General features: G+C 41.0%; 4 protein-coding genes across 8 annotated transcripts in view; 1 reads left to right on the forward strand and 3 right to left on the reverse strand.

Moving 5' to 3' along the window:
* LOC139373670 (integrin, beta 8) overlaps window positions 1-5,839 on the forward strand; it is a 19,548-nt gene extending 13,709 nt beyond the window's left edge. The window contains exons 11-16 of the mRNA XM_071114502.1: window positions 212-785; window positions 925-1,147; window positions 1,386-1,489; window positions 1,747-1,860; window positions 2,352-2,512; window positions 2,596-5,839. Of these exons, the coding sequence (XP_070970603.1) occupies window positions 212-785; window positions 925-1,147; window positions 1,386-1,489; window positions 1,747-1,860; window positions 2,352-2,512; window positions 2,596-2,727 (1,308 nt within the window). The 3' untranslated portion in view covers window positions 2,728-5,839. The remainder of the gene's footprint in view (window positions 1-211; window positions 786-924; window positions 1,148-1,385; window positions 1,490-1,746; window positions 1,861-2,351; window positions 2,513-2,595) is intronic.
* A 576-nt stretch (window positions 5,840-6,415) lies between these two features.
* Window positions 6,416-17,682, reverse strand: LOC139373671 (sp4 transcription factor). Of its 2 annotated transcripts, none has more exons than XM_071114503.1 (14): window positions 17,099-17,682; window positions 16,622-16,692; window positions 15,664-15,768; window positions 15,039-15,332; window positions 14,591-14,721; window positions 13,939-14,455; window positions 13,762-13,830; window positions 13,625-13,672; window positions 13,455-13,541; window positions 12,237-12,516; window positions 9,737-9,935; window positions 9,592-9,659; window positions 9,014-9,145; window positions 6,416-8,906 (listed from the first exon to the last, which is right to left on the reverse strand). In XM_071114503.1, exons 1-14 carry the CDS (start codon window positions 17,103-17,105, stop codon window positions 8,626-8,628), a joined length of 2,289 nt encoding a protein of 762 aa, XP_070970604.1. In that variant the 5' UTR covers window positions 17,106-17,682; the 3' UTR covers window positions 6,416-8,625. The 2 variants fall into 2 exon arrangements, with proteins under 2 accessions (XP_070970604.1, XP_070970605.1); XM_071114504.1 differs by having other exon boundaries at window positions 6,422-8,923; window positions 17,099-17,660.
* A 1,193-nt stretch (window positions 17,683-18,875) lies between these two features.
* Window positions 18,876-25,975, reverse strand: LOC139372711 (cell division cycle associated 7b). Of its 3 annotated transcripts, XR_011627474.1 has the most exons (12): window positions 25,903-25,975; window positions 23,978-24,115; window positions 23,830-23,868; window positions 23,537-23,631; window positions 23,200-23,437; window positions 23,009-23,065; window positions 22,583-22,765; window positions 22,312-22,467; window positions 22,043-22,192; window positions 21,816-21,952; window positions 20,601-20,717; window positions 18,876-18,950 (listed from the first exon to the last, which is right to left on the reverse strand). XR_011627474.1 is itself a non-coding variant. In XM_071112504.1 (11 exons), exons 1-11 carry the CDS (start codon window positions 25,918-25,920, stop codon window positions 20,693-20,695), a joined length of 1,233 nt encoding a protein of 410 aa, XP_070968605.1. In that variant the 5' UTR covers window positions 25,921-25,975; the 3' UTR covers window positions 19,677-20,692. The 3 variants fall into 3 exon arrangements, 2 of the variants coding, with proteins under 2 accessions (XP_070968605.1, XP_070968604.1); XM_071112504.1 differs by lacking the exon at window positions 18,876-18,950 and having other exon boundaries at window positions 19,677-20,717; window positions 22,583-22,762; XM_071112503.1 differs by lacking the exon at window positions 18,876-18,950 and having other exon boundaries at window positions 19,677-20,717.
* A 2,088-nt stretch (window positions 25,976-28,063) lies between these two features.
* On the reverse strand, window positions 28,064-101,661 carry LOC139373672 (Rap guanine nucleotide exchange factor (GEF) 5a). Of its 2 annotated transcripts, none has more exons than XM_071114506.1 (25): window positions 101,317-101,661; window positions 94,074-94,124; window positions 93,278-93,384; window positions 85,302-85,423; window positions 85,063-85,225; window positions 83,149-83,233; window positions 83,012-83,060; window positions 81,437-81,513; window positions 74,628-74,777; window positions 52,500-52,678; window positions 51,417-51,517; window positions 42,409-42,487; window positions 42,188-42,332; window positions 41,765-41,856; window positions 41,548-41,578; window positions 40,892-40,970; window positions 32,087-32,236; window positions 31,777-31,874; window positions 31,393-31,512; window positions 31,128-31,306; window positions 30,955-31,045; window positions 30,766-30,816; window positions 30,401-30,553; window positions 30,245-30,299; window positions 28,064-30,047 (listed from the first exon to the last, which is right to left on the reverse strand). In XM_071114506.1, exons 1-25 carry the CDS (start codon window positions 101,470-101,472, stop codon window positions 29,929-29,931), a joined length of 2,682 nt encoding a protein of 893 aa, XP_070970607.1. In that variant the 5' UTR covers window positions 101,473-101,661; the 3' UTR covers window positions 28,064-29,928. The 2 variants fall into 2 exon arrangements, with proteins under 2 accessions (XP_070970607.1, XP_070970608.1); XM_071114507.1 differs by having other exon boundaries at window positions 94,074-94,121; window positions 101,317-101,585.
* Window positions 101,662-101,867: the final 206 nt, after the last annotated feature.

Consider the following 101,867-nt stretch of genomic DNA (forward strand, 5'->3'; position numbering starts at 1 on the left):
TTTTCTCATAGTCTCTCATTGAAGTAAATTAGGATTAATCCGACTCATGAAATATTGTTTAGGCAAATCATCCTGTTGTGTACGATGATGCCATATGTTTGAGTCTACCTTTAAATGTATGAATAGGGCCAATGTCTTGAGGTTGAATGTCAGCTCTGCTCACTCAAACTCTAACTCCAGTCTCCTCTCTACTCATTCTATTTCTATGCAGGTCTACTTCAACATCACCATCGGTCTGCACTCCTGTCCTGACGATGATGATGATGACGTGGTCCAGGTCTTCGTCAGGCCCGTGGGTTACAATGAGTCATCCATCATCAAGGTTCACTCACGATGTCGCTGTCACTGTGGACCGGACTGGCATTGCCACGACGATACCACACATCAGTCAACGTGTGGTGAGGTCACCCCAGATACAGACCGTAATAATCAAGACATGAACAATCGGGACATGCACACACACACACCGGACCTAGACCCAGAGCACACACCCACACGCCCTCACACACACACACCGGACCTAGACCCAGAGCACACACCCACACGCTCTCACACACACATACCGGACCTAGACCCAGAGCACACACCCACACGCCCTCACACACACGTACCAGAGTGGTCACGGCAGTGTCGTGCAGAGGGATCGGGGGTGGACTGTAACGGTCGGGGAGTGTGTGTGTGTGGGAAGTGTGTGTGTGAGAGGAACAGTCTAGGAACAGTGTATGGACAGTACTGTCAGATGGACGACTACTCCTGCCCCTACCAACACGGACTACTGTGTGGAGGTAATACACACACACGTTGTGCACACACAGACACACACACACAATGTACATTTCACATCTTACGAGCTAAATCTTATTCACTTACTCACACTGTAACAGGTGGTAGACTACAATCTCTCTCTCTCCCTCTCTCCTTCAGGGCGAGGTATATGTGTGTCTGGTGATTGTGTATGTGAAGAGGGCTGGACAGGAGAGAGCTGCAGGTGCCCAGTCTCTACGGCAATCTGCCTGTCCGACAACGGGTTGCTATGCAGCGGGCGTGGCAGGTGTGTGTGTGGCAGATGTGTGTGTGACAACCATCAATATTCCGGAGCATTTTGTGAGAGATGTCCCACCTGCCACAGCTCCTGTCAGTCACACTGGTAAGGCTTCAGCTCAGCGGGCTAACACAGTTTGGTGCCGTGCATTCTGATGACCTGGGTTCATACGCGGTCGGTCCTGTCACGTCAACCACCCTGGTAATCATTCCCTCTCTCTCACTCTCTCTCTCTCTCTTCTCTCTTCTCGCTCTCTTTCTCTCTTCTCTTCTCTTCTCCTCTCTCTCTGTCTCTGTCTGTCTGTCTCTGTCTCTCTCTGTCTCTCTTTCTCTCTCTCTATCAGGAGGTGTATAGACTGTCACTTGTCTCACGGTCTGTCTCAGAGAGAGGCTGGGGAGTGCAACCATACCTGCATCCCATTAGTGGGTTACATCAATGACGTCACAGGTAGAATGGGGTCAGGGGTTATACCAGACAGAAGCACATACTCACACACAAACATGTCATTATGGTCTGCAAAAAAAATAACATGTAAACGACATTTGTTCAGTTCATTCTCTCTCTCTTTCTCTTGATCAAAGTTGATGGGATAAACATTCATTTTCTCTGTCTCTTTCTCTCTCTCTCTCTCTCTCTCTCTCTCTCTGCGTGTCTCTCTCTCTGTGTCTCACTCACTCTCTCTCTCTCTGTGTCTCTCTCTCCAGTCCTACTAGGCCAGGTATGGAGACAGTGTGTGTATAAGAAAGACAACTGTTACTATCGCTTCCACACTGCACTTGTCTCAGGAAATACTCTTCTACATTTCAACACACAACCTGGTGAGACACACACACGCACACACATACACACACTGTGTAAGTGCAAGTTGCAACAATTGCACCCCACCACCTCTAGAAACAGCACTATTCATTGTGTGTCCCACTCTCCCCTCTGTCTCTCTCCCCAATCTTCCACCCTCTCTCCCTGTCCCCGACCCCACATGCCTCCTCCACTCTCTCTCTCTTCTCCCGCCTCTCCCCCCTGTATTCCCGAACACTCCCACTCCCGGTTGCGGAAGCCAAGTTTCCATGGCAACAGTTATAAATGTCAGAGTAGAACTTTAGTCTCTTTGTCTGAGGATGAGCCCGATCTCTCTTTGTGTGTGTGTGTGTGTGTGTGTGTGTGTGTGTGTGTGTGTGTGTGTGTGTGAGGACAGTGGTACTTTGTAACTATTTCAGGGTCAAATGTTGGTGTGTTGGGTCTGTGTGTCCCTATATGCTACAATGGATAGAGATAAAGTACTCACAACTTTGTGTGTGTGTGTCTCCAGAGTGTGTATCCAGTAGGCGGTATGTGGGGACCTTCCTCAGTGTGTGTGTGTTGACGTTCCTCCCTGGCTTGGTGATGCTGGCTGTGCTGGTGCTGCTGCTGCACAGACGATCTTTGCCACAGGGTGGCGCCACTGATCAACAATACAACCCCACTGGCAAGGTAAGATTCTCCAATACCTTATCTTCACACAGAAACACACTTGTGTGCATGTTTCTAACTGCCTGTGCATGTTGTATCATTAGGATCTGTCACACGTCCCAAAGACCAATGAGAAGACGGTATCCTACAGGAGGGACCGCCCCCCGGGCCCTGACCGACCAATGGAGATGCATATCACCGTTCCCAAGATGCCCCTGGGCGAACCCTGGCAGTAAGGGGTCAGGGGTTAGAGGTCAACGGTTGAAGTGGGCCAATGCTGACCGGTACAGAAAAGCAGCAACTCTAATGTTATACTGCTTGAGAACCGGCACCTGTGAAATACAGGTGCAGTAAAATGACAGTGAGCAGGGCTACAGGAATCTTCTCTCAGTACACTTGCACTGGTTACAGGTTAGGGGAAGGATAGTAAATCATGAAAAACTGGACAGAGTAACACTCCAAACAGGAGTCTTGTTACTGATACTGTAATATTATGTGGCTTTATGGACTGGCAGCCATTGAAAGGTACTGAACATTGATCGATTTATCAATGCTAAATATTTATGCTTTTATTACAGAGAACACTACAAGTTTATTAGTTTACTTGATCTCTCTCTCTCTACTCAACCTGTGTGTCCTGTGTTAGCTTGCCACCTAGTGGTCAGTGGTGAAACAACATAACAGAATGGGATGAATGAATAATTGGATGAAGGAATGAATGAATGAATGAATGGTGACCTTGCACCAGCAGTAACGTGTGAATATGTGACACTCCACAATCATTACCTTTTTTTTTTACCTACCGCCAAATCTACTTGATTTCTTTATTTTATGTGCCTGGCATAACTGGAGTTTTGAGAGGACAGGTAGCCTCCAACGGTTGTTAATGTACAGTATCTAGATTTAATATTTGAAACAAGCATTCATTTAAAATTAGCATACTTGTGGAGAGACAGAGTAGAGATTTGCACTAGCATCGTTACGTAGCATGATAGGTCGTAGTGTTGTCAGACTACTGAGTGCTAATTGGCTCCTGAACTATTGGGAAGGCTGCTGATTGGCTCCTAAACTACTTTGAAGGCTCCTGATTGGATCCTGAACGTTCCATAATACACTTCTATCTACAACAATTCCAGTAAACAAAACTATGAATGATATTTAATAATGCATTTGTTGCATGTTCAGTTTTCTTTACATCTGATGTTTGATGTTTACAGCATTCATTAGCTGCTAATTTATTTAGTCCATAACACTAATATTATTATTTATTGTGATTTATTTCAAACAAAAAATGTTTATTGTAATTTTTGTATTCTATTTTTAATTAAAGGTACTGACTGCCTACAGGGCTGTAATATTACAGGACTGTAGCTCCATGTTAAATGAATCAGTAATTATAAAAATGATCTCTCTAACTGGCAGACTGCGGTCAAATACTTTCAAAAACTGGTATCACATTATTAGAATGGTACCCATTGTCTCACGTCAGAAAGCTTGACAACCTTGTCTGCATAGTTCATGGCCAGTCTGAAGACAATGAAGGGCACCTACTGCACATTTGGAAAGTATTCGGACCCCTTGACTGTTTCCACGTTTTGTTACGTTACAGCCTTATTCTAAAATGTATTAAATTATTTAATTTTCTCATCAATCTACACACAATACCCCATACTGACAAAGCAAAAACAGTTTAGAAATCTTTGCAAATTTATAAAAAAAACAGATATATCACATTTACATAAGTATTCAGACCCTTTACTCAGTACTTTGTTGAAGTACATTTAGTGGTGATTACAGTCTTCTTGGGTATGATGCTACAAGCTTGGTACACCTGTATTTGGGGAGTTTCTCCCATTCTTCTCTGCAGATCCTCACAAGCTGTATCAGGTTGGATGGGGAGCGTTGCTGCACAGCTATTTTCAGGTCTCTCCAGAGATGTTCAAGTCCGTGCTCAGGCTGAGCCTCTCAAGGATATTCAGAGACTTGTCCTGAAGCCACTCATGCGTTGTCTTGGCTGTGTGCTTAGGGTCGTTGTTCTGTTGGAAGCTGAACTTTCGCCCCAGTCTGAGGTCCTGAGCGCGCTGGAGCAGGTTTTCATCAAGGATCTCTGTGTACTTTTTTCCGTTCATCTTTCCCTCGATCCTGACTAGTCTCCCAGTCCCTGCCGCTGAAAAACATCCCCACAGCATGATGCTGCCACCACCATGTTTCACCGTAGGGATGGTGCAAGGTTTCCTCCAGACGTGATGCTTGGCATTCAGGACAAAGAGTTTAATCTTGGTTTCATTAGACCAGATAATCTTGTTTCTCATGGTCTGAGAGTCCTTTAGGTGCCTTTTGGTAAAGTTCAAGTGGGCTGTCATGTGCCTTTTATTGAGAAGTGGCTTCCGTCTGGCCACTCTATCATAAAGGCTTGATTGGTGGAGTGCTGCAGAGATGGTTGTCCTTCTGGAAGGTTTTCCCATCTCCACAGAGGAACTCTGGAGCTCTGTCAGAGTGACTATCGGGTTCTTGATCACCTCCCTGACCAAGGCCCTTTTTCCCCGATGGCTCAGTTTGGCCGGGCGGCCAGCTCTAGGAAGATTCTTGGTGGTTCCAAACATCTTCCATATAAGAATGATGGAAGCTACTGTGTTCTTGGGGACCTTCAATGCTGCAGAAATGTTTTGGTGCCCATCCCCAGATCTGTGCCTCGACACTATTCTGTCTCGGAGCTCTACGGACAATTCCTTCAATCTCATGGCTTGGTTTTTGCTCTGACATGCACTGTCAACTCTGGGACCTTATATAGACAGGTGTGTGCCTTTCTAAATCATGTCCAATCAATTGAATTTACCATAAGTGGACTCCAATCAAGATGAATCCATTTTAGAACAAGGCTGTAATGTAACAAATTGTGGGAAAAGGAAAGAGGTCTGAATGCTTTCTGAATGCTCTGTACATAAGGATTTCGTTACAGGTGCATAACCCACAAATAAGTCATCCATAAGCAGCGCTTACGTTTTTTTTACAAAATTCTTATGTCAAGTTGATAATTTCAGCACATCAGTCAGTTTGTGCGGTACAATGAAACTAATGCAATAGTCCCAAAAGTTCAAACTCAAAGCTAAATTAAAGCTCTAGCTATTTGACATGTATTTGACCTCAGACTGCTAACTGGGCATTGTGTTTGTATAATAAAAGCACGTTTGTGTATATTTTCTGTAAATGCATGTGATTAAGAGTTCCTGTAACATGAATGTTTTAATGAAATTATTATGTGTTAGATTTGAATTGATGTCTAACTCGTTCTGATTCTTTATAAACCTCAAGTGTGTTCACTCATTAGTAAATGTATCATAAGCTGAAGTGACTATCCATTCATTGAGTTTATTAGACAGTGCAATAGACATACAGCCACACCACACACCAATGCAATTGAAGACAGATGACCTAGTCATATTTCACTAAATAGAGTTGATGCACAAGAATAAAGCAGGAAAGCATGTGGTCTTTTCTATTCCTTCATGATTTGTGTGGTTTCTCCTTCCCCTCCAATCAACACACACACACACAGAGACACACACACACGCACCTCTGGCCTGCAGACTGCTTTCGTTGCCTAGCAACCCCCGAGAAGGGCGGGAACTGAGGAGGTTCGGCTTCCGAGGTAATTACAGAGTCCACACCAGCAGACATGTTTCTATGGCACCGCAGGTGTGTGTGTGAAGAGAGGTGGCAAAATTGAGCATTTTAAATAATCTCAGTGACCACCATCACAGGACCAGACTATGGTCACACTCGCAACACAACTGAGAGAAAGAGAGGGAAGAGAGATTGCCAAAGTTATCAGAGCAACTTCATAGCAAGAGGTCAGTGTTTACACTTTAGAAAATGACCCAACAGAACACACACGGTTGGGAGCAGAGCAGTGATAGAGACTGGTTTAGACTGATTTCAGCACTTTATTTAAAGTGTTATGCAGGCAAAGTCTTTTTTTCTCTTTTCACTTATTTAACCCCAGTCACACAACACATTTGTACAAAGTTGATTTAAAAATATCAATAAAATATCAATAATCAAGAACCTGCAGCCTTGGAGGCCAGATTTATCAATCATCATGGAGATCCCACAAACTGCTTAGAAAAACATTTTACAAATGAGATGTCACTAGAAAATATGAAAGAAAACTGGTTGTCACACAAAATATTACCGAAAACATCCACATCTGGTTGTTAATTCAACCATTTAATTTGCAAATCTTTTTTATGAACGTTTTGCTTTCATTTTATTTTTTTTTAAACATATTATGACGCGTTAAGAGTAGTAGAAATGACGGGCCGCAGTCATGACAACGACAGACGTAGCAAAATCAGTTTAGGATGAATGAAATAGAGAGAACAGCACTAAAAGGCAACATGCTGCACACACACCTCTGTTCAACGCGTACGATACACTCCAGCAAAAGGCAGATATTAAAATAGAACAGATAATCAATTAGCTGGACACAGTAATCATCTGGTTCAAAATGTACTGGGGGGGTTAAGAAAATAAAGAGCTAAAAGTACAATTCAAAACGTATGCACTGACACTAACATAGAGCAACATCACCAGACACTTGTAACAACCACATAGTAATAACATCCACCCTGCCACAACCCCTTCTCTCCATGCCTCACCCTTCCCCCCACTACATGTGTGTGTGTGTATGTGTGCGTGTGTGTGTAATACTGCTTGTTTTAAGGCGTTGTAGTACCAGGACTCACACACAGGGGGCTCTACCTTCACAATGCAGAGAAAGCAGCACCAACGTCAAATCACACGAACTCTACCACTGTTAATAGAGTATCTCTAATCACTTGAAATATCGTGAATATATATTATTTGACATATGTCTAATTACTGAAATGCATATTGTTTATATCTCAGACGTTGATACTTTATACAAGTTTAGGGTTCAGATACGATGATTGAGTCACATTACTGCCCTATTCTAAACTGGTTCTGGTACAAACAGCTGCTGCTCTGAGTATCAGTGGGAGCACCGTGTGTTTTGACATTAGTACTGCTTATTGACACTGTCTTACCCACCCACCAACCCCAGGAGAGCTACTTCTTAAAGGTGCACTCAGCAATATGGCATCATCAAGCAGGAAATCACCCCGCTGTGTATGATGTCATATTGCTGAGTGCACCTTTAACGCTGTGAGCTGACTGGCTGTTTCATACCAGGGAAACCTTTTCCTCTACTGTCATTAATGTAAACATGGTTTCACTAGGATTGTCTTATAGTATTGCTTTCACTAAACAGCCTGTTGCAGAAAGCTAGATTGTTTGTTTTATAGAAACGATTAATATTTCAAATGCAGAGCGTTTCTATAGGAATGCATCATTTATACATATGTTCTATGTGCTTTTTTCTGACCCTTTAGAGGTCTATTCCTCTTTTTCTGGTCTTTCTTCAGTAAGAGTTTATCAGACTGGTCTTTACCTGAACTATAGTCCTGTTGAACCGGGATACATCATCACACACTCTCAAACACACACACGTACGCACATACACACACCTGTCCCTGCTCCTCTCACCTGTCTGTCCTACAGTCTGGACCGTGCCACATATGTTTCTTCATCATAATCATCATTACAGTATTAGCAGAGGAACATCTTTGTGCATAGAGATACAATTGCTGTGTTTCAAATGGCACCCTAGCTATTTGGGACACAACCAATGTCTCTTCTTGATGTTTTACAACTCCAGGGTTCTGTCTTGTGCTAGTTTAATTAGCCTATCCAAAATGGCATTCTCCTCCCTACATAAACTACTCAGAAGGCTCTGGCCAAAAGTAGTGCACTATATAAGGGATAGGGTGCAAGTTTAGATTATAAATCTATATTATACCTTTTCCCCTGACCTCTGTTCTGTTATAAACACCATTCAACTAATTCATACCTTTAGTCTGTCGTTAGATTAATTCATTAGTTTAGATTCAGATTCCTCCCTCTGTTTATGTAATATTCAGTTCATCATATTTCTCTTCTTTTTGAAAACAACATTTAAAAAAAATAGACCACCTGACCTCCACAGCCACAGCATAACCATGGAGACCAACCAGGAATTTAGCTCTCCCTGCTTTATCCTAAACAGGAAGTGGTCACTACTCAAACTCCTCCTCTTCCTCCTCCTCCTCTTCTCCCTCCATTTGATTGGGCGAGGAGGCTGTTGGAGTGGCAGGGGCGGAGTCCTGGGAGAGTGTCTCCACAGTTACGATGCGAGGGGAGGAGCCTAAACCCTGGTTGGAATCTTCCATGTCTTCAGTGGTGATGATGGCGAGAGAAGCCCCCCCCTTCTTGTTCTGGTGGGTTTTGATGTGTTTGGAGAGATGGTCGCTACGCATGAAACGCTTACTGCACTCTGGACACTCAAACCTCTTCTCACCTGGAGGATGGGTACATCTGAATAAGAACAACATAGACACAGGACATATCTGTGTGTGCGTGTGTGAGAGAGAGTGTGTGTCTGTGTGTGGGTTTGGGAGTGCGTACCTGTGTGTGTCCGTCTGTGTCTCTGCAGTTCATCCGAGCGTGTGAACCTCTTGCCACAGAAGATCCAGTTGCAGACGAAGGGTCGTTCTCCTGTGTGCCAGCGGAGGTGAGCTCTCAGGTGACTGGTCTTACCTGGTAGATAGAATATTACTACAGATTGGTAATATGAAATTAATATTCTATATTTTATTGGTTCCATAGACTAGTACATCTCTATTTTATACAGTATTGACTGGTACATCTATTTTATACAGTATTGACGGGTAAAATCTCTATTTTATACAGTATTGACGGGTAAATCTCCATTTTATACAGTATTGACGGGTAAAATCTCTATTTTATACAGTATTGACTAGTAAATCTCTATTTTATACAGTATTGACTAGTAAATCTCTATTTTATACAGTATTGACTAGTAAATCTCTATTTTATACAGTATTGACCTGTAAATCTCTATTTTATACAGGATTTACTAGTAAATCTCTAATTCATACAGTATAGACTGGTCTTACCGTAGACCTTTCCACACTACAGACTGGTCTTACCGTAGACCTTTCCACAGTACAGACTGGTCTTACCGTAGACCTTTCCACAGCCCTCCATGTGACACACATGCTGCTTCTTCTTAGATGGGTCTCCACTGGTCCTGCAACACACACACACACACACAGTCAGAGAGAGAGACAGTGAGAGTGTGTGTGTGTGTGTGTGTGTGTGTAGTACCTCCCCTCTCCGTCCCTGCAGTTCGGACAGGAGCACGCCACCCTGCGAAGCCTCTTGCTGGGTGGTCCTTCCTGGTCCGACGAACTCTGGACAGAACCCATCTGGTCTGGGCTTAGCGACGACCCCGCCACGTTACCCATGGTTACCTTTACTGGGGACGACTGGACCTTAACCCCGCCCTCCTGACCCTGCGGCTGACCTGGTGGTAGAATAGACTATTTTTATTTATTGGGTAATTAAATCATTAAAAATGATTTAGGAAAAAAACAAAGGCAAGAGGCGTATTTCAATTATGGTACAGTAGAGTAGAATATCATTATGGTACAGTAGAGTAGAATATCATTATGGTACAGTAGAATATCATTATGGTACAGTAGAATATCATTATGGTACAGTAGAATATCATTATGGTACAGTAGAATATCATTATGGTACAGTAGAGTAGAATATCATTATGGTACAGTAGAGTAGAATATCATTATGGTACAGTAGAATATCATTATGGTACAGTAGAATATCATTATGGTACAGTAGAATATCATTATGGTAGAGTAGAATACCATTAGGGTACAGTAGAGTATCATTATGGTACAGTAGAGTAGAATATCATTATGGTACAGTAGAATATCATTATGGTACAGTAGAGTAGAATATCATTATGGTACAGTAGAATATCATTATGGTACAGTAGAGTAGAATATCATTATGGTACAGTAGAATATCATTATGGTACAGTAGAGTAGAATATCATTATGGTACAGTAGAATATCATTATGGTACAGTAGAGTAGAATATCATTATGGTACAGTAGAGTAGAATATCATTATGGTACAGTAGAATATCATTATGGTACAGTAGAGTAGAATATCATTATGGTGCAGTAGAGTAGAATATCATTATGGTACAGTAGAATATCATTATGGTACAGTAGAATATCATTATGGTACAGTAGAATATCATTATGGTACAGTAGAGTAGAATATCATTATGGTACAGTAGAGTAGAATATCATTATGGTACAGTAGAATATCATTATGGTACAGTAGAGTAGAATATCATTATGGTACAGTAGAATATCATTATGGTACAGCATAATATCATTATGGTACAGTAGAGTAGAATATCATTATGGTACATTAGAATATCATTATGGTACAGTAGAATATAATTATGGTACAGTAGAGTAGAATATCATTATGGTACAGTAGAATATCATTATGGTACAGTACAGTAGAATATCATTATGGTACAGTAGAGTAGAATACCATTATGGTACAGTACAGTAGAATATCATTATGGTACAGTAGAGTAGAATACCATTATGGTACAGTAGAGTAGAATATCGTACAGTAGAATATCATTATGGTACAGTAGAGTAGAATATAATTATGGTATAGTATAATATCATTATGGTACAGTATAATATCATTATGGTACAGTATAATATAATTATGGTACAGTAGAATATCATTATGGTACAGTAGAATATCATTATGGTGCAGTAGAATATCATTATGGTACAGTACAGTAGAATATCATTATGGTACAGTACAGTAGAATATCATTATGGTACAGTAGAGTAGAATACCATTATGGTACAGTAGAGTAGGATTTCATTATGGTACAGTAGAGTAGAATATCATTATGGTACAGTAGAATATCATTATGGTACAGTACAGTAGAATATCATTATGGTACAGTATAATATCATTATGGTACAGTATAATATAATTATGGTACAGTAGAATATCATTATGGTACAGTAGAATATCATTATGGTGCAGTAGAATATCATTATGGTACAGTACAGTAGAATATCATTATGGTACAGTACAGTAGAATATCATTATGGTACAGTAGAGTAGAATACCATTATGGTACAGTAGAGTAGGATATCATTATGGTACAGTACAGTAGAATATCATTATGGTACAGTACAGTAGAATATCATTATGGTACAGTAGAGTAGAATACCATTATGGTACAGTAGAGTAGGATATCATTATGGTACAGTAGAGTAGAATATCATTATGGTACAGTAGAATATCATTATGGTACAGTACAGTAGAATATCATTATGGTACAGTAGAGTAGAATACCATTATGGTAGAGTACAGTAGAATATCGTACAGTACAGTAGAATATCATTATGGTACAGTACAGTAGAATACCATTATGGTACAGTACAGTAGAATATCGTACAGTACAGTAGAATATCATTATGGTACAGTAGAATATCGTACAGTACAGTAGAATATCATTATGGTACAGTATAATATCATTATGGTACAGTACAGTAGAATATCATTATGGTACAGTAGAATATCGTACAGTACAGTAGAATATCATTATGGTACAGTCGAATATCGTACAGTACAGTAGAATATCATTATGGTACAGTAGAGTATAATTTGTAGCACTGCTCCCACCGCCCCCAGAAACTAAACAAATATACATTTGGAGAACAACACACACTGCCCCTCTCTCTCTCTGTTCTCACCCTGTAGTCCAGTGATGGTGAGGGGTACCCCCTGCATTTGTACCCCAGCGGTGCCCAGTCCAGCGATGTTGACCGTCTGCACTCCCGACCCAGGGTTGATCTGAGCTGCACTCAGCGTCAGGGGAGCCCCCCCCAGCTGCACAAAGCCCCCTCCTCCCACAGCCCCTCCGCCCACAGGGGCCAGGGTCAGCTGCTGAGGCACAGACATCCCCCCAGGGAGCTGCAGAGTCTGCCATGTGATCTGGCCCGACGAGGAGAGGGTTGGGGTCCGGATCAGAACCTGGAGGAATCAATTCATTTTAAGAAGGCTATGAATCAGTGACATTCAATTGAAATCAATACAACACACAATAAAATCATAGAGGTTGGAAGAAATGTCCACTATATATACAAAAGTATGTGGACACCCCTTTAAGTTAGCAGATTTGGCAATTTCAGCCACACCCGTTGCTGACAGGTGTATAAAATCAAGCACACAGCCATTCAATCTCCATTTAACAAACATTGACAGTAGAATGGCCTTACTGAAAAGCTCAGTGACTTTAAAAGAGGCACTGTAATAGGATGCCACCTTTACAACAAGTCAGTTCATCAAATTTCTGCCCCAGTCAACTGTAAGTGCTGTTATAGCGAAGTGGAAACGTCTAGGAGCAACAACAACTCAGCCGCGAAGTGGTAGGCCACACAAGCTCACAGAACGGGACCACCAAGTGCTGAAGCGCTTAGCACGTAAAAATTGCCTGTCCTCGGTTGCAACACTCACTACCGAGTTCCAAACTGCCTCTGGGAGCAATGTCAGCACAATAACTGTTCGTTGAATGGGTTTCCATGGCTGAGCAGCCGCACACAAGCCTAAGATCACCGTGCGCCATGCCAAGTGTCGGCTGGAGTGGTGTAAAGCTCGCCGACAGTGGACTCTGGAGCAGTGGAAACGCGTTCTCTGGAGTGATGAATCATGATTCACCATCTGGCAGTCCGACGGACGAATCTGGGTTTGGCAGATGCCAACAGAACGCTACCTGCTGAATGCATAGTGCCAACTGTAAAGTTTGGTAGAGGAATAATGGTCTGGGGCTGTTTTTCATGGTTCGGGTTAGGCCCCTTATTTTCAGTGAAGGGAAATCTTAACGCTATAGCATACAATGACATTCTAGATAATTCTTTGCTTCCAACTTTGTGGCAACAGTTTGGGGAAGGCAGCAGAAAGCAGCTAGCTACCTGTTGGTTCTGGAAGGCTTGTATGGGCTGTAGGGTCCCGCCTGGTCCTAACTGAAAGGTTTGGATCTGATGCGGCTGGCCTTGGATCTGGTGGAAACAAACAGCTCACAAACTTTCTGCGGATGTACTGTGTGTGTGTGTGTGTGTCTGTGTGTGTGTGTGTGTGTTACCTGGTTCTGTGGCTGGATTTGGATCTGCTGCAACACCTGGTTGCCCATCTGGACAATGATGATAATAACAACATATAATATAATTTATTATAGTATAATACCATATCATAAGGTAAAAGCAGCTAAGTAGAACCCACCTGTCCCACGATGACCTGCTGGATGGTCCCTGGAGGATCTGATTGGCCCTGTAGTCCGTTGGCCTGGCTCTAGACATGTCAATCAACCAACCAACCAACCAATTAATTAATCAACAATCAATCAATACATCCTTCTATTTCATGAATGTTAAGTCCCAAAAACACGCAATCACGTACCATCTGTGAGTTCTGTGAGTCCTGCTCGCTGGGTTGGTTCTGTGAGTCTCTCTCCGCCCCTCCGTCCGACCCGGCTACAGAACTCAGCTGTGTTCCGTCCGACAATGCTCCATCGCACCCGGCAACAGTTGTTATGGTACCCCCAGATGACCCGGTAGCTGCCCCGGACACCGCCGCCGTTGTTGTCACCAGCTGGTTACTGTTAGCTACGGTAAAGCTGCCGTCGGCTGCTTGGATAAGCTGCACGGCTCCGCCCCCCGCTAAATTATTCATGACCGGCAGGGCGAGGGTCATACCGCCGATGTTTATGGGTACTGTAGTCATTACCTGGGTCTGGGAGCCCTGTAAGGTCTGCATCTGTAGCGGGAAGGATTGGGCTGGACGAAGCTGCAACGTCTGATTGGCTGAGCCAGTGAGGATGGCCTGCTGGTTGGCCGGTTGTAGGATGGCCTGGGTCTGGGATTGGTTCTGGGTTTGGATCAGCTGGACCTGCTCTGGTAGACCGCCCTGGGCCGAACTGAATAGAATAGAAACACTTTATCTATTGTCATCTGTAAAAAGTAAATTGTACCACTTTTAAATCACCCAAACCTCCTGTCTAACCTCTAACATGCAGACTACCGGTCTGACCTTTAAAACAGCTGTCACTTACCTGATCTGGATGTGCTGCCCCCCCAGGGATGCAGTCTGGGGGCTGATGTGGATCTGTTGGCCGTCTGACGTCTGCAGGTGGGGGATCACCTGGTATTGGACCCCACCCCCCGACGAAGGCATATTTTGGACCTGGAGAGACAAACAATAACCTTCCTTAAAAAAATAGTGACATTAGGTGGGCATGTTCTGAACCTGGACACAGACACAGAATACTATACGGTATATAGTACTCCACTCTCCATGTCTAAGAAAAATACATTTATAGGTTATAGGACCAGAATTTCCACATGACTGCACCCCTCCAGTCAACTTTCCATTACACACACACACACACACACACACACACACACACACACACACACACACACACACACACACACACACACACACACACACACACACACACACACACACACACACACACACACACACACACACACACACACCTGGATGATCTGGAACTGCTGCTGCTGCGGCTGCTGATTGGCTGCTATGGTTTTAGTCCCGCCCACTGCCTTCACCTTACGGCCTGCCGGAGCACTGTCATTGGCGGAAGTGGTGGCCAGCGTTACGGCGACAGGTTGATTGGCAGTGTCATTGGCCATTTGGGGAGCGGTAGTGATGATCTGCCAGCCATTACCAGTGAACTGGGCAGGAACCAGTTCTAACTGCTGCTGAACCAGAGTCTGATTACCTGCTGCGTCTACAACTATATGACCCTGGATCTGCCCACCCTGCAACTGCAAATAAATATACATAAACAATAAATAAACATGTACTAGAATAGGAACCGGAGTCTGGTTCCTGGCTCAATCTATGTGTTTCTGGATCTGGAAGTACAATCAACACACAGTACACTGAAAGTCTGCAGATATATACCGTGTTATAAGCATTACGAGCCTTTATAATGGCCATGTAGTGTATGTACCATGTTATAAAGCATGTATGAGTCTTTATAATGTCTTATTGTTTCAGAACTTACATTACCAACATTGTAACAACTATAACAGTAACAAGAACATTAATACATATATATCAATACATATATATATAATTAGTATTGATGGCTACCTGTATTTGACCAGCTTGCAACTGGACCTGTCCTTCCACTCCTCCCTGACCTCCTATCTTACTGCAGGTCGCAGCCAGTAGGGCTAGGGGAGACGGCTGGGAATCCTAGAGAGCGAGAGAATACACACACAGGCAGATAGGGGAATTCAAGCATAGAAAACACACAGAGACAACATGCATATAGACACAGAGAGAGAGAGACACACAGAGACAACATGCATATAGACAGAGAGAGATACAGAGATTGAGAGAGACAAAGGGAGAAGAGAGAGAGAGAGACAACATGCATACAGACAGAGAGCGATGACGGAAAGAGAGAGAGAGACACACACAGAGAGACAACATACAGAGACCGAGAGAGAGAGCAGTAGTCACGAAGGAACTACACTCTTAGAAAAAAACGGGTTCTTCGGCTGTCCCTATAGGATAACCCTTTTTGGTTCCAGGTATAACCCTTTTTGGTTCCAGGTAGAACCTTTTGTGGAAAGGGTTCTACATGGAACCCAAAATGGTTATACCTGGAACCAAAAGGATTTTACCTGGAACCCAAAAAAGTGTTATTAAAAGGGTTATCCTATGGGGACAGCCAAAGAACCCTTCTAGGTTCTAGATAGCATCTTTTGTTCTAGGAGTGTAGGTCGCATGCACATATTTAATATCATCCACACACACACACCTCTAAAGCTACCTGTATAGACAGCTAGTGTTTTTTTTGCACAGAGGCTACATGACAGTCTATATCAACACTAGAATCAAACATGCCTTCAGAAACCCTGTCAGAACACATGCTATGGAAATGCTATGAAAATATTAAATAAATATGTTTTATTATACTGCAAAAACCTCATCTCATAGACATGGAGCCAAAGACAAGTCCATTATTGGTGTTGATAGACATAATGCAATCCTCTGAACATGGTTTCTAGACAGAACCAGGAAGTGGTGTGTACCAGTCTACCTGTGATCCAGAACGTTTGCCTTTCTTGCCTGGTTTCCCTCCTTCTGATCCCGACACTTCCTTCTTCTGATCTGAGGACCATCGATCAAACAATACTTGATCAATAATCAATAGACTGGAGGACTGAATGATTAGTGATCACATTTATCAATAACACAGTGGGTACACGGCGACTACCTGATAAAAATAGGCTATAAAGATGTCAATATTTCCCTGCACATGGCTTTATAACATTGTAGTGGCACCATATGGTTCAACTACTGGCGAAAAGGCATACACGTTGATCAGAACCCGATTAGAGACTAATACATCTAAACAGATCGGTTATGGAAACGTGTTGCCTCTGTTTTAGGAATACGCTATTCTTTATCATCAAACAGTTTTTGCATATCTGTCAGGCTGTATGCAAAGAAAGCGAGGGGGAAAGAAAAGAGGGATAGAGGGGTGGAGACGGAGATGAGAGGGGAGGGTACCTACCACTCATAACGCATTCATAAACCAGAGAGGAGAGGCTAGGGGAGAAAGGCCGGCTAAAGCACCGGGTAAGGACGTCCTTTTTTCTCCGCGAATAGCTCGAGCTGGGCTGTGTCGTCGCTCCGGTTAGCACCTAAACCACCCACTCGGCAGGAAGGGCGGTACAAAACTCGAGCGACAATCAAACCTCCCGTGATAACGGGAAATGGTCCCGTTTCCGCGCCCGACGCCTCTCAAAACCAACCGAAAACACCCTTTAACGACCGACGCGCGTTAATTCCATTAACGGAAAAATCGACTGGAAAAATGTATTCTAATTCAAGTTAGTAATGTGTCCGCGGTAGGCCCACCCACTTTCATTTACCCATCAGACCAACACCCCTCGCCCTCTCTCCTCTCTTTCTGTCGCTGTTGTTTCTGCCGCTAGGTACAACAAGCCTTTCCAACGATCTTCATGCAAAAATCCCCCTCATCAATACCACTATTTTATGGCTGTTTTTATAGTTGGATTTTAGAATTGCAGCTGGACAGATAGCTGTGGCTTTTTGTGGGCGGTGCGCTCCTCCCACATATTCAGGACTCGGTCTGCGAGGGTTGAGATGGGAGTTGTATTTAGCGAAGCCTCGCCTTCGAAATGTGTTGTGGCAACGGGGACTTCATCTCCCAGTCTGCCTTGCGGTCAGCTGTACGCTGGTACGGCGTAGAGTCAAGGTAGGGTGAGAAGCAGAGACTGTGTGATGTGGGGGTTGGGCAAGAGGAGAGGTGTGAACGTTCTGTTCTCTTTTTTAATCATGAGGGCCAGTCTCTCCTTTCCTCCTCCACTTTTTTTGATGAAGGTTGGCCTCTCGCTGCCTTCTGCTTTCTCTCCCTTTCTATCACAGGGGTGAGTCTGTCTCGCTCCCTCTATTATATGGTCAGTGTATCTCCCGTTCTCACCGTCGAATAAGGGACACTCGCTCACTGTATATTATAAGGGATACTCTCTCGCTGCCCCTCTCCCTCCGTTTGTATATTTGTCTGTATATTATAAGGACCAGAGACTAGCCCTTATGCTATACAGCAGGGCTGCCCAACCCTCTTCCTAGAGATCTACTGTTCTGTAGGTTTTCAGTCCAACCCTAATTTAGCATATCTGATTCAGCTAGTTAAGGTCTTGTTGAGCAGCTAATTAGTAGAATCAGGTGTGTTAAATGAAGGTTGGACTGAAAACCCACAGGACTGTAGCTCTCTGGGAAGAGGGTTGGGCAGCCCTGCTATATAGAGACCAGCCCTTATAACAGACAGCCTCTCTGTCTACTGTATATTATACCGAACAAAAATATAAACATGACATGTAAAGTGTTGGTTCCATGTTTCATGAGCTGAAATAAAAGATCCCCAAAATGTTCCATACACACAGAAAGCTTATTTCTTTCAAATGTTGTGCACAAATTTGTTTACAACCCTGACAGTGAGCATTTCTCATTTGCCAAGATAATTCACCCACTTGAAACATGTGGCATATCAAGAAGCTGATTAAACAGCATGATCATTACACAGGTGCACCTTGTGCTTGGGACAATAAAAGGCCACTCTAAAATGTGCAGTTGTGTCACACAACACAATGACACAGATGTCTCAAGTTGAGGGAGCGTACAATTGGAATCCTGACTGCAAGAATATCCACCAGATCGGTTGCCAGAGAATTGAATGTTAATTTCTCTACCATAACCTGCCTCCAATGTTGTTTTAGGGAATTTGTCAGTAGGTCCAACTGGCCTCACAACCACAGACCACGTGTAACCAAGCCAGCCCAGGACCTCCACATCCGGCTTCTTCACCTGCGTGATCTCCCTGAGACCAGCCACCTGGACACCTGATGAAACAGAGGATTATTTGGGTCTGTAATAAGGCCCCTTTGTGAGGAAAAACTAATTCTGATTGGCTGGGCCTGGCTCCCCAGTCAGTGAGCCTATGCGCTCCCAAGCCCACCCATGGCTGTGCCCCTGCCCATTCATGTGAAATCCATAGATTAGGGCCCAATGAATGTATTCAAATTGATTGATTCCCTTATATGAACTAACTCAGTAAAACTGTTGAAATTAAGATGAATGCTCTGAATAGGAGCGTCTGCTAAATGACTAAAATGGTCTCCACTGATCTACCAAAAGTTACACGCACACTCATCCACGTTTTAACCCGACACACACGGAAGGCACCTGGTTGTTAGCCGTGGTCATGAGTACCTCAGGACTCAACAATTGACCCCAAGCCCAATTTAGATTCTTCCCCTTTTCTCCTGAAATGTGTTCACTAACCCAAGCCTTTCCACCGATCTTCATGCAAAAACACCCCTCATCAATACCACTATTTTATGGCTATTTTTATAGTTGAATTTTAGAATTGCAGCTGGAGACAGCTATCCGTGTCGTTTGGTGGGCAGTGCGCTCCTCCCACATATTCAGGACTCTGTCTGCGAGGGTTGAGGGGAATAAATCTACACACATTCCAAACTGCTACTACAGCCACTGTGACAGACACCAACTAGTAAACATTGAACTTCAGTTCTTTATTTCAGATTCAACTAACGTACAGTGTCCACTTTCAGAAGCAGTCTTAAAACTAACTCCATATAGAAGGAAAAAAAACATTAAAACAGTGTAGTAAACAATACACTATACATCCCATAGGCCCAATTGTATTGGCTATGGTCTATAATCAAGGGAATATGTTCTGTTCCTTTCAGTAAAAGGTAAACCATGTCTTACTACTAGGGATGCAGAGGTAAAATAGGTGTAAACTCAAACTATGCTAATTTAGCATAATAATCGGTGCGTAAACATTATTCCCCAAATTAAAAAGGTATTGAATTTAACAGTGGTTGTCTGTACCCTCTGACCCATCCAAGGTCTAATAAAAAGTTCAACTCCACTGCCTGACTGCTGTTGCATAAAAATATGATTTCAGAATTGGGCTGCCTGTGTAAACACAGTCTTGGAACCACAGATATCCATCTAGACCGGTGTTGCTCAATCTTTTTAGTTGCAGGGATCCACAAGTTATGGTTTTCCTGGGTCATATTCAGTGGTGTACACCGTAGCAAAATATTTTGCAACAATAAATGGTAATTACATGTTCTTACTGGAAAATGTCAGGTACTACCTCCTGTTTCAAAACATTGTCTCCCTACTGAACATGACTGTGATTAAATAGGGTGTTAAAGGGACATGGCAGTCATTGAGGAACACTGTTCTAGACCATCTAGAGATCCAAAATCCTGGACTCGAGTGAACTGTGGCAGTACTAAAGCAGAACAATTCTGTGTGTCAGTATGACCACGTCCTAATGATCTCTCCTTCTGCCCAAAGTGTGCACTTGTTCACTTCCATCCATTGATTTGTAAGGAAATGACTGGTATAAGAAATATGGTGGAAACTCCCTTTAGCCCATGCCTCTGCAAATCCAATGCTTTGTGGGAAGTAGTGAAGAGTGTAAACTTCAGGAGAAAGGAGAGATTGAGACACACCCTCTGTCTGCTGGGTCTCTCCCTCTGGGCCACCAGGGTGTAATTGTCTGTCCTGACCAACAGGGGAGCTGTCTGCTTGTCTGGTCTTGTATCTAGGCTCGAAGATCTTTTTGGATGCTGTGGAGAAAGAAAAGTAGACATTTTTTAATTAAAACAACATTTATTAGCTCAAACACAGCCAAATTAAAAAACACACACACTACCTACCCAGTGGTAAAGTACTTAAATAAAAAATACTTTAAAGTACTACTTAAGTCGTTTTTGGGGGTAACTCTATTACATTCCTAAAGAAAATAATGAACTTTATTTTTTTACTCCATAAATTTTCACTGACACCCAGTGGTGGAAAAAGTATCCAACTGTCATACTTGAGTAAAAGTAAAGATACCTTAATAGAAAATGACTCCAGTAGAAGTGAAAGTCACCCAGTAAAATACTACTTCAGTAAAAGTATTTGGTTAAATATACATCTTAAACTCCTAATATTAAGCAAACCAGACGGCACCATTTTATTTACAGATGTAGTGTGCATCTGGCTCTAACACTCAGACATAATTTACAAAACGTGTGCGTTTAGCAAGTCCGCCAGATCAGAGGCAGTAGGGAGGACCAGGGATGTTCTCTAGATACAGTAAGTGCCTGAATTGAACCATTTTCCTGTCCTGCTAAGCATTCACAATGTAACAGGTAGCCTACTTAAAAAGAGTAGCCTTCTGTCAGGGAAAATGTATGGAGTAAAAAGTTCATTATTTTCTTTAGGAATGTAACGAAGTAAAAGTTGTCCATAAAAACTACATAAGTAGTACTTTCAAGTATTATTTTTACACCACTGGACACCCAAAAGTACTCATTACACTTTGAATGCTTAGCAAGACAGGAAAATGGTCCAATTCACACACTTATCAAGATAACATCCCTTGTCATCTCTACTGCCTCTAATCTGGAGGACTCACTAAACACAAATGCTTTTTTGTACATGATGTCCAAGTGTTTGAGTGTGTCCCTGGCTACTCCAAAATAAAAAACACAAAAATCGTACCATCTGGTAAGGACTTTGAAATTATTTATACTCTTACTTTTGATACTTAAATATATTAAAAACCAAATACTTTGACTCAAGTAGTATTTTACTGGGTGTCTTTCACTTGAGTCATTTTCTATCGGGACTTTTCCACAAGTATGAAAACTGGGTACTTTTTCCACCACTGCACCTACCTCTCCAGGTAATCTTGGACATTGCTGTGGCCCTTGTGTTGAGCCAAATGGACGAGTTGTCCTGTTGCACAACGTCCTTCTCTTCGTCGACACAGACTGCAGTTACAGATACCTCTACAAAGAGGACACTCCCAGTCCTAGAGAGAGAGAAAAACACATGGATTTAATGATAAAACAACATTTTTGGTGTACTGATGAGGTCGAGGTCAAGGGCTGTGTGTACTAACTGGATCCAGCAGGGCAGAGCGTACGTCCTCTCCGTAGCGGTTCCTCAAACAGGGCCCACAAAACTGACCTTTGCCCCCTGAACATACTCCGCTACGACACACCGTCTTGGTGTCCAGAGTCTTCTGTCTACACTGATGACAAGTGCTGCCCTGGAACACACACACACCAGTTCCATCTCTATCACAGGACAGATGGATAGACAGCAGAACTGAGCAGCTGATGAAAATAGACAATTATAAAAGCCTTGCTGTGTGTGTGTCTCTCTTACGTGGTCCTTGTCCAGTATCTTGTCTTTGGCGCCTTCCGCCACGTTGTCCAGCTCTTCCTCCGTGATCTCATCGACTGATCTCACATGTGTAATCTTCCTCCTCTTCCCGCTGCTCGCCCTCCTCTTCTTCCCACTTCTTCTCAGCTCATCATCCACCTGGCCACACACAGACACACATCATCTACCTGTTCAATCACAATGATCAAGAGTTACCTGTGTAAAGAATGTGTGTGTGAACAAGCATATGTAAGTCATGTGTGCCCTTGTGTACCTCCAGTAGTTTCCTGACACAGACAGTCCTCACAGATTTGTTGTTATGTGAGGGGGAGGTAGTCCGCTCCTCCACCCCAAACTTCTCTGGCGGTCTGGCCGCACGCGATGGGTTCCTCCTCTCGCCCCCCTCATGCACACCTCGTCTACGAGGGGTCGGCTTCTCACTCACACGCCTCTTCTTCTGGAACACAACACCCACAATGCCCCAGTGAGAACTACAACACCCAGAAGTCAGGAGTCACCTGAGAAAGTCTGCGTGTTTCAGGAGATCAGTTTGAAGAAGACAAGCTGCAGTGCTGCCTATCTTTGGGAAGCAAAGTGATTTACAGATTCCGCCAGTCCAACTGTGGTAAGTTCATCTGAAACATGCACAATATGAACCAATTCCATTAGCCCAAGTCAAGTGTGTAGTGTACTAACTCACCATGGTAGAGGGGGGAAGTTCAGCCATGTTGGTCAGGTCAGCAAACAGCTTGGCCAACTGAAGGACAACAATAATAACACAGGATGAGAAAACCCTTCTAATATACACAATAATAACAAGAGAGAAAGTAGATAGCAGGGTTGTATTCAGTAGTGTAACCGCCTACACAACCCTGGTCAGTGGTTATGTACCATGGCCTTGTTCTCCTGGATGTTCTTGGCTCGTTTATTTAGAACTGGAGACTCAACCTCCTCCTCTTTTTTTAGAGGCTGTTTCTGACCCCGTGTCACCATCCCACGGGACACCTGAGACACACCCCTTTTCAGATGCTCCTTTTCATTGGTTGTCCTCTTCGGAGTGGCGGTAGTGATTGGCTGGGGTTTCTTTGGTGCCTCCCCTTTCTTGGCAGAGAGTCTTTTGGTGGGAAACCTGAAGCAGAGTATTCAACTGTATTCAAAAAGCAGTGGATCATAGTGAATAGGGTGCCATTTGAGACACATACACACAGTTGAACACTCGTACACTCACCTAAAGGCAACACAGAGACTCCTCCTTGTGTGTGTCTCTGGCTCCTCCCCCTCGGAGTAGAAACCTGTGTCTTCTTCACTCTCCTCCGCTACGCACTGGAGCGACCGAAAACAGGAGAGAAGAGTCATGGTACAACCAAGCATCCCCATACACACATACCACTGGAGAGAACAGTAGAAAAGAGATGCCATGTTAGGTCTCAATACCATCCTGCTTCTGAACCCTCTGTTCTCTTCCTCACCAAAGCCCGCAAACCCCTCCCCCTCACTGTCTGAATGGCTGAACAGACTTACCAACTCTGCGGTCACAAACTTTGACCTGAAACGCACGGCCTGAAAAGCGAGAGAGAAAGATGGATGGATTATTTAAATCGCTAACTGTAGCAGAATTAAGTCAACCAGGATTGTAGTGTGTGTGTGGTAAAGATTGGCAGCTACTCACTGGCTTCCTAGAGTCCTCAGAGGCAAGGCTGTCCCTGCTGTCGTCTGATTCACTGTCACTAGGCACTGACATTGCAAAACCCAGGAAGTCCTCATCGTCACTGGGACTTTCAAAGATGGCCGACAGGGCCCTGGGGGTCTGAAGGACAGACAACAGATTAAAGCCAAAGATAGTTGTATAACTAACTCTGCTATTTGCCCCTATTCATCTGTGTTAAAGCTACACTAATATATAATACCCTTTTCACACTGTCCTTTCCAGAAAGTAGTCTATGGTGGAGGTGTAACGGGTTCAGTAATGAGTCAAAGAGTTGGCCACTAACAAAAATGTAAAGAGACCAAATGCATTCCTATTACACGTCTCAAACTTGGGGTGGCAGGGTAGCCTAGTTTTATTTGTTTATTTATTTCACCTTTATTTAACCAGGTAGGCTAGTTGAGAACAAGTTCTCATTTGCAACTGCGACCTGGCCAAGATAAGGCATAGCAGTGTGAACAGACAACACAGAGTTACACATGGAGTAAACAATTAACAAGTCAATAACACAGTAGAAAAAAGGGGAGTCTATATATACATTGTGTGCAAAAGGCATGAGAAGGTAGGCAAATAATTACAATTATGCAGATTAACACTGGAGTGATAAATGATCAGATGGTTATGTACAGGTAGAGATATTGGTGTGCAAAAGAGCAGAAAAATAAATAAATAAAAACAGTATGGGGATGAGGTAGGTGAAAATGGGTGGGCTATTTACCAATAGACTATGTACAGCTGCAGCGATCGGTTAGCTGCTCAGATAGCAGATGTTTGAAGTTGGTGAGGGAGATAAGTCTCCAACTTCAGCGATTTTTGCAATTCGTTCCAGTCACAGGCAGCAGAGAACTGGAACGAAAGGCGGCCAAATGAGGTGTTGGCTTTAGGGATGATCAGTGAGATACACCTGCTGGAGCGCGTGCTACGGATGGGTGTTGCCATCGTAACCAGTGAACTGAGATAAGGCGGAGCTTTACCTAGCATGGACTTGTAGTGGTTAGAGCGTTGGACTAGTTGCAAGTTCAAACCCCCGACCTGACAAGGTACAAATCTGTCGTTCTGCCCCTGAACAGGCCCCTAATAGAGCGTTGGACTAGTAACCGGAAGGTTGCAAGTTCAAACCCCCGACCTGACAAGGTACAAATCTGTCGTTCTGCCCCTGAACAGGCAGTTAACCCACTAGGCCGTCATTGAAAATAATAATTTGTTCTTAACTCACTTGCCTAGTTAAATAAAAAGGTAAAAATAAATAAATATTAAAATAATACAGCACTGATTTCTATGATAGGCTGTAGATATAAATTAAATTTACCTTATAAAATAAGGACCTGGACATTTTATGACTAGGCTTTTCCTTTAGTGGAGTAAAGCCAAAGGGCCTTATAAAGGACTCCGGACTGAGGTGGGTATAATTTGTGGAACGTTCCAACAAAAACGTCGTAAATAACAAGGCTGCCAACAAACAACGCATACAGAGTTGTACAGTGGCAGAATAAAGATACCGGGTAGGGCGTGGACTATTTCACTAAGTTTTTCACTCCCAACGTTTATTCCGAAAAATGTCTGTCCTCACTCTGGTAGCCTATGGACAAACATTAAGAATAAGCTACGTGGTGCGTTGATGCCTATTCGGCAGCTAGTTAGCTAGGTAAATTGATGTTACTTTGTATGCAACCTTGTACTTTACGAAGTGTTTGGAACAGAACAAACTTGGACTGTACTGTAGGCTAAACAGCCCAGCGTAAAACCCCAAACCAGCAAGCAATGCAGATGCACAGTGGCTAGGAAAACTCATTAGAAACCTAGAGGAAACAGGCTCTGAGGGGTGGCCAGTCCTCTTCTGGCTGTACCGTGTGGAGATATAAAAACTGCAACTGTTAAACCTCACTTACCTTTGATGATAACGGCATTTTAACTCGTTTGGGAGACAAATGTTCCTTCTCTCAAAGTTCACATACAGTTCACACAACAGAGAATGAATGGTAAAAAAACAAACACGAGTTCATGTACTTGTCTCTAAAGTCAGGTGTGCAGTCGAGTTTTGAATTTCGTTCAAATATGTTTTCAAACTTGATTTTGTGAGCCCAGAATACTTTTGCTGTATGTAGAAGTCGTTATACGACGGCCGTGAGAGTGAATTGATTTTTTAATATCATTATTACAATGAGTTTCTGCTCGGAGTTACTCTCCTTCTCCCCCGGATACATAATGGAACAGCCCGAGTCCCGCCCTCTCCCCAGTTTCGCGGCAAAAATACCATGTAGGTGTGGCAGAATCTCACTGTCCCGAGAAATGAGTTTTCAAGGTTCTGTGCTTTAAAATCCAACTACTGTACTGCAGTGACTGCAACAGAGAGGTAATAGCAAAGTTGCATCTGGAAACATTTGGCGCCTACATGTTTAGGATTTTCCTACATTAAGACAAAATTGAACAAATCTATATTCAGAAAGTATTCAGACCCCTTGACTTTTCCCACAATTTTCCTTGTTCTAAATTGATAACAAAAATAAATCTGCAATCTACACACAATACCCTACAATGACTAAGTGAAAACAGGTTTTTAGAAATGTTTGCATATTTCAAAAAAATATAAAACAGAAATACCTTATTTACATAACTATTCAGACCCTTTGCTATGAGACTCGAAATTGAACTCATGTGCATCATGTTTCCATTGATTATCCTTGAGATGTTTCTACAACTTGATTGGAATCCACCTGTGGTAAATTCAATTGATTGGACATGATTTGGAAAGGCACACACCTGTCTATATAAGGTCTCACAGTTCACAGTGCATGTCAGAGCAAAAACCAAGCCATGAGGTCAAAGGAATTGTCCGTAGAGCTCCGAGACAGAATTGTGTCGAGGCACAGATCTGGGGAAGGGTACCAAAAAATGTCTGCAGCATTGAAGGTCCCCAAGAACGCAGTGGCCTCCATCATTCTTAAATATAAGACGTTTGGAACCACCAAGACTCTTCCTAGAGCTGGCCACACGGCCAAACTGAGCAATTGGGGTAGAAGGGCCTTGGTCAGGGAGGTGACCAAGAACCCGATAGTCACTCTGACAGAGCTCCAGAGTTCCTCTGTGGAGATGGTTGTTCTTCTGGAAGGTCCTCCCATCTCTGCAGTACTCCACCAATCAGGCCTTTATGGTAAAGTGACCAGACGGAAGCCACTCCTCAGTAAAAGGCACACGACAACCCGCTTGGAGTTTGCCAAAAGGCACCCAAAGGACTCTCAGACCATGAGAAACAAGATTCTCTGGTCTGATGAAACCAAGATTGGCCTGAATGCCAAGCGTCATGTCTGGAGGAGACTTGGCACCATGCCTACGGCGGTGAAGCATAGTGGTGGCAGCATCATGCTGTGGGGATGTTTTTCGGCAACAGGGACTGGGAGACTAGTCAGGATCGAGGAAAAGATGAACGAAGTAAGATACAGAGAGATCCTTGATGAAAACCTGCTCCACAGTGCTCAGGACCTCAGAGTGGGGCAAAGGTTCACCTGCCAACAGGACAACAACCATAAGCACACCTCTAAGTCAACGCAATGTCCTTGAGTGGCCCAGCCAGAGCCTGGACTTAAACCCCGATCAAACATCTCTGGAGAGACCTGAAAATAGCTGTGCAGCGACGCTCCCCATCATCCACCCTGACAGAGCTTGAGAGGATCTGCAGAGAAGAATGGGAGAAACTCCCCAAATACAGGTGTGCCAAGCTTGTAGCGTCATACCCAAGAAGACTAGAGGCTGTAATCGCTGCCAAAGGTGCTTCAACAAAGTACTGAGTAAAGGGTCTGAATACTTGTGTAAATTTGCTATTTTTTTAATATTTTTATACATTAGCAAAAATGTCTAAAAACCTGTTTGGGCTTTGTCATTATGTGTAGATTGATGAGGGGAAACATTTTTTAATCAATTTTAGAACAAGGGGTCTGAATTATTTCCAAATGACTTGAAGACTTGTCTTCCACTGAAATAAATGACAGGGTTTGTAATGTATGCACAGGGAGGCAGTGGTGATGTCACCTCACGCTTAATGAGAAGTGAAAATGAGAAACAGCTGTTTTATTTTATTATTTTCTTTCCTCTCTTCTATCATTTCTCTCCTACTCCTCCATCCTCTCGTCCTCCTCTCTGATAATATTCAGAGACAGTGACCATCGACACAATGTTTATTATGACATAAAAGCTATAATTTATTCATACATAATCTCCAGTAAAACTTTGACGTAGTAAACCTCTCTTTAGAAAAGACGTGTGGCTTCAGCAGTTAGGGACGGGGAACATACTGCTCTGCCCTTTCCTTTCTCCCGCTGTGTATGAAGACATCATATTGTGGAAGGTAGGCCTACCTTTAAAACAGATCAATAATTACATCTCAAACATCATAATAACATTATGCATATTTACAAATCAACAATATTACAGTGGTATAAAGCCTTAGAGAAAATCTGAAATGGCACACTATTCCCTGGCTTATTTAGTGCACTACTTTTAACCAGAGCTCCCTATTCCCTATATAGTGCACTACGTTTGACTAGGGCCACATAGCTCTGGTCAAAAGTAATGCACTATATAGGAAATAGGATGCAATTTGGGACACACTCTTAGTGTCATCTTGCATTGTGATCTGGTGGGGTTGTCACGTCATGCAAACAACAACATTCTTTAAAACAGAACTTTACATCATCATGGCAAGAAAACAACAACACCCCTCCGTCTCTTCTTCATTCATCTTTGTTCTCTTCCCCCCCATTTTGAAATCACATAGGACAGTAACAATCCCTGGACCAACTCCACTCCCTAGTCTCCTGTTTTAAACATTACAGCATTTCAGCTCAACCAGCAAACCTTTTTGGACACAGTTCAATGTATTTACACATATGTCCTGCAAATCTTTACAGAGGTCTGTCTTTATACAGCTCCGGTGTGATATGGCACACAGGACTGTCACATTCTGTAGAGAAATATAAATAAACAAAATATTACAATAAATAGTTATATAGCACTACTGCCCTGCTTCTACACACCTGAACACTGTACATGTGATGAACTTGATCAGTCAGTGTGAATACCACAGGCCTTAACAGTGATGTACTTGGTCAGTCAGTGTGAATACACCAGGCCTTAACAGTGATTTACTTGATCAGTGTTGAATGCATTGACTGTGTTTGAACCAAGGCAATGTTGCCTAGTGAAATCTGTGTCTAACAGGCATTGAAACCGCTCTTCAGTCAGTAAAAGTGTAATAACAATGTAATAATAATCTCTATAATACCGTGATATTAACGCCCAATAACAATGTGTAATAGTAGGACCTTTATGTTGTGGTATGACAGGAGCAGAAATGATGAGGGCTTTGTGGTTTCTACAGATACAAATAAAAAGGGATGTGTGTAATCTGTATATGGCATCTCTCCCCCATCCGGACATTTGGCACTGTCATCCAGAGGCATATCTCACCATGTGGCCTGAACACATACAGTATACATCTGCTGTACGTCTACTGCATGATTTCCAGTCATATACTAACAGTTACTATCTACAGTCTTTTGACTGTTTCCCTACTGAGGATCATTAATATACAATGAAACTAATTGTTAACTTAAGACCAGAAACACAATCTCAGTAACTGTACAAACTCCTCTGGAGAGTAGCTTAAAAACAGTATTCATGACAGAACAATAAAGAATGGCCGTCTGTCTTCTCCTTGGTCTTTGTCGTCCGTCAAAGTTTGACCTTCATAGAAAAACAGTCTGAATCAGGTTGACAGATATACATTTTCAGTCTGAACGCCGTCTCAGTGTGCAGCTCTGTGGTTGGCTGGCTGAATCAGGATGCTGAACTGTGATTGGCTAAGAGCCGGGTGGCTTGCATGGCACCTTCAACACAAAGTGTATTTTCTGTGTGTGTGTTCAGGCGCGAGGCTCCAGCTTGTGTGACAGTTGGAACAGTGTCTGTTGATTGTCGATGATGTGGAGGTAGTGAACGCTCGCCCTGACCTCTGCACTGTCGCTCCCCACCACCTCGTTACCTAGGAGACAGACAGATACATACACACGCACACACACACACACAGACAAAAACACTGAAGCTGTATGACTTCACCAGCAGAGACTGAACAGAACAACATTACAGAAACACAGACAGACAGAAAGAAAGATACAGACAGAAAGAGACAGAAAGAGAGACAGAAAGAGAGCCAGACAGAAACAGACAGAGACAACATACCGAGTTGGTCGCTTTGGCAGTGGCGAATCAGACGCACTGTGTCGGCGATCATGTGCTGAGGGGGCGGGGCATAGAAGAGCGTCAGTCACCATGATAACGGTTACTAAACACAGACAGACAAACATTCACACACACAACAGACATGTCATGACTCACCAGTTTCTGGAAGTTGACCAGGTTGTCCTGAAAGGTTTTGTTTCCCTCGTGGATAAAGGTGATGTCTTTCAACAGCAGGGGCATGAAGGGGATCTTAGGAGGCTTCATCTTCTTGAAGGCATCTCTGTAGGCCTTATGGTTCAGAGATGGGTCCTGGAGAGACAACGAGGAGAGGTTAGGAGTCAGGGTAAGATTAGTGGTTAGAGGTCAGAGGTTAGGCTTAGGGTCAAGTGGATGTGAACCTAGAGACTGATACACTAATAGTCTCAGAATATTTTGTTCCTTAATTCATGACCTTCTCCTAACTATTTTCCACCAGCCTATCAGGACAAATATTACTTTAAACCAATGATAATGAGTCTTACTGTGATCAGCTCCAGTTCAGAGAAGATCTTCTTGAATTTCCCCGGAACTTTCTGAAAGTAAACGTATGGAACAGATACACACCATCAGAGTACACACACACACACACACACACACACACACACACACACACACACACACACACACACACACACACACACACACACACACACACACACACACACATTTACCTCCCAGGTTATGTTGAGTCTACTGACGGCTGCTGTGTTGAGTCCCATGATGATGGCAAATGCTGAGTTCAGGTTCCTTTGGGCCTTACAGCTACATAACACAAAACAGGGATTAGTTGTGTGTGTCCCCATGTGTGTGTGTTTGATTGTCTAAAGTGTGTGTGATCTCTTACTGCGCTGCAATCTTGATGAACTTCTTGAGCAGCTGGACTCGTTTGTTGAGTGACACACACATCAGGACCTCAGACATGACCCACTGCTGGACCTCGTTGCAGCGCTGCAGCAATACAGATAGCCCCTCCCGGTGGCTGCCTCCGGTACTACAGCTCATTGTAGAATACACCAACTCCTGCTGCAGGGGGGAAAAGACAGAGAGTTGAGTGTGTATGTGTATGCGTGAGTGTGTAGTAAAGTTCCTCCAGTGTGTGTGTGTGTTACCTCGTGTATGGAGTTGAAGAGGTTCCAGTCCAGTTGTGTGAGAACAGCAGCCATATCCCAGGTGTTGATACCCAGCAACCTCACTGTTCTCCTACTCAGCTCACTGTCTGTTAGAGGGGCCTACACACACACACACACACACACACACACACACACACACACACACACACACACACACACACACACACACACACGTTAAGAGTAGGTAAGTGTTTTTTTTGTCTTTTAAATACTTGAGTTTGATTTGATTTAGTAGTGCAACACACCCCACCCCAGGTAAGCTGAATCGAGGTCCCCTATAGCCTTTGTTTAAAAAATAAATACCATTTATCAGTGAATGACCACAATCAAATTATTCGTAACCGTAATCTGGGTGTTAATTACCATAATATGTGTGAGGTCCCTCCGACAGACCATCAGTTTGCTCTGTGGCGTCAAAGTCTCAGAATACACATATTGACCAGCCTGTAACATCCTCCTCTCTACAGGGGGAGAGCGAGAGAGAAAAGTGGGGAGAGTGAAAAGGAGTGTGTGTGTGTGCACCTCCAGTGTGTGAGTACCTTCAGTGGGTGTGTGTACCTTCAGTGGGTGTGTGTGTGTGTGAGTACCTTCAGTGTGTGTGTGTACCTTCAGTGTGTGTGTGTGTGTACCTTCAGTGTGTGTGTGTGTGTGCCTTCAGTGTGTGTGTGTGTACCTCCAGTAGGTGTGTGTGTCATCAGCACCATGTCCTCCTCTGGTCGGTCCATCTTCTGACCCACAATCCTCAGCAGCTCTGCCACGCTCAGCAAAGAGTGTGTGTAAACACACAGGTACGAATCAGCACTTACATACACACGACACAGCACTGGAACACACACACACACACATAGCGTTAACACATCATAAAACATATTTTCAGAAGGCTTTTGATTGGGTGAATAGAGGAGACCTCCTTGCTTTTAGACTAATTCAAATGGGAATTGATGGAAGATTCTATGATACCATCAAAGTCTTACTGTGATCAGCTTAATGACCTCAATGACCTCAGGACTGGCTGGTTTCCAACCCTTTACGGTGTAAAGCAGGGAGACCTACTCTCATTCACTTTATTTGCAATATATGTTAATGATTTAGCCCTACAAATCAAACATGCTAAACTTGGTGATGAAGTTGTGGATATATTCCTGGGCATCTTGTTGTATGCTGATGATATACATTATATGTACAAAAGTATGTGGATGCCCATTCAAATTAGTGGATTTGGCTATTTCATCCCGTTGCTGACAGGTGTATAAAAGGCTGTTTCATCCTGTTGCTGACAAGTGTATAAAATTGAGAACACAGCCATGCAATCTCCATAGACAAACATTGACAGTAGAATGACCTTACTGAAGAGCTCAATGATTCTCAACGTGGCACCGTCAACAAGTCAGTTTCCAACAAGTCAGTTCATCAAATTCCTGCCCTGCTAGAGCTGCCCCAGTCAACTGTAAGTGCCCTTTGTAAGTGCCCTTTGTGAAGTGGAAACGTCTAGGAGCAACAACGGCTCAGCCGCAAAGTGGCAGGTCACACAAGCTCCCAGAACGGGACCGCAGAGTGCTGGAGCTCATAAAATTGTCTGTCCTCGGTTGCAACACTCACTGCCAAGTTCCAAACTGCCTCTGGAAGCAACATCAGCACAATAACTGTTCGTCGAGAGCTTCATGAAATTGGTTTCCATGGCCGAGCAGCCGCACACAAGCCTAAGATCACCATGCACAATGCCAAGTGTCGGCTGGAGTGGTGTAAAGCTTGCCGCCATTGGACTCTGGAGCAGTGGAAACGCGTTCTCTCGAGTGATGAATCACACTTCACAATCTGACAGTCCAACAGCCGAAACTGGGTTTGGCAGATTCCAGGAGAACGCTACCTGCCCGAATGCATAGTGCCAACTGTAAAGTTTGGTGGAGGAATAATGGTCTGGGGCTGTTTTTCATGGTTCGGCCTAGGTCCCTTAGTTCCAGTGAAAATAAATCTTAATGCTGCAGTATACAATGACATTCTAGATGATTCTGTGCTTCCAACTTTGTGGCAACAGTTTGGGGAAAGCCCTTTTCTGTATCAGCATGACAATATCCCCATGCACAAAGAGATCCATACAGAAATGGTTTGTTGAGATCGGTGTGGAAGCACTTGACTGGCCTGCAGAGCTCTGACCTCAACCTGACAGAACACCTTTGGGATGAATTGGAACGCTGACTGCGAGACAGGCCTAATCGCCCAACATCAGTGCCCAACCTCCCTAATCCTCGTTGCTGAATGGAAGCAAGTCCCCACAGCAATGTTCCAACATGTAGTGGAAAGCCTTCCCAGAGGGGTGGAGGCTGTTATAGCAGCAAAGGGGGGACCAAATCCATATTAATGCCCATGATTTTGGAATGAGATGCGTGACAAGAAGGAGTCCACATACGTTTGGTCATGTAGTGCAGTTGTCCTTGCCGAGACATTAGAGGACCTCCAGAATATGTTGAATATTGTTAAACTATGGTGTACTAAATTGAGACTGGCGATAAATCAAGAGAAGACCCAGGTTGTTCATTTCAGAAAGAAAGGGGTGCAGTGAAGTGCACACAACCTTTGTTTTGGTTCAACCCCATTATTGTACACTGGGCTCTATAAATATCAAATAAAATACAATTTTATTAGTCACATGCACCGAATACAACAGGTGAGGTTAGGGGTCCACTTACTTATGGACCCCTAACCGACAATGCAGTTAAAAAAATATGGATAAGAATAAGAAATAAAAGTAAAGTAAAAGTAATTCAAGATCAGCAATAAAATAACAATAGCGAGACTATATACAGGGGGGTACATGGTACAGACTCAATGTGCGGGGGCACCGGTTAGTTGAGGTAATATGTATATGAAGGTAGAGTTTTAAAGTGACTCTGCATAGATGATAACAGAGAGTAGCATCAGTGTAAAAGATGGGGAGGGGGGGGGGAATGCAAATAGCCTGGGTAGCCATTTGATTAGGTGTTCAGGAGTCTTATGGCTTGGGGGTAGAAGCTGTTTTAGAAGCCTCTTGGACCTAGACTTGGTGCTCCGGTACCGCTTGCCGTGCGGTAGCAGAGAGAACAGTCTAAGACTAGGGTGGCTGGAGTTTTAAACAATTTTTAGGGCCTTCCTCTGACACTGCCTGGTATAGAGGTCCTTGGTTTCATTCTGGATGAACACATGCCCTTTGAAGATGCCATAATATCGCGAGCAGATTCTGCCGGTTAAGCTTTGGGGTCAGTGTTAAACAAAATGATCTTGGTTACTGTGCTTATTTTCAGCTAAAACTCCTGTGTGTGTCCAGGGATGGACTATGCAGCTGGGGTTTGGGGTTCCAAAGTAAGCACTAATTGCAACAATGTTTAAAACAGAGCCATCTGCTGCTTTTTTGGTGTGCACCACAGGAGGTTGGTGGCACCTTAATTGGGGAGGACCTACTCGTGGTAAAGGCTGGAGTGGAATCAGTGGAATGGTATCAAACTGACTCCAAACCTGGCCATCTGTGGGGATATGGGTTGGGAACCATGTGTGGTTAGGCAAAAGGTGACATGATACATCTATGGAACAGACTGATAAATATGCCAGAACACAGAATCACAAAAAAAGTGTTTGACTGGGACCTTACTCATAACCATCTGTGGGATGGAGAATTGTTATCCATTTTTTGTGAAACTGATTTGCAGAATACACTGAATATATAAAACATTATGAACACCTGCTCTTTCCATGACATAGACTGACCTGGTGAATCCAGGTGACAGCTATGATCCCTAAATGATGTCACTGTTAAAACCACTTCAATCAGTGTAGATTTTTAAGCCTTGAGACATGGATTGTGATTGTATTTCTATTTACTATGGATCCCCATTAGCTGCTGGCAAGGTAGCAGCTACTCTTCCTGGGGTCTAGAAAAATTAAGGCAGTAATACAATTTCAAAAACACTACAAAACATTCACATCAGATTTCACAACACACTAAGTGTGTGCCCTCAGGCCCCTACTCTACTACCACATATCTACAACACAAAATCCATGTGTATGTGTGTGCATAGTGCAGTGCGTATGTTATTGTGTGTGTGTGTATGCATGTGTCTGTGCCTGTGTTTATGTCTCTTCACAGTCCCCGCTGGCCACTTTGCGCCAGGAGAGATTGACATGCATATTATTAATATTAGCTCTCTGTGTACATCCAAGGGCCAGCCGTGCTGCCCCGTTCTGAGCCAATTGCAATTTTCCTCGGTCCCTCTTTGTGGCACCTGACCACATGACTGAACATTAGTCCAGGTGTGACAAAACTAGGGCTTGTAGAACTTGCCTCATTGATAGTGCTGCTAAAAAATCAGAGTAGCGCTTTATTATGGACAGACTTCTCACCATCTTAGCTACTGTTGTGTCAATATGTTTTGACCATGACAGTTTACAATCCAGGTAAGGGGCCTAGACTGCTGCCCTCTTGATCTACCTGGAGAGGCTTCCACTAAAGAACTCCCTCTGTGATCTGTTAGACAGCTGTATCATTCAGAGGGTGAATGGGCAAGACAAAATATCTAAGTGCCTTTGAATGGGGTATGGTAGTAGGTGCCAGGGGCACCGGTTTGTGTCAAGAACTGCAATGGTGCTGAGACTTTCATGCTCAACAGTTTCTCATGTGTATCAAGAATGGTCCACCACCCAAAGGACATCCAGCCAACTTGACACAACTGTGGAAAGCATTGGAGTCAACATGGGTTAGCATCCCTGTGGAACGCCCTGACGAATTGAGTCTGTTCTGAGGGCAAAAGGGGGGGTGCAACTCAATATTAGGAAGGTGTTCCTAATGTTTGGTATACTCAGTGTACAGTGCCTTGCAAAAGTATTCACTCCCCTTGCCGTTTTTCCTATTTTGTTGCATTACAACCTGTAATTTAAATGGATTTTTATTTAGATTTCATGTAATGGACATACACAAAATAGTCCAAATTGGTGAAGTGAAATGAAAAAAATTACTTGTTTCAAAAAATTCTAAAAAATAAAAAACGGAAAGTGTTGCGTGCAACATCACTAAACAAGGGGCACCACCAAGCAAGCGGAACTATGAAGACCAAGGAGCTCTCCAAACAGGTCAGGGACAAAGTTGTGAAGTACAGATTAAGGTTGAGTTATACAAAAATATCCAAAACTTTGAACATCCCAGCGAGCACCATTAAATACATTATTAAAAAATTTAAAGAATATGGCACCACAACAAACCTGCCAAGAGAGGGCCGCCCACCAAAACTCAGGGACCAGGCAAAGAGGGCATTCATCTGAGAGGCAACAAAGAGACCAAAGATAACCCTGAAGGAGCTGTAAAGCTCCACAGCGGAGATTGGAGTATCTGTCCATAGGACCACTTTAAGCCGTACACTCCACAGAGCTGGGCTTTACGGAAGAGTGGCCAGAAAAAATAATCAAACAAGTTTGGTGTTTGCCAAAAGGCATGTGGGACACTCCCCAAACACATGGAAAAACGTACTCTGGTCAGATGAGACTACAATTTAGCTTTTTGGCCATCAAGGAAAACACTATGTCTGGCACAAACCCAACACATCACATCACCGAAGAACACCATCCCCACAGTGAAGCATGGTGGTGGCAGCATCATGCTGTGGGGATGTTTTTCCTCGGCAAGGACTGGGTAACTGGTCAGAATTGAAGGAATGATGGATGGCGCTAAATACAGGGAAATTCTTGAGGGAAACCTGTTTCAGTCTTCCAGAGATTTGAGACTGGGACGGAGGTTCACCTTCCAGCAGGACAATGACCCTAAGCATACTGCTAAAGCAGCACTCGAATGGTTTAAGGGGAAACATTTAAACGTCTTGGAATGGCCTAGTCAAAGCCTAGACCTCAATCCAATTGAGAATCTGTGGTCTGACTTAAAGATTGCTGTACACCAGCGGAACCCATCCAACTTGAAGGAGCTGGAGCAGTTTTGCCTTGAAGAATGGTCAAAAATCCAACTTGCTAGATGTGCCAAGCTTATAGACATACCCCAAGAGACTTGCAGCTGTAATTGCTGCAAAAAGTGTCTCTACAAAGTATTGACTTTGGGGGGGATGAATAGTTATGCACGCTCAAGTTCTGTTTTTGTTGTATTATTTCTTGTTTGTTTCACAATTAAAAATATTTTGCATCTTCAAAGTGGTAGGCTTGTTGGGTAAATCAAATGATACAAACCCCCCCAAAAATATATTTAATTCCAGGTTGTAATGCAACAAAATAGGGAAAATGCCAACGGGATGAATACTTTCGCAAACCACTGTATATTCAGGAACAAATTAGCATGTGGTGTTAACCAAATCAAGGACAAAACCACAAGGGAAAATGGGCAGCTTATATTTGGTTTAAACCTAAACTTAGAACGTACACTCTCACCAACGAGAACTACACCCCTGAACCATATGTCCTCCTGAACCTAACAAAAAACCAAACGTCCGTTTGTGCACCACTCAGATCCGGCACCCTCGCTCTGGCTGCAGAGACGTGTAATTTAACAGATTGTCCGAAGAGAGAATTTAACCTACTGTGTGAACTTGGGCAAATCGAAACGGAAATCAATTTACGGTAGTGTTTTATTGCGCTCTGGATGGCGATCTGAGACATGTTATTTTTTGTAAAAATGTTGGTGATAAACCTGAAGTATTCTGCTTACGGGACGAGCAGAGGCTTGAATTCAGACAGGGCGTGTTTGAGATTGATCAGTTATGTCACAATGTACACAATGTACTGAGAAATGTACTGGTTGTGTAGTGTGGCTAGATGGTAGCTGGTTGTATAGTGTGGCTAGATGGTAGCTGGTTGTGTAGTGTGGCTAGATGGTAGCTGGTTGTATAGTGTGACTAGATGGTAGCTGGTTGTGTAGTGTGGCTAGATGGTAGCTGGTTGTGTAGTGTGGCTAGATGATAGCTGGTTGTGTAGTGTGGCGGTAGCTGGTTGTATAGTGTGGCTAGATGGTAGCTGGTTGTATAGTGTGGCTAGATGGTAGCTGGTTGTATAGTGTGGCGAGATGGTAGCTGGTTGTGTAGTGTGGCTAGATGGTAGCTGGTTGTGTAGTGTGGCTAGATGGTAGCTGGTTGTGTAGTGTGGCTAGATGGTAGCTGGTTGTGTAGTGTGGCTAGATGGTAGCTGGTTGTGTAGTGTGGCTAGATGGTAGCTGGTTGTGTAGTGTGGCTAGATGGTAGCTGGTTGTGTAGTGGGACTAGATGGTAGCTGGTTGTGTAGTGTGGCTAGATGGTAGCTGGTTGTGTAGTGTGGCTAGATGGAAGCTGGTTGTGTAGTGTGGCTAGATGGTAGCTGGTTGTGTAGTGTGGCTAGATGGTAGCTGGTTGTGTAGTGTGGCTAGATGGTAGCTGGTTGTGTAGTGTGGCTAGATGGTAGCTGGTTGTATAGTGTGGCTAGATGGTAGCTGGTTGTATAGTGTGGCTAGATGGTAGCTGGTTGTGTAGTGTGGCTAGATGGTAGCTGGTTGTGTAGTGTGGCTAGATGGTAGCTGGTTGTATAGTGTGGCTAGATGGTAGCTGGTTGTGTAGTGTGGCTAGATGGTAGCTGGTTGTATAGTGTGGCTAGATGGTAGCTGGTTGTATAGTGTGGCTAGATGGTAGCTGGTTGTATAGTGTGGCTAGATGGTAGCTGGTTGTGTAGTGTGGCTAAATGGTAGCTGGTTGTATAGTGTGGCTAGATGGTAGCTGGTTGTGTAGTGTGGCTATATGGTAGCTGGTTGTATAGTGTGGCTAGATGGTAGCTGGTTGTGTAGTGTGGCTAGATGGTAGCTGGTTGTATAGTGTGGCTAGATGGTAGCTGGTTGTATAGTGTGGCTAGATGGTAGCTGGTTGTATAGTGTGGCTAGATGGTAGCTGGTTGTATAGTGTGGCTAGATGGTAGCTGGTTGTATAGTGTGGCTAGATGGTAGCTGGTTGTATAGTGTGGCTAGATGGTAGCTGGTTATATAGTGTGGCTAGATGGTAGCTGGTTGTATAGTGTGGCTAGATGGTAGCTGGTTGTATAGTGTGGCTAGATGGTAGCTGGTTATATAGTGTGGCTAGATGGTAGCTGGTTGTATAGTGTGGCTAGATGGTAGCTGGTTGTATAGTGTGGCTAGATGGTAGCTGGTTGTATAGTGTGGCTAGATGGTAGCTGGTTGTATAGTGTGGCTAGATGGTAGCTGGTTATATAGTGTGGCTAGATGGTAGCCGGTTGTATAGTGTGGCTAGATGGTAGCCGGTTGTATAGTGTGGCTAGATGGTAGCTGGTTGTATAGTGTGGCTAGATGGTAGCTGGTTGTATAGTGTGGCTAGATGGTAGCTGGTTGTATAGTGTGGCTAGATGGTAGCTGGTTGTATAGTGTGGCTAGATGGTAGCTGGTTGTATAGTGTGGCTAGATGGTAGCTGGTTGTATAGTGTGGCTAGATGGTAGCTGGTTGTATAGTGTGGCTAGATGGTAGCTGGTTGTATAGTGTGGCTAGATGGTAGCTGGTTGTGTAGTGTGGCTAGATGGTAGCTGGTTGTATAGTGTGGCTAGATGGTAGCTGGTTGTATAGTGTGGCTAGATGGTAGCTGGTTGTATAGTGTGGCTAGATGGTAGCTGGTTGTATAGTGTGGCTAGATGGTAGCTGGTTGTATAGTGTGGCTAGATGGTAGCTGGTTGTATAGTGTGGCTAGATGGTAGCTGGTTGTATAGTGTGGCTAGATGGTAGCTGGTTGTATAGTGTGGCTAGATGGTAGCTGGTTGTATAGTGTGGCTAGATGGTAGCTGGTTGTATAGTGTGGCTAGATGGTAGCTGGTTGTATAGTGTGGCTAGATGGTAGCTGGTTGTATAGTGTGGCTAGATGGTAGCTGGTTGTGTAGTGTGGCTAGATGGTAGCTGGTTGTATAGTGTGGCTAGATGGTAGCTGGTTGTATAGTGTGGCTAGATGGTAGCTGGTTGTGTAGTGTGGCTAGATGGTAGCTGGTTGTGTAGTGTGGCTAGATGGTAGCTGGTTGTATAGTGTGGCTAGATGGTAGCTGGTTGTATAGTGTGACTAGATGGTAGCTGGTTGTATAGTGTGGCTAGATGGTAGCTGGTTGTATAGTGTGGCTAGATGGTAGCTGGTTGTGTAGTGTGACTAGATGGTAGCTGGTTGTATAGTGTGGCTAGATGGTAGCTGGTTGTATAGTGTGGCTAGATGGTAGCTGGTTGTATAGTGTGGCTAGATGGTAGCTGGTTGTATAGTGTGGCTAGATGGTAGCTGGTTGTATAGTGTGGCTAGATAGCTGTACAGGCTGTGATTATTGTATGTATATCATTTGGAAAACGTTATTTTGTTTTGATTACAAAGAAAATGTCACTGTGTTTAGTAGTGTCTTGTAGACCCATGTGGGCTGGGCACCTCTAAGCGTATGACACTTCAATATATCATATCAATCAAAATCAATAATATCAATCACATACAATCACAGCATCACGTGTGTGTGTGTTCTCACCCTCTTTGGTGTCAGCTCGAGGGAAGCGGAGTGGCAGACTGTTCTCCTTTAAACTAAGCTGCTGGAACAGAGGCTTACTCTGGAGAGACAGACAGAGAAATAGAGGGATGAAGACAGAAGGGAGGGGAGAGAGAGGGATAGGGAGAAAGAATGAGAAAGAGAGAGGGATAGAGAGAGATGGAGAGGAGAGAGGGAGAAGGGACATAAACCATTAGATTATAAAAGGGATACTTTAGGATTTTGGCAATGAAGCCATTTATATACTTCCTCAGTGTCAGATTGAACTCGTGGATACAATTTTTATGTCTCTGCGTGCAGTTTGAAGGAAGTTGCTAACTAGTGTCAGCGCAATGACTGGGGGAGTCTATGGTAACGGCTAGCATGCTAGTAGACACCATAGCCTTCCAGTCATTGTGCTTACGCTAGTTAGCATTTGCTCGCAAAACTAGCTCTTACCTCCATTCATACTGGATGCAGAGACATAACAATGCAATCCATGAGTTCATCTGACTCTGGGGAAGTAGATAAAGGATTTCACTGCCAAAATCCCAAAGTATCCCTTTAACTTGGCAGTGACAGATCATTTTCGTCTACCAATTTCCCCCCCCCCCCCCCATTTTCTCTCTCTCCCCTCGCCCTTCTTCCATCCCTCTCACCTTTTGTTGTGGAGGACATTCATCCACTGTGCTGAAACAAAAACAAACAGAGAAACAAATAAACAACTCCATATTTGCTTGTTCATAAATAAAGATTTACTTGAGAATTGAAGCTTCTGTTTCCTCTATCCCCCCACAGACAAACCGTAGGCTGTGCTCATGTCTCATAAACAATGGCGTCCTTGTGCTGTACATGCACACACAAACACACACTCACTGTCTACGTCGTAGAAGCTTCTGGAACTCCTTCATGTCTTTCTCCAGAGACGGAAACTCATAAAGATCCTCTAACACACACCTGGAGAGAGTCTGACACACACACACACACACACACACACACACACACACACACACACACACACACACACACACACACACACACACACACACACACACACACACACACACACACACACACACACACCTCTAACTGACACTTAGAGATATATTTAGGTTTAAGTATTGTAAATGTATGTGCAGACATGTGCCAGGGAGAAAACAAAGCTGCAAGCTCACAAGCACACAAACACTTAAGTTATCGCTGTCACTGACATGCAGAATATAACTCCTTTCCTTCCTGTTACTAGGCAGCTATTACCCTCACAAACTGGTTACCAAACCTGTGTGTGTCTCCTCCTACCTTCATGAATGCCTTGATGTGTTCGTCCTCTCGTAGAAAGTCCTTATATAGGCGTGTCCAGTGAGCAACTAGGTGTAATACTTTCCTCTTCCTATAGAGGGCCTCCTTTCCATCCTCCTGACCTTGACCATGCACACTGCTGTAGGTGGGACAAGTTAAGGACAATACACACTACACAGAAAAACAGACAGACAGACACACATGCAGTGTGTAAAGGATATTGTCCGAGCAGGGCCTGACAGAGGTCATTGGTCGTCATGAACACTAGGTACGTCAACAGGAAGTCATCCAGCAGCAGCTCTGAAACAGGAAATGCATCACAGGTCACGAACCTCTATATCTCAGACAGTGAGAGAAAGACAGGAACGTTGAAAGAGGGTTTGTGTCAGAAGGGCGTGGGCCAGATTAGAGTCCACAGTAACATGTTATTTGAGCTCTGAAGGCAGCGGCATAACCGCTAGACTTCCCCAGGCCCACCTACAGTGAGGGAAAAAAGTATTTGATCCCCTGCTGATTTTGTACATTTGCCCACTGACAAAGAAATGATCAGTTTATAATTTTAATGGTAGGTTTATTTGAGCAGTGAGAGACAGAATAACAACAACAAAATCCAGAAAAACGCATGTCAAAAATGTTATAAATTGATTTGCATTTTAATGAGGGAAATAAGTATTTGACCCCCTCTCAATCAGAAAGATTTCTGGCTCCCAGGTGTCTTTTATAAGGTAACGAGCTGAGATTAGGAGCACACTCTTAAAGGGAGTGCTCCTAATCTCAGTTTGTTACCTGTATAAAAGACACCTGTCCACAGAAGCAATCAATCAATCAGATTCCAAACTCTCCACCATGGTGGCAAAACCCTTGTTGGCAATCACAGAGGTCAGACGTTTCTTGTAGTTGGCCACCAGGTTTGCACACATCTCAGGAGGGATTTTGTCCCACTCCTCTTTGCAGATCTTCTCCAAGTCATTAAGGTTTCGAGGCTGACGTTTGGCCACTCGAACCTTCAGCTCCCTCCAAAGATTTTCTATGGGATTAAGGTCTGAAGACTGGCTAGGCCACTCCAGGACCTTAATGTGCTTCTTCTTGAGCCACTCCTTTGTTGCCTTGGCCATGTGTTTTGGGTCATTGTCATGCTGGAATACCCATCCACAACCCATTTTCAATGCCCTGGCTGAGGGAAGGAGGTTCTCACCCAAGATTTGACGGTACATGGCCCCGTCCATCGTCCCTTTGATGCGGTGAAGTTGTCCTGTCCCCTTAGCAGAAAAACACCCCCAAAGCATAATGTTTCCACCTCCATGTTTGACAGTGGGGATGGTGTTCTTGGGGTCATAGGCAGCATTCCTCCTCCAAACACGGCGATTTGAGTTGATGCTAAAGAGCTCCACTATGGTGTCTACTAGCATGCCAACGAGAGCGTACAGGTCGCAGTCGTGGGTAGTATATGGGGCTTTGGTGACAAAACGGATGGCACTGTGATAGACTGCATCCAATTTATTGAGTAGGGTATTGGAGGCTATTTTGTAAATGACATCGCCGAAGTCGAGGATCGGTAGGATTGTCAGTTTTACGAGGGTATGTTTGGCAGCATGAGTGAAGGATGCTTTGTTGCGAAATAGGAAGCCAATTCTAGATTTAACTTTGGATTGGATATGTTTGATGTGAGTCTGGAAGGAGAGTGTACAGTCTAACCAGACACCTAGGTATTTGTAGTTGTCCACATATTCATAGTTGTCCACACAAGTCAGAACCGTCCAGAGGTGCAGGTGCAGGCAGGTGCAGGCAGCGATCGGTTGAAGAGCATGCATTTAGTTTTACTTGTATTTAAGAGCAGTTGGAGACCACGGAAGGAGAGTTGTATGGCAAAGAAGCTCGTCTGGAGGGTTGTTAACACAGTGTCCAAAGAAGGGCCAGAAGTATACAGAATGGTGTCGTCTGCGTAGAGGTGGATCAGAGAATCACCAGCAGCAAGAGCGACATCATTGATGTATACAGAGAAGAGAGTCGGCCCAAGAATTGAACCCTGTGGCACCCCCATAGAGACGGCCAGAGGCCCGGAGAACAGGCCCTCCGATTTGACACACTGAACTCTTCCGGTGAACCAGGCGAGGCAATCATTTGAGAGACCAAGGCTATCGAGTCTGTCGATGAGGATGTGGTGATTGACAGAGTCGAAAGCCTTGACCAGGTCAACGAATACGGCTGCACAGTATTGTTTCTTATCGATGGCGGTTAAGATATCGTTTAGGACCTTTGAGCATGGCTGAGGTGCACCCATGACCAGCTCTGAAACCAGATTGCAATGCGGAGAAGGTGCGGTGGGATTCGAAATGGTCGGTAATCTGTTTGTTGACTTGGCTTTCGAAGACCTTAGAAAGGCAGAGTAGGATAGATATAGGTCTGTAGCAGTTTGGGTCAAGAGTGTCCGCCCCTTTAAAGAGGGGGATGACCACAGCTGCTTTCCAATCTTTGGGAAACTCAGACGACAGGAAAGAGAGGTTGAACAGGCTAGTAATAGGGGTTGCAACAATTTCGGCAGATATATTTTAGAAAGAAAGGGTCCAGATTGTCTAGCCCGGTTGATTTGTAGGGGTCCAGATATTGCAGCTCTTTCAGAACATCAGCTGACTGGATTTGGGAGAAGGAGAAATGGGGAAGGCTTGGGCGAGTTGCTGTGCAGTCAACCGGGGTAGGGGTAGCCAGATGGAAAGCATGGCCAGCCGTAGAAAAATGCTTATTGAAATTCTCAATTATAGTGGATTTATCGGTGGTGACAGAGTTTCCTATCCTCAGTGCAGTGGGCAGATGGGAGGAGGCGTTCTTATTCTCCATGGACTTTACAGTGTCCCAGAACATTTTTTGTGTTGCAGGAAGCAAAGTTCTGCTTGAAAAAGCTAGCCTTGGCCTTTCTAACTGCCTGTGTATATTGGTTTCTGACTTCCCTGAAAAGTTTCATATCACGGGGTCTGTTCGATGCTAATGCAGAACGCTATAGGATGTTTTTGTGTTGGTTAAGGGCAGTCAGGTCCGGAGAGAACCAAGGGCTATATCTGTTCCTGGTTCTAAATTTCTTGAATGGGGCATGCTTATTTAAGATGGTGAGGAAGGCATTTAAAAAAAAAACAGGCATCCTCTACTGAAGGGGTGAGGTCAATATCCTATCAAGATACCCAGGCCAGGTTGATTAGAAAGGCCTGCTCGCTGAAGTGTTTCAGGGAGCGTTTGACAGGGATGAGTGGAGGTCGCTTGACCTCTGACCCATTACGGATGCAGGCAATAAGGCAGTGATCTCTGAGATCTTGGTTGAAAACAGCAGAGATGTATTTAGAGAGCAAGTTGTTTAGGATGATATCTATGAGGGTGCCCGTGTTTACGGCTTTGGGGTGGTACCTGGTAGGTTCATTGATAATTTGTGTGAGATTGAGGGCATCAAGCTTAGATTGTAGTAATCAAGTAGTAACCAAAAAAGTGTTAAACAAATCAAAATATATTTTATATTTGAGATTCTTCAAAGTAGCCTTTGCCTTGATAGCTTTGCACACTCTTGGCATTTTCTCAACCAGCTTCACCTGGAATGCTTTTCCAACGGTCTTGAAGGAGTTCCCACATATACTGAGCACTTGTTGGCTGCTTTTCCTTGACTGCAGTCCAACTCATCCCAAACCATCTCAACTGGGTTGAGGTCAGTGATTGTGGAGGCCAGGTCATCTGATGTAGCACTCCATCACTCTCTTGGACAAATAGCCCTTACACAGCCTGGAAGTATGTTGGGTCAGTGTCCTGTTGAAAAACAAATGATAGTCCCACTAAGCGCAAATCAGATGGGATGGTGTATCACTGCAGAATGCTGTGGTAGCCATGCTGGTTAAGTGTGCCTTGAATTCAGAATAAATCACAGACAGTGTCACCAGTAAAGTGCCCCCACACCATCACACCTCCTCCTCCATGCTTCACGGTGGGAACCACAAATGCGGAGATCATCCGTTCACCTACTCTGCATCTCACAAAGACACGGCAATCTAATGTCCATTGCTTGTGTTTCTTGGCCCAAGCAAGTCTCTTCTTCTTATTGCTGTCCTTTAGTTGTGGTTTCTTTGCAGCAATTCGATCATGAAGGCCTGATTCACACAGTCTCCTCTGGACAGTTGATGTTGCGATGTGTATGTTACTTACTTGAACTCTGTGAAGCATTTATTTGGACTGCAATTTCTGAGGCTGGTAAGTCTAATGAACTTATCCTCTGCAGCAGAGGTAACTCTGGGTCTTCCTTTCCTGTGGCGGTCCTCATGAGAGCCAGTTTCATCATAGCTTTTGATGGTTTTTGCAACTGCACTTGAAGAAACTTTCTAAGTTCTTGACATTTTCCAGATTGACTGACCTTCATGTCTTAAAGTAATGACGGACTGTCGTTTCTTTTTGCTTATTTAAGCTGTTCTTGCCATAATATGGACTTGGTCTTTTACCAAATAGGTCTATCTTCTGTATACAACCCCTACCTTGTCACAACACAACTGATTGGCTCAAAAGTATTAAGAAGGAAAGACATTTCACAAATTAACTTTCAACAAGGAACACCTGTTAATTGAAATGCATTCCAGGTGACTATCTCATGAAACTGGTTACGAGAATGCCAAGAGTGTGCAAAGCTGTCATCAAGGCAAAGGGTGGCTAATATAAAATATATTTGGATTTGTTTAACACTTTTTTGGTTACTACATGATTCCATATGTGTTATTTCATAGTTTTGATGTCTTCACTATTATTCTATGTAGAAAATAGTAAAAATAAAGAAAAACCCTTGAATGAGTAGGTGTGTCCAAACTTTTGACTGGTGCTCTACATATTACCTCAACTACCCCGACTGACCCGTACCCCTGCACATTGACTCTGTACCGGTACCCCGTGTATATAGCCTCGTTATTTTATAGTGTTACTTTATTTATTTTTACTTTAGTTTATTTACCCCTATACAGTGGGGCAAAAAAGTATTTAGTCAGCCACCAATTGTGCAAGTTCTTCCACTTAAAAAGATGAGAGGCCTGTAATTTTCATCATAGGTACACTTCAACTATGACAGACAAAATTAGAGAAAAAAAATCCAGAAAATCACATTGTAGGATTTTTTATTAATTTATTTGCAAATTATGGTGGAAAATAAGTATTTGGTCACCTACAAACAAGCAACATTTCTGGCTCTCACAGACCTGTAACTTCTTCTTTAAGAGGCTCCTCTGTCCTCCACTTGTTACCTGTATTAATGGCACCTGTTTGAACTTGTTATCAGTATAAAAGACACCTCTCCACAACCTCAAACAGTCACACTCCAAACTCCACTATGGCCAAGACCAAAGAGCTGTCAAAGGACACCAGAAACAAAATTGTAGACATGCACCAGGCTGGGAAGACTGAATCTGCAATAGGTACGCAGCTTGGTTTGAAGAAATCAACTGTGGGAGCAATTATTAGGAAATGGAAGACATACAAGACCACTGATAATCTCCCTTGATCTGGGGCTCCACGCAAGATCTCACCCCGTTGGGTCAAAATGATCACAAGAACGGTGAGCAAAAATCCCAGAACCACACGGGGGGACCTAGTGAATGACCTGCAGAGAGCTGGGACCAAAGTAACAAAGCCTACTATCAGTAACACACTACGCCGCCATGGACTCAAATCCTGCAGTGCCAGACGTGTCCCCCTGCTTAAGCAAGTACATGTCCAGGCCCGTCTGAAGTTTGCTAGAGAGCATTTGGATGATCCAGAAGAAGATTGGGAGAATGTCATATGGTCAGATGAAACCAAAATATAACTTTTTGGTAAAAACTAAACTCGTCGTGTTTGGAGGACAAAGAATGCTGAGTTGCATCCAAAGAACACCATACCTACTGTGAAGCTTAGGGGTGGAAACATCATGCTTTGGGGCTGTTTTTCTGCAAAGGGACCAGGACGACTGATCCGTGTAAAGGAAAGAATGAATGGGGCCATGTATCGTGAGATTTTGAGTGAAAACCTCCTTCCATCAGCAAGGGCATTGAAGATGAAACGTGGCTGGGTCTTTCAGCATGACAATGATCCCAAACACATCGCCCGGGCAACGAAGGAGTGGCTTCGTAAGAAGCATTTCAAGGTAATGGAGTGGCCTAGCCAGTCTCCAGATCTCAACCCCATAGAATATCTTTGGAGGGAGTTGAAAGTCTGTGTTGCCCAGCAACAGCCCCAAAACATCACTGCTCTAGAGGAGATCTGCATGGAGGAATGGGCCAAAATACCAGCAACAGTGTGTGAAAACCTTGTGAAGACTTACAGAAAACGTTTGACCTCTGTCATTGCCAACAAAGGGTATATAACAAAGTATTGAGATAAACTTTTGTTATTGACCAAATACTTATTTTCCACCATAATTTGCAAATAAATTCATTAAAAATCCTACAATGTGATTTTCTGGATTTTTTTTCTCATTTTGTCTGTCATAGTTGAAGTGTACCTATGATGAAAATTACAGGCCTCTCTCATCTTTTTAAGTGGGAGAACTTGCACAATTGGTGGCTGACTAAATACTTTTTTGCCCCACTGTATATAGCCTTGTTATTGTTATTTTATTGGTCAGTTTTTTTTACATGAGTTTATTTAGCAAATAATTTCTTTCTGCATTGTTGGTTAATGGCTTGTAAGTAAGCATTTAACGGTAAGGTCTAAACCTGTTATATTCGGCACATGTGACAAAGATTTTTTCGTTGTTGATTTGATTTGACATGAGAACAGGCCGTGGCTTGGGTGGCTGAGGTCAATGATGATCTTCTTGACCTGGTGTTGTTGGTGTCCTTCATGACGATGGAAGTGAGTGCTACAGGTCGGTAGTCATTCAGTTCACTTACTTTCCCTTTTTGGGCACAGGGATGACAGTGGACATCTTGAAGCAGGTGGGGCGACCTGAGCAACCTGAGCTGAAAATGTCCGAAAACACAACAGCTAGCACATGCTCCGAGGGTGGAACTATAAAGCTAGCTGGTCTGCACATGCTCTGAGGGTGGAACTATAAAGCTAGTTGGTCTGCACATTCTCTGAGGGTGGAACTATACAACTAGCTGGCCTGCCCATGTTCCGAGGGTGGAACTATACAGCTAGCTGGTCTGCACATGCTCTGAGGGTGGAACTATAAAGCTAGCTGGTCTGCACATGCTCTGAGGGTGGAACTATAAAGCTAGCTGGTCTGCACATGCTCTGACGGTGGAACTATACAGCTAGCTGGTCTGCACATGCTCTGAGGGTGGAACTATAAAGCTAGCTGGCAATTAGAGCAGGTGAGACATAAAAAGTGTATGGTTAGAAAGGTTAACTTCTCTATTACAGTAAAATAATGTCTCAATGTGCTTCAGTGTCCATATGACCCAGTCTGTTGGACCAAACCTCAAATGCAAATAACGAGTTGAAGGAGTGACCTCTCAGCTTTGCTGTTGTGAGTGGTGGAGGAGGGGCTTAGTGTGTGTGTGTGTGTGTGTGTGTGTGTGTAAACAGAGAGGAAGAGGCAAAGCGCGAGGTTTCACTCTCGCCATAATCAGTTAAAAATAAACCCAATGCGTTTCTATGAGTTTATTTTGGACCTAAGCTTGTCGCCTGCCTCACAGCCTTTGAGACAATGACTCCCATTGTTAGGGCGGAGACATGATCATCTCATCATTATATACAGATCTCTGGTGTAAATGGGAAGGTGCACACAGCACAGAAGGAGCAAAGGAGTCAAGACAAATTACAACATGAGAACCAGCGGACATAAACGACATACAGGCATTTGGAATATCATGCAAAAACATACATTTGATTTATTTTGAAACATCGCCCACTCTTCTCACTGAAGAGTGTGGTTTCAGAAGGAATGGTTTAAGTAATGGTGGATTATACAGGTCCAGCCCTGGCAATGCAGTTTCATGAAGGGCTGAGAATGCAGTTGGCCTGAGCAAGGCGCCGAATCACTGATCTACAAATCATCTTACATCCCTAATAGCCACTCATTATGTTATCAAGATTAGTGCATCTGTGCAGACTGAGCTTGCTGCACAACGTTAAACTCTGTCCATGGGAAACATGTGACAAAAAAAGTAATGGTTCCGCAGAGCAGTGGATAGAGCAGCCGAAAGGTTCCTATGAATAATTAACTAACCAGCTGTCTGACGTTTAGCAAGCTTTTCATAGAACACCACTTTAAATGACTAGACTATTTAGCTGGCTTCTACCTCTTTCCTTCTCTCCACCCCTCTCACCCCTCCTCTCTCCTTCCACCCTACCGTTCCCATTTTCCTCCCTCCTTCCAACTGCTTTCATTTTCTCCATGTTAACATCTCTCCTTCACTCCTCCAATTTCATACACACACACACACACACACACACACACACACACACACACACACACACACACACACACACACACACACACACACACACACACACACACACACACACACACACACACACACACACACACACACACACAACCCCCGGGCCACAGATCTAATCTTAGTAATCAGGTATTGCAGTGTTGTGCGTTAATCTCGCTTTAGGCTTGTTTCAGCTTGTTAAACATGTTTCTGTTTAAAAAAACACACACACATGCGCGTGCGCACACGCACGCACTCACACAGGCACGCATGCGCGAGTACACACACACTCCTCTCTTTCTTTTCTTTCAGCTCTCTTTTTGACTGGTGATCATTAGGGCCGAAGACTCATTTACCCAAGATGGTCTTTTGTCACCGTTTCCCAATAGGTCACGCTAGTTAGACAACACTGAAATATGCTACAATATATTCCTAGGAAAGAAAAGAAGAAAGAAAGAATGAAGAACAGTAGAAGTAGTGGTTATGTTGCAACATGTTAGGACATTCCTAAGAGCAGGGGAGGGATTGGTGCACACAAACAAACACACAAATTAAATTATTTGGTGTACATTTAAATAAGTGTAATGGACTGAGTACAGATCTTTGGGGGATCCCACAATCACCAAACTATCTGCTGTGTGTATGTGTGACCGGAAGTCCCCACAAGAATAGTAAACTAACCAAAATTTGACCAATTGGGGACATAAGGTAGAATTTGGGTTAGGGTTTGAATTAGGTTTAGGGGTTATGGTTAGAAGTCAGGGTTAGGTTTTGGGGTTAAGGTTAACTAGGATTTAACAAGACCGTGTTAAGGATAAACAAGACTGTGTGTGTGTGTGTACGTGATTACTCACCAGACACTCTGCTCTCCGGTGCTCCTCTCTGGTCATCCAGTCGTAGGTCACTCAGCAGGTGTTCTAGAATCTTCAGGGGTGTTCCAGACACCACCACATACCTAAACAGACACACACAGAGAAAAGTTACACATAAACAAGGACTCACGCACACACAAACACACACGATACACACATACCAACACACCTGTCAGAAGCACAGGAGGAAGAGCAGGAATTGTATTCCTCAGAGCTTCTATCTCTCCTTTCTCTCTCTTCCCTCTCCTCCTCTCCCTCCTCATCCTCCCCTTCCTCATCAATGTAAGGTAGACTACTCCAGTCATCTTCATCCTCATCATCAATGTAGAGCAGGTAAGGGACATTGAAGGTCGGGACAGAACTACTACAACAGTCATCTTCATCATCATCACTACCGTCTTCATCTTCCTCTGCCTCCACTAGTGTGACAGTTCTCAAGTCCATCTCAATTCCTCCAGAGGATTTGCTCTTCCTAGCGCAACATGCTCAGCCAGGGTGCTCTGTCCTGGGCTGAAGAGCCAGCCTGCTTCCCCCGCCTGCCTGGAGCTCCACAGATATAGAGGCTATGGTAGCTCTACCCCAAAAGGGGATGTACTGAGGCCTCCCCTCTCCCTGCCTAACACCAGAGACACACACACACCCTTTATAATGTGTAAACACACCCTCTAGGCAGCAAACAGTCTTGCTTTCTTTTGATTTGTTTCTCCCTTCAAGACAAGAAAATCATTCTCTCTCTGCTTGCAGCTAAAACACACACGTTCTCTGTCATAACACACACAAACCCACACACATCCTCTAGGAAGCAAACACACAATCTATCTTGTCAGGACAGATGCTTGTGTGCGTGCAGGCATGCAAAGGGTGTGACTTAAGAGAGGGAAAAGGAGGGAGAATGTAAAATATTTTTCTTGACATGGCTTTCAACGAACAGGTTTGTCTGGGACATACACAGCATACAGTTTGAAGTCTTTATAGATCATATATAACGTTTACATGATTCATTTGTATATTCCAGCAACGCCCACAAAGACAGAGAGATTGAAATTTAAAGATAAGGATACTGACCTCTTCTCTCCGTCCTCCTCTCTGGCCCCTCCCCCTGATGGCGAGGAAGCGGGGTTAGGTGATGTCACTGATGATGGCGAGGAAGCGGGGTTAGGTGATGTCACTGATGATGGCACTCTCTGTAGCACAAGGACGTCCCGACCCCTTTCCTTAAGACACACCCTCCCTACTGCCTCTCCCTGAGAGAGAGAGAGAGAGAGAGAGAGAGAGAGAGAGAAGAGTTGTACATTGGTATTGTATGCAGAAAATAGAGATAAACAGGAGGACAATGTGTGTTGTGTGGGAGTTTTATAACACAGAGTGGAAAATATATTGTAGGGTGTCCAATCAAAAACGTATCTTTTGACCAATGAGTGAAATAAGTTAATTATGTAGATAATCCTTTAAGAAAACCAATGGTCCTAACCTCATGTCTCTATCATAATCCGTTCAAAGGTTACAAGAGTTTTTACCCTTGTAGGATGGCCAGAATTAGGGTGACTAAATCAATGGAGGCCAGAGAAGAAAAAATAGGTCAAAACTCTGAAAAATTGCATCTCATCAGATAGACTGGATTCTGTGCAAGAATGAAAAGTACTGCTACCTGACAGGCTCACTTTCCTCTCAAACCCACAGGACAAAAAACAATATAGAGCTAAGATGTATATAGATTTTGAGACATGAATTGAAGTATTTTCATATTTCAGAGTACACTTGTCATATTAATGCAAAATTCCCATTGTTGTTAGAAGATTTCTCACAAAAAGAAGCATCTTTGTGAAAGGTCAACGGAGCACTGAGCATATAAAAGGTTTTTTATTTTCAAAGCCTTTTAGATTTCATTCAGCTCATGTCATGCAACCTGCGGAATCAACTGTGAAGACCACGACCACCCTATCTCTTGGGCAAGGACCCACCACATCTCCCATCAACTCCCTGTGAGCTGCAGATTAAAACAACGGTCTGATATCTGATACAGGGTTACCCCTCTAAACACACACCAACCACACACACACATGGCACACATAATGTACATCTACACACACAGTTAGAATCTGCTGCAGCAAAACCACATCCATTTAGTTTGAGAAAGTATGCTAGCAATGTAAGAGAAACCAGAGTTTGCACATTTGATGGCCTGAAAGTAAAGGAATTGTCTGAATGTTATATACTAGAGAGACATAATGTTATATACTAGGGAGACAGAATGTTATATACTAGAGACAGAATGTTATATACTAGAGAGACAGAATGTTATTTACTAGAGACAGAATGTTATATACTAGAGAGACAGAATGTTGTATAATAGGGAGACATAATGTTATATACTAGGGAGACAGAATGTTATATACTAGAGACAGAATGTTATATACTAGATAGACAGAATGTTATATACTAGATAGACAGAATGTTATATACTAAAGACAGAATGTTATATACTAGATAGACAGGATGTTATATACTAGAGACAGAATGTTATATACTAGATAGACAGAATGTTATATACTAGATAGACAGAATGTTATATACTAGGGAGACAGAATGTTGTATAATAGAGACAGGATGTTATATACTAGATAGACAGAATGTTATATACTAGAGACAGAATGTTATATACTAGAGACAGAATGTTATATACTAGAGACAGAATGTTATATACTAGATAGACATAATGTTATATACTAGAGACAGAATGTTATATACTAGATAGACAGAATGTTATATACTAGAGACAGAATGTTATATACTAGATAGACAGAATGTTATATACTAGGGAGACAGAATGTTATATACTAGATAGACAGAATGTTATATACTAGAGACAGAATGTTATATACTAGAGACAGAATGTTATATACTAGGGAGACAGAATGTTGTATAATAGAGACAGGATGTTATATACTAGATAGACAGAATGTTATATACTAGAGACAGATTGTTATATACTAGGGAGACAGAATGTTGTATAATAGAGACAGGATGTTATATACTAGAGACAGAATGTTATATACTAGATAGACAGAATGTTATATACTAGAGACAGAATGTTATATACTAGGGAGACAGAATGTTGTATAATAGAGACAGGATGTTATATACTAGAGAGACAGAATGTTGTATAATAGAGACAGGATGTTATATACTAGAGACAGAATGTTATATACTAGGGAGACAGAATGTTATATACTAGAGAGACAGAATGTTATATACTAGAGAGACATAATGTTATATACTAGAGACAGAATGTTATATACTAGAGACAGAATGTTATATACTAGAGAGACATAATGTTGTATACTAGAGAGACAGAATGTTATATACTAGATAGACAGAATGTTATATACTAGAGAGACATATTGTTATATAATAGAGACAGAATGTTATATACTAGAGACAGAATGTTATATACTAGAGAGACAGAATGTTATATACTAGAGAGACAGAATGTTATATACTAGAGACAGAATGTTATATACTAGATAGACAGCATGTTATATACTAGAGAGACATAATGTTATATACTAGAGAGACATAATGTTGTATACTAGGGAGACAGAATGTTATATACTAGATAGACATAATGTTGTATACTAGGGAGACAGAATGTTATATACTAGAGACAGAATGTTATATACTAGAGACAGAATGTTGTATAATAGAGACAGAATGTTACATACTAGGGAGACAGAATGTTATTTACTAGAGAGACATAATGTTGTATACTAGAGAGACAGAATGTTATATACTAGAGACAGAATGTTATATACTAGATAGACAGAATGTTATATACTAGAGAGACATAATGTTATATACTAGAGAGACAGAATGTTATATACTAGGGAGACAGAATGTTATATACTAGAGACAGAATGTTATATACTAGGGACAGAATGTTATATACTAGAGAGACAGAATGTTATATACTAGAGACAGAATGTTATATACTAGAGACAGAATGTTATATACTAGATAGACAGAATGTTATATACTAGGGAGACAGAATGTTATATATTAGATAGACAGAATGTTATATACTAGAGACAGAATGTTATATACTAGAGACAGAATGTTATATACTAGAGACAGAATGTTATATACTAGGGAGACAGAATGTTGTATAATAGAGACAGGATGTTATATACTAGATAGACAGAATGTTATATACTAGAGACAGATTGTTATATACTAGGGAGACAGAATGTTGTATAATAGAGACAGGATGTTATATACTAGAGACAGAATGTTATATACTAGATAAACAGAATGTTATATACTAGAGACAGAATGTTATATACTAGGGAGACAGAATGTTGTATAATAGAGACAGGATGTTATATACTAGAGAGACAGAATGTTGTATAATAGAGACAGGATGTTATATACTAGAGACAGAATGTTATATACTAGGGAGACAGAATGTTATATACTAGAGAGACAGAATGTTGTATACTAGAGAGACAAAATGTTATATACTAGAGACAGAATGTTATATACTAGAGACAGAATGTTATATACTAGAGAGACATAATGTTGTATACTAGAGAGACAGAATGCTATATACTAGAGACAGAATGTTATATACTAGATAGACAGAATGTTATATACTAGAGAGACATAATGTTATATACTAGAGAGACATAATGTTGTATACTAGGGAGACAGAATGTTATATACTAGATAGACATAATGTTGTATACTAGGGAGACAGAATGTTAAATACTAGAGAAACATAATGTTATATACTAGATAGACAGAATGTTATATACTAGAGACAGAATGTTATATACTAGAGACAGAATGTTGTATAATAGAGACAGAATGTTACATACTAGGGAGACAGAATGTTATATACTAGAGACAGAATGTTATATACTAGATAGACAGAATGTTATATACTAGAGACAGAATGTTATATACTAGGGAGACAGAATGTTGTATAATAGAGACAGGATGTTATATACTAGATAGACAGAATGTTATATACTAGAGACAGATTGTTATATACTAGGGAGACAGAATGTTGTATAATAGAGACAGGATGTTATATACTAGAGACAGAATGTTATATACTAGATAAACAGAATGTTATATACTAGAGACAGAATGTTATATACTAGGGAGACAGAATGTTGTATAATAGAGACAGGATGTTATATACTAGAGAGACAGAATGTTGTATAATAGAGACAGGATGTTATATACTAGAGACAGAATGTTATATACTAGAGAGACATAATGTTGTATACTAGAGAGACAGAATGCTATATACTAGAGACAGAATGTTATATACTAGAGAGACATAATGTTGTATACTAGGGAGACAGAATGTTATATACTAGATAGACATAATGTTGTATACTAGGGAGACAGAATGTTAAATACTAGAGAAACATAATGTTATATACTAGATAGACAGAATGTTATATACTAGAGACAGAATGTTATATACTAGAGACAGAATGTTACATACTAGGGAGACAGAATGTTATATACTAGAGAGACATAATGTTATATACTAGAGAGACAGAATGTTATATACTAGAGAGACAGAATGTTATATACTAGAGACAGAATGTTATATACTAGAGACAGAATGTTATATACTAGAGACAGAATGTTATATACTAGAGAGACAGAATGTTATATACTAGAGACAGAATGTTATATACTAGATAGACAGAATGTTATATACTAGAGAGACATAATGTTATATACTAGAGAGACATAATTTTGTATACTAGGGAGACAGAATGTTATATACTAGATAGACATAATGTTGTATACTAGGGAGACAGAATGTTAAATACTAGAGAGACATAATGTTATATACTAGATAGACAGAATGTTATATACTAGAGACAGAATGTTATATACTAGAGACAGAATGTTATATACTAGATAGACAGAATGTTATATACTAGAGAGACAGAATGTTATATACTAGAGACAGAATGTTATATACTAGAGACAGAATGTTATATACTAGAGACAGAATATTATATACTAGATAGACAGAATGTTATATACTAGAGACAGAATGTTATATACCAGAGACAGAATGTTATATACTAGAGACAGAATGTTGTATAATAGGGAGACATAATGTTATATACTAGAGACCAAATGTTATATACTAGAGACAGAATGTTATATACTAGATAGACAGAATGTTATATACTAGAGACAGAATGTTATATACTAGAGACAGAATGTTATATACTAGAGACAGAATGTTATATACTAGAGACAGAATGTTATATACTAGAGACAGAATGTTATACACTAGAGACAGAATGTTATATACTAGAGACAGAATGTTATATACTAGAGACAGAATGTTATATACTAGAGACAGAATGTTATATACTAGAGAGACATCATGTTATATACTAGAGACAGAATGTTATATACTAGAGACAGAATGTTATATACTAGAGACAGAATGTTATATACTAGATAGACAGAATGTTATATATTAGAGACAGAATGTTATATACTAGAGACAGAATGTTATATACTAGAGACAGAATGTTATATACTAGAGACAGAATGTTATATACTAGAGAGACATAATGTTATATACTAGAGAGACAGAATGTTATATACTAGGGAGACAGAATGTTATATACTAGAGACAGAATGTTATATACTAGGGACAGAATGTTATATACTAGAGAGACAGAATGTTATATACTAGAGACAGAATGTTATATACTAGAGACAGAATGTTATATACTAGATAGACAGAATGTTATATACTAGGGAGACAGAATGTTATATACTAGATAGACAGAATGTTATATACTAGAGACAGAATGTTATATACTAGAGACAGAATGTTATATACTAGAGACAGAATGTTATATACTAGGGAGACAGAATGTTGTATAATAGAGACAGGATGTTATATACTAGAGACAGATTGTTATATACTAGGGAGACAGAATGTTGTATAATAGAGACAGGATGTTATATACTAGAGACAGATTGTTATATACTAGGGAGACAGAATGTTGTATAATAGAGACAGGATGTTATATACTAGAGACAGAATGTTATATACTAGATAAACAGAATGTTATATACTAGAGACAGAATGTTATATACTAGGGAGACAGAATGTTGTATAATAGAGACAGGATGTTATATACTAGAGAGACAGAATGTTGTATAATAGAGACAGGATGTTATATACTAGAGACAGAATGTTATATACTAGAGAGACATAATGTTGTATACTAGAGAGACAGAATGCTATATACTAGAGACAGAATGTTATATACTAGAGAGACATAATGTTGTATACTAGGGAGACAGAATGTTATATACTAGATAGACATAATGTTGTATACTAGGGAGACAGAATGTTAAATACTAGAGAAACATAATGTTATATACTAGATAGACAGAATGTTATATACTAGAGACAGAATGTTATATACTAGAGACAGAATGTTACATACTAGGGAGACAGAATGTTATATACTAGAGAGACATAATGTTATATACTAGAGAGACAGAATGTTATATACTAGAGAGACAGAATGTTATATACTAGAGACAGAATGTTATATACTAGAGACAGAATGTTATATACTAGAGACAGAATGTTATATACTAGAGAGACAGAATGTTATATACTAGAGACAGAATGTTATATACTAGATAGACAGAATGTTATATACTAGAGAGACATAATGTTATATACTAGAGAGACATAATGTTGTATACTAGGGAGACAGAATGTTATATACTAGATAGACATAATGTTGTATACTAGGGAGACAGAATGTTAAATACTAGAGAGACATAATGTTATATACTAGATAGACAGAATGTTATATACTAGAGACAGAATGTTATATACTAGAGACAGAATGTTATATACTAGATAGACAGAATGTTATATACTAGAGAGACAGAATGTTATATACTAGAGACAGAATGTTATATACTAGAGACAGAATGTTATATACTAGAGACAGAATATTATATACTAGATAGACAGAATGTTATATACTAGAGACAGAATGTTATATACCAGAGACAGAATGTTATATACTAGAGACAGAATGTTGTATAATAGGGAGACATAATGTTATATACTAGAGACCAAATGTTATATACTAGAGACAGAATGTTATATACTAGATAGACAGAATGTTATATACTAGAGACAGAATGTTATATACTAGAGACAGAATGTTATATACTAGAGACAGAATGTTATATACTAGAGACAGAATGTTATATACTAGAGACAGAATGTTATACACTAGAGACAGAATGTTATATACTAGAGACAGAATGTTATATACTAGAGACAGAATGTTATATACTAGAGACAGAATGTTATATACTAGAGAGACATCATGTTATATACTAGAGACAGAATGTTATATACTAGAGACAGAATGTTATATACTAGAGACAGAATGTTATATACTAGATAGACAGAATGTTATATATTAGAGACAGAATGTTATATACTAGAGACAGAATGTTATATACTAGAGACAGAATGTTATATACTAGAGACAGAATGTTATATACTAGAGAGACATAATGTTATATACTAGAGAGACAGAATGTTATATACTAGGGAGACAGAATGTTATATACTAGAGACAGAATGTTATATACTAGGGACAGAATGTTATATACTAGAGAGACAGAATGTTATATACTAGAGACAGAATGTTATATACTAGAGACAGAATGTTATATACTAGATAGACAGAATGTTATATACTAGGGAGACAGAATGTTATATACTAGATAGACAGAATGTTATATACTAGAGACAGAATGTTATATACTAGAGACAGAATGTTATATACTAGAGACAGAATGTTATATACTAGGGAGACAGAATGTTGTATAATAGAGACAGGATGTTATATACTAGAGACAGATTGTTATATACTAGGGAGACAGAATGTTGTATAATAGAGACAGGATGTTATATACTAGAGACAGATTGTTATATACTAGGGAGACAGAATGTTGTATAATAGAGACAGGATGTTATATACTAGAGACAGAATGTTATATAGTAGATAAACAGAATGTTATATACTAGAGACAGAATGTTATATACTAGGGAGACAGAATGTTGTATAATAGAGACAGGATGTTATATACTAGAGAGACAGAATGTTGTATAATAGAGACAGGATGTTATATACTAGAGACAGAATGTTATATACTAGGGAGACAGAATGTTATATACTAGAGAGACAGAATGTTATATACTAGAGAGACAAAATGTTATATACTAGAGACAGAATGTTATATACTAGGGAGACAGAATGTTGTATAATAGAGACAGGATGTTATATACTAGAGACAGATTGTTATATACTAGGGAGACAGAATGTTGTATAATAGAGACAGGATGTTATATACTAGAGACAGATTGTTATATACTAGGGAGACAGAATGTTGTATAATAGAGACAGGATGTTATATACTAGAGACAGAATGTTATATAGTAGATAAACAGAATGTTATATACTAGAGACAGAATGTTATATACTAGGGAGACAGAATGTTGTATAATAGAGACAGGATGTTATATACTAGAGAGACAGAATGTTGTATAATAGAGACAGGATGTTATATACTAGAGACAGAATGTTATATACTAGGGAGACAGAATGTTATATACTAGAGAGACAGAATGTTATATACTAGAGAGACAAAATGTTATATACTAGAGACAGAATGTTATATACTAGAGACAGAATGTTATATACTAGAGAGACATAATGTTGTATAATAGAGAGACAGAATGCTATATACTAGAGACAGAATGTTATATACTAGATAGACAGAATGTTTTATACTAGAGAGACATAATGTTATATACTAGAGAGAAATAATGTTGTATACTAGGGAGACAGAATGTTATATACTAGATAGACATAATGTTGTATACTAGGGAGACAGAATGTTAAATACTAGAGAAACATAATGTTATATACTAGATAGACAGAATGTTATATACTAGAGACAGAATGTTATATACTAGAGACAGAATGTTGTATAATAGAGACAGAATGTTACATACTAGGGAGACAGAATGTTATATACTAGAGACATAATGTTATATACTAGAGAGACATAATGTTATATACTAGAGACAGAATGTTATATACTAGAGAGACATCATGTTATATACTAGAGACAGAATGTTATATACTAGAGACAGAATGTTATATACTAGATAGACAGAATGTTATATACTAGGGAGACAGAATGTTATATACTAGATAGACAGAATGTTATATACTAGAGACAGAATGTTATATACTAGAGACAGAATGTTATATACTAGAGACAGAATGTTATATACTAGGGAGACAGAATGTTGTATAATAGAGACAGGATGTTATATACTAGATAGACAGAATGTTATATACTAGAGACAGATTGTTATATACTAGGGAGACAGAATGTTGTATAATAGAGACAGGATGTTATATACTAGAGACAGAATGTTATATACTAGATAAACAGAATGTTATATACTAGAGACAGAATGTTATATACTAGGGAGACAGAATGTTGTATAATAGAGACAGGATGTTATATACTAGAGAGACAGAATGTTGTATAATAGAGACAGGATGTTATATACTAGAGACAGAATGTTATATACTAGGGAGACAGAATGTTATATACTAGAGAGACAGAATGTTATATACTAGAGACAAAATGTTATATACTAGAGACAGAATGTTATATACTTGAGACAGAATGTTATATACTAGAGAGACATAATGTTGTATACTAGAGAGACAGAATGCTATATACTAGAGACAGAATGTTATATACTAGATAGACAGAATGTTATATACTAGAGAGACATAATGTTATATACTAGAGAGACATAATGTTGTATACTAGGGAGACAGAATGTTATATACTAGATAGACATAATGTTGTATACTAGGGAGACAGAATGTTAAATACTAGAGAAACATAATGTTATATACTAGATAGACAGAATGTTATATACTAGAGACAGAATGTTATATACTAGAGACAGAATGTTGTATAATAGAGACAGAATGTTACATACTAGGGAGACAGAATGTTATATACTAGAGACATAATGTTATATACTAGAGAGACAGAATGTTATATACTAGAGAGACATAATGTTATATACTAGAGACAGAATGTTATATACTAGAGACAGAATGTTATATACTAGAGACAGAATGTTATATACTAGAGAGACAGAATGTTATATACTAGAGACAGAATGTTATATACTAGATAGACAGAATGTTATATACTAGAGAGACATAATGTTATATACTAGAGAGACATAATGTTGTATACTAGGGAGACAGAATGTATATACTAGATAGACATAATGTTGTATACTAGAGACATAATGTTATATACTAGAGAGACATAATGTTGTATACAAGGGAGACAGAATGTTATATACTAGAGACAGAATGTTATATACTAGAGACAGAATGTTATATACTAGGGAGACAGAATGTTATATACTAGATAGACAGAATGTTATATACTAGATAGACAGAATGTTATATACTAGAGACAGAATGTTATATACTAGATAGACAGAATGTTATATACTAGAGACAGAATGTTATATACTAGGGAGACAGAATGTTGTATAATAGAGACAGGATGTTATATACTAGATAGACAGAATGTTATATACTAGAGACAGATTGTTATATACTAGGGAGACAGAATGTTATATACTAGATAGACAGAATGTTATATACTAGATAGACAGAATGTTATATACTAGAGACAGAATGTTATATACTAGATAGACAGAATGTTATATACTAGAGACAGAATGTTATATACTAGGGAGACAGAATGTTGTATAATAGAGACAGGATGTTATATACTAGATAGACAGAATGTTATATACTAGAGACAGATTGTTATATACTAGGGAGACAGAATGTTGTATAATAGAGACAGGATGTTATATACTAGAGACAGAATGTTATATACTAGATAAACAGAATGTTATATACTAGAGACAGAATGTTATATACTAGAGAGACATAATGTTGTATACTAGAGAGACAGAATGCTATATACTAGAGACAGAATGTTATATACTAGATAGACATAATGTTATATACTAGAGAGACATAATGTTATATACTAGAGAGACATAATGTTGTATACTAGGGAGACAGAATGTTATATACTAGATAGACATAATGTTGTATACTAGGGAGACAGAATGTTAAATACTAGAGAAGCATAATGTTATATACTAGATAGACAGAATGTTATATACTAGAGACAGAATGTTATATACTAGAGACAGAATGTTACATACTAGGGAGACAGAATGTTATATACTAGAGAGACATAATGTTATATACTAGAGAGACAGAATGTTATATACTAGAGAGACAGAATGTTATATACTAGAGACAGAATGTTATATACTAGAGACAGAATGTTATATACTAGAGACAGAATGTTATATACTAGAGAGACAGAATGTTATATACTAGAGACAGAATGTTATATACTAGATAGACAGAATGTTATATACTAGAGAGACATAATGTTATATACTAGAGAGACATAATGTTGTATACTAGGGAGACAGAATGTTGTATACAAGGGAGACAGAATGTTATATACTAGAGACAGAATGTTATATACTAGAGACAGAATGTTATATACTAGGGAGACAGAATGTTATATACTAGATAGACAGAATGTTATATACTAGATAGACAGAATGTTATATACTAGATAGACAGAATGTTATATACTAGAGACAGAATGTTATATACTAGGGAGACAGAATGTTGTATAATAGAGACAGGATGTTATATACTAGATAGACAGAATGTTATATACTAGAGACAGATTGTTATATACTAGGGAGACAGAATGTTATATACTAGATAGACAGAATGTTATATACTAGATAGACAGAATGTTATATACTAGAGACAGAATGTTATATACTAGATAGACAGAATGTTATATACTAGAGACAGAATGTTATATACTAGGGAGACAGAATGTTGTATAATAGAGACAGGATGTTATATACTAGATAGACAGAATGTTATATACTAGAGACAGATTGTTATATACTAGGGAGACAGAATGTTGTATAATAGAGACAGGATGTTATATACTAGAGACAGAATGTTATATACTAGATAAACAGAATGTTATATACTAGAGACAGAATGTTATATACTAGAGAGACATAATGTTGTATACTAGAGAGACAGAATGCTATATACTAGAGACAGAATGTTATATACTAGATAGACATAATGTTATATACTAGAGAGACATAATGTTATATACTAGAGAGACATAATGTTGTATACTAGGGAGACAGAATGTTATATACTAGATAGACATAATGTTGTATACTAGGGAGACAGAATGTTAAATACTAGAGAAACATAATGTTATATACTAGATAGACAGAATGTTATATACTAGAGACAGAATGTTATATACTAGAGACAGAATGTTACATACTAGGGAGACAGAATGTTATATACTAGAGAGACATAATGTTATATACTAGAGAGACAGAATGTTATATACTAGAGAGACAGAATGTTATATACTAGAGACAGAATGTTATATACTAGAGACAGAATGTTATATACTAGAGACAGAATGTTATATACTAGAGAGACAGAATGTTATATACTAGAGACAGAATGTTATATACTAGATAGACAGAATGTTATATACTAGAGAGACATAATGTTATATACTAGAGAGACATAATGTTGTATACTAGGGAGACAGAATGTTATATACTAGATAGACATAATGTTGTATACTAGGGAGACAGAATGTTAAATACTAGAGAGACATAATGTTATATACTAGAGAGACAGAATGTTATATACTAGAGAGACAAAATGTTATATACTAGAGACAGAATGTTATATACTAGGGAGACAGAATGTTGTATAATAGAGACAGGATGTTATATACTAGAGACAGATTGTTATATACTAGGGAGACAGAATGTTGTATAATAGAGACAGGATGTTATATACTAGAGACAGATTGTTATATACTAGGGAGACAGAATGTTGTATAATAGAGACAGGATGTTATATACTAGAGACAGAATGTTATATAGTAGATAAACAGAATGTTATATACTAGAGACAGAATGTTATATACTAGGGAGACAGAATGTTGTATAATAGAGACAGGATGTTATATACTAGAGAGACAGAATGTTGTATAATAGAGACAGGATGTTATATACTAGAGACAGAATGTTATATACTAGGGAGACAGAATGTTATATACTAGAGAGACAGAATGTTATATACTAGAGAGACAAAATGTTATATACTAGAGACAGAATGTTATATACTAGAGACAGAATGTTATATACTAGAGAGACATAATGTTGTATACTAGAGAGACAGAATGCTATATACTAGAGACAGAATGTTATATACTAGATAGACAGAATGTTTTATACTAGAGAGACATAATGTTATATACTAGAGAGAAATAATGTTGTATACTAGGGAGACAGAATGTTATATACTAGATAGACATAATGTTGTATACTAGGGAGACAGAATGTTAAATACTAGAGAAACATAATGTTATATACTAGATAGACAGAATGTTATATACTAGAGACAGAATGTTATATACTAGAGACAGAATGTTGTATAATAGAGACAGAATGTTACATACTAGGGAGACAGAATGTTATATACTAGAGACATAATGTTATATACTAGAGAGACATAATGTTATATACTAGAGACAGAATGTTATATACTAGAGAGACATCATGTTATATACTAGAGACAGAATGTTATATACTAGAGACAGAATGTTATATACTAGATAGACAGAATGTTATATACTAGGGAGACAGAATGTTATATACTAGATAGACAGAATGTTATATACTAGAGACAGAATGTTATATACTAGAGACAGAATGTTATATACTAGAGACAGAATGTTATATACTAGGGAGACAGAATGTTGTATAATAGAGACAGGATGTTATATACTAGATAGACAGAATGTTATATACTAGAGACAGATTGTTATATACTAGGGAGACAGAATGTTGTATAATAGAGACAGGATGTTATATACTAGAGACAGAATGTTATATACTAGATAAACAGAATGTTATATACTAGAGACAGAATGTTATATACTAGGGAGACAGAATGTTGTATAATAGAGACAGGATGTTATATACTAGAGAGACAGAATGTTGTATAATAGAGACAGGATGTTATATACTAGAGACAGAATGTTATATACTAGGGAGACAGAATGTTATATACTAGAGAGACAGAATGTTATATACTAGAGACAAAATGTTATATACTAGAGACAGAATGTTATATACTTGAGACAGAATGTTATATACTAGAGAGACATAATGTTGTATACTAGAGAGACAGAATGCTATATACTAGAGACAGAATGTTATATACTAGATAGACAGAATGTTATATACTAGAGAGACATAATGTTATATACTAGAGAGACATAATGTTGTATACTAGGGAGACAGAATGTTATATACTAGATAGACATAATGTTGTATACTAGGGAGACAGAATGTTAAATACTAGAGAAACATAATGTTATATACTAGATAGACAGAATGTTATATACTAGAGACAGAATGTTATATACTAGAGACAGAATGTTGTATAATAGAGACAGAATGTTACATACTAGGGAGACAGAATGTTATATACTAGAGACATAATGTTATATACTAGAGAGACAGAATGTTATATACTAGAGAGACATAATGTTATATACTAGAGACAGAATGTTATATACTAGAGACAGAATGTTATATACTAGAGACAGAATGTTATATACTAGAGAGACAGAATGTTATATACTAGAGACAGAATGTTATATACTAGATAGACAGAATGTTATATACTAGAGAGACATAATGTTATATACTAGAGAGACATAATGTTGTATACTAGGGAGACAGAATGTATATACTAGATAGACATAATGTTGTATACTAGAGACATAATGTTATATACTAGAGAGACATAATGTTGTATACAAGGGAGACAGAATGTTATATACTAGAGACAGAATGTTATATACTAGAGACAGAATGTTATATACTAGGGAGACAGAATGTTATATACTAGATAGACAGAATGTTATATACTAGATAGACAGAATGTTATATACTAGAGACAGAATGTTATATACTAGATAGACAGAATGTTATATACTAGAGACAGAATGTTATATACTAGGGAGACAGAATGTTGTATAATAGAGACAGGATGTTATATACTAGATAGACAGAATGTTATATACTAGAGACAGATTGTTATATACTAGGGAGACAGAATGTTATATACTAGATAGACAGAATGTTATATACTAGATAGACAGAATGTTATATACTAGAGACAGAATGTTATATACTAGATAGACAGAATGTTATATACTAGAGACAGAATGTTATATACTAGGGAGACAGAATGTTGTATAATAGAGACAGGATGTTATATACTAGATAGACAGAATGTTATATACTAGAGACAGATTGTTATATACTAGGGAGACAGAATGTTGTATAATAGAGACAGGATGTTATATACTAGAGACAGAATGTTATATACTAGATAAACAGAATGTTATATACTAGAGACAGAATGTTATATACTAGAGAGACATAATGTTGTATACTAGAGAGACAGAATGCTATATACTAGAGACAGAATGTTATATACTAGATAGACATAATGTTATATACTAGAGAGACATAATGTTATATACTAGAGAGACATAATGTTGTATACTAGGGAGACAGAATGTTATATACTAGATAGACATAATGTTGTATACTAGGGAGACAGAATGTTAAATACTAGAGAAACATAATGTTATATACTAGATAGACAGAATGTTATATACTAGAGACAGAATGTTATATACTAGAGACAGAATGTTACATACTAGGGAGACAGAATGTTATATACTAGAGAGACATAATGTTATATACTAGAGAGACAGAATGTTATATACTAGAGAGACAGAATGTTATATACTAGAGACAGAATGTTATATACTAGAGACAGAATGTTATATACTAGAGACAGAATGTTATATACTAGAGAGACAGAATGTTATATACTAGAGACAGAATGTTATATACTAGATAGACAGAATGTTATATACTAGAGAGACATAATGTTATATACTAGAGAGACATAATGTTGTATACTAGGGAGACAGAATGTTGTATACAAGGGAGACAGAATGTTATATACTAGAGACAGAATGTTATATACTAGAGACAGAATGTTATATACTAGGGAGACAGAATGTTATATACTAGATAGACAGAATGTTATATACTAGATAGACAGAATGTTATATACTAGATAGACAGAATGTTATATACTAGAGACAGAATGTTATATACTAGGGAGACAGAATGTTGTATAATAGAGACAGGATGTTATATACTAGATAGACAGAATGTTATATACTAGAGACAGATTGTTATATACTAGGGAGACAGAATGTTATATACTAGATAGACAGAATGTTATATACTAGATAGACAGAATGTTATATACTAGAGACAGAATGTTATATACTAGATAGACAGAATGTTATATACTAGAGACAGAATGTTATATACTAGGGAGACAGAATGTTGTATAATAGAGACAGGATGTTATATACTAGATAGACAGAATGTTATATACTAGAGACAGATTGTTATATACTAGGGAGACAGAATGTTGTATAATAGAGACAGGATGTTATATACTAGAGACAGAATGTTATATACTAGATAAACAGAATGTTATATACTAGAGACAGAATGTTATATACTAGAGAGACATAATGTTGTATACTAGAGAGACAGAATGCTATATACTAGAGACAGAATGTTATATACTAGATAGACATAATGTTATATACTAGAGAGACATAATGTTATATACTAGAGAGACATAATGTTGTATACTAGGGAGACAGAATGTTATATACTAGATAGACATAATGTTGTATACTAGGGAGACAGAATGTTAAATACTAGAGAAACATAATGTTATATACTAGATAGACAGAATGTTATATACTAGAGACAGAATGTTATATACTAGAGACAGAATGTTACATACTAGGGAGACAGAATGTTATATACTAGAGAGACATAATGTTATATACTAGAGAGACAGAATGTTATATACTAGAGAGACAGAATGTTATATACTAGAGACAGAATGTTATATACTAGAGACAGAATGTTATATACTAGAGACAGAATGTTATATACTAGAGAGACAGAATGTTATATACTAGAGACAGAATGTTATATACTAGATAGACAGAATGTTATATACTAGAGAGACATAATGTTATATACTAGAGAGACATAATGTTGTATACTAGGGAGACAGAATGTTATATACTAGATAGACATAATGTTGTATACTAGGGAGACAGAATGTTAAATACTAGAGAGACATAATGTTATATACTAGATAGACAGAATGTTATATACTAGAGACAGAATGTTATATACTAGAGACAGAATGTTATATACTAGATAGACAGAATGTTATATACTAGAGAGACAGAATGTTATATACTAGAGACAGAATGTTATATACTAGAGACAGAATGTTATATACTAGAGACAGAATATTATATACTAGATAGACAGAATGTTATATACTAGAGACAGAATGTTATATACCAGAGACAGAATGTTATATACTAGAGACAGAATGTTGTATAATAGGGAGACATAATGTTATATACTAGAGACCGAATGTTATATACTAGAGACAGAATGTTATATACTAGATAGACAGAATGTTATATACTAGAGACAGAATGTTATATACTAGAGACAGAATGTTATATACTAGAGACAGAATGTTATATACTAGAGACAGAATGTTATATACTAGAGACAGAATGTTATACACTAGAGACAGAATGTTATATACTAGAGACAGAATGTTATATACTAGAGACAGACTGTTATATACTAGAGACAGAATGTTATATACTAGAGACAGAATGTTATATACTAGAGACAGAATGTTATATACTAGAGACAGAATGTTATATACTAGAGACAGAATGTTATATACTAGATAGACAGAATGTTATATACTAGAGACAGAATGTTATATACTAGATAGACAGAATGTTATATACTAGAGACAGAATGTTATATACTAGTGACAGAATGTTATATACTAGAGACAGAATGTTATATACTAGGGAGACATAATGTTATATACTAGAGACAGAATGTTATATACTAGGGACAGAATGTTATATACTAGAGAGACAGAATGTTATATACTAGAGACAGAATGTTATATACTAGAGCCAGAATGTTATATACTAGAGACAGAATGTTATATACTAGAGACAGAATGTTATATACTAGAGACAGAATGTTATATACTAGAGAGACATCATGTTATATACTAGAGACAGAATGTTATATACTAGAGACAGAATGTTATATACTAGAGACAGAATGTTATATACTAGGGAGACAGAATGTTGTATAATAGAGACAGGATGTTATATACTAGATAGACAGAATGTTATATACTAGAGACAGATTGTTATATACTAGGGAGACAGAATGTTATATACTAGATAGACAGAATGTTATATACTAGATAGACAGAATGTTATATACTAGAGACAGAATGTTATATACTAGATAGACAGAATGTTATATACTAGAGACAGAATGTTATATACTAGGGAGACAGAATGTTGTATAATAGAGACAGGATGTTATATACTAGATAGACAGAATGTTATATACTAGAGACAGATTGTTATATACTAGGGAGACAGAATGTTGTATAATAGAGACAGGATGTTATATACTAGAGACAGAATGTTATATACTAGATAAACAGAATGTTATATACTAGAGACAGAATGTTATATACTAGAGAGACATAATGTTGTATACTAGAGAGACAGAATGCTATATACTAGAGACAGAATGTTATATACTAGATAGACATAATGTTATATACTAGAGAGACATAATGTTATATACTAGAGAGACATAATGTTGTATACTAGGGAGACAGAATGTTATATACTAGATAGACATAATGTTGTATACTAGGGAGACAGAATGTTAAATACTAGAGAAACATAATGTTATATACTAGATAGACAGAATGTTATATACTAGAGACAGAATGTTATATACTAGAGACAGAATGTTACATACTAGGGAGACAGAATGTTATATACTAGAGAGACATAATGTTATATACTAGAGAGACAGAATGTTATATACTAGAGAGACAGAATGTTATATACTAGAGACAGAATGTTATATACTAGAGACAGAATGTTATATACTAGAGACAGAATGTTATATACTAGAGAGACAGAATGTTATATACTAGAGACAGAATGTTATATACTAGATAGACAGAATGTTATATACTAGAGAGACATAATGTTATATACTAGAGAGACATAATGTTGTATACTAGGGAGACAGAATGTTATATACTAGATAGACATAATGTTGTATACTAGGGAGACAGAATGTTAAATACTAGAGAGACATAATGTTATATACTAGATAGACAGAATGTTATATACTAGAGACAGAATGTTATATACTAGAGACAGAATGTTATATACTAGATAGACAGAATGTTATATACTAGAGAGACAGAATGTTATATACTAGAGACAGAATGTTATATACTAGAGACAGAATGTTATATACTAGAGACAGAATATTATATACTAGATAGACAGAATGTTATATACTAGAGACAGAATGTTATATACCAGAGACAGAATGTTATATACTAGAGACAGAATGTTGTATAATAGGGAGACATAATGTTATATACTAGAGACCGAATGTTATATACTAGAGACAGAATGTTATATACTAGATAGACAGAATGTTATATACTAGAGACAGAATGTTATATACTAGAGACAGAATGTTATATACTAGAGACAGAATGTTATATACTAGAGACAGAATGTTATATACTAGAGACAGAATGTTATACACTAGAGACAGAATGTTATATACTAGAGACAGAATGTTATATACTAGAGACAGAATGTTATATACTAGAGACAGAATGTTATATACTAGAGAGACATCATGTTATATACTAGAGACAGAATGTTATATACTAGAGACAGAATGTTATATACTAGAGACAGAATGTTATATACTAGATAGACAGAATGTTATATACTAGAGACAGAATGTTATATACTAGAGACAGAATGTTATATACTAGAGACAGAATGTTATATACTAGAGACAGAATGTTATATACTAGATAGACAGAATGTTATATACTAGAGACAGAATGTTATATACTAGATAGACAGAATGTTATATACTAGAGACAGAATGTTATATACTAGTGACAGAATGTTATATACTAGAGACAGAATGTTATATACTAGGGAGACATAATGTTATATACTAGAGACAGAATGTTATATACTAGGGACAGAATGTTATATACTAGAGAGACAGAATGTTATATACTAGAGACAGAATGTTATATACTAGAGCCAGAATGTTATATACTAGAGACAGAATGTTATATACTAGAGACAGAATGTTATATACTAGAGACAGAATGTTATATACTAGAGAGACATCATGTTATATACTAGAGACAGAATGTTATATACTAGAGACAGAATGTTATATACTAGAGACAGAATGTTATATACTAGATAGACAGAATGTTATATACTAGAGACAGAATGTTATATACTAGAGACAGAATGTTATATACTAGAGACATAATGTTATATACTAGAGACAGAATGTTATATACTAGATAGACAGAATGTTATATACTAGGGACAGAATGTTATATACTAGAGAGACAGAATGTTATATACTAGATAGACAGAATGTTATATACTAGAGACAGAATGTTATATACTAGAGACAGAATGTTATATACTAGATAGACAGAATGTTATATACTAGGGACAGAATGTTATATACTAGGGAGACAGAATGTTATATACTAGATAGACAGAATGTTATATACTAGGGAGACAGAATGTTATATACTAGAGACAGAATGTTATATACTAGGGACAGAATGTTATATACTAGAGACAGAATGTTATATACTAGGGAGACAGAATGTTATATACTAGGGACAGAATGTTATATACTAGAGACAGAATGTTATATACTAGGGAAAGAATGTTATATACTAGGGAGACAGAATGTTATATACTAGAGAGACAGAATGTTATATACTAGAGACAGAATGTTATATACTAGGGACAGAATGTTATATACTAGAGAGACATAATGTTATATACTAGGGAGACAGAATGTTATATACTAGAGAGACAGAATGTTATATACTAGGGACAGAATGTTATATACTAGGGACAGAATGTTATATACTAGAGAGACAGAATGTTATATACTAGAGACAGAATGTTATATACTAGAGAGACAGAATGTTATATACTAGGGAGACAGAATGTTATATACTAGGGAGACAGAATGTTATATACTAGAGACAGAATGTTATATACTAGGGACAGAATGTTATATACTAGGGAGACAGAATGTTATATACTAGGGAGACAGAATGTTATATACTAGAGACAGAATGTTATATACTAGAGAGACAGAATGTTATATACTAGAGAGACAGAATGTTATATACTAGAGACAGAATGTTATGTACTAGAGAGACAGAATGTTATATACTAGGCAGACAGAATGTTATATACTAGATAGACAGGATGTTATATACTAGAGAGACAGAATGTTATATACTAGGGACAGAATGTTATATACTAGAGAGACATAATGTTCCAACTTCTCACAGATGACTAGATGACATACGTAGAGGGGAGGAAAGGAAGGGTTCGAAAGGAAGTCCGTAAAATACACATCCACACATATACCTCCCCCCACACACACAGACACGCACACACACATTGTAAAACACTGATGTGAAGTTAGAGCATACTATCACAAAATATAGTATTCAGAAGTATGTTTGTCAGAGGGCGTGTGTGTGTGTGTGTGTGTGTGTGTGTACTCACGGTGGGGTTGCGGTGGTCTGGTACTCTGTAGTTCTGGTTCTGCAGCAGTCTGCAGCTGTCTGCAGCCAGTCTCTGGACCAGCTCTAGTCTGGTCAGCTCCTCGCGGCCACACACACCGTCCGGCCGCCCCCCCAGCTGTAAGGAAGGGGACTGAGAGAACAGGTATCTTAGTCCACAGCCCAACGATATCATCAGGTCACAGGATTAGAGGTGAGAGGTTAAATATAAAGGTAGGTAACACCCCTGTCAGCTAGTCTTTCTGTCTGTCTCAGGGTCTCTTTCTGTAAGTCACAGAGAAAGAGAGAAAATAACCTCTCTCTCTCTCTCTCTCTCTCTCTCTGTGTGTTCTTCAGAAACGTAGTGTCGTGTCCTCCCTAGCAGCGCCCTGGCTTTAGAAATACTGCGTCTGGGGCTGTGGGCCAGTGTGGATGTGTGGAGGAGAAAGAGGGGGTGTTCTTAGCGATAATCTGTTGTTTTGGGGGGGCAGGTTATATTTGGGATGGAGGAGATCCCTTGGTAATATAATGGTATCATCAGTAAGGCAATATGGACTGTTTATTTATATTGGAGTCTACACGCTGTGTGTGTGCAGATTGGCTGTGAGCAGGGTACTTCCCGCGAGTGAAACTATCCCACGGTGCCGCCATCACACACACACACCTTCCCGCAAACCATTGTTTACGAAGAAAACACCCATGATAACAACACACTCTATCTGAGCCACAACCCTGTCTCCCCTCTTCTACTTCCTCACTCAAAGAGAGATCAGCCAAGTAAACACGCACACGCACACACACGTGATGGAGGGAATTAATTATTGAGTGTAAAAGGTTTATTCAGTATACACTCTTCTACTTTCCTCTCTTGTCCCTTCTCCCCTCTTCTCCCATCCTTCCCTCTCCTCTCCTCTCCTCTCCTGTGTGTGTGTGTGTGTGTGTGTGTGTGTGTGTGTGTGTGTGTGTGTGTGTGTGTGTGTGTGTGTGCGTGCGTGCGTGCGTACGTGCGTGCGTGCGTGCGTGCGTGCGTATCACAATGCTGTAATTTTTAGACTGCTGGCTGGTGGCAATAATGTAATTACTTGTTCAGTAATTAAAGTTGAAAATTCAAACATGGCAGATTGTAAAATACATTTTTGCTGTAACAGCATACTAATCAGCTACCAATAGATGTTTTATAATATAAAACTGTCCTGTACAGGCTACCTGAACCTGCATGACATGATCCATCCTCGTGCTCTCTTCCAGCTTGGATAGAAAGTTGTTGTGCGTAAAACCAGTCTATTAATGACCAATAATTCAGCCAGTCCACCCTCAAAACACTAGTTTACTATGGATTTTTTCATGATTCAGTCTACTATCTATCTATAGCTATTAGAGGTTGACTGATTAATCGGCATTTTCATAACAATCGGTAATCTGCATTTTTGGACACCAATTGGCCCTGTCGTTTCCACCCCCAGGCCCTCCTGCTCCCACCCCCATGGAGTTAGGGCGGCTGCTTTGAGCGGGACCCGAGGAGGAGTTTCCTCCTGCACCAGTTGTGGTCGGCGAGGACACACGGCCGACCAGTGCTGGAGGAACTCGTCTGGGAGTCATGAGGGCAGGTGGAGCACTACTCGGTCACCCCAGGTGAGTCAGCACCAGACTCACCCAGAGCTTCCTGTCGGTCATATGTTTGTGTTAACCCAGGAAAATAGGTTTTCTCCATCTCTACAGCATAAGGCGCTAGTCGATTCAGGCGCAGCTGGGAACTTCATGGATCGTGGGCTCGCGTTAAGGCTAGAGATTCCCCTGGTGTCGTTAGACCTACCTTTCCCTGTGCACTCCTTAGATAGCCGACCATTAGGGTCAGGAGTGGTCAGGGAGGTCACGGTGCCACTGGACATGGTAACGCAGGGGGATCATAAGGAGCGGATTAGTCTGTTCCTTATCGATTCACCAGTGGTGTTGGGAATTTCCTGGCTAGCTCAGCACAACCCGGTGATTTCCTGGCGACAGGGGGCTCTTAGAGGGTGGTCAGAGGAGTGTTCAGGCAGGTGTATAGGAGTTGCCGTTGGTGCGACTACGGTGGAGAGTCCAGACCAGGTTTCCAACTTGCACATTCCCTCTGAATATGCCGATTTGGCTATCGCCTTCAGTAAAAGGAAGGCGACCCAATTACCACCATGGTCGAGGGGACTGCGCGATAGACCTCCTGGAGAACGCTGTACTTCCTAGGAGTCACGTGTACCCATTGTCCCAGTAGGAGACAGTAGCTATGGAGACATATGTTGCTGAATCGCTGGGACAGGGGTACATTCGGCCCTCCGCATCACCTGTCTCCTCAAGCTTCTTTTTTGTGAAGAAGAAGGAGGGAGGTCTGCGTCCGTACATTGATTATCGAGGTCTAAATTATATTACAGTGGGGTTTAGTTACCCACTACCTCTCATCGCTACGGCGGTGGAATCATTTCACAGGGCGCGCTTCTTCACAAAACTGGACCTGAGGAGTGAGTATAATCTGGTGCGTATCCGGGGAGGAGATGAGTGGAAAACCTCATTTAGTACTACATCTGGCCATTGTGAGTACCGCGTCATGCCATATGGGTTGAAGAATGCGGCGCACGTGTCTCTGGTGCGTAAGGTACTTGGGCGACTGCTGGAGCATGACCTGTATTGCAAGGTCGAGAAATGTGTGTTCTTCAAACAGGCCGTTTCCTTCCTGGGTTATCGTATTTCTGGGGTCAGGGCCATGCTGTCCCAGCGTTCGTGCGTGCCACCAAAGCTCCGCCCTTGTGCCTTCTTTTCGAGAAAGTATGAAACTATGACGTGGGGGACCGGGAGTTGTTAGCTGTAGTCAAGGCTCTGAAGGTGTGGAGACATTGGCTTGAGGGGGCTAAGCACCCTTTTCTCATCTGGACTGACCATCGTAATCTAGAGTATATCCGGGCAGCGAGGAGACTAAATCCGCGTCAGGCTAGATGGGCCATGTTTTTTTACCCGGTTTCGTTTCACCATCTCGTACCGGCCAGGCTCCCTGTCCAAAGCCGACTCGCTGTCCTGCTTCTATGATACCGAGGAGCGGTCCGTTGAGCCGACTCCCATCATTCCACCTTCATGGCTCGTGGCACCGGTAATATGGGAGGTGGACGCGGAGATAGAGAGGGCATCACGATTAGAGCCGGCCCCCCCTCAGTGTCCAGCAGGGCCTCAGTACGTGCCGAGGGGGGTCCGTGATAAACTAATCCATTGGGCTCATACTCTACCCTCCTCGGGTCATCCTGGCATCGAGAGGACAGTGCGGAGACTTAGGGGGAGATACTGGTGGCCCACATGGGCCAAGGACGTGAGATTTTATGTCTCTTCCTGCTCAGAGTAAGGCTCCTCAACACTTCCACAACGGCCGTGGACACACTTATCAGTGGACTTTCTGACATTTTGGATCCTTCTCTCCTGAGAGACTTCCACCGCCTCCACCCGGATCGCCCGGTGCCTCGCCCCCCGGGTCGCCCTCGAGGCCGGTGGCGGCGTGCTGCGAGAGCCGCGCGTCGGGGTGGGGTACTGTCACGACTTCCGCCGAAGTTGGCTCCCCTGCCTGTTCGGGCGGTGCTCGGCGGTCGTCGTCACCGGCCTACTAGGCGTCACCGATCCCTTTTCCGTTGTCTTATTAGTTGCACCTGTGTCTATTTGTGTGTGCTTGATGGGCTTCCTTATTTAAAGTAGGTTTTACCCGCCCTCGTTTAGTGCGGGATTAATTTTGTGTTACGTGTGTGCGTTAGTTAGGTGTGTTCGTGTTCTGTACCTGTTACCCTGTGTTTTTGGGTGGTCCATATATTTCCACGCCCTGTGTTGTGGGCTTGTTTGTTTGTGCCGTATTAAAGTGCACTTTCCCTGTGGAACTCTCTGCGCCTGATTCCATTCCTCACACACCTAGTTCACCGTGACATATATATTTTTAAACCTTTAGTTAATATTGCCTGCTAACATTACTTTCTTTTAAGTAGGGAAATTGTGTTACTTCTCTTGCGTTCCGTGCAAGCAGAGTCAGGGTATATGCAGCAGTTTGGGCCACCTGGCTCATTGTGAACTGTGTGAAGACCGTTTATTCCTAATAAAGACCGTAATTAATTTGCTTGAATTGTACATAATTATGACATAACATTGAAGGTTGTACAATGTAACAGCAATATTTAGACTTATGGATGCCACTCGTTAGATAAAATACGGAACGGTTCAGTATTTCACTGAAAGGATAAACGTTTTTGAAATGATAGTTTCTGGATTTTACCATATTAATGACCTAAGGCTCGTATTTCTGTGTGTTATTATGTTATAATTAAGTCTATGGCCTCCCGGGTGGCGCAGTGGTTAAGGGCCATCAGAGTCCCTGGGTTCGCGCCCAGGCTCTGTCGTAACCGGCCGCGACCGGGAGGTCCGTGGGGCGACGCACAATTGGCCTAGCGTCGTCCGGGTTAGGGAGGGCTTGGTCGGTAGGGATGTCCTTCGTCTCATCGCGCACCAGCGACTCCTGTAGTGGGCCGGGCGCAGTGCGCGCTAACCAAGGTTGCCAGGTGCACGGTGTAGCCTCCGACACATTGGTGCGGCTGGCTTCCGGGTTGGATGCGCGCTGTGTTAAGAAGCAGTGCGGATGGTTGGGTTGTGTATCGGAGGACGCATGACTTTCAACCTTCGTTTCTCCCGAGCCCGTACGGGAGTTGTAGCGATGAGACAAGCTACTACAACAATTGGATACCACGAAATTGGGGAGAAAAAGGGGTAAAAAAAAATATTTAAATAAACAAATAAAAAAAGTCTATGATTTGATAGAGCAATCTGACTGATCGATGGTAGGCACCAGCAGGCTCGTAAGCATTCATTCAAACAGCATTTTTGTGCGTTTGCCAGCAGCTCTTCGTTGTGCTTCAAGAATTTATGACTTCAAGCCTATCAACTCCCAAGATGAGGCTAGTGTAACTGATGTGAAATGGCTAGCTAGTTAGCGGGGTGTGCTCTAATAGCGTTTCAATTGGTGACGTCACTCGCTCTTCAACCTTGAAGTTGTTCCCCTTGCTCTGCAAGGGCCGCAGCATTTGTGGAGCAATGGATAACTGTGACGGTGTCGTCGTCTGAAGAGGAAGAATCGGACCAAAGTGCAGAGTGGTAAGTGTTCATTACTGTTATTGAACTGAACACTGGAACAAAATAACAAAGAGAATAAACAAAACCGAAACATTCTGTCAGGTGCAGAAAACACTAAACAGAAAATAACTATCCACAAAACATAGGTGGGAAAAAGCTACCTAATGATGGTTCCCAATCAGAAACAACGATAGTCAGCTGTCCCTGATTGAGAACCATACCCGGCTAAAACAAAGAAATACAAAACATAGAAAAAGGAACATAGAATGCCCACCCAAATCACACCCTGACCAAACCAAAATAGAGACATAAAAAGCTCTCTAAGGTCAGGGCGTGACAATAACGATGCTTCAAGGGTGGCTGTTTTCGATGTGTTCCTGGTTCGAGCCCGGGTAGGGGCGAGGAGAGGGACGGAAGCTATATTGTTACACTGGCAATACTAAAGTGCCTATAAGAACATCCAATAGTCAAAGGTATATGAAATATAAATGGTATAGAGAGAAATATTCCTATAAATACTATATTAACTACAACCTAAAACTTCTTACCTGGGAATATTGAAGACTCATGTTAAAAGGAACCACCAGCTTTCATATGTTCTCATGTTCTGAGCAAGGAATTTAAACGTTAGCTTTCTTACATGGCACATATTGCACTTTTACTTTCTTCTCCAACACTTTGTTTTTGCATTATTTAAACCAAATTGAACATGTTTCATTATTTATTTGAGGCTAAATTGATTTTATTGATGTATTATATTAAGTTAAAATAAGTGTTCATTCAGTATTGTTGTAATTGTCATTATTACAAATAAATAAATAAATACAAATCGGCTGTTTAATCAGTATCGGCTTTTTTTGGTCCTCCAGTAATCGGTGTCGGTATCGGCGTTGAAAAACCATAATCGGTCGATCTCTAGTAGCTATATACCGTATTTAGCTACTACTTATAAACTTATTATAAAAATGACACACCAAATAGCCCAACAATGAGGAAAAGAGTAGTCAGCTTGAGGATAAATTTAGCCAATATTTCTTGTTGAACTCATCGGGTTTTGTCTGTCTAATTGCCTACACAAATGGGCTACAAACTCAAGGTAAATTAAATTAAATCCAACTTGAGAGACTCCCCTGGTCTCCATAAATCCTCCTTTTTTTGGGTGCAAATGTTTTCACCACAGCCTACAGGTCAAGGTTGCGGGCCTGACTGTTTTCTATACTGAGTATTGCCAACCCAGAACATTGTGCATTATAGGCCTATGTCCATTGCGCTGCACAGGATTTAAACTTGAATGATGCATGCCAAGATATATACAAGAGATAAGAGACTGTTGATATTGCAACCACACAACTCGCAAACCACTTTTTCTTTTTTTCAAGCCCTCAAGAACGGCTAAATATGATAATCTGTTTGCATCTGCCAATTCATTGGCTGTCCAGTATCCAGACGACCTGTCCACAGAGCTTCCTATACAGTTCATCTCAGCCATTAAGGAGAATGAGAGGCTCAATTAAAAAGATGTTGCAGAACTGATGTATTTGAAGCACAACTGCCTTCTGCCCAGTTTCCCTGATGATGCTACGGCAATCAAGCTGCTTTTATATTCTTGTAACTGTCGCTTCTGAGGAGAGATGGTTTTCTAAACTAAACCGGCGTGGGTGTCCGGTACGCCAGTGTGTGTTTGTATCCTACCATGGTGTTCTCCTCGTTGGGTGTGGGTGTCTGTCGAGGAGTGGAGTCTGGTGACTCTTGGCCATCCTGCTCTGCCACTGCAACCAATCACAACACAGTATGTTAGATTGACAGCTGTCATGACTAATCACCTATAGCTAAGGTTTTATTTGCACCAACATACTGTAGTAATACACATTAGTGATGCGCAGGCTGACTCATAACTCGCAGTTCCCGTGGATATATCTGTAGGGCGAGCGAGTTTAGGGTCATGAAATACTGTGTGGATGAAGGGCGGGTGGGTGGTGGTGGGTTGAATAAACAATGCATTAAAAATCCATAAATGTATAATTCTTGTGCAATTCAAATCTATAGGCTACAGTAAGGTTTTTCTTTCATTATTTGTATCTGTCATTAGTACGTAAGCCTAAGCTTTAGGGCCTAACTGTACACGTGCCAAATACACGCCAATCACCAAATGCTTTTGGGAATTTAAGGGAAAAAAAGTTACCGTCGATCCACTGAGGCAAAAAGGAGACAATGTCGGCATTGAATTCAATAATAGAAACGCTGCAAATGGAGAGTTTAAAATAAAGCGAAGGAAGGGCCAGAAAAGTCATGTTTGGTAAAGATTTGTTGAAGTGGTAAAAGAGGATGATGGCAGTGCCGGTTATGTTATGTGTGATGATGGTGAGAGGCGCTATACAAATTCCACAGTCACAAGGCAGGGACTTCAAATATGCACGTCAAAGGGAACTGTACTGTTTAGATGGGTTAAATGGAATAGAAACTGAAATCTGGACACTGATTATAGGAATATTTCCTCTCACTTGGCCTAATAGGAATTCCTGCAGAATTAAGCATTTCTTGCTGTAAAATGATACATTTTGACTCGGGAACAGGAGTGGAGGAATATGATTTCTTTCTTTCAGCATCTTGAGAGAATGAATGCGAGGTTAGGGACCGTCTGTAAATGTGCTATCTTTATCAGCATCATCAAATCTGATAGCATTTCAACCATATAAAATATGCCTCCATGTCGAACTGAAATCTTATCAGAAACATGTTGGGTCGTATTCACATGCTTTTAATTTCCTTAAAACCGATGCCATTTAAAAAAATATATATATGTTATTGCATTTTCTCCCTGGTCCCTAAACGTCTGCTGTGCAAGACAAGCAGAGACAAAAGAGAAAACTTTACCGGTGTCAACTACATTGAAGCATTCATCGATATCTAACATTATTCTGGTGAGCAAGAGTTTATTTTGTCTTCTAGGGAAGTAATGACAGAAGAGAAGCTGCATGTATGTAATTATAGACATGTTGACTAACAAATAGACTACCAAAATGTTGGAAATTATATGCACAAACATCTAAATTAGGCTTAAAAAAAGAAATCCTGCCAAATCCGTTAAAAAATTGTTCCGTAATCTGACTGTACAGTGCATTTTCTATTTGCGGGTTAAGGTTGGGTGTGACCTCACTTTATCACATATAGTTGAGGGGTTGAAGATGGGTTATTAGCAGGCGGCTTCGGGGGAACAAACAGCTGACCTGCGCATCACTAACACACATAATATAGTAACCAACTCACTGGCTTTGCGAGCCTTGAGGGCAAGAGCAGCAGCCAACTCATTCTGGACCTGTAGAGGTAGAACATACAGCAAACTCAATGACAGCTCCTGTCAAACAGGCAGGCAGGCAGGCAGGCAGGCAGGCACACACACACACCGTGGAGGTGAGTCTCTCTAGTGCTTTCATCTGGAGAAAGCTGTCCCCGCAGACATCTCTGTTCCCCTCCGAGTCCTCCTCAGACCTACAACACACACACACACACACTTTAAAAAAAATTATAATGTGCAAATATTGTTCAATCCAGGTGTGCAAAGAGAATTACCCAGGAATATTGCCGAAGGTGATTCTAACATGTGTGTGAATACTTACAGTACCAGTCAAAACACACTCAGAGGGTTTTTCTTTATTTTTACTATTTTCTACATTATAGAAAAATAGTGAAGACATAACTATGAAATAACAAATATGGAATCATGTAGTAACCAATTTTTTTTTAAACAAATCAAAATATATGTTATATTCTTCAAAGTAGCCACCCTTTGCCTTGATGACAGCTTTGCACACTCTTGGCATTCTCTCAACCAGCTACATGAGGTAGTCACCTGGAATGCATTTCAATTAACAGGTGTACCTTGTTAAAAAGTTAAAAGTTAAACATATGTATTTTAATAACACTTTTTAGATTTTCTACATGATTCCATTTGTGCTATTACATAGTTTTGACATTGTCACTATTGTTCTACAATGTAGAAAATAGTCACACACAAAAAAAAAATGTTTTAATGAGAAGTGTCCAAACTTTTGACTGGTACTGTATGTAAATAAGATATTTCTGTACTTAATTTTCAATAAATTTGCTAAGATTTCTAAAAACATGTTTTCACTTTGTCATTATGGGGTATTGTGTGTAGATGGGTGAGAGAAACAATTGAATCCATTCTTAATTCAGGCTGTAACAACACACATTTTGGAATAAGTCAAGGGCTATGAATATTTTCTAAAGGCACTCTAGTTGAATAGCCCTGCTCTAGTGGTCTTTCTGTTGGTACCTCTACTGCCACCTCGACTGCTACTGGATCTAAACAGGAAACAAGACCTTGTTCTCTCCTCTCTTTTCCTCCTTCTGTGCGTACATGTTTTTTCTGTGTGTGTGTGTGTGTGTGTGTGTGTATATCAACAGAACAGTGTTTTAGGGTAAACTAATCTCTTTAGCAGCAGAAAAAGTGCCCTCAGGTCTCTGATGTAATGTGTTGTCTTTTAGAAGACACATTTTGTATACTACAGTCCCTCTCTCTCTATCACACACACACCTTCCCACTGTTCCCAGAATAATTTGCATATCATTTACATTTTTTCTGTGGCTTCAGTTGCGAAGGAGAAAGAGTGTGTGTGTGCATGTGTGCGTGGATGTGTGTGCGGGAGAGCGTGTGATCTGATAAACCATGATGGATGCAGTAGCAGGACAGATAGTGATGGCATCACACTCTCCCTTTCCCTCCCTCCCTCCTTCCAGCTCGACCTCCTGACTACACAGAAGAGGACAAGGAGAGGGGAGTAGACGAAGGGGTGGTTAGAGATTATCTCTCCCTCTCTGTCTTTGTGCCTCCCTATTCTCTGTCGTCGGAAGTTATCATTTCTCTCGCTCCCCCTGTTTTTCCCCTCTCTCTCCAGTTCGCTCTCCTCTCTCCCATTCTTCCTCTCTCTGAGTGACATATTGAGTTCAGTAGCAAGCTCAGTTGGAATGCCACACGGACGAGTTGGAATTCTATCAGAGGGAACTGGAATTCTGTGTGACACTCGGAACACCCCCCCCTCCCAACACGGACCCAGCTTCAGCTATAAAGAGAGAGTCTATTGAAGAGATGTGTCTGTCTGTCTGTCTAAGGGATTAACAATATGTAGCGAGATTAGAGATGAATCTTGTCAAGAGTTGGAACACTGCTTTCATTTATGTCCTGGTGTATGTGTGTCTCTTATAACACACTCACACACACACACACACACGGTGATGGTCATGGAACACACAGGCAACACTGGGTCACGTTCACACACACGTTCCCACACAATTACCCAGTTCTGAACTGGACGTATGGGACGAGCTGTAGGAGGAGCCTAACAGCCTCTGGCCACGCCTCCTTCTCCAGGCCGCAGAACTCGCAGGCTGCAGACTCACACTCCTCAAAGCTGAACTGGTAGTAGGAGTTAGAGTCCCCAAACACCACACGCTGGTCCACTGAAACACACACACAGATAGACTCAGATGAAATGCCAGGGTAAGAAGAAAAGTGTGTGTGTGTGTATATACTCACCAGACAGTAGGATGCCTAGCTCCAGTAGGACCTGCCAGACGCGCACGGCCATACTCCGACAGCGCACGTACACACACTGCTCACACAGCCACTGGACCAGCTCTACACCCACGTAGCTCCGCCTGGACACACACACACACACCCACACACACACCGGGGTTTCCGTTAGCTGGTAATAGCCGGCTTTTGGCCATAAAAAAAATGAAAAGACGTTAAATAAAATTGTCCGGGAGAAGAAAAAAAATAATGCTTTTGTGCTTATTAATTGATGTAAATACATTGGACCGGTCATGCTTATCGGTCTATTTGCATTATTTCGTGGCGTGTGAGTATATTGGTTATGCATCTTATTTATCCCACACACAGCATACAGATTCAATCGAGGGAAAAAATAGTTGGAAAGCAAATGGCTATTGCTGTAAAGAGAAGACAATGAATAGACTCTAATCAGTATTTTAGTTCAGCGAAAAAACAATAGGCCTATAGTGTATCTTATCGGCACCAGTGGAGAACATCGACCATGTCCCCGGTGAGTGCGCACATCCACTCTTTATCGTTGTTGGGTCAGTGCCACTTAAAAGTTTGTTTTTGGACAATCATTTCCTCCTCCAGTTGAGATGGATGTTATATTGTATTCATGTCTTCCCTTCTCATAGGCCTATTGGACAAAATAGATGTGATTGATTGTTTGTCAGTGTCAGCGGAGTAGGCTACCCTGGAATTTGTCTAATTAAAATAGATTCTGCTAATGTCTCCAGTCACAGCCTAGTGGTTAGAGCGTTGGGCTAGTAACTGGAAGGTTGCAAGTTCAAATCCCCGAGCTGACAAGGTACCAATCTGCCGTTCTGCCCCTGAACAGGCAGTTAACCCACTGTTCCTAGGCCGTCATTGAAAATAAGAATTTGTTCTTTACTGACTTGCCTAGTTAAATAAAGGTAAAATTTTAAAAAAAATTCAATTAAATATCAATCAATCAATCAATTAAATATCCCACATGTATTAGAATTGCATGAAATGTGTTTTTCCCGTGCAAAGAAAGAAGAAATTATAGCCTATAGTCCAGGCCTCTACTCTGGCAGTGTCAGAGGAAGACTCCAGCCACTCAAGTCATAGACTGTTCTCTCTGCTACCGCACAGCAAGCGGTACCGGAGCATCAAGTCTGTGACCTAAAGGCCCCTGAACAGCTGGTCCCGCCTTTGCTGCTATAACAGCCTCCACTCTTCTGGGGAGGCTTTCCACTAGATGTTGGAACGTTGCTGCGGGGACTTGTTTCCATTAGTGAGGTTGAGCACTGATGTTGGGCGATTAGGCCTGGCTCGCAGTCGGCGTTCCAATTCATCCCAAAGGTGTTCGAAGGAGTTAAGGTCAGGGCTTGGTGCAGACCAGTCAAGTTCTTCCACACCGATCTTGACAAACCATTTCTGTATGGACCTCGCTTTGTGCATGGGGATATTGTCATGCTGATACAGAAAAGGGCTTTCCCCAAACTGTTGGCACAAAGTTGGAAGCACAGAATCATCTAGAATGTCATTGTATACTGCAGCATTAAGATTTCTCTTCACTGGAACTAAAGGGCTTAGCCCGAACCATGAAAAACAGCCCCAAAGCATTATTCCACCTCTACCAAACCTTACAGTTGGCACTATGCATTGGGACAGATAGCATTCTCCTGGCATCCATCAAACACAGATTCATCCATCGGACTGCCAGATGGTGAAGAGTAATTCCCGTACCCCTTCAAACTTTCAACCTCCATCTGCGTACCCCCTCTAGCACCAGGGTCAGCGCACTCTCAAATGTTTTTCCCATCATTGTAGCCTGCCACACACACACTACACAATACATTTATTACACATAAGAATGAGTGTGAGTTTGTCACAACCCGGCTCGTGGGAAGTGACAAATAGCTCTTATAGGACCAGGGCACAAATAATAATATTATAATAATCAATAATTTTGCTATTTATTTAACCATCTACATATAAAAGCATATTTTGTTCATCAAAAATTGTGAATAACTCACCACAGGTTAATGAGAAGGGTGTGCTTGAAAGAATGCACATAACTCTGCAATGTTGGGCTGCATTGGAGAGAGTCTCAGTCTTAAATCATTGTCCACACACAGTCTGTGCCTGCATTTAGTTTTAATGCTAGTGAGGGCCGAGAATCCACTCTCACATAGGTACGTGTTTGCAAATAGCATCAGTGTCTTAATCATTTGCCAAGGCAAGAAACTCTAAGCGCAGCCCTATCCAAAAATCTGACAGTAGCTTCTGATTAAATTCAATTTTCACAGAACCGCTTGTTGCAATTTCAATGAGGCTCTCTTGTTCAGATATCGGTAAGTGGACTGGAGGCAGGGCATGAAAGGGATAACGTTCATGTTCGTTTTGTCCGTTTCGGGAAAGTACCTATGTAATTGCGGACCCATCTCAATCAGGACATTCGCTATATCACATTTGACATTGTCCGTAAGCTTGAGTTAATTTGCACACAAAAAATCATACAATGATGGAAAGACCTGTGTGTTGTCCTTGTTAATGCAGACAGAAAATAGCTCCAACTTCTTAATCATAGCCTCAATTTGGTCCCTCACATTGCATATAGTTGAGAAGAATCACTGTAATCCTAGATTCAGATCATTCAGGCAAGAAAAAACATCACCCAGACTGGCCAGTCGTGTGAGAAACTCATAATCATGCAAACAGTCAGACAAGTGAAAATTATGGACAGTAAAGAAAACTTTAAGATCGTTTCTCAATTCAAAAAAACGTGTCAATACTTTGCCCCTTGATAACCAGCGCACTTCTGTATGTTGTAAAAGCGTTACATGGTTGCTACCCATATCATTGCATTATGCAGAAAATACACAAGAATTCAGGAGCCTTGCTTTAACAAAGTTAACCATTTTCACTGTAGTGTCCAAAATGTCTTTCAAGCTGTCAGTCATTCCCTTGGCAGTAAGAGCCGCTCAGTGGATGCTGCAGTGTACCCAAGAGCCTCTCGGTGGATGCTGCAGTGTACCCAAGAGCCTCTCGGTGGATGCTGCAGTGTACCCAAGTGATGTCGGGAGCAACTGCTTGCGTTACCACTCCACTATGTCTCCCTGTCATGGCTTTTGTGCCAGCAGTACAGATACCAACACATCTTGACCACCAAAGTCCATTTGACGTCACAAAGCTGCCCAGTACTTTAAAAATATCCTCTCCTGTTGTCTTGATTTCCAGTGGTTTGCAGAAGAGGATGTCTTCCACTGGGGGGGGGGGGGCAGGTAGCCTAGTGGTTAGAACAGGCAAGCCCAATACTATTGATATGGTGAGCTACCGAGTGGTTAGAACAGGCAAGCCCAATACTATTGATATGGTGAGCTACCGAGTGGTTAGAACAGGCAAGCCCAATACTATTGATATGGTGAGCTACCTAGTGGGTAGAACAGGCAAGCCCAATACTATTGATATGGTGAGCTACCGAGTGGTTAGAACAGGCAAGCCCAATACTATTGTGGACGCTTCAATTTTTCAAATTGTCATGTTTAGTTTCTAAATGTCTGCGCAAGAGTGAAGGTTTCCTGTGAGAGAGTAACAGTTAATGTGATTGGATGTTAATTTTTTGACTAGGCTACCTGTATTTGATATTGTGTTGTTATTTCGCTGAACACTATATGGTTTAATTTTGGGGGGGGGCAGTGAAACGAGGCTACTCAGGTGAGACAAAAACCTCACTCAAATGTATAGCCCCGTTGGAAAATATAAATGGACTGTTTGAAATCGTGAAGACCTATTTTTTATTATTATTATAAAAAAAAATAAATGTGAATCACATTTTTATTTGGCGTACCCCCAACGGCATTGCGCGTACGTACCCCAGTTTGGGAATGCCTGCTCTAGAGAACGTGTTTCCACTGAGTCCAATGGCGGCGACCTTTACACCACTCCACACGACACTTGGCATTGAGCATGGTGATCTTAGGCTTGTGTTTGGCTGCTCAGCCATGGAAACACATTTCATGAAGCACTGACTAACAGTTTTTGTGCTGACGTTGCTTCCAGAGGCAGTTTGTAACTTGGTAGTGAGTGTTGCAACCGAGGACAGGCGCAACGCGCTTCAGCTGTCCCGTTCTATGAGCTTGTGTGGCCTGCCACTTCGCGGCTGATCCGTTGTTGCTCCTAGACATTTCCACTTCACAATAACAGCACTTACAGTTGACAGGGGAAGCTCTAGCTTAGCAGAAATTTGAAGAACTGACTTGTTGGAAAGGTGGCATCCTGTGACGGTGTCATGTTGAAAGTCAATGAGCTCTTCAGTAAGACCATTCTACTGCCAATGTTTGTCTATGGAGATTGCATGGCTGTGTTCTAAATTTTGTACACCTGTCAGCAACGAGATGAAATAGCCAAATCCACTAATTTGAAGAGGTATCCACATACTTTTGTACATATAGTGTATGTCCTGATTGCCTAGTCACTTTTACCCCTACCCACATATTACCTAATTTACCTCAACTACCTCGTACCCCTGCACATTGACTTGGTACTGGTACTCCTTGTGAATAGCCTTGTTATTGTTTTTATTGTGTTACTATTTCCTTTATTTATTTAGAAAATATTTGTCTTACTTTTTAACTCCGCACTGTTGGGAGGTAAGACTTCACTGTAAAGTCTACACTTGTTGTACTGTATATAACCGAAATCCTGACACACACAGTATCAATACACACGCACACACTATCAATACACACGCACACAGTATCAATACACACACACAGTATCAATACACACGCACACAGTATCAATACACACGCACACAGTATCAATACACACGCACACAGTATCAATACACATGCACACAGTATCAATACACACACACACAGTATCAATACACACGCACACAGTATCAATACACACGCAAACAGTATCAATACACACGCACACAGTATCAATACACACGCACACAGTATCAATACACACGCAAACAGTATCAATACACACGCACACAGTATCAATACACACGCAAACAGTATCAATACACACGCACACAGTATCAATACACACGCACACAGTATCAATACACACGCACACAGTATCAATACACACGCACACAGTATCAATACACACGCAAACAGTATCAATACACACGCACACAGTATCAATACACACGCAAACAGTATCAATATGCACGCACACAGTATCAATACACACGCACACACACACATTGATGTGTCCTCAGATGGCAGTTAGTGTTCAGCAGGGCACTCTGTTGGAATGGATCGCTCAGCACTGTATGTCACCATGGCAACTTCAGTTTAAAATAAAGTTCTATCCTTTTCACATCACGATGCTAATCCAAAACGTACTGCGCTGGATCAGATATTTCCATTTATTTTACCAGGTAAATTGACTGAGAACACAGTCTCATCTACAGCAATGACCTGGGGAATAGTTGCAGGGGAGAGGAGGGGGATGAATGAGCCAATTGGAAGCCGGGGATGATTAGGTGGCCATGATGGTATGAGGGACAGATTGAGAATTTAGCCAGGACACCGGGGTTAACCCCCCTACTCTTACGATAAGTCCCATGGGATTTTTTTGTGACCACTGAGTCAGGACACCCATTTAAAGTCCCATCCAAAAGACGGCACCCTACACAGGGTTACGTCCCCAAGCACTGCCCTGGGATATATATATAATTATGACCAGAGGAAAGAGTGCCTCGTAATGGCCCTCCAATAACACTTCCAGCAGCATCTGGCCTCCCATCCAGGAATCAACCCTTCTACGCTTCAGAGGCAAGTCAGCAGTGGGATGCTGCTGCTGGCATCATTTCACATTGTCAGCACTTTTTCTGGCAACTGTGGAGCAAACTCAAGGACCCGAGTTTAGTGTTGCCATGGTGACACTAAGCAGCTGCACAAGGCTACAACGAAGGACATACATCATCAGTTTTAGAACTAAACATAATTCAACAGCAACAAAAACACTCCCACTCTCTCTGTTTCTCTCTGTCTATCATACTGACTCTCTGTTTCTCTCTATGTCTATCACACTGACTCACTCTCTGTTTCTCTCTATGTCTATCACACTGACTCTCTCTCTGTTTCTCTCTATGTCTATCATACTGACTCTCTGTTTCTCTCTATGTCTATCACACTGACTCACTCTCTGTTTCTCTCTATGTCTATCACACTGACTCTCTCTCTGTTTCTCTCTATGTCTATCATACTGACTCTCTCTGTTTCTCTCTGTCTATCATACTGACTCTCTGTTTCTCTCTATGTCTATCACACTGACTCACTCTCTGTTTCTCTCTATGTCTATCACACTGACTCACTCTCTGTTTCTCTCTATGTCTATCACACCGACTCTCTCTCTGTTTCTCTCTATGTCTATCATACTGACTCTCTCTGTTTCTCTCTGTCTATCATACTGACTCTCTGTTTCTCTCTATGTCTATCACACTGACTCACTCTCTGTTTCTCTCTATGTCTATCACACTGACTCACTCTCTGTTTCTCTCTATGTCTATCACACTGACTCTCTCTGTTTCTCTCTATATCTATCACACTGACTCTCTCTCTGTTTCTCTCTATGTCTATCAGACTGACTCACTCTCTGTTTCTCTCTATGTCTATCACACTGACTCTCTCTCTGTTTCTCTCTATGTCTATCACACTGACTCTCTCTGTTTCTCTCTATATCTATCACACTGACTCTCTCTCTGTTTCTCTCTATGTCTATCAGACTGACTCACTCTCTGTTTCTCTCTATGTTTATCACACTGACTCTCTCTCTGTTTCTCTCTATGTCTATCACACTGACTCTCTCTCTATGTCTATCACACTGACTCTCTCTGTTTATCTATGTCTATCACACTGACTCTCTGTTTCTCTCTATGTCTATCACACTGACTCTCTCTCTGTTTCTCTCTATGTCTATCACACTGACTCTCTCTGTTTCTCTCTATGTCTATCACACTGACTCTCTCTCTCTCTCTCTGTATGTCTATCACACTGACTCTCTCTATGTCTATCACACTGGCTCTCTCTATGTCTATCACACTGGCTCTCTCTATGTCTATCACACTGGCTCTCTCTATGTCTATCACACTGACTCTCTCTATGTCTATCACACTGACTCTCTCTATGTCTATCACACTGACTCTCTCTGTTTCTCTCGATGTCTATCACACTGGCTCTCTCTATGTCTATCACACTAACTCTCTCTGTTTCTCTCTATGTCTATCACCCTGACTATTTCTCTGTTTCTCTCTATGTCTATCACACTGACTCTCTCCATGTCTATCACACTGGCTCTCTCTCTGTTTCTCTCTATGTCTATCACCCTGACTATTTCTCTGTTTCTCTCTATGTCTATCGCACTGACTCTCTCTGTTTCTCTCTATGTCTATCACACTGGCTCTCTCTATGTCTATCACACTGGCTCTCTCTATGTCTATCACACTGGCTCTCTCTATGTCGATCACACTGACTCTCTCTATGTCTATCACACTGACTCTCTCTATGTCTATCACACTGGCTCTCTCTATGTCTATCACACTGGCTCTCTCTATGTCTATCACACTGACTCTCTCTATGTCTATCACACTGGCTCTCTCTATGTCTATCACACTGGCTCTCTCTCTGTCTATCACACTGACTCTCTCTCTATGTCTATCACCCTGACTCTCTCTCTGTTTCTCTCTGTGTATCACACTGACTATCTCTCTGTTTCTCTCTATGTCTATCACACTGACTCTCTCTCTCTCTGTTTCTCTCTATGTCTATCACACTGACTCTCTCTCTGTCTATCACACTGACTCTCTCCATGTTTCTCTCTATGTCTATCACACTGACTCTCTCCATGTTTCTCTCTATGTCTATCACACTGACTCTCTCCATGTTTCTCTCTATGTCTATCACACTGACTCTCTCTCTGTTTCTCTCTATGTCTATCACACTCACACACTCAAAGATTCACACCTTATGATCCTGGCGAGGTGAATCTTGTCTTTAGCAGGGTACGGACCATGAGACAGGAACGCATTCCTCACAGCACGCCCTGCACACGGGAAACTCTGGGAGCAGGACTGACAAACATACACACGTGAGTCAAATAATACATAGTTGTTTTCACAGACGTGTTTCTCTCTGTGTGTGTGTGTGTGTGTGTGTGTGTGTGTGTGTGTGTGTGTGTGTGTTGACACAAGAGAACTCTGTGATATCAGTGTAACTATTAATATTGAAACAAAACATGTAGGTGAAACAGAGGCTAGGTGAAACTATGACGTCACCATTTTAACTTGGGTCAAGTACTATCTATATCAGGATTCTCCAACCCTATTCCTGGAGAGCAACCGTCCACTCCAACCCTAATCTAGCACACCTGATTCTAATAATGAGCTGGTTAATAAACTGTACCAGGTTAGTTACAACTGGGGTTGGAGCGAAAACCTGCAGCAGGGTAGCTCTCCAGGAACAGGGTTGAAGTCCCCTACATAATGTCAAATAGCCTACTTCCAAATATTTGAGGTGTAAAGGCGAGGGGATTTTGTACTTTTGGGACTATTCTAGAGATTCCATCGTACTAATCCAAATGAAATCAAGAAAAGAGCACTAAAACAAAGTATTTGACATAAAGTATGTATTTGACCAATATGTATTTGACTATGAAGTCACGCCATCTCTGTTTGGTGAGACACAAACATTCTTTATTTGCTGACGTTTCATAACCTATGCATGCATGTGTGTGTATGTCTCTGTGTGAGAGTGTGTGTACCTTGTGAACAGTAGGGCTGGTGCTGGGTCCGGGGATGGTATCCGGTGACTGCTATCGAGACACAATCAAAACACAGTCAGAACACACAGTATTAAACCACACATTTCCAGACAATGTTTGGGTTAGGAGAGAAGTAGAGCATGAAATGCAGCCTACAAACTATGTACAGATCTATAATCTGTCTACATCTGTCTCCATCCCTCCGTCTCTCTCCTGACAGAGAAGGAGAAAAGACAGTCTTCTACCCCCACCTCCACTTCTTCATCATATTTCCCCTTTGGACAGAGACATAAGAAACCAGTTTGTGCCAGCTGTGCCCTGGGTTCACGCCCAGGCTCTGTCGTAACCGGCCGCGACCGGGAGGTCCGTGGGGCGACGCACAATTGGCCTAGCGTCGCCCGGGTTAGGGAGGGCTTGGTCGGTAGGGGTGTCCTTGTCTCATCGCGCACCAGCGACTCCTGTGGCGGGCTGGGCGCAGTGTGCGCTAACCAAGGTGGCCAGGTGCACGGTGTTTCCTCCGGCGCATTGGTGCGGCTGGCTTCCGGGTTGGATGTGCGCTGTGTTAAAGAAGCAGCGGCTTGGTTGGTTGTGTATCAGAGGACGCATGACTTTCAACCTTCGTCTCTCCCGAGCCCGTACGGGAGTTGTAGCGATGAGACAAGATAGTAGCTACTACAACAATTGGATACTACGAAATTGGGGAGAAAAAGGGGTAAAATTCCAAAAAAATAAATAAAAAATTTAAAAAAAGAAACCAGTTTGTTACCAATATTGATAATTCAATATATCGATATTGTTTGATATCGATATGAGCCAGGCATATTGTAATATCGGTTTATCCTTGCTGTTAACCTACACTATTACGTAAAAGAGCATACATGACTGTTCCTGCAAGCAAAAAATCCTCTCACAGACTCAATTTAGCATAGGCCCACTGACCTGCCTGCTGATGCGCCATCAACTGGCTTCTCTTTGTATTCAAACTGGTTGGGTAGGTTAGGCCCACAGAACATTCACACTTGGTCCAACGGGCAATTAGCAAGCAATTGTCTGAACTTCACAAAGCTGTCGAAGTCCACACAGTTGCAATGTTATTCATACAAACCGATGTGATGTCATTACCCATCACTAGTGCATATCCCCTCTCACACACACACCTCATCTCCTCCTGGACAGGATAGAAAGCAGAGGCCACTACTGACAGAAAGAACAGGAGAGAGGTAAACAGGAGAGAGAGCAAGAGAGAAATATGGAGGGAGAGAGAAAGAAAGAAAAAGAACTGGAGAGATTAGACAGACAGACAGACAGACAGACAGACAGGCAGACAGACAGACAGACAGACAGACAGACAGACAGACAGACAGACAGACAGACAGACAGACAGACAGACAGACAGACAGACAGACAGACAGACAGACAGACAGACAGACAGACAGACAGACAGACAGAGAGAAATATGGAGGGAGAGAGAAAGAAAGAAAAATAACTGGAGAGAGATTAGACAGACCATTGCATAGGGCCGATGGAAAGACAGGAAAAGCAGTCCATAAACTCATAATAATCCAATAGGTCCCAATCATAAGAACACAAAAACACAACCATTAAGCATTTCCCAATCAAAATGTACAAGTATTACTTCCCATTGCAAAAAACATTTCATGTTTAGCAAACAAAGTAACCAGTGACCTAAAGTTTAAAGTGGAACTGACAGAGTTTTAACTACTTTGCAGATATCAAACAAACAGACAATCATAATATCAGTTAAAAATATCAAATTCCCAGTTTATGCTAAAAAAAAAAAAATTATAAGAGGTTTTAAAAATAGGTTCAATTTGACTCAACGTTCCATGACGTGCACTAAGGCATTGTTGGCAGATAGATGGATGCTGTTCAATGCATGATTCATATAATTCACCAATACATTTCTTGGTAGACCCAAAAATATTGCTATCAGGTTGTGAATCACAGATGTAACTAAGGCTGGGATTGTCAATACAATCAAAATATCAAGGGCAACGATCACAAGTCAGTCATAATGTGGCTAACAGGCTAGCGTATCTATTTATGTAGCAAGCTAAAAACACGGAGCTTAACATTAGCTAGATAGCTAGCTAGCTGCTAGGAGGATGTCATGTCATGCCATTGGAGTGGGTGAGCGACTGACTTTTCCAACTTATATCGTTTTTCAGTGGCTATAAACAGCTAGAGATGCAGGTGTCATTTGGTTAGCTTGCAAGAACTTGAACGACTGTTATCCAGTTAGCATATCTCTTGTATTCGCAAATTCACTCTGGCTATCTACTCCGATTTCAGAGCACTTTCATCTGAGTATGCCAGAGTGCAGAACAACTGATGAATTTACGAACGTGCAACATCGTTCTGTGTAAACTCCGGTCCTGAATAAGAGATTGTTTATTTGGTTTTATTTACTGCAGTGTCTATTAATTGTCCAAACGCACGGCCGCTTTCCCACGCTATATTGCTATAGAATTTCCACAAATGCCTTAGTATGACCATATCTAAGTGGTCACTTGTCAGGAAATGTCATATTCTTCCTGAACAGATTTTAATAAGAATAATGAATAATATTGCTAAAATGCTGTCAGTTCCACTTTAATTTCAACAATGTTTCACAAACATATTTTCAAAGATATGGCTAACAACAGCAAGCTTGCTGCAATAAAAAACACAGTTCCACTCACCAGATAATGATAATTTGAAACTTCTTGTTGAAAGTTATTCTTGAATAAGGAGAAGCTAACAAATTTGTCACGCCCTGACCTTAGTTATCTATGTTTTCTGTATTATTTTGGTCAGGTCAGGGTGTGACGAGGATGGGTATGTGTGTTTTCGACTTGTCTAGGGTTTTTGTATATCTATGTGGTTTTGGTATGTCTAGGTAAATGTAGGTCTATGGTGGCCTGAATTGGTTCCCAATCAGAGGCAGCTGTTTATCATTGTCTCTGATTGGGGATCCTATTTAGGTTGCCATTTTCCATTTTGGTTTTGTGGGTTATTGTCTATGTGTAGTTGCATGTCAGCACTTGTGTTATATAGCATCACGGTTGTTTTGTTACTTTGTTAAATGGTCTTTGTTTATTAATAGAAGAATGTATTCTTATCACGCTGTGCCTTGGTCTCCTCGTTATGACGAACATGACAGAATAACCCACCAAACCAGGACCAAGCAGCGTGAAAGGGAGGAACAGCGCTTTGTGGAAAAATTGACCTGGGATGAAATACTGGACGGTAAAGGATCATGGACGTGGGAGGAGATTTTGGCAGGAGAGGATCGCCTACCATGGAGGCAGGTGGAAACAGCGCAGGAGGAACAGCGAAGTAAGAGAGGACAGCAACGATGTTGGGGAGGTAGGCCACAGAAACCCGTCTGAGATTGTCAAAGAGTTATTGGACAGATTGGAGGAGAGTGAAGAGAGAGAGAGCTGTTGGTTTGGCATAGTATGCACGGCATTCCCCCTGAGGAGCGTGTTAGCTGTCCGATGCCACCTGTGTCAGTTCCTCGTACTAATCCTGAAACGTGTTAAAGTTTCGGAACAATTGATGCCGGCTATACACACCAGGTCTCCAGTGTACTTTCACAACCCGGTGTGTCCTGTTCCTACTCCTCGCACTCTTCCTCAAGTGCACCTCCAGAGTTCAGTACATCCTGTTCCTCCTCCCCGCACTCGCCCTGAGGTGCGTGTCCCCAGCCCGGTACCACCAGTGCCGGCACCACGCACCAGGCCTAGAGTGCGCCTCTGCAATCCAGAGCGTCCGGCGACAGTACCCAGTACCGTAAAAACAAACTAGGTTTCCCCTTTTCATCTGTGGATTAATTGTTGGAGTAGAGCACATACGATTTGGTATGTCTCAACATGGGTAAAAATTCTACAAAGACTCAGCAACAAACAAAAAAAGGACATGCATTTCAGGTAAAATAACAAACCAATGTTTATCTCCAAGGACAAATTAGCTAAAAATCCATGAATGTTTTGTGTGTGTTTCAACCTGTCCCCAAATGAATATAGTTGGTTCACAGTTGGTTTTGGTATTTTAACCTGCGTGCCATGGAAAGCATCTGGTGGGGATAGACAAAATCAACATGCAGATGCACACATGGAGCCGCAATTAGCATAAAATAAATATGCTATAGGCTATGCAGACCCGACTGGACCTGACCACGGCTCTATCAGCTGTAGTTACATAAACCCGAGACCTGATGACAATCAAACAGGACCCGACCCAAGGGAAAAGTTTGTATTTTGGACCTGCTCAGGTCCTGGTTCGGGTCTTGGGTGACCCATGAAGACCTCTAATACATACACTGGGCACACACACACAAACTCATCTTGTGTTGCTCTCTGCCCACTGCACTGAGACTAGGTAACATGGTCACCACCGATAAATCCATGATTATCGAAAACTTCAACAAGCATTTCTCAACGGCTGGCCACGCCTTCCGCCTGGCTACTCCAACCTCGGACAACAGCTCCCCCCCCCCCGCAGCTACTCGCCCAAGCCTCTCCAGGTTCTCCTTTACCCAAATCCAGATGGCAGATGTCCTGAAAGAGCTGCAAAACCTGGACCCGTACAAATCAGCTGGGCTGGACAATCTGGACCCTCTATTCCTGAAACTATCCGCCGCCATTGTCGCAACCCCTATTACCAGCCTGTTCAACCTCTCTTTCATATCGTCTGAGATCCCCAAGGATTGGAAAGCTGCCGCAGTCATCCCCCTCTTCAAAGGGGGCGACACCCTGGACCCAAACTGTTACAGACCTATATCCATCCTGCCCTGCCTATCTAAGGTCTTCGAAAGCCAAGTCAACAAACAGGTCACTGACCATCTTGAATCCCACCGTACCTTCTCCGCTGTGCAATCTGGTTTCCGAGCCGGTCACGGGTGTACCTCAGCCACGCTCAAGGTACTAAACGATATCATAACCGCCATCGATAAAAGACAGTACTGTGCAGCCGTCTTCATAGACCTTGCCAAGGCTTTCGACTCTGTCAATCACCGTATTCTTATCGGCAGACTCAGTAGCCTCGGTTTTTCGGATGACTGCCTTGCCTGGTTCACCAATTACTTTGCAGACAGAGTTCAGTGTGTCAAATCGGAGGGCATGCTGTCCGGTCCTCTGGCAGTCTCTATGGGGGTGCCACAGGGTTCAATTCTCGGGCCGACTCTTTTCTCTGTATATATCAATGATGTTTCTCATGCTGCGGGCGATTCCCTGATCCACCTCTACGCAGACGACACCATTCTATATACTTCCGGCCCGTCCTTGGACACTGTGCTATCTAACCTCCAAACGAGCTTCAATGCCATACAGCACTCCTTCCGTGGCCTCCAACTGCTCTTAAACGCTAGTAAAACCAAATGCATGCTTTTCAACCGTTCGCTGCCTGCACCCGCACGCCTGACCAGCATCACCACCCTGGATGGTTCCGACCTTGAATATGTGGACATCTATAAGTACCTAGGTGTCTGGCTAGACTCTAAACTCTCCTTCCAGACCCATATCAAACATCTCCAATCGAAAATCAAATCAAGAGTCGGCTTTCTATTCCGCAACAAAGCTTCCTTCACTCACGCCGCCAAACTTACCCTAGTAAAACTGACTATCCTACCGATCCTCGACTTCGGCGACGTCATCTACAAAATTGCTTCCAACACTCTACTCAGCAAACTGGATGCAGTTTATCACAGTGCCATCCGTTTTGTCACTAAAGCACCTTATACCACCCACCACTGCGACTTGTATGCTCTAGTCGGCTGGCCCTCGCTACATATTCGTCGCCAGACCCACTGGCTCCAGGTCATCTACAAGTCCATGCTAGGTAAAGCTCCGCCTTATCTCAGTTCACTGGTTACGATGGCAACACCCATCCGTAGCACGCGCTCCAGCAGGTGTATCTCACTGATCATCCCTAAAGCCAACACCTCATTTGGCCGCCTTTCGTTCCAGTTCTCTGCTGCCTGTGACTGGAACGAATTGCAAAAATCGCTGAAGTTGGAGACTTTTATCTCCCTCACCAACTTCAAACATCTGCTATCCGAGCAGCTAACCGATCGCTGCAGCTGTACATAGTCTATTGGTAAATAGCCCACCCATTTTCACCTACCTCATCCCCATACTGTTTTTATTTATTTATTTTTATTTTTCTGCTCTTTTGCACACCAATCTCTACCTGTACATAACCATCTGATCATTTATCACTCCAGTGTTAATCTGCATAATTGTAATTATTTGCCTACCTTCTCATGCCTTTTGCACACAATGTATATATAGACTCCCCTTTTTTCTACTGTGTTATTGACTTGTTAATTGTTTACTCCATGTGTAACTCTGTGTTGTCTGTTCACACTGCTATGCCTTATCTTGGCCAGGTCGCAGTTGCAAATGAGAACTTGTTCTCAACTAGCCTACCTGGTTAAATAAAGGTGAAATAAAAATAAAAATAAAATCCGTAACACAGGGGAGTCAAAATGGAAACATGAAATCAACCACACACTCATGAAAACATCCCTTTAGGACAAACACACACTTGACACCTTCCTACTGTGATCTTTCTACTACAGCTGTTGTCTGATAACACCTCTAAAACATACATCACAAGATCTCTATGCTTTCATCTGTGTTATACAACTATTAATTAGATTGCTGAACATGTCAGGACAGATCTAATCTCTTGTTTAGTCTCTTCACAGCCTTTCCTTCAAACCCTGGGCTCACACCTTGGACAGTCATTCAGTTCTTTATTATTGTGTGTGTAGGTTAGGTGTGTGTCCTTCCCTCCTCCAGGACAGGTCTTAGCAGAGCTACCATACCTTCACGCTTCAACATATACACTAACATACACTCACTTGAGGAGAGTTGAGAAACACCTTTAGTACCACTGTCATTGTCAGATAACATATTCGCTCCCTAGAATCCAAGGGGGCATTACAGTAGGCTACATGAATGGGCAAGTAACATCTCTGGTGAAACTGATTCAAGACTGGACCAAGACGTGTTGCCTTGGCTACTGCATAGGTACGGCATCTAAAAACACATTCTGGACGTAACCAATGAATGGCGGGAGCCTGTAGAGCACGAGCGTACACACACGGTGGTACAGTGAGGTCGTGTGTGGAACAACAGCACATCTAGGTGAATCGTGACAGAGATAGGAGGTAACTCGACGGCAAAGAATAACCAAAACACACACACGGAAGGGACATTTTTCTGTCGATACTCACGCTTTTCTTCCTTAGGTGCAGTCCATGTTTCAACAGTCCCGGTAAATCCCGGATCTTCTGCCTTAGCTGAGTCTGGTCTCGAGCTCCGGTGTTTCGGTTATTCCACCGCCAGCCGCCGACCATACCATCTTCTCCACCGGACTCAGAGTCCTCCATGTCTGTCTGTCTCTCTCTTTCTCTCTTCTACTCCTGCTCCTCTCACACACAGACACACCAGCTACGGCTCATTGTCGCCTCTCTTATTCACACACACACCGACCTACACCTGTTCTGCAACAGACGAACCGCGCGCGTTAACGACCTAGAGTATCCGCTGCAGCACGCAACGCTGCTCCACCCGAATGTCCTCCTCCCTTGTACTATCAATGTGTTATGTGTGTGTGCAGAGGAGGGGGACTTGCAGGTGCAGAAGAACATCATTGCATAATTTCCATCTGTCAGACGTAGAGGAGTCGTAGCACCTTGCTAAACATTCAATACATTTTCGATTTAACATATCCCCGTTTTTTAAAATCCGAATTAGATAAATCTTGATAATATTAACACATTTA

This window comes from Oncorhynchus clarkii, chromosome 18 (genome assembly GCF_045791955.1).
Source record: "Oncorhynchus clarkii lewisi isolate Uvic-CL-2024 chromosome 18, UVic_Ocla_1.0, whole genome shotgun sequence".
NCBI lineage: Eukaryota > Metazoa > Chordata > Actinopteri > Salmoniformes > Salmonidae > Oncorhynchus > Oncorhynchus clarkii.

What these genes read in the sequence shown, in the direction of transcription:
- LOC139372711 (XM_071112503.1), bottom strand. An exon ending in GTGTCAGGAAACTACTGGAG is followed by an intron (nt 22,468 to 22,582) that starts GTACACAAGGGC and finishes GTGTGTGGCCAG; the next exon opens with GTGGATGATGAGCTGAGAAG. An exon ending in AGATACTGGACAAGGACCAC is followed by an intron (nt 22,193 to 22,311) that starts GTAAGAGAGACA and finishes TGTGTGTTCCAG; the next exon opens with GGCAGCACTTGTCATCAGTG.
- LOC139373672 (XM_071114506.1), bottom strand. Translation starts at nt 101,472, where the DNA reads ATGGAGGACTCTGAGTCCGGTGGAGAAGATGGTATGGTCGGCGGCTGG. An exon ending in TACGTCCAGTTCAGAACTGG is followed by an intron (nt 83,234 to 85,062) that starts GTAATTGTGTGG and finishes TGTGTGTTGTAG; the next exon opens with GTCTGAGGAGGACTCGGAGG. An exon ending in TCGAGCTGACACCAAAGAGG is followed by an intron (nt 32,237 to 40,891) that starts GTGAGAACACAC and finishes TGTGTGTTCCAG; the next exon opens with TGCTGTGTCGTGTGTATGTA.
- LOC139373671 (XM_071114503.1), bottom strand. An exon ending in AAATCCAGCCACAGAACCAG is followed by an intron (nt 13,542 to 13,624) that starts GTAACACACACA and finishes TGTTTCCACCAG; the next exon opens with ATCCAAGGCCAGCCGCATCA. An exon ending in GGGCTGTGGAAAGGTCTACG is followed by an intron (nt 9,146 to 9,591) that starts GTAAGACCAGTC and finishes TCTATCTACCAG; the next exon opens with GTAAGACCAGTCACCTGAGA.